General features: G+C 46.5%; 1 protein-coding gene across 1 annotated transcript; it reads right to left on the bottom strand.

The window, feature by feature from the left end:
• Positions 1-5,025: 5,025 nt before the first annotated feature.
• On the bottom strand, positions 5,026-117,873 carry myt1lb (myelin transcription factor 1-like, b). Its single transcript, XM_080871827.1, has 23 exons — positions 117,545-117,873; positions 77,383-77,496; positions 71,895-71,940; positions 69,673-69,706; positions 45,736-46,205; positions 36,828-38,000; positions 31,308-31,442; positions 28,590-28,680; positions 26,101-26,208; positions 25,090-25,316; positions 22,809-23,095; positions 18,660-18,890; positions 16,396-16,517; positions 15,911-15,973; positions 15,133-15,201; positions 14,118-14,180; positions 13,957-14,040; positions 12,501-12,722; positions 11,082-11,176; positions 10,658-10,761; positions 9,772-9,915; positions 9,157-9,219; positions 5,026-7,485 (listed from the first exon to the last, which is right to left on the bottom strand). Exons 3-23 carry the CDS (start codon positions 71,938-71,940, stop codon positions 7,345-7,347), a joined length of 3,972 nt encoding a protein of 1,323 aa, XP_080727953.1. The 5' UTR covers positions 77,383-77,496; positions 117,545-117,873; the 3' UTR covers positions 5,026-7,344.
• Positions 117,874-121,776: the final 3,903 nt, after the last annotated feature.

Raw genomic sequence — 121,776 nt, 5'->3', positions numbered from 1 at the left:
TGGACAAAAGTCTCCACTCGGGTCTCATCAGTCCAAAGGATGTTGTTCTGGTGCAGCTTTGCAAACCCAGGCTGTGCTGCCATGTTCTTACTAAAGGAAAAGGCGTTCTCCTGCAGGGTCAGTTTTTCTCATTGTGCTGTCATGAACTTTGACCTTTAACCTGCTGACTGAGGCCTGTAGAGTCAGACGGGCTCTCAGGGTTTTTCTTCCTGGTTTGAACTGGGACGTCCACTCCCGAGGCTGAAATGATGATGATGGTAAAGGAACATTTTATTTTATGATATTAATTATAGTTATGATTGAAAATATGGCGTTGAATCTGTCCACAGTTAGTGGACACCCGCTCTGTCAACCATAAACGACACATTCATGTCATTTCCATTATTTCTATTCATCTTTGTGTTATCGGCACAGTGAAGCAGCCACAGGTTAAACGTTTGGCTTTGTTGACATCTGCTGGAAAATTCACGAATTACAGCACATACCAGCAAGTAATGACGTCACTATCTTCAGTTATTATTACGGGTGTTTTAAATGTGTTTTTATTGAGCTAATATTAATTATTTTCTGATTTCCACTCATAAATCCGCTCTTCCAAATTATGCATGTTCATATTAAACGTGACTAAAGTTCCTAATAATGAGCTCAGTGTCTGTGCAGTGATCTCTGTGCTCCTACAGCCGAACAGCTTTATTACTTTTCTTTCTAATCAGTGTTTTTTCTGTTCCGTTTTTATTAGTTTCAGTTTTACTGTCCTTCATTCTTTGTTTCTTATTTAGTGGCAACTCAAACAAAATTCCACAGTAAGAAGACGACGTGGAGGGTCCTTCAGGACCTTAAAGCCTGCGACTGAGGGCGTACTTCCCCTGTAATTAAAACGTCAACTTATTTCATCTGAAATGACAGTATAATTATATTTACCAACAAATACTTTAACAAGTGTGCACTAGAAAAAGGAGGTATAGTTCAGGTTTGTACAGGAAACAAAGAAATACTGTGATTTAAGTGTATAAGTAATTTTATGTAGTACTATCTTTTCTGTGGTTTCCAGCCAAGGAGACACAAATTATAGTGTAAGTAATTTTACTGCTTTGCGTCTCCTTACCTGTAAAATACCCAGAAGTTAGACAAGGTTCAGATGCTTCATAATAAGCCCCGTGATGAAAAAAGTACAGCATACATATATGTTGTTGTTTTTTTGGTTAAATTACCAGGAAATTACAGAGTACCTAAAACCTGTTACAGAAGAATTTGTGTCTCTTTTCCTGTAAAACACCTGAAGTTAAGGGTAACTTAGAATTGCTCATGCACCTCGTAAATGTACCTACAGTATCATTTTTTCCTTGACTCGTCCCATCATGCCTTCTGTCTGCCCACTTTTTAACTAAACCCAGAGTTTGGCTAAAACATGACCAATCATTATTTCCACAGTTTGGTTACAAGCACAGTGTCGCCACCAGCTCCAACCTGGCCAAGGAGCTGGAGAAGAACTCCCAGACCAGCTTCACTTACAGCAGCAACAAACCGCAGGGCCGTCGCTCCCAGAGTTCAGAGACTCGGAGACACGAGCCATGAAGGATGTGGCGGCACGACTTCACAGCAACATCAGACCTTTATTTCTAGAAAATCGATAGCTTGTGTTTGAATTTCCTCTTTTTTGTTTCAAAAGTTTCCTTTGCTTTTTATTTCCTGGAAGTGAAACGCCTCGGTTTAGTTCCAGTCCAGTTTCAGTCTCTAGAATAACCTCGCAGCAGGAGCATGGTTTCTCCGGGCTCCGTGAACTTCCCATCAAACATTAAAACAAACGTGTCTGTGAGTCCAGAAACACTGATCAGGTTTCAACTGCAAAGATGAAACACTGAAGACAGCTGAGTTCCACATCAGACTTCTGATCCTTTCTGCTAACATGTTTATCTCCAGTAAAGAAGCCCCACCAGCCTGACAATCACACTTTATGTTTCTGAGGGGCAGCCAGTCTTATCCAGTCCGAACTGTCAGGTGGAGCTATTAGCCTGCAGCTAATGTGAAACAATGAAACTCAATTTACTGTGACAGTTTGAAACAGCCCTCACTGTCAGCTGCAGGCTGACAGGAGCACAGGAGCCAAATTATCCATCCACCCATCTCCACTTATCCAGGGTCAAGTCTTTGGGAAGCAGATGAAGCGCAGAAGCCCAGACCTCCCTCTCCCAACCAAACTTATCGGGGGGAACAGTCAGGTGTCTGTCCTGGGTCGACCCCGGGTCCTCCTCCTGGTGGGTCACACCAGAACACCTGACCCAACTCAGCTGGCTCCTCAGCAGGTAAGTAGTAATAAAAGGCAAAATTACTGCATGAATGATTCACCTGGATACGTGATGGTCAAAAAACAACAACAAAAAAAAGAGATAGTTTCCTAAAAGTATGTCTAACAGTAATAACTGTCATGTGATCATGCTACCTCAAACTATCAAATCAAGGTCCTAAAGTAGCCCGTAGTATGGATATCATCCATCCATCACTTCTTCTGCCCCAGCTCAGAGTCATGGGGGCCTGTCTTAGCTATCATAGGGCAACAGGTGAGGTACACCCCAGACAGGTGGGTGTGGCCAGCAGCTGAAATTTAGCAATAAATCAATGCAATATTTACACATTACAGTGTAGTAAAAAGGGGACTGTTCAAAAACAAACATACATATTACTAAACAAATGTTAAAATTCAAAGATAAACGTTATGATTATTTACGCTAAATAATAATATTAATCCATTTTATTTATAGCACCTTTAAGACCCTCAAGGTCACCTTACAATAGCACAGAACAGTAGAAACAGTACAATATAAAAATACATAAATAAAATTTAGACATAAGATAAATAAGAAAAAAAAACAAGCATGAAAGTTAGGGTAGGTAAAAAATGGAGATTCATGAGGTAGAGCATAAAGTATAAAATAATAGAGTAAACACTATATTTAGCTGGTTGGACTGCCCCCTCAGAGGAGGGGTCGCCTTATCTTAATGACCTTGTAGTACCATATCACCCTATTGGAGCACTTCGCTCTCACACTGCAGGCCTACTTGTTGTTCCTAGAGTATTTAAAAGTAGAATGGGAGGCAGAGCCTTCAGTTTTCAGGCCCCTCTTCTGTGGAACCAGCTTCCAGTTTGTACTGGAAATACGTTTGAACTAGCTGCGATGCTACAGGCTCAGGCTGCTGGGGACTTCCCATGATGCACCTGTCTCACATCTTTTCACTGTGGTTACACACCAAAGCAGACGTCTGCTTCTGTCGGAAGTCACTTCCTGTTAAAAGGGAGTTCTTCTTTCCCACTGTTGCCAAGTGCTGCTCAGATTGTTGGGGTCATCTCACAAGATAAAGCATTCTCAGACGATAGCTGATATGAGCCGGTGTTATATCAATAAAACACAGCTGAAATAAACCTGAACAACGAAGCCGACAGTGAGTCGGTCCACACAGACTCCCATGTTAAAACTTAAACACATTGCTTTGGTACCTACAGATAATTTCCACTTCATAACACCTGTATGGGGGGGAGACTGTTATAACCTACCTGTTTGCATTATTAGGGGTGTGGCTTCTGACTGACAGGTGGACAGAGAAACAAGCAGCACTGTTAGGTTTCACCTGAGCTAACTGGAGTCCCTGAACTGGACCTCTTGAACGTGTTTGTGTTGTTGGAGCCTTTCAGCGCATTTTTAATGACATCATCTGACCAATAACACGGCTGCTGTGAGGTCACTGTACTAACAGACCATTCATGAGGTCTCAGTTTCAGCTTTGGTGACATTCTTGGATTTTAATTGGATGTTACTGACCATGGAATGTCACCTCTCTGGTGGGGAAGGAGCCTGAGTTAGTGCGTGAGGTTGAGAGGTTCCGGCTAGATACAGTCGGGCTCACCTCTACGCATGGCTTGGGCTCTGGAACCAGTCTCCTGGAGAGGGGCTGGACTCTGTCTCAGTCTGGAGTTGCCCCTGGTGAGAGGCGGCGGGCTGGGGTGGGTATTCTAATATCCCCTCGGCTTGCTGCCGGTACGTTGGGGTTCTTCCCGGTGAATGAGAGGGTTTGTTCCCTGCGCCTTAGGGTCGGGGAACGGGTCCTGACTGTCATCTGCGCTTATGCGCCGAGTGGCAGTTCAGAGTACCCAGCCAAGTTGCGGAGGGCTTTCACTTAGGTGGCCTCAGAATCTCTTCTCTGCTTTTCGCGGATGATGTGGTTCTGTTGGCTTCATTGGGTGAGGGCCTCCAGCTCACACTGGAACGGTTTGCAGCCGAGTGTGAAGCAGCGGGAATGAAGATCAGCACCTCCAAACGGACGCTGCACCGGTCCGTCGTGGAGAAGAGGGAGCTGAGCGTAAAAGCGAAGCTCTCAATTTACCGGTTGATCTACATCCCTACCCTCACCTATGGCCACGAGCTGTGGGTAGCGAAAGAACGAGCGGCAGAAATGAGCTTCCTCCGAAGGGTGGCTGGCCTCTCCCTTAGGGATAGGGTGAGAAGTTCAGCCATCCGGGAGGGGCTCAGAGTAGAGCTGCTGCTGCTCCACATCGAAAGGAGCCAGCTGAGGTGGTTCGGGCATCTGACAAGGATGCCTCCTAGGTGAGGTGTTCCAGGCCCCGGGGCAGACCCAGGACACGCTGGAGAGATTATATCTCTCGGCTGGTCTGGGAACGCCTTGGTGTTCCCCTGGATAAACTGGAGGAGGTGGCTGGGGAGAGGGAGGTCTGGGCTTCTCTGCTTGGGCTGCTGCCTCCGCGACCCGGCCCCAGATAAAGCGGATGAAGATGGATGGATGGATGTTACTGAGCACTGATTAGCAGGTATGTGTGTCTGTGTGAAGCTAGCGTGTCCAGATATGGTCTAGAAACAAAAACAACAACCTGTGGTGAAAACACACAGGAGATGATTCAACTTTATTCATAAAGTTTACGACATCATTTCCTGACGCCCGTCGCGAGCTGTAACCCGTCGAAGTGCTGCAGCGTCACACGAAGAACACAAAGAAATAGTTTCCAGGTCTCTGGCAACACATTTGTCTTTATTCTGAGTTTAAGATGTGTCAACATCCAGCATGACAAAAATTGTACAAAGTTCACAATTTATAAATGAAATATCACAGCAACTTGTGATCTCACACATTTATAGCAAAATTAAAATGTCAACAAATCCATGCTGTGTAGTACAAAAATAAATCAAACTTCAGTTCCACAGAGAGCACAATAGTTTATACAAAATCCTGTCTTTGTTGATGGTCACTGAACTCAACCTCCAACTAAATCAGCTGGCTCCGACTAAATAATAAACTCTGATGAATTCACAATAGTTTCTATGAAAGGTTCTAAATATGCGACGACCTCTTTGCGTTCCCTATAGATAGTCACAGATACTCTTTTTCAGGCTTGTTATTTATGTCCCAACGTCAGATGAGCAGCCGGTTTGTGCTTTAAAGTCCCTCCTCCATGTTCACTGGTAATGAGAATTAATTCAAAAACTGGTACTAGCTATTACTCTACTGAAGCGTTACTATATTGGCAAAAAGCTGCAGACACGATGCTGTGGAAAAAGGCGTACGCAGTCATGGATGATGGGAAGCAGAGTCCCGACAGAGGACGGTAAAGTACAATAGATGAGATTCGGTCAGGTGAACGACGACGAGCACCGTTGGCATTCGCTCTCGAGAAGGCAAATCCTGAACGTGAGCGCTAACGACTAGGACGACTAGGAGCGCGCACAGCAGCGTGGCCCCATTATTTTTTATTCAAACCTCGAACTGATTGACTATTTAACCATTTGTACAGTGATTAGATATAAAGTGCTGCGGGGGATAACTTCATCTTCCTAAAACAGAGCAAAAATGGCTGAATGTTTTTACACTCGATAGTAGCCTACAGCTAACTGCTATGGTTTGAACCAAGTCCCTGTTCTTCCTCTCTCAGTGGTACGAAATCCAATCGTGTGCCAGAGAGGTCACCTGGGAAATTGCACGCCGCCGTACGTAAGGATAATATCTTCAAGGACAAGTGCAAATAGTCTACTGGCACATAAGTGGGGACAGTGACCCTGTAAGTCCCGCTGTCATACTCTATAAATACTCTTTACAAAACCCTCGGAAACCCTCGCTTCAGGCTCTCGGGTACTGCTTTTAGCTTCTGTAAGAACATCAAAACATGGAAACGAAGGTGTCCCTGTGCAAAGTCGTACAGAAAAAAAGTGGAACTCATATACTTCTGCTCCTAAAACTCCACGTCCAGGTTCCCTCCTCCTTTTTTAAAAAGACTTTTTGTATTAAAAGATTTGTATAAAAATCAATATTTTACATTACAGGCTATATTAAAAAGATTCCTGTTACCCCGCTATGCTTATAAACAAGAGATTGCATATACCCAACCAACGTTTTTCCTTTGCAGATTGCATCGCCTCCCTGCTAGAAACCATAGTTCTGATATTGCAGAGACGTTTCCCACACGAGTCTCCAAATTGAGCAGATTTGATAGCAGAGAGCTCTCTGTAGGTCTTTTCTACTAATTAACGATGAGCATGTGAACATGACGCGTTCCCCTAGGACTCAATTGGCTCTCCTAGGTAACGGGATTTCCACCATCGGGTTTCCGTGTAATGATGTTTCCAATAGAACTGTTCATACATACATTCATACAAACATCAGGTCAGTTTCCTCTCCGGGTTCGTTTACAGCACCGATTTTAAAAATGCCCCCACCTGCAGCTGCACGTCTTTTCTTTAAAACAAAGCACAAACTTTTCTCGAGCATTGGCAGAAAATAAAGCGATCCGCAAAGCCAGTTCTTGTTCTGGAACAATCTACACGCAAGAAGAAGAAGAAGACGAAGAAGAAGAAGGAGGAGGAAAAAAACATTGAAAAGTCCAGAATCGTCCACAGGAGAAAAATCCTCCTCCATCGCTGCGTTTCGCTTCCACCGTCCACCTTTTTTTCCATCTCGAATGCTTCGTGGCCACGCGTTAAAAAGAGCTCACGTTCCGTTAGCGTTAGCTTACTGTTCAGAAATATACACTAAAAATGTGCATACATGAGCAGCTAGAAACATACATGACACTATGTGAGCTCATATGAAAACGTACAAAATGTGAATGTCCTCAAAAACCGATTCTCTCCCTCACAGCGAGACCCAGAAAGAAAAGAGAGAACGAAAAGCTCTTCCTACACTTAGAGCCTCGCAATTTTTTCAGAGAACAGAATTTAGAATATATAACACTTTAGTGCGCCGGACCGAGGAGATCAAACCATCGCTGCCTGTTTGTACGTGGATTCTGATTCGCCGCCCACACCTGCGGCGGGAACAAAAAGTCTCCCTTTGCTGATTGGTTGATTACACCTGGATCCCTTGGACGGCTTGCTTGATGTTTTCCAACAGTGCTTTGTTCTCGGGGCTCTGGTACTGCTCCTGGTTTGTGTACATGTCCGTCAGAGTGGTGACGTAGGCGTCAAAGTTCTGCTCGCTGATTGGCTCCTGCAGGAAAACAAAAAGCACCACATGGACACCGTCAGAGGCAAAAAATCATCAATCACTACAAACTCCATGTTAGAGTAAAACGCTGTTAACTCAAGGGCCGGAGTCCTGCAGGTTTTAATCTCACCCTGGGTCAGCACACCATCACCAGGCCTCTGGAGAACTTCAGGACATGCTGAGGAGGTCCTTTATCCATTTAAACCAGGACACATTTAAAACCTACAGAACCTGGAGCTCCCCACCCCTGTGCTAAAGCATCACTGGTACATGAGCACAAACAGAAGGAACACGGACACGTGAAGTACGGAAGCAAAGAAATGCCAAAACCACTCAACGCATCACAGACAGCTGCACACGCTCACTGCTGGACCTCCTCGTACATACGGACCAGGATGTGGATCCAGCTCTCCGTCAGACCTGTTCCTCTGCTCTTCGGTCCAGTTCTTATGTCATGTTCATACCTTAGCCTTTCCCTTCATTCAGACTGGCTTCCTGACAGTCGTTTCTCACTGAGATCATGTCTGATCAATCCAGATCATCTCTCAGGCCCTCTGTCAGGTTTCTGCTTGTTCCTCTCGTTCTTAAAGACGGATCATCAGCTAACTGCTCTTTAGGAATCACCTTGTTGGTACAAAAATACTGTTTTAGAGTCGGCTAAAGAAACAGGAACAAGTGTTTGTGTGACAGGCTGCTGGTAACAAAGTTAGGTCAGTGTTAGTTAATGATGATGATTGGGCAGAAGGACTGAACTCAAAGAAAACGCTTCAGAAAGCAGAACTGTTGCTCATGAGCACTTCAAAAATGACAAGAGTCCTGCTCTCATAAACAATAAGTGGTGGCCCAAGACTTTTGCACAGTGCTGTAACTTCCTGTTCTTTGTAAAGCATGACAGCATGAAGACGTCAACCTTGTCATCGTTGCGTTGGAGGACACATCACTGGATGAAGCTCTCAGTCAGTTTAGCGTCTGCACTCATGCTTTAATGACATCATCTCCTCGCGTCAGCATCACGAGGATCAGGTGACGCTGAGGTCGAGAGGTGGCAGAGGTCCCAAATCCTCCTGCGGGCTGTTGATGATGGTGGAGTCCAACACTGGTTCCTCCAAAGTCTGTGTCCAGTGAGAATTCAGAGAAACTCGGGACCGGTCTCTGCAGGAACTTTTCCTGTAAGTCCGTCACATGAGAATGAAAGCTCTGTGGTTTAATAAATGAACAGCTCAAAGATTAGCGGGAGACTTTGTGAGTCCTTTCAGATGTTTCTTTCATGATGGAAAAAGCTGTTCGGGAGACTCGTCCATTGTTGTAGCTCACATGGCTGAGAGACAGACTGTTTCAGACTTCCTAAACTCTGAGACGCGGTGCTCTGACAGGTTTGGAGTAAAATCTGTGCCGGCAGACACAACCTGTGACTCATCATTGAGTTTCTTCCCCAGAACAGTTCGGCCGCATCGGCGCATCTCAGTCGGACACCGGAAGCTAGAGTTCAAATATCTGACAAATCAACCAGTTCAAACTCGGCAGCCAAATGTTTCTGAAACCAACATTAAGGATTTAGTGCTGATAAAGAGTCACATTAAGGTGTTTAATCACTTTTCTTTGCTTCCATAACAACAGAAGTGCGTCAGACACGAAGCAGAGTGCAGCAGAGTGCATGAATCGCTGCTCACTTACTTGCTGGTGCATCTGTAAGCAGCTGTTAGTCCTCAGAGGCGGCTCTTTGTGCGTCAGTGGTTTCTGGAAGGAAAAGAGGGACAATCTCCTTTAAAATCCCTTTGAGAAACCAGTCTCACAATCAAACACTAGATGGCAGTATTTAACTGAGAAACAACACGAGCTGGTTTTCATTGGTGATTCTGCTGCAGTGCTGTGGACATTTTTCACCAGAGGAAATGTTTAAATGTAAAAGTTGATTTTATAAAATGCTCCAGTTTCACTCATTCCTCTGTCAGCGAAACGTGTTCGTTAAATAAAAGGATATGAGAGCAGTGTGATTACCATGAAACACTTTTTTAATCACTGAGAGCAAACAGATGAACATGTATATAAACGTACACTTTAATTCCTCCTAAACAATTAAACTAACAATAAAAGACAAAAACCTCAATATTTCAGTTCATGGAGACGCTGAGAGAAACTACCACTCCCCTTCGCTGTTTGGAGAGACAAGCAGCGTCCCACACTTCAGGCTAAGCAGCATGCACATTGGGCTGAGCTTAAATACACAGATAATGCTACGGTCAGCTTTAATCTGCAACTTGCTGGCTTGCCGTTCCTGGTGGCCCTTACCATATGAGGGAGCTGGACATTAGCTAAACTGTTAATCAGTGACTGGCTGAGGTTGGCCAGCTCATGCAGGAGAGATTCATTTTGCTGTTCAATCACCTTGTTTTCCTCTTCTATGGACTTCAAGTTGGACTCCATTGTTGTGATCTGCAGAGAGGGACGGTGCAGAGTTAGTGCACAGCGTCACGGGCAGCTACGCACCACTGCAGGATCGGCTCATACGAGGTGTGACCAGAAAGTTCTGCAAATCCACCTCGACAGCCTCCAGGGCTGAAAAACAAGCCGCAATTCCCCCAATGTCCACAGGAGGCGTAGTACCATTTACGCATTCATGCTACTTTCTGCACGTTTGGGGCTCAAGCTGCAGCGAAGGATCTACAGGTAGGAGGCCCAGGGGTGCAAAAGGAGACGACCTTGAAGGGAAGGCTAAACGTTAATCAGGCGTGTAATGTTGGTGTTAAGCCGGGATTTGGTGAGGACACCTAAACAGTCCAGCCTGAGGGAGCCTTTTGCTTCTCTTTAATTTGGCCTCCAGTTCAGTGGTTTGCTGACTGATATCTGCACACGCAGGGGGAGGAGCTACGTGAGACGTATGTCCACTTTGACATGTGTTCCCCTCACTTCAAGATGATCGCCACCCCTTATTCTAGCATACCCACCTCTAAGTATTTGCAGGTAAATCTTATTAGATTGTCACTTCAAATTACACCTTTAGTTGGAGGCAGCATTACAGGAGGAGGTGCTCAAGGAGCTGATCCACTTCCCCAGAACCTTTTTAGCTCCGCCTCGTGACCTCATAATCTCCATAACAACGTTTGGCTTTTGAGCTCTGAGGGGCGGAGCTGCAGAACTTTACAATCACACCCGGTACAGACAGGAAGCGACTCACCTGTGTTCTGAGTTTGATCATGTCTGCTTCCACTTGTGAATTCGATTCACTTAAGTCTTTGATTTCTTCATCCAGCTGTTTGATCTCCTCGTCGTGCTCCAGCCCTGCACACAAGGAGGGACTCTCAATCACACGAGCACCTTCTGTGTGGAATAATTAAAAAGTGTGCCGGACGCTCGGCGTGCGACCGCCTCCACCTACACCGCGTCAGCTCGTTTAAGCTAATTAAGACTCAACAACCTCACAGACACATTACAGCAAACCCAGCCCTGTTCCTCGGCTCCCCTCATTATTCACACCCACTCTCACACACACACACTCCTGATTGGTCCATTATGTGGAATTGGAAGTCTCTTCAGTAAATCGCTCCATGGCCGTGTTCCTGATTGGCTGTATTGTGTGTGTGAGTGGTAGCTGCCGTTACCGTTGCTGGCACGCTGCTGCTTTATTGTTAGCATTTCCACTCCGGAGAGCCTGGCTTTCCTCATGGCGGAGGTGGCACGCGGACAACCTGACAGACTGGAGGCAGCGACAAGAACAGGAAGCATTGTTTCAGTATATGATGGGCGCCACAGACACACACAGAGAGAGCCAACGCTCTCCACAGATGGAAAACACAACCCCCCCCCCCTCCCCCGACCCAGTGTGTTCTTCCTAAAGAAGAGACGCTCGTGCTGGTGTGGCAAACTTCAACCAAGCAGCAGCCTGCAGTTCCTGCAGCGTCCAGCAGAGGCTCCAGAAATAAACATGTTTACAGCCCACAGTGCTGTCATCTGAAGCCCGGCACATATTTAATATACTGTCAATCAATCAATCGATCAATCAATCAATCTTTATTGGCAGAATTTACGTCCATAGTTAAAAAAAACAACACAACATATAAACCTTAAAAAATGATAAAATATTTTTAAAGACATAAAACCATAATATACATAAAATACACAATTACATAAAAGAAATCAATAAATACACAAACTGGTGCTTCCTCAGACTGTCGATCTGTGAGCTGCTAACCTGTTAGCAGAGCCGTGCAAACGTCCAAACACCCACAGCTACAAACATCTGACTGACACGACCCCCTGTAGGTGTCCTACCAAGGATGCTCATTGCATCATTATATGCAACGTGCAGTTTCTGCACTGTCTGTAAGATGTCCACAAGGGAGCAGCATGTAGCGGTGTGCAATACGCTTTAAACAAAGCTACTGGAACTGGAACCGAACAGAAGCTGAGTTTGGACATAGAGCTTCCAGCGCTGTCTGTATATGTCATATAAGTGTAATTGGTTTCCATGCAAAAGCTAAAGGAAGTGCTAAAAACGTCCTGCAGTCAGACATGTAACCCCGTGAGTGACGCTCAGGCTATAAGCTCTCCATCTACGCTTGTCTCCTGACACATGTTTGCTTATTCACTGCGAGCTCTTTCTGCACACATGGAAGCTCGACCGCTGAGTTTTTGACTCATTCAGCAGTCGAGCTGTTTTTCCTACGGTGGAGATGAAACTGTGTTCGTCTGTGGCAGAAGTTCCCACAGGTTGCTCGGCCGTCCCCCTTCTGTCCGGTTCATCCTGAATCAGCTCAATGGGCTTTGTGTTTGCAGACTGTGCAGCTCTTCCATCGTCTGAAGCCTCCATCTGGTCCTGTTCTCCTAATGTTTTGTCTGTAGGACGCAGCCCTGCCTGACCCGCCTGTCTGCCTGCTTACTGTGTTTCCATCCACACTGCAGACCTGCAGACAGCACCGGCCTAATAACACATCACAGTGCTGCCTGTGTTTATCCATTTATGTAGGGACTTTCATGCACGTTCTTCTCCTTAAAGCTCCGCCCACACACCCCTGACTCACCTCCGATGCGTCAGGAAGCTTCCGCTGACGTGACCCGAGCCGTCGCAGCCCGGCGTCGGGCAGGACATGCCCTCCGTCTTCCCGGACTTCCACGTGAACTGAATGCCATTCAGGTATCCGTCCTTTTGCCTCTTGGCTGCGATGGGGCATCCGGACGCGCTTCTGTGGGACGCGTACTTCCCTGTCACATGACCCTGACCGTCACATCCCGGGACCGGACACCTGAGGGGGGGAAAAAAGCACATTTTCATCATACAGGAGATAACGTCCTCTCTGTGACCTGTGAGCCGGAGCTCGTGCTTCCTCAGCGGTGAATTGCTGAACAGCTGATGTTATTTTTCTGTTTTGCGTCTTTGCTTTCGCTCTGATTTAAACAAAGATACGATCATCTTATTTTAAAGCTGTCCCAGTGGCGGCTCTTATCGCGGGGGGGGGGGAACAGTGTCAGTGCATCAACACCCGCGCTAATCAGATGCATCGAGGCAGTAAATTATTCCAAATGTCACAGCACGCACAACGGATTACGGCTAAAGCCGTGGACGTATCAGTTCTGTCTGCTTTTAGTTCAGCCTCATGGAAAACAGATAGAGGGAGGTTCACCGGCTTTCTGCACTGACAGGAATTTATTTCATTCATCTTTGTCTGTTCTGCCCAAAGCTTCCCCTGAAGTGATGGGACAGTCCTCTCACACATGCAGGACAGTCTGAACTTGTCAGACTGAGCTGCTTTACTAGTTTCTTTCTGAGGAGAAATATCTGATTAGATCTACAGCACCCCCCCAATCTGGGGCATATCTCGTTTCCCCGCCCCTTCATTCATTCCTCACATAAACTCTCCATCATGCCGTCTCAGTGAGCCTCACCGATAAGTGTGCATAAATCAGGAAGACGCTCTTGTTTGCAGCAGCTTGTCTTCCTCTTTCGGCACGCCCTGTAACCACGGAGCATCCTAACACGGTCAGCGTGAGCCGACTGTCCTCGCAATCCGGCAGAATGAGGAGCGTCGGAGTATTGTTTGTGCTCTGCACCACCAGAGAAATCAATGCAGCTGCAGAGCTGAGGCCAGAGAAGCACATCGCGGGATTCGGCTAAAGTCAATCAATCTCTCTGCCTCCGTCTCTTTGTCTTTCCTACCTGTGTGTGTCTGCAGGAGACTGCAGAACCTCCCCCAGCCTCCTGTGAACTCACACAACCCGCGCTCTCCGACTTTCTCCTTCACACTCCGGCACAAACTTTGCCCTCCGAGGACATTCGTCCTGTCAGAGCTCATACTGACTCCTGCTTACAGGAGGCGAGCAGCGGCACAGCTGTGCACGGCTCCTTTGCATCATTTAAAAGTCATTCATCACATCACGTGTCACGCGGGAAATATGTGGCGAGCAGAGCTGGTCCAGGAGGAGGAGTTATCACGGCGTTTCAGGGAGACAGAAGACAGATGATGAGTGTCTGTACTGCACCTGATAGGCTCCTGGTCCTCCTTGTTCTCTTTGCTGTGGATGATCTTTATCCCACTTTTCCTGGCACGCGGACACCCTGAAAGACTGTAGATAAATGACAGCGTTACAGAGAGGAGAGCGATCTGCAGGATTAATACGTGCACGGCGCGGCGGTGCTTTACCTTCTGTGTGAGGCGTAGTTGCCAGTGATATGTCCCGAACCGTCGCACCCTGGTGTCGGGCACCTGGGGCACAAAACACAAAAAGGGCTCAGGGCCTACGGCATCTCAGCTGCAACGCGCCACATTCATCTAAAGGAAAGAGCTGCGAGGTCTGCTTAAGACGGATGATCTGATTCATTCATTCATTTATGAAATTCCAGTGTTGCAAGGACAATATGTACAATGTTTACCGTTTATTAAAGAACAGTATCCTGAAATGCAACGAACTCTAACTGCTGGATTGGTGGACAGAGGCGGTTTCTCACAAGTCAAGCCGATTTTGTTTTTTAAGGCATTTTTTCCAAAGTTGCAAAAGTATGACGTCACAACAATGTGATTGGTCACTTGCGATGTTGAACCTGGAACAACATTTATTATGATGATGTGGGAACAACAGCGACACGAGGTTATCAGATCGTGCGCTTCAGTGTCAGAAACTGCAGTTCCTCTAACGTCCACCGGAGGCTCTAAGAGCCAGCCAATCCCCATCCTTTCATAACGGCCGTGCTCAGCTTTTTAAATCACATCATCTGACCGATAACACAGCTGCCGAGAGGTTACCGTAGTAACTGAGCCGCCAACAAGTCCGAGCTGCAGTTTAGGTGAAATTCTGGGATGTTACTCAGCACTGATCAGCTCACCGTCCGGTGATATATCATATATAATATCATCCCTTGAGGGTTAGAGCAGATCCGCGTGCAGATGTGAGGACGTTACTGATCTTAATCCGGAGGCTTCTTTAACAATATTTACGTCTTTTTTTGCCATAAAATCTCTAAAATATGCGCCGAGCTCCTGCTGCTGTCGTTACGGCCTCACATTTAAATCACATGCACGTCTTTCCCACTCGGACCTCTTCAGTCCCCTCATCTCTTTCACTCAGGCCCTGCCTGCAAACCTCTCCGTCAGCAGCGCGTACATTTGTGTGAGCTCGACATACAAATCAAACGTGTGAGTGAATCATGTCACGCCTTACTTGAGCTCTTGCGCGTTGTTGGCCAGCATGCTTCGAATGCTTTTGTCAGCTAAAGGACAACCTGAGAGACTGGAAAATACAGCAGTGGAGCGTTAGTCACACAAGGATCAGGGAGGGAAAACTCCAACACTCCCACTACTGAAACACAACACAAGCAGCCTGCACTCACACTCCGCTCCAAAGCATGCACAGAAAACACACGATATCAACCAGGAAATGTAATAAAGCCATGATGCACGTGCAGGGAGCTGAGCTTTAACGTTAACCCTCTGAGTATTTGCGCCCGTGGCCAAAGGTTGGGTGCAGCGCTCGGCTCAAACGGGGCTGAAGGGCGTTTCCGGAAACTTTGCCGTGAGTTTCGATGTGGGGAATCCAAAAGCGTGAGCCTTCGCTCGCTCCGTGCACACACGTCCCACACTCAGCATTTCTGCTTCCACCTGCCGTCTCTGAATGCTTAGTCTGCATCACGCTGTGGGAAAGGCCTGGAGAACCGAATAACACCAGCTTAGACGGCTTTACGCACGGCCCATCGAGGGATGGCTTCATCCCGGGGTTTAGCTTAGGAAAATGTAGCCGATCTTTAATTAATTTCTAGTCTCTTCTTATTCCATATTTCAGCCCCGCTTCAGCGTGACCGGTCAAATAGTCAAAGGGCTAACAGATCAGAGAGAGAGAGGGAGAGAGAGAGCCTACAGGTGTCTGACAGCATAGTCGAGGTAAGCTGAAAACAATAAAGAGAAATAGACTTAGAATCCACCAGGAGAAAAGGAAGTCACACCTTCGATGTGAGGCGAAATTGCTCGTCAAGTGACCACTTCCATCACACCCCGGTGTGGGACATCTGCCACCGGAAAAATAGACAGATTTATAAGCCCAAAGGGAAGGAGAAGGAAAAGTGAAAATTAGAGAAAAAGCGGGGGAGGGGGGTCGTTTCTGGTGTGTTCGGTTTTCATTGTTTCCAGTTTAGCTTCACTGTCTCTGCTTCACACTCCTGACATCTCCACACTGACGGCTGCCGCGTCCATAAAGCGTCTACCACAGCGCAGGATTTACCAGGTCTGAGATCAGCGTGGACACACGGACAACGCTGGGAAATAAAAGTCATAGAGCAAAGCCACTGCCAGCAGCGCCGCACGGGGGGAGGAGGAAGGGAGGTGGTAGGCCGAGAGGAGGATGGAGGAAGAAACAAGGTGGGAAGCAGAGCACGAGTGGGGAGAGGCAGGTGGGGTCAGGTGGGAGGAGGAAGAGGGGGAGGGCGCTTACGTTATCAGGTCCTTCTTCGTCTCCTTGCACTGGAGGAATTTGGGCTTGGGGCTCGGCATGTTGACGTCTGTGGTGTAGGAGCGGTCGTCCAGGAGGTCGTGGAAGGGGTCGAGGTCGTCCGGCTGTGGGACGGGGGCGTGGAGCAGGAAGACACGGGGGAAAAAAGATTTTTAGTGGTTTTACACTTTTCAATAAATCCAATCTTTCCATTAAAGGAACAGTTCACCTCAAATCACATTGACATCTTTTCCAGCTGCATATTTTCAAATATGATGGAACAAACTTCTGTACGGAAATTTAAACAGATACAGAAATAAATAAACGGCTCCGATAATAAATATGCGAGACATTTTTAGATAAACTTCATTTATCCAGCAGCCAAAACATTAAATACGTCTGCGTAGAAATAAATGAAACATGACAAAACAAATAATTTAAAGCCACATAAAAGAAATTAAATATAAGAAATAAAGTAAATAAACAAGTACAATAATTATGGAATAATTTAAATAGAGTTAATGATGTTTCATTGCTATTTGTGTCTGTGCTGTTTTTATATATTTAGTTATGGATTTATTTGCTGTTACATTTCTTTATGCATGTGCTTTTAAATAAACAGGAACATTAAAACAAAGGTAATGATTTTCACATTTGATAAAATATTCACTGACATTATGAATATATTTATTGCATTTCTTTCATTTTGGCCGTTCCTGTCCTCCGTAGCCTCGAGGCACAAACTGCCAAAATTGTTTTTATAATTTTTTGTGTGCTTGGAAAATAAACTGGAAACAATTAAAGAAGCAAATAAAAACACAGATATCAATAAATTATATATTTATAAATTATTTAATTCCTGTATTTATTTTGGATAATTTTTTATGTAAAAGTCTTTTTATTCCTTTGTTTTGGCAGTTTCGATCCTCTCGCACAAACTTGTGATCACAGCCTTCGTGAGCAGTTTCAAATATATGAATTCATTTTGAAGCACTCGTTCTCGCGAGCGTCTCTCTTCTCATAAACTCGTGATCGTCTCTCAGCGGGCGTGAAATCTTAAAATGTAGGAGACGTCTGATAAAACACAATAAACCAAAGTGAGTGTAGGACGAGCTCGATGTGGTCACGTGTGGGTCGAACGATCATCGCTGTCAGTCTGACAGGAAGTAAGCCCTGAGAGGAAGCACTGCCTCCCTCATGCATTTGCACACATTCATGGTGAGAACACTCAGGGAGTCGGCCCCCTCATGATGCAGCTTTCGGCCACTAGATGGCACTGCGGTGAAGCGCCAGCACGCTGCAGCCTGCGTTCTGTGGGCCTTTGTCTGCAGTGCTTGCGGCCGGGGCTCGACAGCCGTGGATGCAAATCCTCTTTTCCTTCCCTCAGTGCTTGCAGAGTATGTACAGTAATGCCCATAAAGAGACAGGTCCAGATACAGCCCAAATTATCCAGCACTCAAGCTGTCTCAGGGTGCGCGACGCTGGGTCGGGCCAGCCAGTTTCGCCAATTAAAGGGAGCGCAGGCTGCGAGGCGGCCACGCGGGGGAACGACGCAGGCATACTCGGAGATGCAGAAAGTAGGCTAGCATCTACACACTCCCAAAGAGACACACACACTCTTATGAATATTCACACACAGCAAAAGAGGCACATGTACTGTACATGCATGCGCCCGTCGCAGCAGTGGTGCATTGATTTCCTGCAGTTCTTTGATGAGATGAGCTATTCCGATTCCCTCCCAAGGTGCTACTTTGCATAATTCATTTTTGGAGAGGAGCAAAATGTAAAAACAGAAAGCCAGCATGCAGCGAGCACGACGCAAACAGAGACGGTAACTCCGCGCACGGCGGCGCTGACATCAATTAACATGCAGATTCATTAGGTTTCCCTCAAAAATCCCCCTCATATGACTTTCTAATGATTCCAAATATAACAGCGAGTCAGACGGCGAGGTAAGAAACCTCGAAGACGATCAGACGGCAGTGCAAATGTTTGACTTGGAGACAGAGTGTTGAATCAATGGCTTGGAGGGAGATAATTTGGGCTGAGCCTCGCTGAGCAGACAGCGTAAGTGACGCATGCCAACTGTATGGTCTATCAGCTTCCAGAGACACACTCCTGCTTTGTAATTATCACCGGCAGCATCACGGCCGCCTGTGGTCCGCCGCTCCCCTCCCTCACCCTCCTGCGCGTCACTCATCCGTCACGAACATTCAAAGATGGAGACAGACGTGATCTCGGCGACCTTTAGGCCGTGACCCCTTTACCTCTTTCTCGTCCTCATCTATGTGTTTGATCTTGGTGTAGTCTACGGGCAGGTCCCAGCAGTCTGCCGCGTCCCCCATGCCGTAGCAGCGGGAGCCCAGCAGGGCGGCCTGCCTCTGGGGGGACATGGGCTCAAGGGGCGTTAGCACCGAGTCGCCTACGCCGCCGCTGCAAAGACGCTTGCTCACGCTCAGGTCCAACGTACCGTTCTCATCGACATCTAGACCGGGACTCTGGAGGGTGCGCGGGGTCGGGGTCGGCGTGCGCGTGTGTTTAAAGTCGGGAGGATGAAGAGGCGGGGATGGAGAGAAAGGGATAAAAGAGAGAGAGAGAGAGCGTCTGATTAACAGCAGTCAAACATTTTCAGGCTCTACGGTCAGAGATGGCAAAACACTGAGGAGGAAAAAAAGTTTGCAGCTGCAGTTCAAACATCTGAAACAGCGCTCCAATTCTGTTTGGTGTTTTTGCCCAAGTCTGCGTAGGAAGAAACATTAGCAGAGCACAGTAACAGATCCAGGAGAGGGTCAAAAACCCGAAGAGGTCGTCAGCGCATCCCTCTGCGAACCCTCCTCTTCCTTTCTGTCTCCGTCTCTCTTTCCTTCCATCCCACCGCTCTGCAGTGTGTGTTTGTGTGTCGGTGTGTGAGTCTAATGTGAGCGGACATCGCGGGGGGGGCAGAGGCTGAGGGTTAGGGAGGGCTGATGAGCAGCGGCGGTTGAAACAACGCCCAAAAATAGAGACAGAACTGGACTGTAACGAAGTGGGCCGAGACTCGGGACCTGAAGACTTTAACAACCGAGGCTTCAGCAACAAGGAGCCAACAAACGTCCCGGCTGCAGGCTCGTTTATCCAAGGAGGAAAACATCACATGAGGAACAACATAAAGTAAATCATGCACGAGTCCCGTCTCCTAAAAATCCCCAAACAGCTGAAATACAAGCCTGGCTTCTCCCTGCAGGACGCGTCTGAGCAGCTCATGTTTGTCTCTGTGGGTCGTGTGGAAAATATGATTTCTTAGTTTCTGCAGATTTATCAGCTTACAAAGATAACCTGAGGAAATGATGCAGAGACAAAGTGATCCACACCTGTGTGCAAAAGTAACTGCCCCCTGAACTTCACCATTGTAATGACTGCAGTCAGTGTTTGTGATGACGTCACTGTGGAGGACCCACTCTGTGCACCACAGTCTGAATCCAGACGCTGTGTTTGAGGTCACGCCGTGTGTTCTGGATCCTCGTTGAATTCAGGACATGAACTGATCTCCAGCCTGCTTCACTTCGTCTCACAGCGATCAGGCTGGTGTGGAGCTCAACTCAGTAAAGACGTGTTTACAGTTTATTCATCATTTATAAAGTTTGGTGCTTTAAATCATCCCCGTATTTACTCGGGTTGTCTTTGTCTGATATCAAAGCTAATTCTGAAACAAATATGCAAAACACTAAGAAATCGTGAAAGAGGACTTTTCCACAGCACTGTGTCTGTTCCACAAACAGGAAAAACAAGTGTAACAAGAATAATCCAACAAGGGAACAAACACAGTCCCCACAGGGAACCTGAAGCTCGTTCTCTGGGATTAAAGTCCTCTGGATTATACACACACCACATCCCAGCTTCCCCGACTGACTCAGTCTGTTTCATGAATTATATTTTGTGTTTTGTTGGGAGTAAAACCTGTCAGATAAAACATGTAGGCTCTGTGCAGGTTTCACCCAGCCCTACAGCTGCAGTCTCCTCCGCCCTCCACAGGGGGCTCCACACAAACTCGCTCGTGTCCGAGGCTTCGTAACTGAACGTCGTCACCCATCGGGCTGCTTCTCCCGTCTTTGCTGTGATCCCAGGATACGGAGCAGCCCGGGACAAAGGCTTTTTAAACTAGAACCGGATCTTGTGCAAACCTCGCTGAGCAGAGCTCCAGTGTCCTGGATGAAAGTCTTGTGGATTGTAAGTAAGAGTGATAGTTTACTGGTTTTACTGGTTGCGCCTTTGTGCTGCTGTGGTTACAAACAGAGCACAGTGATAAACAAAGTGTGCGAGGCACGGCCGTGGCGCCACGTGGCTCGCCGTGTGTGCCGCTGACTTGTTGCCCTCGTGAGCGTGCTCAGCACATCGCCCTCTCCTTGTCAGCTGTTGTACTGTGTGTCACTGCCCAATTAACGTGACCCACCCCTTCATATCGAGTTAACGAGGATGAGATGTAGAGAGAGCCGCCTTCCTGATCCGCCCAACCCCCTGTGGTGACCCCTGGCCTCTGTTGCCATGGCAATGCTGGGTGTAAAGGGGCCAGGTCGCTGACTAGTTCTGGCCACATTATTTCCGCCCTCTAATTCCAGTTCTTAAAATAAAACCAGCTTCGCTGCTCGCTCTGCTCTCTGGTTCCTGCGACTGCTCTTTCCCGTCGCCGTGACTCCTGCTCTCGGTGCCGCTCTCAGACCTCTGCGAATGTCAAACGACGATTATTACGTACAATAATAACGTGACATGTTTCCAGCTGATTTCAACGTTCCTGTGATTGGCTGCCCCTCATCAACAGATCTGAATAGCAGATCTCTATGACATCACAGAGAGCCAAAGGAAGTCTGCAGCCCAAGCCTCTGGCCCACAGAGCTGTCATGTCGACCACAGGACGAGCACGAACATGACAGGATAGAAGCAGAAGTGTTATAGATGCAATCTCAGTCAGTAACACGAGTGTGGTCCACATCCTTCTACATGCATACGTGCACAATCGTGCTTTTCCACCTGAGGAAGACTTCTGCCTGAGCCAAAGGGCTGGCACAGAGACGAAGGTGCGAGGTGCTACCAGGAGAGAGTGATTGGCAGATGCAGATCTCCAAGTTCAAGATTGCTGTTCAACCAGGAAACAGAGGACCGCCCACTCTGGGTTGGGGAGGAGTTGCTGCCCCAAATAAAGGAATTCAACTTCTCTGGTTCTTATTAATAAGTTGGGAGAGAGGAGCGCTGTACTGGTCTGTTGTGGTGAAGAGTTCTTGGTACACTTATGTTCCTACAGCCATGTGATAGATGGAGGACAGAAGCAGCAGGGTCACTCAGGAGGAACTCGGAGTAGAAAACAGTCGGCCGAGGGGGTTCATTTGACCAGGAAACCTCCGGGTGGCTTCGTTCTGAGATGTGTCGGATGTTGTACTGGCAAAGCAGACCCAGGACACGGGCATGCCTCCGAGGAGCTGGAGGAGGTGGCCGCTCGCAGGGAGGTCCAGGTATCTCTGTTTACAGCACTGCCCTGTGACCTGCATAAATGGTTAGCAGTGACCTTTTGTAAAACCTCAGCTTGTGTAATAATGAGCTGTAAAAGGGGCCGAAAGCTCCGCCTCTGACTCGGCTGAACACAGTGTGGAGGTGCCTCGGTCAGACTGGACCTCAGTGCTGTACGACGTGGCACAGACCGATCCTTCAACCAGCAGGCAGAGGAGGAGGAGGAGGAGGAGGAGGAGGAGGGACTGACTGAGAAACAGGAGGTGTGTTTGTGCAAAGCTTCATAAAGAAACCGTCCACACCCCGAGTCCTGTGCGATACACCTCCTTTCCTTTATTCTCACTTCTGTCCTTCGCCGCTGTGCTCTCTGCTGTCAACATTAGCATTAAGCCAGCATTAGCCCGCCGCTGTGCGCTCCGTCTCCTGCCTCCATTTTCCGGCTCAGCGTCCGGGGGCAGATAATACAGGAACACCGTCACCTTATCTCCTCAGAAATGACACACTGGACTCACGCCGTGTCAAACGGGGCCTCGTCCTGCTCCTATCTGATCCCCAGACGGAAAATAAAAAACTGCCCGCTGAGCTGTGAGTGTGAGACACAGGCTGGATCTGTGTGTGTGTGTGCGCGCTCCTTGTCAGCGTTGGTATGACTGACGCACAGAGATAATTTTGCGGTGGATCAGTGCTGCGCCTGTGTAACCCCGCGGGTGCACGTCGGTCTCGAGCCGTCGCAGAAGTTCGCATCACTCCGGGAGCATGTTAGGAGCAGCGCTTAGGGGTCTTTTATTTTGAAAATTGAACTGATTCTCTAAGCTGTTCCTGTGTCTGACTTCCTGCCTTCATCTTCTACTTCCATGCGCGGCAGTGTGAGACTGAGTAAGACTGCTGACCTCACTTTACAACAGGTGCATTTAAAGGACATCGTGGCGGCGCCCTACCTGCGAGCACAGGTCCTGCGGCTTCCCCGCCATGTCGTGGGGCATCTCCCGGCAGCGCGTGGACAGGTTGAGGATGGCGGTGGCGGCCATGTGGGCGGCCTCCATGTCGTGGCTGTAGTCGAAGCTGCTCTTGCTGCAGGTGCTGCTGGCGCTGCTGCCCCCGCCGCCGCCTCCCGCGCCCCCTCTTCCGCCACCGCCGCCACAGCTCAGGCTGCTGCCACTGCTGCTGGGGGCGTAGGTGCTGGTGGTGCTGCTGGCCGAGCTGGAGTTCTTGCAGTAACGTTTGGCTGCGGATGCATACGAGAAATTCAACACGAGAAGAAGAAGCAGAAGTTTTTCCAGAAATACGAGCAAAAGCGTCAGATTGACACGTCAGGCCTGAAACAGCGAGTCGAAGCCCAAAACCTTTTAGTTCAGCACATCACTGACTAACGCCGGGTTAGACGTGCTCCATGCAGATGCTGCAGATGTGTCACAAACTCACAGGGTTCACTGTTTCTTATCTTACAGTTTCTTTCTCAGCAGAGCAAAGAAGTTACTGAGAAGTTTGTGCATGTCAGAGTTAGTCGCTCTGAAGGTTTCAGCAGCGTTCACATTTCACAAATTCTCAAAAATATAAAGTGAAACTTTGCTGAATGCTTAAAATTACTGATTTTTATTTCACTAATCTTCACTTTGGCAAATTTTCCCATGTGCTGCATTCTTGCTAATTAGCAGCAGGGGGCAGGATGTGATTGGAGCCTCCAGGTCAGCTGACCTCTGAGCTCGGTGAACTGTTGCCTGATGAGTTTGTGTCTCGGTCGCTGCTCTGAGGTTTGAATAAAACATGAAGGTCATTCTGCTGCTAGAGTCTGAGCAGGAAGCAGGAGAAGGCGGGGCTACACTGAGTCTCAAGGTTGTTACTAGGGCTGGGCATTGTCACTGATTTCTAGAATCGATTCGATCCACGATTCAATTCGATTCGATTCAATTCGATTTGAATCTGGGAAATTTTACCTCAGACAGTCAGAAATATTATAATTCAGATCAGTACATTTACATATTTTTGTATCTATAAAAAGGAAGCTGACACTCGCGTGACTTTATCAAAGGTGTGAGCATCACAGCAGATGCCTTTGTGTCAAAGTAGCTGAAGATAAAACACAGAAACACATGAAGGTGATTTTCCTGGCCTGGACTTTATAAAAATATTCTGCAGTAGATCAAAAACGAAAGAAAACCATTAATCAACATATGAATGTTACCTCTGACGTTACAGCGGTTTTATTACAGACACAGCGTTTTGCATTTTGCATAATTTTAAAAAGTTTAAATTTGTTCAGACGCCTGTTGAACAGCAGAAATCAGGTTTTCTTTTTGGAAGTAAGTAAAAGGAAAAAAACAGCATTTTTTTGTAAACAACGGTAGACTTGTGCGTAACAAACAAGCGAATAATGAAGAAAACAGATTTTTAGACGGGAAACTGTTGTTGAAGTACAGAGAGAGCGAGAGAGAGAGAGAGAGAGAGAGAGAGCTGTGCATGAAGTGTGATTTTATCCTGGTGGAAGCAAAACAGCAAAAGTCAGAGTGAATTCATGACGATGTTTATGTGAAGCGTAGTTTGGATCTTCTTTTGCTATTGGTTCGGTCAATATTGTTTGGAGAGAGATAAACTAACAGCTTTAGAATCAGTGCAAAAAGGGCGTAAACACAAAGCTCACCCCGCCGAAACATCAGAATCAGCGAGCTGTCGGCTTTCAGCTTTCAGCACATCTCACTGATTCTGATCCGCGGGTCCTTTGTGTTTACGTCTTTGTGCAGAATCCGTGTTCCTGCTCTCATTTACTGTCTTAGCTGAAATTTTGTGAGGTTTTCACTGGCGTTTCGGACAAAATAAATTTATATAAAAAATCGATTCAGGATTTTAATGAATCGATATCACATTATCCAGGCCAGCATCGATTTTAATCGGTAAATCGATTATAAAAACCCAGCCCTACAAAGGTTTAAATTTTAACAGTGAAGTTAAACACCCCTAGTTGCTACACTGTAACAGTGAAGAGTGTATTATTGAAAAACGTGCAGTTTTTACTGGTTTTCAGTGTTTTTACTAACAAACTGAACCAAACAAACAGAAAATGAATTTCTGTCTATTTTGAATCTTTTTCTCTTTGAAAACTAATTTCAGTGACTTTTAAAATTCGTCTTTACTTATTATGTTTAACATGGTCCCGATGTCTCTCCCTAAGGAACATCGGCGTGTTAGAAAACGCGTCACACAAACGTCTCGAGTTTGTCGTACCGTCGTAGCCTTTGGGCGACGTGTCCCTCTGTCCATGCACTTTGGGAGCGATGGCCCGTTTCCCGTACACGTGGTGGTTGTTGCCGCCGTCGAAGGCGCTGTAGTCAAAGCTGGTCTTGGAGTACTTCTCCAGCTCCTTGGCCAGGTTGGAGCGGGGCGTGCTGGTGGAAACATTGTTCTTGTAACCATACTGTGGATAGTCCAGTTGTTTGACAAAGCACATTGGCCTGGAAAATAAATGACGAGGGGGTGGAAGTTGGACCGAGGCATTCAACATTGCCCACGGGGGGAGGAGAGGAAACTTGGGGTTCGGCTAAAAATGGGCAGACTGAGGGGAAGATGGGAATACCAGAGGTTTAGAGGGTGGAGGGTGGGGCTGGATGATGGAGACGTGTCCCTTTATGTGCCACAGCATGGATGTTTCTGCTCTTCTCTCAAAAACATAATCCCGCTACAAGTATTTTTCAAGCGTAGACAATAAAAACAGCTAAATTAAATTTAAGCTTTTATTTCACTTGCATACTTCTGATACGCTTTCATCATCTGATATGTGTTTATGGCCTCAATCGGAGACCGAGAAGAAATGAAATGCAAGATCTTAAACTGCTGATGTTCAGTTAGATATAAATATAAAACGCACAATTACTTGTGACTTTTTCATCACAGCATTTTCATGACTATCACAGAGGCGCTCGTTCAAAAAGCTCTGCCTTCGCTCTGATAAATGAGGCCAATTTTGTTAAATGTTATAAAGCGTCCATGACGAGCAGAGCGATGAACATGCGGTCTCTTGGATGTGTTCTCAGGGGACGGGAGAACACGAGCATGAAACAAAAAAGGGGAAGACGTCAAGTTTCAATTACAGGATGCACGTGAAGAAAGAACATAACGTTCCAACATGACAAGAGCATTTTATTCTGCTTAAACCAGAACAAAGCCACGTCCCGCCTGCCGCTGCACTGCATTCACAACACACTGTGCTGAATTCTGGGGGTGTGGAGTGAATACTACCTTAGGACTCGGTCGGACGCCTGGTTGGACTTGGGTCCGTCGCAGCTCTGGTGCTTCTCCTTGGCTTTGGCCAGCTTCTCGGCGGCAGCGATGGGACACCCTGACAGACTGCAAAGAGAGAGCGGGTGGTGGAGGACGCGTTTTGATAGGTGAAAGTGTTACAACGAACGCACACGCCGCGAAGCGTCGGGCTCGTTAGAGCGCCTGTCAGAGCGTCAGCCGGGCTGAAAAAAGCTCGAGCACATCTGCCTGTCAGACAGTCGATTGCGGCGTCTACCGTAGTTCACAAAGTGTTAAAAAGTGAGGAAAATTAATGAATTTGCATTTTAAGTAACAACACAGTCAGTAACAGCTTGTGTGTTTCTGGTTGAACAGCTTAAAATCATTCTCAGAATAGATATTCCCATATGGACAAACGTGCTCGTTTCCTTCAAACACCTGCTGACAGGAAACGCAGCGCAACTTCCTCCTGACAAATAACTGACCAAATGTGACAAAAGTTCATGTTGTTATCCTTAACCCCGATTATTCTCCATCCAGGCTGTCAGCTGCAGCGCTGGAAAAATGATCTGTGACAATGGCCCGGAGCCAGCGTGGAGCACCTGCCATCAGGGTGCATCAGATGGGGAAGTGTGAAGGAGCACACGATGGAGGCTTCTATCAGCTCTTTCTGCTCCACGTCTGCAGCGTGCGCCTGTTTTGCGCTGCCGCCGTGTCACCGAGCGCGGCGGGGAGGCGTTCTGGTCCTCCCAGGTCTGCACCTCTCCCGTCACCCCGGCTGAGTGGCAGAGAGGTGCTAATGGCTGTTGCTACGCCCGACTCCCTGAGCATCTGCTGTGGGTGACACTCCTCTTTCACTGTCACCTCGCCCCGTCTGACAGGCACGAGCGCCCTGCTATTTTGGTTTCTCCCTCCAAACCTGCACCTGACAAATGCCATTTTTTCCCGCCACGAGCTGATAAATGATTTATGCTGCCGAGCCGCTGCATTCGGAGCAGGCTCGACTAAAATATGGCAGCTGGACTACTTTAATTACGTCCTGCGATCCAGGCAGGGCTATCTGTGGAAGACCAAACTGCTATAATCAAAAATAACTAAGTAACGACTCAAAGAGCCTCTGAGGTTTTCATTGTGCAACTTGAATATTTTTGAGGCCCTTCAGTCAGCGCCCTGTCGTGGCCCCATCACAATCAGCATTATTATAATTAATGATACCACAGCAACATTTTATAGTCTAAAGTCTGAAGGGTTTTTTCTCTAACAGCATTGGTATGATGGGATGTCTGTGACGCAGACGAGCAGAAACCAACGTTTCACTGCAGGAAATTTCAAAAAGTGCATTCTGGGTAAAATTTAAAGGTTCATAGCTCTTATAATGCACCTATTAACTGTGATAAAGTGGTGAAACTGTTGTCATGTTGTCATGTAACTGCTTAAATTCACCGTCCAGTCAGAACTTCACAGATGTGAAACAGGAATTGATGCTTGCAGACTGACTCAGGTGAGTGCAGCATGTCTGCAACCCGTCTGTGTTTGTAAGTAAAACCTTCGCCAGTCTCTTTGAGTCGGGCTGCTGTTGTTTGGAGGCAGGCTGCCTCCCAGCAGAGGCTGAGGGTGTTGCATGGTAAGGCCTGTGTGTCTCATTGGTCAAAAAGATTGAACACAAACACCAGGCAACGACCAATTTTAACTGATTGCAATTAAGTTGCTGTGCAATTTTCACTGTAGTGCGACTACAAGTAGCCAGCAAAAAAACCACATCAGACTAAGTTTTACGTATTTAAAGACATATCAGCTCTTTTGATTAACTCATTTATTTTTAAATATGGCAGTGTTGGTCCTCCATATGTTTTTCACATAAACATAATGTGAGAGGACAGCAAAAATAACGAGTTTAAGGATAATTCAATCAAGTGAAAAGGACACGAAGGGTGAAAACAGAATCCATCGAACATGCATGAACCGAAATAAGTCCCACAGCAAAATAACCGAAATAAATCCCACAGTAAAATCCCCGAAAGAAGTCCCACAGTAAAATAACCAAAATAAGTCCCACAGTAAAATCCCCGAAAGAAGTCCCACAGTAAAATAACCAAAATAAGTCCCACAGTAAAATAACCGAAATAAGTCCCACAGTAAAATAACCGAAATAAGTCCCGAAGTAAAATAACCAAAATAAGTCCCACAGTAAAATAGCCGAAATAAGTCCAACAGTAAAATAACCAAAATAAGTCCCACAGTAAAATAACCGAAATAAGTCCCACAGCAAAATAACCAAAATAAGTCCCACAGCAAAATAACCGAAATAAGTCCCACAGCAAAATAACTGAAATAAGTTCCAAAGTAAAATAACTGAAATAAGTCCCACAGTAAAAAAAACAAAAACAAAAACAAAATACGTCCCATAGTAAAAAACATGAAGCAAGTCCAACAGTAACATAACCGAAATAAGGAGGGGTGCAGGCGCTGGGTCCGGGCTGAGCTCTTACCTTCGGTGGGAGTTTCTGTTGCTATTGACATGGCCGCGTCCCGTGCAGCCAGGCGTAGGACACTTAAGAACATTCTCATACATTGCCACAACTTCGCACAGACAGGAGATAGGAGTGAAAGACAGGGAAGGTTAGGAGCCCCTTACAATCAGCCATGAGCTCTATTAGAGTGTGAGGAGCTTGGCATTATAAACATCATTAAGAAATGAGCCTGAGTGAACCAAAATGACCTCTTCTTCATTTTAATGAACACTAGTTTGAAAGGGCAGGCGAGGTTTCCCACCATATTGCTTCCACTTATCCAGCTCTTTCAAATTAGTATTCATGGAACGGGGCAGTCATGAATAAAAAGATGTCATTTGAGTTTAGCAGGACAAAGCCAGCAAGAAATGGAGGGAAATTTCTGGACATGCAAAGAGCAGAGCGACCAACAGCCAGCAATCATGCACAACAACACATGCCGCCTTAAAATCAATGAAGAAGCAGACAGAGGGGCGCAGCGCCGTGATGGAGTGCGCTCTGTTATCACGTGCTCGTCGTTAGAGTAAGAGTGCAGTCTTCAATACCGTTTACCATTAAAACAGTCCATAACTGCCTCGCATCCCCTCGGCAACCGGCCATTTAGATTAATGATCTATGGATGTCCAAGAGGAGCGCCAGAGCACCGCGGGCGGGGGCGCGAGGAAGGGGTCGGCATGACACCGCTGACGTGCGGGGCCAAACCCCATCGGCACCAGCTTCATCATTATCACCCCCTTAAACTTTAACCCCTCATCATCCTCCTTCCCTTACATACTAATTGGTGTTGGGTGCAGGTAATTGGACAAAGCCTGCCGCCTCAGCTCGCCAAAAGCCAATACATTATGCATTTCCCAGGTTTTTCCTGCCCTCTGCGAGGACGCACGCACAATGCCGAGAAATTAAAGGCAGAATCGGTGAGCGCAGATATTAACCGCAGCAGGATGTGGCTGCGCTAGCGTCGCGTGCACCAAAGGTAAATCACTTTAAAGACCAAAACACGACTCCCTGATGAAATATTTTAATATTCCACAAGAACGGAGCTACAATGGGCAAGCAGCAACGGGAATTAATGAATTTGAGATCTAATTTAATCGTCATTTTTCACAAGGAAAGGAAGAGTGTGGCTACACTGTGTGATTTCCCAATTAAATGAAGCCACTGCATTAATAATACATCGTCCATTCAGTACAGCAAATGTGTTAACAGGGGGGAGAGGCTCGCCCGCCGCTGAATCCGCCCTGCAGGCAGTCACATGTGTGGCATGTATTTGTCTTTACAGGAGTCTCTGTGCACGGCCGCTTACACGTCAGCCATGACACGACCGATAACACTGAAAGCTCCTGATAACGTCTCTGCACAGCAACGGTCCTGATGGAATGACATCTGTTTGCTCAGGTGCACGGGCACACAGGTAGCACGCCCTAATGCCCTAAAGCTTGTTTCACACCCGTACTGGGTATATTTGTAACCAGCACACCAAAATCAGGCTTCTCCAACATTCTGGACAGCAGGTGCTGCGCAAAAAGACACTTAGCTCGAGCCCGAGCTGTTTGTTGCATCCTGTTTCATTTCAGGATTGATGGCAAATTAAATACAATCTCATGGTTTTGTCTCGAAGCAGGTGAAAGCACTCATGAGCGCCACCTGCTGCACTCCTGGCTGATGCGCGGCCAGTTTCGGTACAAAAACAGGAAGTGGGACGGCTCCCCGAACGTCTGAATCATCCGTGGTATCGTCTTCTCCAAAAGTTAGCCGGACGTGAGAAAGAAGGAGGAGGAGGAACACGGATATCATATCCCCACATCTCCAGTGACAATCAATTCAAGACCTTTCCAAATTCCATTTTGGGGCTCTTGATCCCACTCAAGGTCAGCTGCCCTGAGCGACTTCACATTTCTGGGAGATGATTACATCTCAGGTTGGAGACCTTGTGCGGGCGGCACTCCACGGAACAAGAGACATCTGTGACACTGTGCTGGTCTTTACAAGCCTGCCCTTAATGGTAACTAATTTCTCCTCTTTTATTTTGATTGCAGTCCAGGTCACAGCGGATCATAACTTGATTTTCATGCTGCGTTTAATGAAACGTGTAAAGGGGCTTTTATTGAGAAGTTTGCACAAGGTGAATGAGACTAAATAGCCGGGGTGAGTTCTCTAAAGGAAAACGTCACTATTCATTCAAGGCTAATGTTTATTGCCACTTCACTTGATCTGTGGCTCGGAGATATGACACTGCCTTTCTATCCAGTGAAACTTAATTGAGCAAGGAATACAAATAAATGAAGAGGGTTTGTGGCGTGGACGGCTGCAGCGCGCACCAAGGTCTGTGAGCTTTTCAGACTTTAGAGAAAACTGAAGAACTCAAAAAATAATTAAAAAGGTACACAAATAAAGGAAAGACCTTTTCTTTCAGCCACATATACACTGATGAAGCATGCAACCCACATCTCGATCGCTGTCAGTCAATGCAGCTGACTCCAGTCGCTGCATTGCAGCGATTAGTGCATTATCACAGCCTCATTTCCACCTCATCACCACGGCACATTAGGCAGGCAATCGGCAAGCAAACCCACGGCCCCGTGCAAAAGGTCACAAAAGAAGTGCTGCCGTGACCCGTGTAATCCCCGAGGCATCAGACACTCACAGCACCGCACGCACGAGCATGCCTGAGCAACAACATTGCTGCTGAGCGCTTACTTTCAGGTGGCACCCGGTCTTTGTGCGGGCAGCCCGAAAGGCTCCGGTGGTGCGGGTACAGGCCCGTCACGTGACCCGTGCCGTCGCAGCCCGGCGTCGGACACCGGCTCTCCTTCTTGTCCACACGTGAAGCGTCTGTGAGGGGAAAGATGTAGAGGTTATTAGCACCCAAGCGGCAGCTGACTGTACGTTACAACTCCTCTCTGGACTCCTGCAGGGCTGCTTTGCATGATTCACGCTTCAAAATAATCCCCCTGTGGTTCATCCTCTGTTTGAAACAAGCTATTTAGCTCCTCCCTCTTTAACACGGCTTTCTTCTGATTGGCTGCCCCTATAAAGGGCAGATGGGTGGGGCTTCTATTACATCTTTGTGACCTCATATTGAGCCAAGAATAGAAAAAAACTGTGATTGACTAACTGTTTACATCAGTCGGCAGCTTGAGTTTACTGCACAGGTTCTGAGCTTATTATTAGAAACTTTGGTTATATTTAATATGAACACCTGCCGCTGGAACACGTCATATATGACAGAGTATAACAGCGATGGTATTTAGATTCTACATGTGTCGGCCTTCCCCGTCTCCTGCCATTGATGAAACCTCTACTGAGGACATCCCTGTTGACTGCTTCCATGGAAACAGTGACATTAAATTAACAGCAAAGAAACGAATGACACTATTCTGAGATGAAGAGCAGCTTCTGCCTCGTGTTGCGATTTAGTAACGTTAACGGTACTTTTACGATTGCACGTGTTTTTTCTGATGTCATGAAATGAGGTCAGAACAACTTCATGCTAACACATCTGTTTTTTGGTTTCACATCGTGTATTCTTCACTAACTTTGGGATAAATGGCACCTTATCACCTTTATTCACCTTTACCCATCGGCCAGCTGTCTGACCCTGATGGTTGAATGAGGTGATTATGAAGTTAAACAATACAGCTTAAAGTTTAAATCTTAAAATCCAAAGTAAAGGACTATTTATATGGAGTCGCACGACATCACGTTCACCGCGTTTCAGACGTTCTTTGTAAGCTAACCACAGACAGTTCAGTCCTTCAAATATTTCAGGGTAAGTATCTGTGAGTATGGACTCTCAGGTTAACGCAGACGGATGGAGGCTGAAATTTTGGATGTGTGATCTCTGACCGACCATAGAAACTGTTTTACAGGTCAGCAACAGAGATTTTGTTTGCATGTTCTCATATACGAGGCTCATATCAGCTGAATACCTTCACACATATTATACGTTGTGGTCAGATGAAGTATGACAGCATGCACCAAATCCAAACGAACTTTTTCTGAAAGGAAAAGTTTCTGTTCATCAAACATTTGTGATGTTGTTCTCCCTCTCCCCTTTTGGGAGAGACCATTTGGCCTTTGGTGCAGGGATGCAGGGACGGCCATGGACCAGGACCACTAACATTTATTTATCACAAGCTCTCTGTGAATATTCACCACAATTATGTAAACATGAATGAATGTACATTTGAAGCTCAATTTTATATGTATGAATATTCATTTATAATGATAAAGTGAAACTGACAGACACTTTCTGAATTTCCAGGCTGTGTTTGTATGAAGAAGCAGAGATTCTGATTGAGTTTGTTTACTGTTTGTTTAAAACTGAAGGAATTGTGAAATATTAGAACTTTTACATGTTTGACCTTCAACAGAAAGAACTTAGGCTCCTTTAAAGCTGCATCATGCTTTTTTTCATTAAAACCAGCTCACAGCTGCACGTGACAGTTTGCTGGGTGCACGCACGTGTCCTCAAACACACACAGCGGAGAAGATTGTGTTTCCCTTTCCAAAACCTGGATCTCTTCTTTCCTTCAAACTCAGGTTACCACCAAAAAGCAGCAATGCCAAGTTGTGCCAACTGGCATTGTTTCTGGAAATTCAACCATCCAGCTTTAAAATCCTCTGACCCCCGTGTGCAAAGTCAAGCTGAAGTGCAGTAAATATGCGATATTCGAAAGTGAAAACAGGTTTGTGCATTTTCATGGCAGAGTTTTGGAGCCGTGTCAGATTGCAGAATGAATTTGGAGTCATTGGATTGACAGAAACCTTTATCAGGAGCATGTTTTAGAAGAGTAGGCAGTGGAGGGGTAATTATCTCACAGCACAGAAAGAGAGACCACTGATTAAAGTTTCAAAGGCCCGTGTAACTCAGAAGCTCCGACTAAAACACGGAGCGATGAACCAAAATAAAGCCCTGAGTTGCAGAGTAAGAGAAGGTTGGGGTTCTGTATATGAGTGGGGGAGGACTGCTACACTGTTGTGGTGAGGAGAGAGCAGAGCGTGAAGGTGAGCTTCCGATTCATTGGCCAGTCTACATTCCTATCCTCACCCATCACCAGCAGATGTGGGTAATGACCGGAAGAATAAAATAAAGGATACAATCTATAGAAATGAGCTTTGACTGAAAAGTGTCAGGCCTCAGCCTCAAATGGAGACCAGGACTCGGAGTTATGGCTGTAAAAGAATATTTTATACACGGTTATATAATTTGGGGGGCGGCTGTGGCTCAAGAGGTAGAAAAGGCCTTCCAGTAATCGGAAGGTTGACTGATTCATCTCGATCCTGACACCAAAGTGTCCAGATACAGAACCCCAAATTGCTTCCGATGCATCCATGTGGCTTGCAGCGTAAAAGCACTTTGAGTGCTCACTGAGAGCAGAAAAACTCTATATAAATACCAGTCCAATTACCATTCACCATAAAGAATAGACATCTGATTGTGAAAATTGTGGGAAAATAGCAGTGCTACCAGCAGCTGTCTGTCTCCCGAGAGGCCTCGAATGCATGTTGGGTTGACACCAGAAAAGAAGTTAGACCCGGAGCTGCTGGGGGTTAACGGAGCAAACTGTGTGGCAAAGTCGGAACGACTGTCTGGTGCAGCTGCGAGATTCAGAAATAATGCTGCTGGTGCAGAGAGTGCAGTGAACGGGCTCCTGTAAGTGGATGGAGATCAGCTGAACCACTGAAGGTAAATACTCCTGAGTCTGAACATTTACCTGGCTGACTAACTCTTCCAGGCTGCAACAGTAGGTAATAACACACATTAGCAAGCTCAGTGGTTGAAGTTTAAGTCTAAAAACATCTTTAGAAACCTGAATTCCCTGAACTTTTGCTCTTCTCAAGATTGATTTTATGCCTGTAATAACTGGAGGCCCATTGTGCCTCATGAGGTGAGGTTTCCAACCAGTAGGAGATCCTGAGATAGGAGCTAGACCCCAGGAACTAGATCTGGATGGATGGATGGATGGATGGATGAAGGGGGGAGGGATGGATGGATGGATGGAGGGAGGGAGGGAGGGATGGCTGAAAAGGATGGGTGCCTGGTTGGATGGATGAGAGGAAGGGATGGATGGAGGGAGGGAGGGAGGGAGGGAGGGATGGCTGAAAAGGATGGGTACCTGGTTGAATGGATGAAAGGAGGGATGGTTCGATGGATGGATGGATGGATGGATGGATGGATGGATGGAGGGATGGCTGAAAAGGATGGGTGCCTGGTTGGATGGATGGATGGATGGATGGATGTGTGGATGTGGTAAAGTGGAAAGAGTTCATAAAAGGCAAAATGAAGAGGGGACATGAAGGCACACCTACTCATTCATTTACTAATGAGTCACCAAACCAAATCTCGTCTCTCATTCATCAGAACAAAGCTCCTCGTTATCCTCGGTGGCCGTCGTCCATCTATGTCACATTACAGAGGCCCATGAATACGGCACATACTGCTCCGTCATGTCTGGCTCTCGTGTCTGGCACCAGGGTAATATCACGTTGATAACACCGAGGCTTCTTTTTAATGGCCTCTTATTACATTGGCTGTTAATGTTTGTATGTTGGAAAAAATTCCCTACTTCCATACGCCTGACCGCACGTGCACACAGACATGATGCTCGTGCCTGCCTCCACTCCTCTTGCAGGGAGTGGAGGCAGCCAAGTGGAAGGCATATTAGAAAGCAGTGGATATTGATTGTGGCTGGGGACGGTCTGCGCTTTGCATAGCAAATGGCCCCCATTACCATACCATCTCTGGATAATTAATGTGCAGTCAGTAGGCCCGTCGTTCGTTATCGGTCATTCTGATACTGTTCAATTTTCATCTCAACCTCATGCTTCTCTCTTCCCCGTCCCGCCCTCTTCCTCGCCATGCTCTACTTTATAAATCACGCACAAGAACCCTGGTCAACGAGTGTCTGCTACCATCTCGCCTGAGGGAAGATGCTATCGTGACGCAGCCGTTTGCGTCCTCTCATTATTCCAACATTAGCCAGACACAGAGGCCACAGAAGGCCCTTGAAATTAGCATTTGTGTGGCATTTAAGTCGCAATATAAACCTGCTGTGAGATGTGTGGCATTTAAGGTGTGATACCATCCTGCTGTGAATTAGCATGCTCTTATTTGTTGCTCTCATCTGATATCTTCCTTATGGGAGGGAGCAATTTAACCTTGTTAGGCCTGTATATTGTTGTTGTAAAGGATATGATAAGAAGAATAATTAAGAGTTAAACAAAGGAATTTGCAATCAGACCGCTGCGTGAATGCCAATGTAATTTTTCTGTGACTTTACTTTGTGCGCAGTACACAGCATAACAATTAGAACCGAGGGTGTTCTGTAGTGTTTGTACTGCAGGATTAGCTTGATATTTGTCGGTATCAATCTGAATGGTAGCTCATAGCTACTCTCAACAAATTTAAAGAGTTCCCTGCAGAATGAATCCTTTCTGCAGACAGAAGGCCTCTATTTTGTGGTTTCTCCTCCCAAGTGTTTGCACAGGTTTAAAAATAGGCAGCTTTACCCCAAGCTGCATCACAGGGATGAGATTTTCAGTCCTAACAGGCCGTGCAGATTGCCATTACTTATGCCTGACAAGCCTACCCTCTGATGTTTCCATGCTGGCCTATTTTAACAACATAAGCTGCTGCTGCCGTTCCCGCTGCTACCGAGATGCGAATTTCCAAATTGGCTGAAAAAGCTTGTCCTGGGGTTACAGCGAGGTTCCCAGAATGCATGTGGGCTGCCTGGCCTCCAGCACAGGATAGATAAAATACAGAGTTGTCAGGAAAACATTTTACCTGAGCTTGTTAAGGTCTTAACATCCGCCACGTCGCCGGGGACCGGTCCAGGGTTAGGGTTCAGGTTGGGTTTTATTATAGCCACATGCTAAAATTTCTGAAGCTAAAGATGTTCCATTAAGGTGTTGCACAAAGCCCAATGCCAATCCAAACTTTGGTTGGGTTCCCGATGACCTGGTGGAACATGGTGCGATTCTCCCATTTCCATGATACTTTTTGTTTACCAAGCTGGTCGAGCTGATTAACTGTCCTAATTCTCTAAAATGAGCTACACTGTGAAAATGTGGAGGAACTTACCGATCGAACAGTTCATACTGAAAACTGTTCAAACGCTCGGATTTCTTTTACAAAATCAGAAACCACACTGAACCAGCTTAAATGCTGCTGTTGTCGTATGGTGTGCATCCGTGTTTGAGAGAATGGCTCACCTTTATGGTAGAAAGGCTTCTTCATACCATCGGGAAGACGGGCTTTACGCTCAACGCCGTAGCCGTGCCGCGGGCCGTGATCTTCATGGCCATACCTCACCCCGTCTCTTCTTGCAGCCTCGGCAGCCATTTTATCCCTCATTGCCTTGGCGCGTTCGGACTCTAGTGCAATAGCCTTCTCCAGCAGGGACAGATTCCCCTTTGTCATGTCAAACACTTCTTCTGATCGGTCTGAGGTCACAGAGGCCGTGTCCTCATCGAAGTCCCGGTGGTGAGTGTGGTACCGGTCATCGTGTGCACAACTGGAGAAGGCCTTGGAGCGTGGGCTCAGCTGCTCCTCGAGCTTCATGAGATTGTCCATGTCGGAATAGTTCCTATCGAGCATTCGCCTGTCGTCCTGGCTGTTGTGGAAGTCCCCATAGCCGTGATGCTGGGGCTGTTGATTGGGATCCTCACATGAGAAGTGATTTTGCTGGGACGGTGCGTTTCGGTCAATGGACTTTGTTTCGCTGAGTTTCCGAGCGAGGTCGAAGCACTGGTTCCGTAGACACTCCAGACTGCTCAAACACACCTCCTCATCGCTGTTTTCTATTTGTCCATTACTGGTGGTCTTAATTTGTCCATTACCACCGTTGTGCGCATTTACCCCATTGTTCGTGCAGTCAATCGCATCCCCGTTGTTGGCCGTGCCGTCCTCGAACTCCTGTCCGTCCAAGTTGTCGGACAGCACGGCGCCGTGACCCTGTGCCAGCAGTTTGAGGGAGTCCACCGTTTCCCGAACCACGTCGCTGTCGACGTCCAAACTCAGATCGCCCCTCTGAGGTTCATCCCCTTCTTCTTCTTCCTCCTCCTCTTCCTCCTCCTCTTCTTCTTCCTCCTCCTCTTCCTCTTCATCCTCCTCCTCCTCTTCCTCCTCTTCCTCCTCCTCTTCATCCTCAGCACTGTTAGAGGAGTTGCTGTTCATCTCAGACTCCGTCATGGCACGGTTTGCAGCATCTTCTGCGATCTTGCCCAGGTTCAGGAGCGACTTGGCCACAAGTTCGTCGTAGTTTTCGTACTCATCGTTGTTGTTGTCGTCTTTCTCCGCCGTCGGGCCCGATTTGGAAGTGCTGCTGCCTCCGCCTCCACCGCCATTGCCCTCGGCCCCCTCACCGCTGCTCATCTGATCGTCCTCTGTTGGAAAGAAAGAACAAGCGTCTTGTAATTTCATTTCCGTCATTCTATTTTACTGCTAAATCAGATTTCTGGGCTTGGTCCATCTAAATTGGATAAGGAACTCTTTGCTTCCCCTAATAATTTACTTTGAGAGTCTTAACAGCAGCTTGTGTTCTGAATTGTGAATCAGCACAGGAAGTTAAATGCAGTGGTTTGGGAAAATTCCAGAGAAAGATGCTCTGCTAAATGAGACTCTATCAAACAAGTTCTAGGTTACCCCTTTCCCTACCTCTTAATTTACAGGTCCTCTGGTTATCCTTTAACACCCACCACATCACCAGTGAGCTGCTTAGGGTTAAGGTTGGGTTTTCATCTATGCCTTTATCTGTTTTTTTCATCTGTTAGCCCAAATGGAAACGTTATTAGAAGAAGACACCTTGTTTCAAAGGTGGCGTTGACTACTTTTTCAAACTGTGCTTACTAAGCATTAACTCAGCTGTCCAACTCTCACTCCAAATGATTCCCTGGTGAAAGTTAGCCCTTCACAGGTGGGAAGACTTTTTTTTAAATATGTATCTGTTATAATGATTATTTTCTTTGTTATTTGGCTCAAAAATGACATATACCAACCTACCAACCTTTTCCCATACAGGGTTACGGTTGGCGGCCTGGGGGTTTCCATCAGTGACGACTTAGACCTCAGAGTATTAACAGGGTGATGATATCGCTTGATAATTCTATAAATTGTCAGTCTGTAGTGTGAAAACCGAAAGCGAAACTAAAATCATTGCATTACTGTGAACATTTCTCACAGGAAAGTCTAAAATCTAAGAGATAAAATGTTCCCTGTGCACCACCATAAACCCCAAACAGCAGCTATTCATCACGCGCCTGTAAAGTTCCTTTTTTCATTCAATCAACAACATCTTTAGAATTCCTTTCAGTGCCTAATTGATTCTGACAGACTGCGAAAGGTTACTGAACCTCTTCTGTCAGTAATTTCAAGCACTCACTCCTGGAGCACTTCCAATCTCTCCTTTCACATTTCCGCCCCGAGCCGCCAAGAGCACATCGCTCACATTGGCGTCACATTTGCCACTTACATTCCTGCAGAGAAAATGAACCCACAGGCTCACACAGACACATATCTAATGAGAGATTTCATCACTTTTGGTGCAAAGGAGCAAGGCAAAAAAATAATATTAATAATAATAACAATAATTATAGAAAACAATATAACATAATGGAAAAAGCATGTAATTAGTGATGCAGACTGTTTCATTAGTGATGAAATATTAATTACTGCTGGGTTCAAAGACTTAATTGTAATCAAAACAATGATATGAATTTAGTTTTTTTTTCCAAGGAGCTACAAAGGATGAGATCTACATTTTCATACATTGGGGGGTCAAAAGGAAAACATTATGCATCAACTGTGCAACTTGAAGAACCTACTAACAGTTTTTATGAAGACTACGTGAAATCAGCTGTAATCAACTTCTACAATGGTTGCATGACGTTGATATCTCCATCACTGAGATCCTGCGTTTGGCGTGATGATGCTGGATGTTTTTAGCTGATGGATTTATGTCCAAACGTCTTTGCTCACCTCGTTTCAGACCAACAGCCTAAAACCCAGTGACTGCAATCACAGCCACAAAATGGTGACTGGTTCATTCTGGATTTTAGACGTCAAGTAAAGGTGAGAGGTAACCATGACTTTCTACACATACACTGCTTTCCCTGCGCAAACACACTTACGAGCTAACGAGAGCAGCACAGTATCACCGCTTCGGAGCAAGAAGAGGGAGCAGTCACGAATGACCGGCCTTTGACAGTGCAAGGCTTCTTATTCTGCACCAGAGGTTTCATTTTTGATTGCATGGAAACAGTCTGAAGAGCAATCAAGGTGCACAAAAGGGTTAAAGAGATTAAACGGGAAACAGAGTAGTGGTGTTGGGTGACGCTCCAGAACAGCGCCCGTATTTGCCCAGCGACGGAAAGAGGTTTCTGCTTTCCTTCTGCAGACGTAAATGCAGGAAGTCCTTCCACGCCAATAAAAATCATGATGATTATAAAGAAGGGTTTGGCAACAACAGCACACGGCAGCATGCAAAGCACTTATCAAAAATACATGGTAATCAGGCAGTAGCCACAGAGCGCGAGGGAGAGGCTGCTGACAGGCTGACGAGGCGGTGGCAACAGTCCGCAGTCTCATTGTTAAGGATAAGACCTTGGCTGTGGGCTCTAATGAACACCAGTCTGCAGAGATGTTTTCACATGGCTGCCGAGATGCCACATCAACACGTTGGGTGGGTAGAGCTGCGCGCCAAGCAGGGTTAACACACTCCTCTCTCTGAGCTTCACTCTTAATTGGACTTGAAGGCACTGTCAGGTCCAATCGTGATGCGGGGGTGCAAAGCTGAATCTGCTGGAGAGAAACCTGCCAGATCTGGTGTTGGGCACGCCAGGCGGGGGGGGAGACGAGATAACATATGGGGCAGGAGTTTCTCAAATCCCAGTCCCAAACCAGGGGCGCTGTTTTTGTATTTTATCCAAATGAAAGGCAACATTCAGCTGAACCTGGAGCTCAGAAGCTTTTCAAACGAGAAAATAATCGTTTTCCAAAATAATCTGGCTGCCGTTTGAGTAATTTAACATGATTTAGTTCCTTTTAGCCTCTGTCCTAACGATGAAGGTCAAACAATTTCAATGGGGAATAACTGAAAAAAAGGCGACTCCATCAATTTAGATCATTTATCCATAATTAGAAGAAGCAATTAATATTATTATTTTTTTTTAAAAAGGAGCTCTCTGAAAAAAAAAAATCAATAAACCAACAGATAATTTGGTCTCAGAGCAGCTGCAGTAAAGGCTCTGAAAATAATATGCAAGGAAAATGTGCAAATGAATGAATGACATTAACAAAGCATATTAGAGAAATAACTAATCACTGTAGGAACAACAGGCTGTGTGGATCAGCCTGTCAGTGCACATCTCTTATTCCAATGCAGAGGTCTGCATTGGACCTTCACCTGTACCGGGCCAACACTACGACATCACAGCTAGGGCTGGGCGATATGGCCTAAAATCCATATCGCGGTATAATTTGAAGCACGTGCGGTAACGATATATATCGCGATATATTCTTTTCTTCTGTATAACGTATTTTCCACACTATAAGGGACACTTAAAATCCTTTAATTTTCTCAAAAATCGAGAGTGTGCCTTATGTATGAATTCTGGTTGTGCTTACTGACCTCGAACCGATTTTGGCTGCAGAAATCTGTTAAAAAATGTTTTAGTACAACTTTGGTAAGCCGCACTGCTTGATGGATTGTCAGAGCATTACGGCTGCCGTAGTGAGGAGCTTCACGGAGTAATCTGGGTGCAAAACTCCGTCTGCTTCAGGTCCCAAAGTCAAACGAACACTGAGAGTTAAAAACGGTCTAAATTCTTTAATCTTTAATAAAATCATCAGCGTTACTGCTTTACCGGGTGTAACAATTAAGTTTAACATCCAGGCATCGATGAAAACAGGATTTATTAAATTTAACAGAGTTAGAAGTTAACAGGAAGTTTGCAGGAAGTTAGCTCGCTCGTTTACACCTAAACATTTCATAGCATGTTCTGACTGAGATTTTTGAAACTAATAAAACGTACAGCTCTGCTACCACTACCAACATAAATGAAGACAGAAAACTAAACAGCAGTGGCGTTTGCAGGGTTACTGAAGTTGGACTACCTGGTATATAATGTTGTGCTACGTGATTGCTAGCGACACAGCTATGTTAGCATAACATTAGCACAGTGAAGCTGAAGGATGAACGCCAACTTTTTTTCCACTCGATAAAAGTTAACGTGAGGGATTCTGGTGGTCAGGGACAAATGCAGTCGCATAGCAGGATGCTATACACGGGCCAAACTTCAGTCAGGAGAACAACTGAGATTATTCATCCACAATACGAGGTTAGTTATTAATATACTGCAACAACATGGGAATAGAGCAGCTGCGAGAGAATTCAACATTAATGAATCAATGTTACGGAAGTGGAGGAAGCGCAGTTTTTGGCGATGCTTTTGACCAAAACAGGCGCAGCTTGATGGCATCATTAACATGCCCTATCGCGGTAGAGCGGTATAGTCAAAATCTCTATCGTTGGCCAAATTTATATAGTTTCTATCGTATATCGTTTATATCGCCCACCCCTAAAAACCGCAAACAGAACAAGTGCTGCACTAAAAGCAATAGAAACAGCAAATGGAGCCATTTTTATGAGTAGAAAATATAAACTGTTACCCAACTAATATACTCTTATTTCTGTGTTTGGCAGTGAATTTGGTTAGCTGAGCACAGCAACCGCTGCTAGTCTGGCTTTCACAGCACTTCTTGAGATGTTCACCATGATTCAGGAACAATTTATCCTCCACAAACTCAACACAGTTGTGCACTGGTTGGATTTTAAACAGCTTTTTCAGCTTTTGAGTTGAAATGCAAAGACAGCATCTTCACCTGCATTCTTTCTGACGGCCAGCAGAGGGCGGCTTGTCCGACTGTACAGGGAGTGCAGAATTATTAGGCAAGTTGTATTTTTGAGGAATAATTTTATTATTGAACAACAACCATGTTCTCAATGAACCCAAAAAACTCATTAATATCAAAGCTGAATGTTTGTGGAAGTAGTTTTTAGTTTGTTTTTAGTTTTAGCTATTTTAGGGGGATATCTGTGTGTGCAGGTGACTATTACTGTGCATAATTATTAGGCAACTTAACAAAAAACAAATATATACCCATTTCAATTATTTATTTTTACCAGTGAAACCAATATAACATCTCCACATTCACAAATATACATTTCTGACATTCAAAAACAAAACAAAAATAAATCAGCAACCAATATAGCCACCTTTCTTTGCAAGGACACTCAAAAGCCTGCCATCCATGGATTCTGTCAGTGTTTTGATCTGTTCACCATCAACATTGCGTGCAGCAGCAACCACAGCCTCCCAGACACTGTTCAGAGAGGTGTACTGTTTTCCCTCCTTGTAAATCTCACATTTGATGATGGACCACAGGTTCTCAATGGGGTTCAGATCAGGTGAACAAGGTGGCCATGTCATTAGTTTTTCTTCTTTTATACCCTTTCTTGCCAGCCACGCTGTGGAGTACTTGGACGTGTGTGATGGAGCATTGTCCTGCATGAAAATCACGTTTTTCTTGAAGGATGCAGACTTCTTCCTGTACCACTGCTTGAAGAAGGTGTCTTCCAGAAACTGGCAGTAGGACTGGGAGTTGAGCTTGACTCCATCCTCGACCTGAAAAGGCCCCACAAGCTCATCTTTGATGATACCAGCCCAAACCAGTACTCCACCTCCACCTTGCTGGCGTCTGAGTCGGACTGGAGCTCTCTGCCCTTTACCAATCCAGCCACGGGCCCATCCATCTGGCCCATCAAGACTCACTCTCATTTCATCAGTCCATAAAACCTTAGAAAAACCAGTCTTGAGATATTTCTTGGCCCAGTCTTGACGTTTCAGCTTGTGTGTCTTGTTCAGTGGTGGTCGTCTTTCAGCCTTTCTTACCTTGGCCATGCCTCTGAGTATTGCACACCTTGTGCTTTTGGGCACTCCAGTGATGTTGCAGCTCTGAAATATGGCCAAACTGGTGGCAAGTGGCATCTTGGCAGCTGCACGCTTGACTTTTATCAGTTCATGGGCAGTTATTTGGCGCCTTGGTTTTTCCACACGCTTCTTGCGACCCTGTTGACTATTTTGAATGAAACGCTTGATTGTTCGATGATCACGCTTCAGAAGCTTTGCAATTTTGAGACTGCTGCATCCCTCTGCAAGATATCTCACTATTTTTGACTTTTCTGAGCCTGTCAAGTCCTTCTTTTGACCCATTTTGTCAAAGGAAAGGACGTTGCCTAATAATTATGCACACCTGATATAGGGTGTTGATGTCATTAGACCACACCCCTTCTCATTACAGAGATGCACATCACCTAATATGCTTAATTGGTAGTAGGCTTTCGAGCCTATACAGCTTGGAGTAAGACAACATGCATGAAGAGGATGATGTGGACAAAATACTCATTTGCCTAATAATTCTGCACTCCCTGTATAGAAGTCTACATGAAAGCGAGCCTGCTGCCGGCCTCACATCTCAGCTCAATAAACACTGCTCTGATACGTTTCTGGTCTCAGTCGCTGGTTTAAAGTCTTACTGAGTAAAACACGATGCTTATTTTGTAGTTTATGTCTTAACTGAGTGGAAAAAAGGAACAATAAAGGTGGGTATGCTGCAGGTCACTTTAATGCCTATGCTCCCTATAGCTCATTAGGCATAGTTCAAAATAACCAACATGGCAATGATGGGAACACAGTGCCTGCATTCGTTTATAATCTTCCTGCCATGATCAGCCTTTGTGCTGAGTGAAATTTTAACCTTCCAATTAATGCAGAGACACTAAAACGTTATTTATTCAAACACATGCTTTGTTACCTGTCTCACCTGTTGATGGCTATTTTTGCTACAGGTTTGTAGCATTAGCACCAGAATTTCCTGCAAATTCCATGGGAAGAAATGGTGACTAACATCCGTGAGCTGCATCTGGCAGTCACTGGTGAAGTTACTAGCTGCCCTTTCATTCGCCACTGACTTTTGGTTACATGCGTAACCTCGGTTCCAGCTTTGAGCCGAGCAAACGTGTTCCAGCTGTTTGGGCCTGGCGCTGGTCTTTTTGAGGCAGAAATACATGGAACCAGTTCTAGATCAGGCACCGTGTCCACTGGACCTGGGTGCGCTTCTGTGGTCCCCAACCCCCTGGGCCACAGACCGGCCCCTGAGTCGTTTGGTACCAACTCATGGGTGTGAAATTTATGGTTTTCAGGGTTTTTATCGTTAATTCAGTTTCCTGTGTTGTAGTTGTTCGTCTTATTTTGAAATAAATATTTACACGTTACCATAGCGACCTGACAGGGGAAGAGAGGAGGGGCAGAGAGGAGGATGTTACTGTCAGTGTTGTTGGTGCATTTCAGAAGGACACTGCTAATAAAGCTACACAATTACACAGTGAATTCATGTTTACTATTATATTTACCAAATACCACAGTTTTTGTCTCGGTCATATTGTTTTATTTTGTTGTGTTTATCCGCAACACCTTAAAGGCCGGTCGTGAAAATATTGCGTGACATTAAACCATCTGTGGGGCAAAAAAGGCTGGGGGGCCGCTGCTGCAGGGTGTGTTTCCACTGTGACAACGTTTCTATAACCAGACGAACTAGCCTACATTTTGACAGGCTTGATAACTGTTTGGATACTTTATGTCATGGAGGACAGAGTCTGTGGGCTGCATCTGTGAATCACTGATGAGTTTCTTCCAGTCACCCCTCCCATATCCACTAACAGCAGTACTGGCACCAGTGTTTTAGGGGTGGAAATGCACAGAACCAGACCAAAATGTCATTCTCCATGGAGTCAGAGGACTCACCTCCTCTGAGGCAGTGTGTGTGAAAATGAGAACTGGCACAACCTCCCACCTCAAACACAACGATGGGAGTTGTTGTGCAGCAGTAAGCTGCTGCCTGTGGGGCCGGCTGGACCTGCACAGCCGCTGCTTCAGTGGAAAGTGGCATTAAAACGTGCCTTTAAACCCTTCACTGAAGGTACTCTTACCCATTATGCCTAACACGTTATATCAATAATTAATCATCAATAACAATAACAGGTGGAAATGACGGTGCTCTCACCTTGCCCTTGATTCTGCTCTCCTTCCTCCTCCTCTCCGTCTTCATAATCCACCTCTTCTACTCCTTCCTCCTCCTCCTCTTCTGCCTCCACCACCCTTCCTTCATCACCCTCCTCTTCTTCTTCCTGCTCCACCTCTACCTCCTCCTCCTCTGCTTCCTCTTCCCCCTCTCCATCCCCTGTCTCCACCTCCCCGTCCTCGTGCTCCATTTGCTCTACATTGTAGTCCATGTAGGCTTCTACCTCCTCCTCTTCCTCCTCCTCCACTTCCCCCTCCTCCTCCTCATCCTCTACAGCTCCTTCCTCCTCCTCTTCCTCCCGGTCATCCATCTCCTCGGTTCCGTCCGTCTCGTAGCACTCCTCCATTGTGGAGTTGTCCATGTCATCAAGGTAGGTGCTCCTCTTTGGGGATGTTTCCAAGGTTTGTCTGTCTATGCTCTTCCTCTTCTTGGCCAGAGGGCAGCCGTACACACTGCAGAGGAGAGATAAGAGGGCAGCCGTTAGCCGTTAGCACCACCTGCCCATAAACGTTCACTCTGGTTTGTGCCGGGGCCTGTGCTGCGACGCTGTGGTTATATAGTACATCGCTCAGGAGCAAAGAAATATTCAGAAGATCAAACTTTGCCCAAACGGCCTTAATTAGACACGCACTCATTAACTGATAAACAACAAAACGCAAAGATGTCGACTCTCTATCTGTGCAGGGAAACAAAAAGCAGAAGATCTGGTTTAGTTTCCACATTCATTGATATTCAGGTACCATCAGTTTGCTCTTCCGGCAGGAGAAAATCACTGTGCATGCCCTGCAAACGCTTTGTTCCAAACTGATATGTCCTTGTTCCCAAGTGAAGCAAAACACATCTGCCTGTCTGGAATTGACTGTAAGGGGAAACAGACAACCTGTAGCCTGATTAATTGAATCTTGCCGAGGCACCTCGGGTTTTAATGTATTCTCCGGCTCCCCCCGGCAGCAGGGGGACAGATCCTAATCTGATAATCTGATAATCTGTGTATTTGCCCCGGCTATTGATCACAGGGGCTTAATCCATTTGATTCATCAAACCTCGGAGAGTCCCGACTCCTACCGGGCCCCCCGAGCCGCCCGTGTGTGCGACCGTTCGTGTGTGTCGTGGCTGCGCACGCACATTTGGCACGTTAGAACAAAAGCACCACACAGTCAGAATTATGATGAGTTCTGCTGAGTGTTTTGGCCATCAAATAAACCCCCTGTCCAGGCCCGAGTGCGAGAGAGCTAAACACGCTTTGGGCATGTTCACTCGGCTGTGAAATATCCCTGGCTCCCATTTTTACAACCTCTGGATGTTTCCCCGGGTTCTGCGCTACTTAGAGTGGGACCTGATGTGAACGAATGGCACAGGCGGCACGCGAGGGGAGAAAATGGCAACTGTTAGTCACTGTGAGCTACTTTTGTGCTGGGAAAAACTCATCGCAGTGGTCAGACGGTCTCAGGTACCCCTTTTTGTTTCCTCTCTTCCTCTGCTTCATCCAATATCCTCTCCCTTGTGCTCTCTCTTTCTTTCTTTCGCCCATCAGTCAGTCAGCTGGCAGGCTCAATCTTGCCCAGCCCTGAAATTCCTTAATGGTCTGACCCCCTGCACCCCCCGCAACCAGGGGGCTCATTTCATTAATCTAAGCCCACATGGAAACTCATTCCCTGCCTGACAACCTCTCCCCCAGGGCAGTGAGAAGGTCTGCAGGACAGTGAGGGAGGGGGCGGTGGCGTGCTGCAGCACAGTGATCAATAGTGCTTGTGACCAAACATCTCAAAAGCACATTAAAATGCCACTCATCCCAGCCCCTCTGTTCCAGCGCCCTCTCCAAATAAATCAAGGGCCGGTCCCAGCAGGTTAGCGGCTGCCAAGGCAGGCGGGCTGGCAGGAGGGGGGGATAGGTGAGTGGGAGGAGTGGGGGGAGTGGGGGAGCGGTGTGAAAAGCAGATAAACACCTCACCCCTCCTCCCTCCCTCTGTCTTCTAGTCCTGCAGTTCCACCTTTATTTTAGCAGTGAAGCAGTCCTGCAGGCGACCAGTGCAGCACCGTGTGCAGGATACCGTCGGCCTGTGTGTTCTCTATGTCATGTATGTTGTCCTGCAGCTGAGAGAGCATAAAAACTGTTTGCCCAAGTGTCAGTGTAGACACAACAAAGCAGCCTTTGACATGCTGAAACTACAAGTGCCCACCTTATCCACTCAAAGCAGCGCCCCTGACAGCAGCTCCGCCCCTCCCCAAAACACAGCAGATGGGCTGAGGCCTCAGTCACATACGCCTCTGATTGGTGAATGGTTGGTGAGTGGTTGGTGAATGGTTGGTGAGTGGTTGGTGAGTGGTTGCTTGAGGTCGCTGGCTGTTGCCAAGTGAACTGGGTTGCAAAGAGTGTGCAGCACCAAAACCCTCGATGTTATTGCTTTGGTTGCTCACACACTGCCGCTGCTGACATGCACATTTTGCATGGAAGATGCAGACTGATCTGCAAACACTTGACTCGTGCTCTCTGAGTTGAAGTGAAGCTCGAAAAAGTGCAACGCAAACCAGAAACTGAGATGTTCTCCTTCAAAGTAAAAGTCTAGCGTCACCGCTGACACTAAACATTTTCAATAGGTGCATCTTTTACTTTGAAGGTAAATGGTCACTGTTTCCAGTTTGCATCAATGTTTTCACAGCGTTTTTTAGAAAACTACAGGCGACGACAGCAGAGGATTTGCAGCCTATTTCACCTCCAGCAACCAGGCAGGGAATATATATTTTTCCCTAGCGACTGGTGGTTACCATGGGATTACTGACTGGTCTCTAGGCTTGCATTATCGGAGTCTCACCATCTATTTCACAGGTACCACCAGGAACCAGTTGCAGCCAGTTGGTTCATTTTCCCCTAGCAAGTGGCGGCTATCAGTCAGTGCTCAGGCCTGAGTGACCGAGGCTTTAGCTAGCTCTCTGTATTCATCTGAAGCCTCTGAAGCTACCAGTGTTGGTTTTTGTGGAGTCTGCTGCGGTCGTTTGGTGACGTCCTGATTAGTCGGCTCTATTGCTAAGCTTACGTTAGCCAGCGTCGCTCAGTGTTGGGAAGCACTGCAGCGAGGCTCTCGGGGAACGAGCGTGAGCCTTTTATCTCCTGGATTTTCAGACAAACAAAAGTTGGGCAATGTCTCGTATTTTAGACTGCGTTATCCTGTGTTCACAAATTGGCAATAAAAAAGCGTTTAATACCTGAAAATGCTGCACGGAGCACGTTTGACTTGGTGTTTGCTGTCAAGCATTCAGCGCCGGCTCAGTGGCTGACAGGTATTAATGTGACTACACCTGAATCAAAGCAATGCTGTTGAATTGCTATAATTGCTCTGCAACATCAGCTAATGGATAGCAAATAATAACTGCTGGCTTGTGTATTTTTCATTGTAGTTTTAAAAGGAGTCGAGTGCGCTTCATTATTTCGGGTCAGGCTTGTACAAACAGGGATGCCTTTTAGCAGAGCGTGAACAAGCTTTAAAACCTGACGCTGCTGAAAGTTCCGCCTACGGTCCAACAGACATTTGGATGCCATTAAAGAGCTCCGGCTCGCTGAGAGCAGCCACACAGATTCTTATGTAAATGACTTTTAATCACGCTGCCGTTGAGGAGCGCTGCATACAGAGCGCCCGGCTCTCAGGTGTCCTCTCGTCCCTGAGCTGTCAGCTCGTTGTGACACGGTGAAAGGTTTGTTTGCCCTACGATGACTAAGCCACAGGAAGCCTCCGCAGCTCGGCCATCCCACGTTCCCTGGCTCCATCGCTGTGTGACCTTGGCTGCGACATTCGTCATCACAGGCACTGCATCCCACTCGCTTCACTTGGCAATTAAAATTCCAGAAATAATTAAAAAGAAATTCTGCAGTCACTGTGCAGACAAAGGAAGGCGATGAGAAAATACTGCACCATCCTGAGTTTGCTTTTGCTTTTGTCCCCCCGGCAGCATCACAAAGTCCTCCAAGAAGAGTGAGCCGTACGAGAGGTAGTAATCAAAGAAGAAAAGAGCCTCAGAACACAAAAAGACCACTTCATATTTCATGGAGTGGGCATCCTTGGCATTAGAAGATGGAACAAATTCTATTACAGTGTGAACAAGTGGCCTTTTAATGCAGAAAAGAAACCTTTTGGATACGGAGAGGGCCCCATTCCCTGCGATTTAATGTGAGGCGGGGGGGAGGGTGGCGGCAGGAGAGGGAGAGCTCCTGTTTGGCTAATTTTGGGTGACAGTTGAGCGACTGCTGGAATGCGACAGCGTTCCACGGTGCCTTTATTAGCAGTCATATTAGCGGCTGTTCGCAGCAGGGGCAAAAGCTTTAGCCAGTCATTAGCATCACACACTATTTGTCTCCGTGACGCACGGATGAGGCAGCTGCTGCTGCTTTTTCCCTCTCTCCCTCGTCATCTCCTCTTGTCACCAAACATTCCCACCTCAAATCTCTCTGTCTGTTTCCACCCCGGCTCCTTTCTCGGCTCATATTTTAGAATAACATTACAGGTCAGCATCCTTCATCCTCATTTAGAGTCACAGAAGGTTCTAAAAAGGTTACCGAACTTCAGTGTCGTGACCTACAGGGACGAACACTTTTGATGTCTGTCATCCCACTGTTCTTTAAAGAACACAGCACTGTGATTGGGAATTTTCTGGAACATTAGGCAACATCCATTCTGCCAGCAAACATTCCCAAAACATCCCGGGAGTCTAAATTGTGAAGTTGCTCGATGCAGACACTCTGTGGAAAGGGAACGTCTCCTAAATATTTCTAGAACGTCCAAAAGTCCACTGAGTGTCTGCCTCCGCATCGTGAGCAGAACTAAAGGTTCTCCAAACATCCTGGGGAACCTGAAAGGGAACTTTAAGACTGGTTCCCTGAAAATCCCGAGAACAACTTGACTGTCCCCTCGTTGTTCATGAAATAAGCACAAACTCAGACCCCATCAGGTCTTTTAAATGCTCCCAAATATCTCCTGTGTAATCCTGCACAAAAAAAACAAACACATGCAGCGTCATCTAAAAGTGGGGACTTTTTTGTTTTCATGTGCACATAGCTGACCTTTGACACTGCAGCGTTGTACTGAGACAATATTAAATGTTCTTGACTTCTCAAAGGGATTTTCTTATTTTACCAACAGGCGTCCATCCTGAAGGTGTCCTCTGTGTTACGCTGTCATGTGACCCATGAATAAACAGAACTGGACATCCTCTTAAACGCACATTAAACGAGCAGCTTAGATCCATATGTGAACATCCTGATTAAGTCCTCGAAACCTCTCAGCGTCACCCATCGGGAACCATACAGGAACATTATCGAAACAAATGTCACATAAGAACGATTTCATGAGACCGACTTGGAGCCATATGCGAATGTTTGAGATGTTCTCACGTGTCCAACGTGGAAACATATGCTGATGTCCTCTGTGTAATGTCACCAATAAAGAAATTTAATATGGAAGTTTTTGAACACCCTTTCCTGACCGCTCTCATGGGAATGATGGATCCATGTGGGAACACCGCCTGAACATCCCAAATTCACCATCCATGTTACGTTGAGACTAACAAACAAAACAACTGGAAAGTTTAAATAAGAACAGCTGAGCCTCATATGTGCACATGCTCAGTACGTTATTGTTCTCATGGAACCACTTGGAATATTCTCTAAACATCCCAAATGTCATCCATGTAGTTTAAAACAGGAAAAACAGAATTCCCTTTTAAACTCTACAGGGGACGTCTGCATAGGACCGACCTGGACCAGTGGGGAACCATGAGGGAACGTTCTTTGTAGGTCCCACATGTCTTGTGTGTAGTGCTGCACTGAGCATTTCAAATAGCTAGAAGAAGATTCTTATGAAGTCCTGAACAAAATGTTCCCAAAGGGCCAATGAGGAACCACGTGGGAACCTGAAACACACTAAATGTAATGTAAAGGAACTAACATGTAGATGTTCTCTTAACGTCACGCAGAGCCCTTTAAAGAGCAGCATAGAATGTTCTTGATGTTCAGTATCGTTTGAGAACCGTTAAAGAAACACTCAGCTCCGTGGATTTCCTCCCATATTTCCACCTCCTTTCCCATTTTCTCATTCTTCGCAGCCTCTCTGTCTGCCTCCACAGAGCACAGCAGAGATGGAGGGAATGCACCACCTCTAACTGTGCTCCCTATCCAGCAGGAGGATCTATAGACATGTGTGGCAGAGCCCTGTCTCCATGGTGATACCCTCCAGAAATCCATGAGGGATTCACCATCCTCACCGCCAGCCAGCGAGGAGAAAGGAAAAATGAGAGGGAGGCAGAGCAAATGGGGGAGCAAAATGGGAGGCTATAGGAGGGAGGCAGAGGGAGAATGTATGTTTCTGTGCATGTTTGCATGCATGTCCTCCAGTCTTCTGTGTGTGTGCAGAAATATGGGGAATCTATGGCAGCAGAGTTGAAATGAGAAGAAGAGTTGTGTGTGTGTGTGAGAGTGTGAAAGAGGAGAGAGGATCATTTCAGAGCTGTCAGGCTTCTCCCGCGAGCAGCCGAGAACAAAAGGCAGCGTCTCGGTGCAGGAGGCTCAGCGCATGGCAGACGCTGCAATTTGGGGCGTTTTCTGGCTCCAGCTTGGATATCAGCTGCTATCACCCATTCACACCCCAACACACACACACAGATTCAGCAGAATAACTGTCAGACTGTCCTAAAGCTCATGAAAAATTACTTCGGAGCAGCGGTCTTGGAATAATCCTCACTGTCAGGGAAACTTACATGATGTTTGTAGGTGTTGCGGTTCCATGTCCACTTGGATTTACGCACACGCGTTAATAATGAAAGCATCATTTAACTGTAATCTTTTCGTGTTTCGTTTCTCCAGGAAGCATTAACATGCCACAGTCCCCGTTTCTTCAGCCGGTAATTTAAATGATTTCAGACAGCGGGCGCGGCGGTGGAGAGGCTGAGAGGCAGCGGGCCCCCAAAGACTCTCTGCTCATGTCTGCTCGCTGCTGCAGCTCTAACGTGCAGCCTGCAGCTACTAAACCCAACTTTTAGTCAAATACTCCACTTGCTCTGCCTCGACTCTTGCCGTTAACTCTTGCTCTTGATTTTATCCGAGCCTTGGCTGGTGTCCTTACTCCCCGCTGCCTGTCGAGTCTCCTCCTTTATCCCGAGCCTGGCGAGAGCCCGGGAGCTCAGCTCGGCTGAGACGCACAACAGTGCTGAGCAACATCTCCCTGCAGTCGCCCTCATTCCTAAAATGCTCAGTGTCATTGCCGTGGTCTCATACGCTAACATCTCCTGGTACATGTGTGTGCACGGTGCTCAGTCATCCAGGTCACGGAGGCAGCTGGACTTCTTTTCTTTTTCCTGGACACTGCTAATACAGTTTGGGTCGATAGCTATGCAGCGTTGATCTGACTGCATTACATGTAGATTCAACTTTGGTCAGGTTTGTGACATAAATCTGTGTCCTTGACCCAAAGTCAAGCATGCTTTCAGTGGCTGTTTGGCTCTGGGTGGGTGTTTGCTACTTGTCCACAGTCCTGTTTGTGGTCTTCATGGACAGATGCTTTCTGCATCATGGTGTGTCCATCTGCATGCGGTCGAGTGTGAAGCAGCTGGTCCAAACATTTGCACCTCCAAGTTTAAGGCCATGATTCTCTACTGGGAGATGGTGGACTGAGTCCTTTCATCTTATCAGCCTGAGCACCACGCTTGAGCGAGGAGCATCTCCGTGTCTTTATTATGGAGCTTTTATGGGGCTGTGATGGGACAAGACGGGCCAGGGTTTTTCTCGTTGTACCACATGAAATGCCGAAAGAGTCGAAGGAGGAAATTTATAGCTTCAGAGCTGCAATGGTTGTTCTTTGTCCTGTTGGGTTACGTTAAACTAATGCCTACCACACACTGGAAGACATCTAAAGACAGCCAAGAGTCAGTTTTTAATCAGAGAGTAGAGGATTTTGCAGAGATATAGGATCTTACGGGGTCACTTTTTGCAGCTAAAGTCCCTTTAAGATGATTTCCCTTCATGCTTCTGGTGGAAATTCAGAAGCAGAAGCAGCTTTTTGTGTCTGCTGTGGTTCGTTCTGGAAAAACGAAAAGAAAAAGAAGATGCTGCAGAAGCTCTGTGGGGAAACAGAAGAGCTCCTGTTGGTCGTCGATGATGTTCGTGTGGGTGATTTTGACCATTTGTATAAATCTGAACAGATGAAAATTAATACCTAACATCAGCTCTGTGACCAGCCTACAACAAAGCATGGAGGTGACTGCAGCGCGCCGTGACTTTAGCACAACTGTCGGGTTTTCCTCGCTGTGAACATTTAAATTGCTTAAAAAGTCTTTTGGACTGAAGCTGAAATAACTACAATGACATGTGATTTTCACTTACTGTGTACCTCATTGTGAGTAAATAACTAAATACTCTGAGCACAAATGCAGTATTTATCATATATCATGAAGTATTTGTGTTTCGAGGCCCCTGAATTAACTCCGAGGTCGGAGATTTGGTCGATTATTGATCTGTGTTTATCGTACAAGCTACTCTGCATAATGTTCCAGCAGAGCTGGAGGCAGGGAGCTCATCGGGCAGCAGAATCAGGGGGTGTAATGTGGCTATCTGTCATGCTGCAGCTAAAATCACTCCTGGATTAGCCAGGTAAGGAGTCTCTCCACAAGCGTAATGACTTCAATCAATCACCCTCAACTCAGAGGAGCGCACAGGGAAGCCGGTGAGTTAGCTGCTGGCCTATCTGCCATTTTGGAAAGGAGCTCCTTCTCGTGGTTAGCCCATTTATTCGGATGAGCAGATTTGTTCCTTATACTGGATATACTGCTAAAACCTGCAGCACGAAGCTGTCTTTTTAAATCAAAGTGCACATCTTCATGTCCCATTTCTCCAGATTTCCATCTCCAGCAGGAACCAGCAGACTTTCTGCTGAGAGCCACGGAGCAGCTGGAGAACAGAGAACGTATGGATGCACCGACGCACGGCTGCTTTCGCTCTTTTCGTGAGATTTGTCGACAATAACAAGAAACACCAGCCTCATCTTTTACCGAATACTGGCGTTCAGAATAAAGCGTCTGCCCTTTGTGTGTTTCATTGTGATTCCCACTCTGTGCCATGTTTACTAAGCCCTGTCTCTCCAGCAGTGGAGGAGGAGGAGGGCTTTTTGACATTGATGTAATTTAGTTGGCAGCTGCTCTAAGGGAAGGGCTGGCCAGAGGAGGCAGGCGGGGGGGAAGGGAGGGCTGGTGGTGGGTTCAGGGGTTAGGGGTCAGGATGTGCCCGGGCCTGAAGCTGGCCCTGAGCAGCTGCCTGCCCCCCGCCTCCCCTCTTCATGCCCATCATGTCCCCCTGGCACGCTCCGCGCTCATCGCACATGATCTGTTATTTCCTTTGATGTCTTTCCTCAGGGATGCGGTTATTAAAAAAGAAGAAAAAAGAGGATGAAAAAAGCATAAACACCACCTGTTTATCTGACGCCGGGTGATGTCAGAAAGGTAGTCTGCAGGCTTGTCATAATATGCACAGGAGGCAAATAAGGGGGAATAAACAAATGTCATCAAAAAGGAAGTCGCATGTGTGTGCCACTGTACATTTAGCAGCCCTGGCTTTGAAATGCTTTCAAAGGCTTTTTTAAAATGCATTAAAGGTTCATACAAGGAAACAACAGACAGCAGAAAAATGCACAGTTATTCTCTCACACAGGAATTTAGGCCTACCAATACCCCAGGGGGTACGTCTGCAGTATCCTAGGCTGATAAATTCAACTTATCTCACAAAACGAGAAATTACAGTTTAACAACTGAGTAAACATGAAGAGCTGAAAGCTGCCTAAAAGTAAAGGATACACAGTGGAAACAGCCAAAATGCACTCATGTAAAAAGTGACAGAAATGGTGAACTCGCTAAAAGTAGTGCTGCTAATATCAGTCATAACTGTTGACCAACACTAGATGACTGAAACAACCAGCTAACATTATGATTTAAGCCCCTCCCATCTTCCTCCAATTTTCAACAACATAAAAATGACCAGAATTAAAACAACTTAATAATCCTGTCTCATCATTTTCAGCTGCATCCTCACATTTCTGCACAATTAAAGAATCATATCAGACTGATATGGAGCAAATAAAACACGATGAAAACACCTCCCTGCATAAAAAACTGCATTATTGGCAAACTGCACATAACGCATTCAAAGTAAAAGCAATTATTAATAGTAGTAGTAATAATATGATTATAATAATAGTAATTATTCTACAAATGTCCCACACCAGTGTTACATGGATCAATATTACCGCTGCAGATGTTTAAGGCTGATCGAATTTTAAAAAGTGTATAAAGTATTTAATTTCCAATGATGCACCAAATTCCACAAAGTCATATGCTTGTTGTGGCTAAGATAAAAACAGCTGTTAATGAGGTTTTCCTTCAAATATATTAATAGCAATAAAGCCACAGCAGAGTTAAAAGGCTTTGAGCTCTGTGACATGGCTAACTGTTCATATCTACGGGGGATTAAGACAATAATGGTCACACTTTGTACAGTCAACTATGTTCACCTGTTTCAGTGACTTGATGTCAAGCGGAGTTCATCCTGCTTCCAGAGACTGGAACACTGCCTGCTAGAAGAATAGCTAACAGCTAATAATAGTGGAATAGTTAGCTAAAACATATTGACTGAACCTTTGAAAATGGTGATTTAACAAAGTGAATAGCTGTTAAATGGAGCAGTAAAGGGTTGTGACTGTTCACATGTGGTAAACTAAATATATACTAACTGGTGAAGTAAGCGTAAAGCTGAATCAAATCTAGTTTAAAATGAATTAAAACGGGCACATTTTCACATGAAGGAGTTCACTGAGTGAAAAAGGACTCACTGCTCTGACGTGCAGTAGGCACAGGAACAGGAAATAGTAACCTTATAATGCGCTGTTTACACCATAGTTCCTCTGGTTGCACGTGACAGCGACCGATGTCTGACCGGCTCCGTCATCATACTGCGGGAATGATAACAATTGCGTCGGAGCCAAACCGAATGAACCCCGAGGCTCCACATGAAGTCTAAAGTGTAGAAGCTAATGACAGAGCTGACAGATCCGACCGACTCTGTTCTTTCACCCTCAGCCCACACTGTCTTTTTGGTGATATAAAGCTTTCCCATTAAATATGGAAATTTCTGTTTCGGTGACAGATACATCACAGAGGGGGGCTGATGGCAGAGACGGTGTTTTTTTGGAAGGGGAAGTGGCAGATTTTGATTAATGCGACCTTATCTGGTTCTGCACATGGAGGCAGAGGGGTTCCTGAGCTTGGCGGGGGTGGATGGCTGCCTCGTTCTCTCTTCACAGTCACTCTGCTTCTGTCTTCTCTCCATTTTGCGGTGAGCTCGCTCGTCTTCTATCTTTGCTTTAATGTCTTGTAGTTGCACTGTCCTTTAGCTTCACGCGGCCTTCAGATAATTCTGTCTGATTCCTTTCGTCCCCTCTTCACCTCTTCACTCTCTTCATCTCTGTACCGATCCCACTTAGCATTTCCCTGTTTCTGTTAAAGCTGCTCATCTCTCTGCTGCTCCATTGTATCTTCAATTTCCATATCTGTTTCTCTTCCTGCCAGGCAGAGAGCGAGGTGCAGTGTTGCTGCTTCCCCTGTCGCTCCATCACCACCTGGCCCACTTCCAATGCTTTTAGTGAGCGCTATCTGTCAAGCTATGAATAATACAGGCCCAAGGCTGGCGTTAGCTTGCTAGCTAGCTATGTGGAATCCAAATGAGGTCTACAGCAGGAAGAGAGCACTTGACTTTTAGCTCGCTACCACGCTCCCCCTACCAAGACAGGCAATTACTCAGCCCACAGCCCCAGCTGCAGTCGTGGCAATCATAAACGCAACCCCTCACACTTTGCATGTATAAGTAGGCGCGCGCTCCATCTCCATCCTGCACAGACATTGTCTATGCAGAGACAGAAAGTCCATATATGACAGGAAATCCATAGCTTTTCAGGCGGTGAAAAGAAAAACTGAAATTGTGAAAATCTCCAAATATATTTTGGCAGTGTTTTCACACAGGATGATGATGATGATGATGATGATGATGATGATGAAATCAGGGCGCTGGCTTTAAGTGGAAAACTCGTGGCCGCCTACAAATGGTAACGCCGCAGGAGCAGATGTTTGATGAGGCAAATTTAAAGTGCCAAGTGACACCAAAGGAACTCATTTAGGAGCCACGGAGATCTATTAATCAGCTGCGGCGTTACTTCATCATGCCTTATCTGCAGATTAACAGGAGACACATCGTCCACCTTTATCGCACCTGTTCCAGAGTTATGGCAGAAGGCTGAGAGGGCTATCAGGTATGTGACACGTGTACGCTCGTATAATTAGCTCAGCACCATGGCATCCTAAGGTGACAGCGTTAACCCATCCATCATTGCTTCTAATCACTCATTGGTGGAGTGTGGGCTGTAATTACAGAGCGCTAGGCAACGGCAGGCTTCACAGGTAAAAATAGTCATGCAGGATGAGAGACTTGTGCATGAGTTTGGCATGTGGTGTGTGGGAAAATGTGACTACGGAGGTAATGAGATCTAGTTAGTGATGCTCCAGAGTGTCTTATTAACAAATAATAACAGCACTCCTTTGTTTTTACCTCTCCTCCCATCTATTATTCACACCTCACAGATTCACTCATGATTCATTTATACAAGCATCTTGTGCAACCTAGAAACTAAATGTCACCCAAAAACATCCCCGTCAGATGTTGCTGTGGGTACGCGTTTCCGTGTGCTCGTCGCTCGCTCGTGGCGTGCAGGTTTGACTGCGTGAAATTGGTCCTGCGTCACATAGAAGCAGCATTTCCAGTGAACAATTTGGACTCGTGCAATCTGCCTCCACTTGTGCATGCACACATAAGTGCAAATGATAGAGTGCTATTGAAACAGATGAGTCGGATCTTGCCGGATCAGTAACGAGGGCTGTAGTGAGGCCATTCTGCCATTCAACCCCCCTGTTGTGAAATCAGCATGACGCCCTGTGTACTTTAGCTGGATTCTCTTTCCGCTCAAATTGCCAGGTTGGAGAGCGGCACTCAGCTGGGAATGCTGCTCTACATGTGAAGTAGGTTGTGCGTGTGCGTGTGTGATCGCATTAAGAGCGCCGATGTAGATGTGGATGCGAATGTGTGTCAGTGAGCTGCCCCTCGCCTCTGTCCCCTCTCTTTCTTCAGGTGAAGAGCCTGTTCTGAAGGCTCTGCTCCAGTCGAGGGTCCTTAAAGCCAGGATGGAAGCACTTTACCCAGATAGAGGTAAACCTACAGTACACCATCTGACTCCTAGTGGACCATCAGACCATCAGGAGGAATAAGTGGTTTGGCACAAAGCAGCAACCTCTGGGGGTGAAAAGTGAAGCTGCAGTTCCTCTAATGGCCACTTGAAGCTGTCTTTCAAATATAATCAGTCCCTGTAGACTCCCATGTTAAAATGTCCAACCTTACAGCAGAAATAAACAGGTCTACATACAAACACTGGTTTGTTCCTTTTGGAGTATTTTTAAAGCATCTGACCAATATAATATCTGACTAACATGGCTGCTGTGCAGCTAATTATACTGAGAGATGGTCCAACAAGTCCGAGCTCCAGTTTCGCTGAGTGAATTTTTGTCTGGATGTTACTGCGGACTGATTAGATTAGTATCTGTGAATGGAGCTGAAAGTAGGACTCCACCCTCTGATCCAAATATGGTCACTTATGGCTCAAAACCCAGAACTTGTCACTAACCATGTAACCTGTCCAAAGACTGCTCTGCAACTGCCTGCCAAACAGTGGTCACCAGTTTCTATTCTCCACCCATTTGGCAAAAACCTCTTTCCTTTGGCAGCTACGGTTGCCGTGGTCACCACCAGTTTGCATGGAATTTGTACACAAAAATTAACGATCTCAAGTGAAACTCTGAAAAGCTTTTATTTTGAAGGCGAACTGTCTCATTTTCAGTTTGCGTGACTTTTTGGTGTTTCGCTGCCACTCAGCAAGTGTTTGCAGACAAGTCTGCATCTTCCAAGCAAACTACGACCACAGTACTCTGCTAGCGAGCGCAGAAATCAACCACTCACAACTCAAGTTTCCTGGTTGAACTGCGTCCAACGTAGATGACAGCGTGACACGATACGTGACAAACCATGAGAAAGTCCAATTAGCTGAATCTAAATATTATGGTTAAGGTGGGTATTTGTAACTTAGAATTTCCTGCTAGAGAATTTCACATTGTAGATTCAGCAGCTTGTAGGCTATTTTCAGACGGCCTACATAACAAAATGTGTCAAACAGTGAGACAAGATGAGGCTGAGTAGTTTCCAGATGTTACTCAGGGACAGTTTTGGTGTGACGGGGTTGAACAGCTGCAGCTTGCTGTCTGATTGGCCTGTACTGCTACTGACTATTACTACAGAGAAGTCATTGATTTAGTGCAGGACAAAGTCAGTACTGTTCTGCTTTAGTGTAACACATCAGGTTAGCATTTCATTTTGCTTTGCTTATTTTCATCACGGTCGTAGTTCATAATGAAATAATCAGGTCGGACAGTTTGGGAGGTTGGATGAAACAGCTGACCTCGAGCCTGTATTAGAGCGCCTGCAAATGGACAGTGAAAGTCATTAACCCCGCCCTTCAAATATTGGACGTTCAATGTTTGGCTGTGGTTTTCACCTGGAAATCAAATTCCTGGTGGGAAAACAGGCTTCATTCAATTCGTCCTTCACTTAGAAATCAGCCCACAAACTGCTGGAGGCAACGAAGGAACGTCTCACTTTTGAAGTGCTCGTGATAACCGATGTGTTTTTAATCACAAAGGAAGAGGATATTTGTGGAAGCAGATCATTCTTTGGGTCTTTTCTCTACGTTACGAGTAAATGAGGTTCTTCAGAGGGACGCTGCAGATTTATTCTCTGCTTTGCAGCGATCCGTCACTCTTTCTGTGCACTTCCTGCTGTTGTTGAGCTCCTCCACTGTAGATACCCGAAGACTCATTGTGCCACTCTGCCGGCCGCTCACTGCTCTCATATCAGTCTGAGTGCTTTGAGAGCATGACATAGTGGAGAGAGCAGAGACGGCTGTGTGCAAGGGAGAGGGAGTAAATAGCATCCCAACTGCAGAGATGGCATTTAAGTGTCTCTCCCTTTGCACTCCAATAGTACTGCAGACCCATTACCTCAGCGCGAGCCTTTGTGTGTCTACCAGCATCCGTGTGTGTGCGTGCGTGTGCCTCAAATGTATTTCCGAGCCATTCCTCCAATCATCTCCATGCTCCCACGCGACTCACCCGCTACCTTTCCGTTCTGATCTTTTTCTCATTCATCATGCTTCCCCTCCTGTCCTCCTGCCAGAGGTCTCTGCTAAGGTGTAATTTAGCTCCTGCTGCTCTCTAATTTCTACCTTAGTCAGGGTGGGCGTGGCTGGCCCCCCTGACACCATGGATACAATCTGTCAATCATTCCCCACAGCCAGGAAATTGCGTTCAAAGCGAGAGTAATTATTAAGTCTGCCCTGTGTGGGTTGAATTGAACACCCTCTCCGTTTGGCACACAGAGAAATATGTCCTCAGAGGCAAGGCCAGGTGGATTAGCGAGGCTTTTATTGCTGCTTAGAACAAGGTGAGCGCTCTCTCATCTCACCTTTTGTTTCGCCTAATCTCTTTGCCTTTCCCTTCCTACCGTCCTCATTCTTCGCTCATCAATATCAAAACGGCCTGTTCTACGAGAACGTTTAAAAGAACGAGGGCTGGAAAACAACACTTCTTGATGTTTATGCCCAATTTACTGCAGGTATCTCTGTGAAAACAATGGCAGAAGCCAGAGGTGAAAGCATGAAAGAAAGTCTCCCTAAAGTGAGTGCGTTCAGTGAATCCTGTTTGTTCAAGTCCTTGAAAAGCTGAAATCAAATCCGGTGAGCAGGATGTTGTAACAGTCTGTCTCTGCTGCTGCTTACCTTTCTGTTTCCACACAAAAATGTTGATTTATTTCCAAGCCTCGCGTTCAGGAACCACATGCCTTTGTTTGCCAGCGTACGGCTGAATAAACGCTACGATTATGTGGATTCTAGTGCTCAAACCACAGAGTTTAAATAGCATCAAGGACAGCAATTCCCAAGATGCCTTGCGCCAACATTTGCTGATAACTTCCCCTTGTCATTTTTAATTACTGCCAGCATCTTCTTCAGTCACCTGTATCAGTGTTGACTAACCATAGAAACCTTGTTAGAACAGACCCGTTAACCTCTGCTCGTGAGCAGATAAGTCTGAGTTAACAAGGTGTCCTGCTGCTGCTGCTGAATGACTCCACTTCTGACCTCCAACCTTTATGTACAGGACATATTCTTCATTAACGGCGTCCTGCTGAAGGCTGGCACTGCACTCAGAGTGAAGCTTTACACGAGCTTCAGCCTCAGAGGTGGGCTACCATTACAACCTATTTCTGCCACAGAGTGTAATTAAAAGCCGGGTTAGGGTTTGGGTATGTGACGCTTCAGAGTCTGAAAACTGAAGCCAATGTCCAGCAGGGATGACTCGTCAGATTGTATAAAACGAACCTGCTGCTCATGGATCTGTGAGCTCAGTAAACATTAAAGACTCCTGATGCATTTATGGTTTATTTCTAGTCTTATTGAATATGACATGATGTTCATTTAGGAAATTATGATCCCATTACAGTCAAAAAGGACCGGAAGGTCTTCAAAAAGCTAAGATGGCAACAGCCAGAACACTCAAAACAGGATTTTACGAAGCAACATTGTGGCGGCTTCATCTATATTTCATACGCAGTGTATGACTGCTATACCTGCAAAGGGGAACTCCCACTGTCTGGACTTTCTGCTCCATAGAGGGCACTCTCGACCCAGAATAAATGATGCTTTATGGAGCGGTTGAGTTGAAATTGATCAGAGATGATACTCAAAGCACAGTCTCCGGGTTGAAAGTCATGGTGCCTGATAGCAACAAGCCCAATAAGCCTGTATTTCTATACAAACACGTGATAAATACAAATAGATGGACTGATGGGACTTGGTTTTTTATTTCAATACGACAAATATTTTGAGCTCATAGGAAACCAGTTTGGCCTCCTTCACAGTCTACAAGTTAGGTGATTCGTTGTTTGTTTGAAATCTGTTTAGCTCCCTGATGAAGTGATTTTTTAAATAAATGTGACAGTGCCATGGGAATACAATTATTAAACTGTACTTCAGAACTTTCGGGATTTTTAATACACCGTGTCTATTCATGTCAGTCAGTATAACTGGGAGTACAGGTTTCCACAAATGCAATGACAACCAGAACAGGTTTGCTTATGCTGGTCTGAAATAAGAAATAAACCAGGACCAACATTAACACACCACAACATACACCTACAGACTTAACCCGAGCAGATGGTGGGACTGGGAACTCGATTCCACAAGAACCAAAAGGTAACCAACAAGTGAAATGCTTCCAAGGCAATGTGCGCCCAGGTTCTCAAACATGCCTAAGTAGAAATACTGATTATGAATCACTCAAAGGAGCTCTCAAACAGCAAATCAATCTAAAACACAGATCAAAACCTACAAGACACTCCAAAGAATATTATTCACAAAACTAAAAACCAAAGCCACTTCAAGTGTGCACGCAGAAAAACAAATACAATTTCATTTCAACAAACCAGACAGGGTTCAAAGATCCCGGACAAGCCCCCAATCATCCCAGATTAAGTGCCGTACAGGGACCTTCAAAGATTTAAAAAAATTAAAAACACTCAAGGACCTCAGAAATTATTCATTGTATCAAGGTAAGATTTTGCATATATTTTGTTAAAAATGCTAAAAATTAAAATGAGCTGATTCTGAGCAGGTCAGGTGGGAATATCAACCAGAACCGCCTCCAAGTCAACTCAGTGGCTTGATTGTTACTTCTAAGCTTGGCTTAGCATTAACACTCAGTGTTTTCTTTAGGAAATAGTTAGCTCAGAGTGCTAATAATAATAATAGAGTCTTACTTTAGACATATATTTTACATTTGTCTTTAATTTTGTGTTTGATAATAATGAAAAGAAAACATATCATCTTCCACTTACTTAAAATTCAGACATCACCGTGACTGAGATAGACAAACTTGTCTTGATGGCAAAGATTGATAATATTTGCTCAATTTTGTAACCACATCATTACACGGTGCTAAAATTTCCTATGCAAAACTCAAACGTTGCTAATCCAACAGCACAGATGTGTATTTGTCTGCATGCATGCAAACGCACTCTCTATACGTCGTTGTGAACCTAAGCCCTGTGTGTGCATGTCTGCAGAGTCTTATGGTATTTGCAGGGCCTCTGAGGGTATTCAAACATTCAAAGGCTGAGAGAGGTGGAGGATACGGATGGTGCGCCAGCATCTAAAAGGCGGGGGGAGAAAAAGGATGGAGCGAAGGGGCTAATTAACATATTAATGACCCCACCTTCCTACAGCTTCTGTCGGATAGTCCAAACACTTTGATAAGTATGCAAATGAGAGCCGCACCATCTGAAGAGGGAATTAGCTCTGCCAGAGAGAAAAGGGAGGGGGCAAGGGAGGGAGGAAGGAAGGCAGGGAAGGAGGCAGGAAAGGATAGAGTGTTAGGAAGGGGAAGAGGAGGAAGGAGAGTCGGGCATGCTGATGAAGTGATATCTCCATGTTTATTTTAGCTGTCTTTAATTATCTTCTGTGCACAGCGTGCCTTGGTGTGTTATAAAACCACGAGCGGTGAAAGAAAAGACTTCCATTCTTGCTGCTCTTGGATCGATGCAGCGGCGCCCGTCAGCCCCGCGGCGATGTGCAGAATGGCTGCAGGGGCTCGAGCCCGTGGGCGGCTCGGAGCGACGACCCCGAGCAAAAAAGGGTGGGTCAGTGTAACGCAGCCTATGGTGGAGCTATAAGGACGAGGGAGACGTGTGGGTGAGACAAAGAGAGGAGAGTGGATCTGTGCCGTGTCAATCGCTTCCTGTTTGGCCTCGTTTCAGCTCTAACGCTGACGATCTAAAGCCCTCTTCCTCGGCCAGGCGGTGACCACCTCATCTCTTTTGTGAGGGAGCAGGAGTCTGACAGGGGGAAAATGAGGAGCTTTAGCCGTTATCCTCCTTACTTAACTGTTCTCAACACTTCAGAGATAAAGCACAGAGGGACTGACAGCAGAAATCTCTGTGTTCAAAGTGAAATCGAGCAAATCTGGATTTGATTTCCTTGATGTATTTATATTTTTTGCACTGAGTTTCTCAGGATTTTGCAGCTTCAGTTCCATTTTTGGATGAAGAACTGAACACAACATAAAAATATCTGCACGAATCTTGGCCTTTGTTTGAAATCAGGGGAATTCTTAACACCATAATTAGCAGAAGCCTGTGCTGTCCTAGTTATGTAAGATGGCTCTTTTTGTCTTTTTGAAATTGGATTACCGCAGGAGGAACCATTTATTTCAAAAATGGGGGGGCTGGGGGTAATTTTTATATCTCACAGTCTCCGGCAGAAAGCTGTCCTCCGCCGTCGAGCCCATGCGCAGTTCTTATACACCCCAATAAACATGATTAGCATGGCAGACTGTAAATATGCAAATGACAGAGGAGATGTGGAGCGAATGTTTATGCTGTGAGCTTTCCCGTCTGCACAAACTCGCCTCCCCGTCTATCTCACGGTGAGCTTTATGGAGACGGGGTCCTCTCTTAAAGCCACCTTTGCTTTTTTCTTTCATAAAAGAAATTCATCCATGTAATTGGAGCTTTAAACGTGAAAGGATGCCTTTTCCTTCAGTGTCTTTGCTGCTTTAGCTGCGCACAGATGAAGGCAGCTGCAATGGCCGCATGCTGAAAGCACCCTCTCTAAACAGCTTCTTCCCACATGAATCTGAATTATGCTCTATATGCGTGCCTTTCTGCTGCACTCTGACTTCAATTAGCCATCCTGCACATCTATGATTACTGTGCCAGTTGATGGTGACTGAAAAGCCACTGAAAAGTCAGAGACCCCACTGGTGTACTGCGGCTGAGACCTGAGATCCCACTGCCTCAAATGATTTACATTCTGTATAATCTATGAAAGCGACTTAAATAAAGTTAATCTGAGTGGATGAAATGTGCCCTACAGCACAGCTGCTGCTGTATTTATCATGCCAGTTATTCACCAAAGTGGATCTTTTCTTCTCTTTTAACCTTAACATCTTTATTGTCACTCCATTACAGCAGCTTTGCATGATTCACAGTCCAAAATAATCCTTTTGTACGTCACACCGGTGCAGCTCCTCAGATCGTCCTCTGTATGAAACAAGCTGTTTTAGCAACTTTCTTCTGATTGGCTGCCCCTCCTAAACAAAGGTGGGTGGGGCTTCTTTGCACAAGCTGACCATATTAAGAATATCCCCTGTCTATGACATCACCTCGATCTAAAAGTAGAAAAAACCGTGACAATCTGTTCAGGGATTACTGCACATCCGCTGATTATTAGAAACATGGGCCATGTGAATGTCACTCAGGTCCATTTACCATATGCAAGCCTGATATTGATAACATTACCTAGACACTTAATGCACTCGATCTTGGTCCAATAAAAGCATTTACCCAAACACATTTATTTATGGATCAGCCGTATTAAACCTGGAGCGGTTCTTAAAATATATTGAATTCATAGATTTTTATGGTTTTAAATCAAGTTTGTTTCTGTTTTTTATAACAATTCTCTAACAATGATATAATAACAAAGGACAGCAGATCGGGATATAAACTAATGTGTAGATAAATATTAAAGTATGAATATTTTAAAAAGAAAGAATGGAAAATTATGTAAAATCAGCCTTTAAAGTATTATCAGTAAAATCAGGTCAAAAAGGTTTGTGTTGGTTTTGGGGATTTTTTCACATAAATCAACAGTTTTCATCTTAGAAATTATTAGTTTTTCATATTAATTTCTTTACGCAGCACTATATTTGTCTCTCACTGCATTTGTAACTGTGATCATATAGTGTCCATGCTGAATAGGATTTTAAACACACATACGCAGAGCCGAACGGCCCATGTCAAGCGTGTTCGCCCTGAAGACTATCAGCTCTCCGGGGAGAGAGGCCATCGAGCAGCATTATCGACATTATAGACGCCTCAGCCTGGAGATAGGCTTCCCATCGATCCCCTGATTAATTACTATCTGCAGGCAGCAGCACAGTGAGGGATGGAGGAGGAGGAGGTGAGAATGATAGAAAAGGGGGAGAAAGACTGAAAGAGAGGGGGAGAGAGCAGGGAGAGTACACTTTGGACTATCTATGAATATCAGCTAAAGGCTACGCAGTAATCTTCCAGGTGGAATATTATTTATTGATATATAGGTAGGCAGGAACCCTTATCTTACCCCCCGAACACACAGCCAAGGACAAAGTGAAACTCACACATTACTGTGGTGGAAACAACTCGCAAAGACGAGTAGAGGACACTGAAGCATCCACACTTTCAACCAGGTGACACAACATGGCTAATAGAGAAAAACAAGCATGCCACATGTATATTCGAGCCTCTGTGCGCACTGTCAGCACCTCCTTGTCTTAGCCTCCACCGTCTAACCAGAAGAGTCCGTATTGGTTAAGAGATAGCCTGGATTGCATAGTGTATCCACAGCTTTGTTAGGAGCTGTTCAGGTATTTCACAGAGTGACACGGCCCGAATGGAGGCGCATAAGCTTATTGACTTATGTTACAGCGGGTCGACAGTCTCAGGTGGACGAGGAGTGAAGCCGCAGCCTTTAACTGGAGTTCATTAATGGTAACTGCTTGTCCTGACCAGTCGCCCTCCTCAGGGGAAGGAAAATAAACAACCAAAACCTGCACTTCCTCTAATGTCCACTCGAAAACTGAGTCAGGCCATTACTGGGTTGTGGCCTCTCTGACTAACAGCTAGGCTTCACCTGAACTGGACCTCTGAACCATGTATGGAGCATTTTAATGACATTATCCACCAACAGTGTGGCTGCTGTGGTGTTACTTAGCACTGGGTATTGATTCGATTCCAACTCACAAGGTCCCTATTCGATTTGATCGTAACGTTACTAACAGACCGCCCAGGAAGTCTGAGCTCGTTTTGAGGGAAATTCAAGGATTTTATTTGGCAATGCAGAAGTGCCTTAAATGTGCCTTACTTTTAATGGCCACAAGGGGGCAATACACGTGGTTGCCCACACCTTTAAATTGCCCTTTAACCTCCTAGGACCTGGTGTCCACATATGTGGACATCACATTTTGGGTTATTTAGACCAAAATACTCAATTTTGCTCTACAAGCACCTGATATTCACTTATGAGGACATTATGCTGCTCCTGTTCTATCAGAATTTTAAACGAATATCCTCATATGTGGCTCTGATTTTTCTTAAAAACAAAAATAAGGTAAAAAAAAAAATCTGGTAATTCTTTGTTTTTACCCCAATCAGCCCAAATATCAAAGAGAAATTAAAAATGCTGCTGTGGAAGAGTTCAGGTCTTAGGAGGTTAAAGTTAACGTCACTTACAACCTTATGGAAGTCAAATAATTTGCTGTAATGAGCACATAAACCTCATTTAAACCAGGAAGTCCTGTTTTTCAAGGAAGATCTGGCCATGAAGGCACAACCTTAAATCATATAAAACATGAATAACATAATACTTTATAAAAAGCTCTCAACTCTCCCTGACAGACAAAAGCCTCCAGCTTTAGAGAGCTTATTGGTGACCAGAAAGGTTCAAAGGTTATGCAAAGGTTCAAAATAAGAAAAAGTTCAGAGAAAGTTCCGGGTCCCCAACAAGGAGCCGACTGTGATTAGCATAAATCACAGGAACAGGTTTGTGCTGCTGTCTCGTCAGGCTGAATGAGAAGCTTGACTCTGTACAGCCAGCTGAGTAAAGTATGGTGTCATCTGCATAAAGGTGCACTTTAGCTGTAAACATATTCTGTGCTACATATGTTATTAATGATAGTGCAAATTAACCTGAACCATGGTGGACTCCTCTGAAACTCTTCAGGAAACCTGACATCTGAAGCTTCCAGCAGCATCACCAAGTCTGCCTAACAGCAGCTCGACACAACCAAACCAGACTCGGATCGACAAATACAACAACACAATTATTCTTCTGGTCCATTAATATTGTGATTTGTTCCCAACATAGCTGTTGGTACCATGACCCAGTCGAACGTCAGACTTTCGTCAGTTTCACCTAAGATATTAATATCAGCCAAACATATAAGCTAAGAGTTTATTTCAGATTAACAGGGTGATAATTGTTTAAACCTGGAGGGTCACAGCCTTTCATAAGATGCCTGATGTTAGTCTGGAGACTGTCAGGTGAGTAATATACATCGTGTAAATATAAAGCAAACAAGATGTTTTTTACAATTCTATCCAACATTTTCTTTTTCTAGCAGCACTTTCCAGCACGAAGCTTTAACAGCTTAAATGTGGCTCCAGTCACGTTACCTTACTTAAAGCAGGTAAATTAAGCTAATTAGTATCTTGAAGTAGTTCCTGACACAGTGGATGGTTTTAGAAATGACGGCACTTCCTAAAACTGTTCTGAGAGGAAACTTTTCCAGTGACAAAGAGAATAAAGTTCTACCTTCCACCCACTCCACTCACCCAGCGAGAACTTTTAGGGCTGTAGGCGTAGAAAGAGAGAAGGAAATGTGCTGAATGCTTAATACATTGATAATCGACCATCATCGAAATAACATTGAGAACATTAGACAAAAACAGACAAGAAATCCTCTTATTTAATATTTCATGTGTGGAGTTGGAAAAAGAAAGTGGTGCATGTTTTTGTTCTGCTGTTATCAGAGGATGTCCAAAGGGAGGGACGCGAGTGTGGAACTCACACAGGAAGAATCTCGAGTATGGGATCATCATGGAAAACAGGCAGGTTTGTGTGTGTGTGTGTGTTCATTCCCACTGACCTGAAAAGCTCTGTTAATGCTGGATCCACAGGCACTGGAAGAGAAACACAGAGAGATTATGAAACATGTGAAATCCGCCTGAACGGCCACGACTGTGACTCTGCATCAGTTTCCTGCGACATCATCAGGGAAACACTCGAAGCTGGAGAGAACGTCACTGAATGCAGGCGTATATTCATCATCTGTACTTGTGTCTGAGGACATGTGTGTGATCTGTCTGCAGCTTATTACTCTCGTCTGAATGTTTGGATCAACAATATGGAAACGATGCAGTGTCACAAAGTTGTCACTTTCATATATGTATGAAGACCAGGACGACTACATGAATGTGAGTCAGTGGACTTCACACTGAAATTTAACACCTGTTCTAAAACTGATAAATATTATATCATATTTGATAAATTAAAAAAACTGAAACTAATAATAACAAAGCTTTTAAGATAAACATTAAAAACTACTGTCAGACGACAGTTTAACGTTAATAAACTGTCTCTAAATCTAAATATTACAACATTTGGAAACTGAAAAGAAATTCATTCAAATCTATGATTTAAAATTAAAAGAATTATTGCAGGAAAAATCTCAACATGGTGACAAATATGATTATAAAAATTCAATATACTTTATAATATAAGAGTCGAAATTTCATTTGTAATTTCTCTGTGGCAGTATTTTATTTTGATATAATATTTTTATATGATATGATATATATACACATTTGGGTTTTGTGCTAGTAAAAAGTAAAACGCTGTCATGTTTGCACACGATACACGTTTATTTTGCTGTATTCAAAGGCAGCTGGAGCAGAAACGTTTGGTGTGACGATAAGAAATAATCTTTAAACTTTCATGAAAACAAAATTGGTTCGATTATTTATATTTAACATCTGTGATTTAAAAAAGTGCAAAGTGTTCAAGTGTCACGAGTGATCATAAATTAACAAATAAATATGTTGAAAGGAAAAAAGTAACGTTGTGAGATCCGAGCCATCACAATGAGAATAATTTAGATATAATGTGTCTTTGGTTTGTTGGAATATTTCACTTTAATTTCATGGGACAAAAAGCATGTAGATGATGGAAGCTCTGAAAGTAACAACAACAACAATAACAATAATAATAATAATAATAATAAAATGGATTATTCCTAAAAATGCAAGTCTAAAAACCTGAACTCGAAGTCACCAAGATCCCATAATTTCCTTGTACATGAACAGTGGCAATAAAGTGCTATTCTATTCTATTCTATTCTATTCTGACGTTTGGGATCCTGTCACATTTCACTGTGTGTTATACTTGTATAACTATGCATGTGACAAATAAAAAACCTTGAACCTTAAACCTTGAACCTGTCCTTTGGTGCACAGACGTGACCCTTGACCCAAACAGCAGACTCGTTGCTGTGTGTGTATGACCTGCAGGACTGTTAGATGTCCGTTTGAGATGATTTGTATGTCACTGATTGCCAAAACTAAACTTTTTTAAATGCTGCTTGTCTAACAGCTTTAACTGCTACGTACAGCCTGAGTGGGCGTTACACAGCTGGGACTAGTTTCACAGATGAGAGCTGTAGAAGGATACGGGCTTAAACATCACTGGGATTAGCAAACAAAGGTCAAAGGTCAGTCCCATGTTATACTGCAGATGCTCTCTGTTTAAATGATTCTGTCTAAATGAAGGGAACGATGATCTCAGTGACACATCTTTGGTTTCGCCTGAACTTCAATCACACGGCTGACGAGCTGCTTGATCCTCGTGATGGAGGAGCAGCGGTCACCACTTTCATCCTCGCCTGGTCAAAGATGTCGGGCACTCAGAGTTGGAGGGGATAAAATATGAATGTAGCATCTTAGATGTTTCAGACAGAGTGGACTGAGCCTCGGTTCAGTTTTACTGAGATGTTCCAAAGGAGAGTCGCTGACAGCTGCCGTTTCTTTGGTTTAAATAAAGTTCAATAACCTGTTTTCACTTCGCAGGGTTTCATAGGAGTGGATATCGCTGCGGTAGATATTTCATTGTGAACAAAGCTCTTAAAATGTGGATTTCTGTTTCTGTCAGATATAAAACGAGCGATAGAGGAGCAGAGAGCCGCGAGAAAAGCCAACTCGAGTGTGACAGTCTGGGATTTGTGCAGTAGCGTGTGTGCGCTGTGTGTGTTTGTGTTGGGGGAGTGAAGGTCACCCTGAATGGTGTATGTGTGCATGTGTGTGTGTGTGCAGATACCTTTGGAGCGTGTGCGATGGCGCTTATCATCTGCATCCACCTCCATCTGCAGAGAGGCACAAACAAGCTGTTAAACACACAACAGACACGTCGCAAAATTAGCTTTCATTTGGATCCATGTTCGCTCAGGTGCTCGGGACTTTTCTGCAGCTTGTCAAACATTTCAATTCACACCCGACATTGGAAAGAACATTTCACGAGACGACTGACGGCAGCGTTTGTGTAAATGATTAAAATTCTTCAGTAAGATTTGAGTTGTCGCCCTGCACTGGTAACAGAGACCTAAAAACCTCATGAAAGCAAACAGCCAAACCCACGGGTGTAACGCCAATGCTGTGCTTCGCTTTTCCTCAGAAACTCTTTGGGAACCGTATTAATTTCCAAAGTCTGACCACAACAGATGTGGTCACACAGACTTTTTTTTTTTGGTATCGAAAAAATATCGAACCGTGACACCAAAGTGTCGAACCGAACCGTGAATTTTGTGTATCATTGCACCCCTAATAAACATGTGACTGTTCAATCAGTCATGTTACAGATTTATTGACCTCATCAAACACAGATGGCTCTTCATTTACTGGGATAAATATTCCACCTTACTTTCACATGGAGCCCTGCTGTGGGGCTGAAGAACAGTATTTCCTGGTCACACAGCTGTCCTGAAGGAGGAAGCACTTTGTGTATCAGGGCAGTTTAACATGAGGACTCCCATCATTGCTGGAGCCCCTGGTGGGCGTTAGAGGAACTGTAGGTTTTATTTCTTTATTTTGGCCGGCCTCTCCCTCAAAGATGGGTGAGGAGTACATCCATCCAGGAGGGGCTCAGAAAGCTGACGAATTAGCGCTTCTGTCAGGACAGAATATTTTACTTGGATCACTGAAACCAATATCAAAACACTGAGCTGCACAATAAAAGCACTTCCTGTCTGCACCATTAGAAGCTCCTCCTGCTGATTTGAAGTGATTGTTGGGAATCATCTAACTATTAACATGAGCCATGCGAGCACACAGCCAGCACACGAAGGAACAAAGACTTTTACGTCTCCATGAAAGGCGCAGATACTGCAGCATCCGTCCTGGAAGAGCTGACATGAGGTATAAAAACCCACAAGGTGACTTTTCATCCAGTCTGAGGTGGATTACACATGTTGGAGCGATAGCATCGCCGCTGCTCGTTGTTCCAGAGAAGCTTTGATAAAACAGGAGAGCACTGGGCATTTTAGTCTCATTTTAATCTCCCGCTCTCACACACACCAACAACACACGCTCAGCCGGTCCCTCCTTACTGCACTAATAAGATTTACGAGGTATCCTCGCTTTTCATCATTTTATTTTTCTCCCGTCGAAACATTTATGGGCGTTCGTAAAGAAACACACCATTAGAGCTGAGGGGCTCTACAGTAAAGTAAGTGTGGTGTTAATAAATCACGTTTAATAAAAAGAGACATCCAAACAGGGCCTCCGTCACAGCCCAAACCTGCCAGGCAGGCATGAATATTTAGGGACATCTGGAAATAAAGCAGGGACGCTCCGAGGTGTTGGGATTTATGACGGCTCGTTGAGAGGATAAACCTGCCTCAGAGGGATGTGCAGGTCTGACATACATGAGCCCCAGCGGTATCATGGGTGGGACAAACATTGCTGCGTGGCCACAAGAATTTGATTTAGTTTGAAACTTTGGACTTTGGATTATTCTTCACGGTTTTCGCTTCACTTCATCAGCGGAGATGAAGCAGGATGTTAGTCCGACATACGTCAGCACGTGCGGTTCAGTCGGGAGGCCCTGCAACATAAAGCACCTTTAAAAATGTCTCCAAATCTCTCAGCTGCCTCCAACATCCTGTGAACTGATTTGTAAGCGACGGCTGGCCTTTCCATGCGTGCAGAGGAGATATGAGCTGTGGACTACAGTGTGAGCCCGGCTTGTTTAAATGCACACACATGCATACTAACAGAGCCTATCTGACGCTGTCAGACTTTCTCTGAGGGTTTGAAGCGAGGCCCGAGTCGCTGCCGAACACGAGCGGATCCGGGAAGCCTCGTCGTTTACTTCCCTCGAGCTTCCTCGGGAGACTTGGACCTGGGAAGCGCGCACGCCTCTGCAGCTCGCCATATGTTGGCGAGTCATGCGTATTCCGTCTGGCATTTTCTCTCTCTTAGCACCCCATGGGAAAATGTCACGGCTGTAATGAAGGTTAGCCTGCTTATTGAGGATTAGTTGGAGGCCCACTCCTTCTCTGTCTGTGTCTCAATTAGAGCTGGGATCAATGGCATTAAAGGCCCAGATGAATGACCACTGAGTCACGCTGATCCCTGCTCCAAAAGTTCACACTGCTTAGTTAAGAAAACACCTCGAACAATGAGAAAACTCTGCATGTGTGATTATTTCTGCACAGCAAGCAGATTTAACCCAACTAACTGATTGTGTGTCAAAATGAAAGCTGTCCACTGAACTTTCGGTAAATGTTTAAGTTAATGAATTTTCCTTTTTTTTTTTTCATAAACTCATCGTTCATCGTTTTCAAAGTAAGAACTGTGATTCAAAGCAGGACACGAGGGGATGGCAGCTGGAGACAGTAACCAACAAACGTTTGATCCTGTTGTCGTTGAAGCAGTTTGGTGCTTTAACACATCCATGAAACAGGAATAAGACTCTCAGTCATCAGTGTGTGACTGGATGAAGAGGAAACAAATCTGTTGCCGTCTACATCCACAGAAACTCACATCAACTGTTTCCAATCAGACTCCAGAAGCTCACAGGCCTGAAACGCGCAGCAACTTTGCTTCTATATAAGAACAAAACCAGAATATAGTTGCTGACGACCTGTCTGTGATTATTAATGAGGCCGTGAAAAACTTCCATCAGTCAGACTGAGACTGTTTGCAGACAGGTTGCATCCCAGCAGGTGACCTTGGCCAAGGTTGCTCAGATACTTGCAATCAGTCCCTGGCATCGCCGGGGAACCGCATGTCCTGTTTGGAAGAAGGTTAGTGCTCCCCCCGGCCCCCCACAGTTTGTACGCTTCATCCATTACAAAATAATAAAACAATATGTTAAATCTAAAATATGAGTAACCTGCAGAGTTACCCAGTCATGGTATGCACTGTGTTTGGTGACGTTTGCATCAAAACATCAAAACTAAAATGATATTTTTCAAAAACAAAGTTATTACAGGCCATTAAAGTTTAACAGCAAAGATCAGAGTTTTTTATTTTTCTACATTGACAACAATAAACGGCTTCATCAGCTTTCACAGGCTCAACAGTAATCCTTCCTGCTAAAATTACAGGAATTATTATAAAAGTTTCAGCAGAATTTAGTCTGAAGTTGGACAACAGCCACAAATGTTTGTTGGCCAGTTAAAAAAACAGAAACACAAAATCTCAGCTTGAACATTAATGTTGCAGTCAGCCAATCACGTTTCAGACTGGTGTAGGACTCAGTGGCGCCTAGATGAACCCTCTGATGAGCGCCGCGTGTTCGTGCAAACATGACAAACACGTGTTCAGCAGTGCTGCGAGGCACAGCTCAGACTATCACTGTTTTTTATTCTCCGGGATCTTTATGACGTCACAGAGCTGGCCCTTACATGGTCATCCCAGGCACAGAAGCCACACCTACCTTCTGTTTATTTGTCACAGAGTGCCAATCAGAATAAAATGCTTTAAAGGGGGAGGAGCTAAAGCAGTTTCAGACAGAGGATGAGGTGAGGCGGTTAAAGAAGGATTATTACGAGGAGAGAATCATGCAAAGCTGCTCACTGATGAAACCACAGAGCTGGAAGCAGCAGAATGAGTCCAGTTCAGAGAGGCTGAGAGTTTTGATGCACAACCTTAATGTTAATGAAGCTAACAGAGTAATTCACTCTTCATTTCACGCATGACGTCCTCGTGGGTTTGTTTGGTAGAATCCAAACCGAGCACAATCCTTTTAGCGCGTCCTTATTCGGAAGTTCTTCACGTGTTTTCTGATTTGCATCCATGAATATTAGCCTGGGCTGCACAAACACACGAAGCCAGGTCATGAACGGGAGCGAGACTCTTAATTCAGCTCACATATAGGAAACAGCAGCAGCACTGATCAGAGTCGAGATCAATGCCAAAATAAAATGCATCAAAAAATGTAAAAAAGGTTTCAGGGAGGAGAAACGGGGTTAGCATTGGAATATGCACAGAGACACAGAACAAGCATTTTGTATGTGTGTGTTTACGATTTAGGTGGTGATGGGGGAGGGGGGGGAGGGGGTGGGGCTCAGACATCTGTCACAACAGTTCACATCGTCATTGCTTCCCTTTGTTTTACCCTTGAAGTTTTGGGAGAATGCGTTTCAGGCATATGGCGCCCAACCCCACCCTCACACACATACACACATAGATATTCCGTGCAGCGTAGCAGCAGGGGGGAGCCACCAAAACCGTGCTGGCATTATCGAATTTCACTGCAAATAGGTATTTACGCCGTGCATCATCCAGTGGCAGTAAACACGTGTGCCAAACCGACGCTAAGTGCATCTGAATTAGTGTGAAGGGCCGCCGAGATAGCATCTGAGTGGGCGTTCGGCGTGTGTGTGTGTGTGTGTGTGCGTGTGTGAGGCTGAAATCTGGGGAGTGATTCCTAACTAGGAATGAAAATGGTTTTGGTGGGTGACAGCAGCTGTGCAGGGCGCTGAAATGCTGCGATCGCAATAGAATAAAACAATTTATGAGCTGGTCCGCCGATGACAGCGCGCTGTAACGGTATGGATGTGAAACTAACCTGATTTCTTTAACGCCTAAGCGGGTCTCGTGTTTTATCCTTCATAAAACTCTGATTTTATTCAGCCTCGCCATCCGGGACGCTTGGAAAACATTCCATCTTTGAGCCTCGCGTTTGATCGTTACTAAACATAAAAGCAGCTGTAAACATCTGGGCTTCTATAGTCACCTGACCCTACACCACAGTTCAGACTTAGCCATAAAGGATGGACACGCCACCAGGACATGTTTGTGCGATCTTTCCGCTGCTTTGGTGGAGCCAGAGGTGACCACATCTATGCAACAGGGTGCAGCTATAAGCTAACACTAGCACTAAAATGTACCTGTGCAGTTCTTTCTACTGTCCTGCAGGGGGCGACTCCTCTGGCTGACTGTATGGAAAATAAGCTTCCTGCTCACTTTCCTGATGACTTCATGGTCTCAGGTGCTTTCCCAGGAAGCAGGACAGGATTCAGAGCAGGGGATCGATAAGCTGATAAATTAAAATAAAAAAATCTGGTTCCTAAATGTTTGGCTGAAGCTTTTATTGGACGGATCGCTGAATCTGCTTTTTATATCCAGGCAGCGATCGAAGCTGAAGCTCCAGAACCTGCAGTTTGGTTTTGCCAACACATTTTTGTGTGAGCAAATAAATAAATCAGAAATCAGTACAAAGAGTCATAAAAGCTCATTGTTGCCATGATTTCAGGAGGAAAACCAACATGAATGGCAATGATCCTGCAGACGCGCTGTACCTGAAGCGTTGTGGGCGTGACACAGCTCGTTGGCCCCGACCTCTGCTTCCAGCGTGACCTTCTGACGTTCGGCGAGGGAGGAGCGGCTCACCACGTCTCCTCCAAACTCATTTTCTGCACAGAGGGAGGAAGGAGAACACGCATCATTAAAATCATTCCCAGAACAATCACATTCACACACAGAGCCGTGACAGGATCTGAAATTTCCTCTCCTCCTTTGACTCTGGGCTCATGAATAGTCATATAGCGTCAGCTATGCGGCGCACGCCAAAGCCAACGCTGATTTCCGCCATAACGACGGCCGCTTGTCGTGTGCGATAGGCTTGGCAACATGGGGTAATTAGCTAGATCTATCATCTGCTGCAGGAAGTGGGGACAAATATAGCTAATGATCCGTGCCTGCCTCCATGATTTCTCTCCTCGGCTCTCCATCCTCTGCTGAGCGCGAGGAAGAGGAGGCAGAGAGGGGGGTCCCCGCTCTGTCGATGGAAAAAAAATGACCCGAGATGGAGAAAGGGAAGAAGACGGAAGAGACGGAGGTGTGAGAGAACATGTCAACCCTCCCTCTGCCTGTCAATGCTCCTCCATCCGCTGCAGCTAATTGAGAAAACGTATGGAACGAGAACAGATGAGGTGTCGATGGTGTATAGAGTGAAGGCCCCCATAGGGAGCGCAGCAGACGGCCGTAACACACACACACACACACACACACACACACACACACACACACACACACACACGCTGAAAGCAGAGTGAATCCAAACAATAGCTGCTCCCTGAGGACTAACACCCGTACACTGAGTGTGTCTGCGTTATGTAAAAGGAGTGCTGGTGCTTAAGCGGACTTTACTTTGAACCAGCAGGGGGTCTCTTTCTACCCCCCATCCACACACACACACACACACACACACACACACACACACACACACACACACACACACACACACACGCACACACACACACACACACACACACACACACGCTGAAAGCAGAGTGAATCCAAACAATAGCTGCTCCCTGAGGACTAACACCCGTACACTGAGTGTGTCTGCGTTATGTAAAAGGAGTGCTGGTGCTTAAGCGGACTTTACTTTGAACCAGCAGGGGGTCTCTTTCTACCCCCCATCCACACACACACACACACACACACACACACACACACACACACACGCACACACACACACACACACACACACCTCTGCTTTCCATTTTCTTTGCAGAGTTTCTTCTTTGTAGTTTGAATGGTGCGTGCGGAGGCAGCGTGGGTGGGGGCTGTAAGGGGATCGCACAAACAACTTTGAAAGTGGCTATTAACAGGAAACCCTAATGTGAAACAATGGGACACTCAAACTATATTTTCACTTCACGAGCGCGGCCCCGCTGCCTTTGTTTCATGAAAAAAAAAACCGCGTCAGAGGCTGCCGGTTCGTATTTGATTACAGCCTCCGGGGCATTTCATTCAGAAAACGTGGGAATAAAACAAAGTCGGAGCGAATTCGGACGTGGGTGGCTGCGAGAAATGTAAAACCTGCAGATAAAACAGCAGCTCGAGAGGTAAAAGAATCAATCGTGCCGTTTGCTTCCTGTTTCTGAGCACCTTTTTAGGCGAATGCTCGTCTGTCTGTCGGACGACTGTGCAAAAATGTTTTCATCTAAGAAAAGTAGCATCCAGTGAAAATGTAGAAAAAGTTCAAATGTTTAACTGTAAATTAAAGGGTGTTCTCAGTGATGGACTGAAGATGCCAAAAATGGAGGTGACTTGAGCCCAGAGAAGGTCTGAGATGATCCAACCACAGCACGAGGTCGTTAATCTGCTGCTGCACAGTTTGGAGTAAATCTACAGCGTCAGGTTTGAAAAAGCTGCACAGAAACATCAGTAATAATCAGGTCTCACCCAAAGTTTCCATTTCTGTTTAAACATTCTGATATTATCTTCACATCATCATTCAAAAGTTTCATGTTTTATTATTTTTTACCTGTTTAGCATCTTTCTGTTAAACGGGTTTGGAAAAATTCATCTGTGTTCATCTTTACTTGCAATAATATCAATAACTACAGCAGGTTAGCTCCTGTATTTGAGTTCAGCAGCAGTCACAGGACAGAGTAAACTAGAGGTGGGAATCACCATACATCCCACGATACGATATTATCACAATACTTAACGCGCGATACGATATTATTGCAATTTTTTTAAAATATTTTGCGATATTCAGATTCTGTACATAAAGGTAAACTTCATCAATATTCATTTTATCTAATGTCAAAGTCTCACACTCAGTCTTTCTCTCATTTCAGTCAGTTTTATTGGTGACAAACTGAACGGTTTGTATTACAGTCTAGTCCAACTTAACTGAATGCAACCATCTGGTACAATTATAGCTTTCTAAACTATGCAATTTATGAAAACTACGCAGCCCATTCAGCAACTGAAGAATTTGAAAGTAAATTAAAACAAAATATAATTTTACATTAAATAAAAAAGTTAATTAACTTAATTAAAATAAAACATGTCTTAAATTAAAATAAGTAAACTGTCATGTTTATCGCTGCCAAAAAACAGTTAAACACATTTGGACAGTGAAGGAATGTCAGGATTCTTGCTCAGAAAAAGGATCAACATGCTCTGAAGTCAGAGCACAAAAACCTTTTTGTAACAAAATATCAATTTCTGCTGTCCCTGTATCGATACATTATTAGCAAACAAAATATCACGATACTACACAGTATCGATTTTTTCCCCCACCCCTAGAGTAAACCTCTGGAGTCAAACATCTGGAGAGGGCAGCAAATAACCAACATCCACACAGCCAGCACCGTGCAAAACATTTATCAAGGTCTAAACCATGAAGAAAAAAACTGTAGTTTTCTTGTAATTCACTCCACAGGAAGTCATGAGACTGGTTCAGTCGCTCTGTTGGCTAGCAAGTTTGGTCAAGAAGTTGGACCTTGGCTCAACTTCCTGGAATGTTTACCAATGAGCTTTGGTGACATACGTCCATAAATAGATACTGGGAAAGATTCTCAGAGTCCTCAAGCAAACATCACAAACTAACCCAGATCCAGATCCTGCAGGATCCAGCTCAGACACAGACACCTGCTAATCACTGCTCAGTAACATCCACATAAAATCCCAGAACTTATCTTAATCTCACAGCAGCCAAGTTATTTTCAGATGATGTCATTAAAAATGGTCCCAAATGCTCCAACAGCACAAACAGTTAGCAGGCAGCTAGCTGCTACAGCCGCCTGTGTCACCATCCACCTGTCAGTCAAAGAGGCCACGCCCCCAATAATGCAAGCTTTACATTTTAATAAAATGTAAACAGGCACCAAAAGCAGTTTCTGTATCAGGCTGTAAACATGTTTAGTTTAACATGGGAGTCTGTGGGCACGGACTGGCTGGTGGAGCCTCCAGTGGACGTCAGAGGAACTGCAGGTAGTTTCATCGAGCTTAACGTGAGTAATCAGCACAAGTTTTATGTAGCGTCTCCTAACTAAGGACAAATTCATCAAGTTTTGCGAATGATTTCAAGTAAATTTCTCCTCCTTTTACCCCATTAAATACCCAAAAACACACACACACACACTCCTGGGTCTTTATAATCAGAGTGCAAGTGATGGGTCTGTCCTCTGATCAAGGTCTTCATGTGGAGGCTGATGACAAATCACAGCTCTGTGACTCCTCATCAGCACGAAGCGTGTGCGTGTGAGAAAAGAAGACCGAAAAAGGTGTGTATCTGCAGCAGAAAGCGATGCAGCGTGGCTGCTGGTGGTGTCGATGTTGTTCCGGTCATGCAGTCGGTTTGCTAATCTGCACGTTTCAGCACAAGGACAGCGACAGGCAGCAAAGCGGAGGAGGAATCGGCCTTCAGCTCGAATGGGAACACACACACACACACACACACACTCTTACACAGTCGCACACTGGGATGTGCACACAGCTATTCTTGTTCCCCTCCTTTGTTACAAAGGAAGAATATATGACCAAGGACTGTTAGACTGTGTGTGTGTGTGTGTGTGTGTGTGTGTGTGTGTGTGTGTGTGTGTGTGTGTATTCCTAAGAGAAAAAGAAGAGACCATGCCTGCCCTTTTCTGGGCTTCTCTATCTATCAAAGCCACAGTACACACTGTAAATAGGCTGGAAGACTGGCTGCACACGCACACACACACACACACACACACACACACACACACACACACACACACTCACTCACTCACTGTAATGATACCCTGTTGTATGGTGATGTACACTGCAGTATGGGAAATGGGCTGTGACACAAACTACACACATCACACCCAAAGAAATCACACCAGTCACACAGAAACACACACACATATAAGCACATATTACAGCAGAGACACATGCTTTATTCATGTGATGTGTAAGCAAGCACGCGCACGCACGCACACACACACACACGCACACACACACACACACAGCCTCTGAGAGCGACTGGGGCTGCCTGACCTACATTCTCGATATGTATACAGGCTGAGAGGAGATGAAATCTCTCTCTGTTTCTTCCTCTATGTTCTGTATCCTCTATTCTCCTCACTGCCTCGGACACACACACACACACACGCACAGAGGAGATGAAGAAGGACTCAGGCTGCAGATGCATCCTCAGCCATGTGTGTCCTGATTCTTCATCTTTGCTGCTTTAGATAACAGAAGCTCTGCTCCTCAGAGTCACAGGTAAGACCGTCTCCTGTTGGTCACACATCCCGCGGTGGGTGATGGAGGATCTGACGCTGCTTTTTATCACCATGATATGAAGAAATGTTCCAAAATTATGAGTCAAAAACAGAGATAATCTTTATTAAACACAATAAGTTATTTACATCTCTGCAGTTTCTTTGAAGAAATGATGCTACTGAGCTGCACGCGTCTTTGAGTCTGAGTTTATATTTTCAATAACTTTACAATATTTTTGTCTTTTGCCTTCTTGTTCTTGTTTTTTATTTTATATTCTTCTTGTCTTGTCAATGAGGGAAAATAAAGGATATTTCTACTCTACTCTACTCTAACTTATTCCCTCATATGTGTCCATTTCAGTAGGCTTTATGCCATGAAGGATGAGGACAGTTACCTGCCTTCATTTTAGATGTAAGCTCACCGCTGTATGTTTAGCTAATCGACTCCATCAGTCTAACTGTTTCTGTCTCTGCATTTATTCTTTTACCGAGCTGTCGTAGCTGCTGTGACCGGGCGTCCAGCTCGGTCACAGAGAGACGATTTATCTCTTTGTATAGTTTCTAATAATGAACTCAGTAATCGCTGTGAGCCCAAAGCTCAGGCAGCAGCCTGCTCTAAACACTCAGTTTATCACCGTGTTTTCTATTCTTGGAGCTCTGTGATGTCACTGAGACTTACAAACCCCACCCACCTGCTGTTCAGAGCCACTGTAGGACAGCCAATCCAAAAGAAGCTGGCTTAAAGGTGGAGGAGCTACACGGGCTTGTTTCATACAGAATGAAGGGAGCGGCTATGAAATAAAGAAGGCTTATTATGAACTGTGACTCATGCAAAGCCTTTCTAAAAGAGTGTCACCATACAAATGTGAAGCTAGAAAACAGATCACCCCTTAGTCATTACTGCAGAAGGCAAACCGCAGCGTGTCTCTAACCTGCAGGTTAAACGCACATGTAACACACAAATGAAAACAATGTAGAATTTTATGTCTCACAAGTGAAAATAAGAGCCTTTAAAACATTTTATGACCTGCCTTTTTAAAAAAATCTAATTCAATACTTTATGAGGATCCACAGGAATAAAATATTTACATCCCCCCAAAAGCAGCGCAGACACGAGCTTCTTCAGAGAAAGGTGAGACAGGGGACGACGGCGTGCAGGCAGACGGCGAGATAACTCGGTGATGAGAAGTGGAATTAATGTATGCCTGCGTACAAATATGTGTTTATTGGAGATGGGATCGGTCTGATAATGAAGCCAGCTGGCGCCTTTTCTCTTCTTCACGCCGCTCGCTGGAAATCAATGGACCGCAAACACACGGGGATAAAACCAGCAGCACGCATCTCCTCTCTGAAAGGCACCCGAACCTTCTAACGCCACGTCGGCGCCGTTTGCTCATGCGGCTGTGCAGAGAGCAGATCCACCTCCGGAGCGTCTGCAGGAGCTCCCCCTCCCTCCCCTCATGCCCCGACAGCACAGAGGTTAGTAATTCAAAAGGTTCTCGGTGTAAAAAAAGACCTGATCCACTATATCCCCAAACTAAACCACCCAAACCCTCTAAATCCAGCGAGGCATTACACTGACCACACTGTCAAAACATTGATACAGCACAAACCAACAAATCCTGCGACCCTGCATCCAGCCTGCTTTAATATTACAGCGTTTCCCCAACAAATCCTGCTGCAGGTGAAGAGCAAGGACGACACGTTACACGTATCAAACTTTTTCATCACACCTTCTCATATCCAGTCACCCCACAGAAAATCAACCAATCAGCTGATTGTTGCTATGCGATATTTAACCTTCAAAATGTGAATATTTTCAGAGACCCTCCGAGTACACAGAGGTGGGAAAAGCTGGTCAAAGTCCATGAAAACAGGCGAGCAATCAAACAGAGCAGACCCATGTTTCTCCAAACGAGCTCTGAAAACTGTCGTTTACTGAGCAGCACCACTTCACTATTTCATCCAGCAATGGGGGTGTGGCCTGGCCTGACAGCCAATGAAATCTGCCCTCTTTTTTTTTTTTATAATTGAAGTCTTTATTTGTTTTTAACATTTCACAACACTAAAACAAACAAAACAACCAACAAACAACAACAGAAAAAACCCCAAAATAAAATATAATAAAAAAAACAAAAAAAAAAACAAACAAACAAAAAAAAAACAAAACCCAAATCAGTTAACTCAAATCTTTAAGTCATTCCCTTACTGAGTGCCTACACAAGCAAACAGTGCAGCAAGCGTACAACATGACTAAAGATAATTGCCCTGACCAAATAAGTTCCAACCATCTCAGCCAAAAACACGTCCCCACGATTTGTCAAAACCCTCCCTATCATCATTAATCCTAGCCAAGAGCTTTTCATACGACACCATTTTCAGCATAGTTTCTTTCCACCTATTATATTCTGGAGGAGACGGTTCCTTCCATACACTGAGAATAACTCGAGCCGCTGCGATAACCCCCACCTTTATAACCACAAAGTCATATTTTGAAACCCCAGGTAATACTGACCGATCCCCTAATAAGCACAGTCTTGGTGACAGGGGTATCATCAAACCAATCCACCTTCCTATTTTGTCCAATACTTTTTGCCAAAAGGGATAAACTTTCCCACATTCCCAAATAGCATGCATAAATGTCCCTGGATCTGATCTACATTTCCAGCATACATTACTGGGACTAATTCCCATTCTATAAAGTTTGGATGGAGTGAAGTACCATCTGTGTATTAATTTATACTGAGTAAATTTACCCCTGGCCTCTCTTATATATTTATCAGAGAATGACAAAATTCTGTGCCAGTCTTCTTTAGAAATTGCACAACCCAGATCCCTCTGCCATATAACCCTCAAGTTTTCACATATCTCTTTTTTTGGATTGTTAAACAGTTTGTAGAAAACCGCTGCCCTATGTGCTGTACTGGACAATTCTAAAAACTCCACCACCATATTCGAGCTTTGAGCAAATTTTCCTTTGGTAACACAATCCCTTATTTGTAAATATTTCCAAAAATTATTTTCTCTTATCAAACCGTATTTTTGGGTTATTTCAGCAAATGACATAAACACTCCCCCTGAGTAAAGATCACTTATCCTGCGTATGCCTTTGACGAGCCATTCCTTCCAGAACACAGTTTTCCGCCCAATCCTTACAGCAATATTGTTCCATAGCGAGGCATAAGGTTGTCTTAGATGAGATGCTCCACACAACTTGTGCACCTCCACCCAGACAGCTTTGGAATACCTGAGCACTGGGTTATCATGAGAGTCTTGTCCATTAGTTGCCGCGCCCTGCGAGAGAACATCCAAAGGTGTGAAGGGGCTCGCTAGTTCCTGTTCGATCTTCATCCAGCTCAGCTCAGAGCCCGATCCTGTCCAGTATTTGGCCAGTCTTGACAATTCAAAAGCTAAATTATACAACTTCACATTTGGGAGGGCCATTCCCCCAATGTCTTTAGAGGCCCACATTTTCTTTATATTCACTCTCGGCTTCTTGTTATTCCACAAAAAATCTTTGATTAACTTCTCAATTTGACCAAATATGTGCAAAGGAATTCGTACAGGTAACATCATGGAAACATAATTGAACTGTGGGACCACCATCATTTTAATCACATTAATTTTACCCCATAATGTAAGATTCAATTTACCCCATTTATCCAGATTTGTTTTTATCTTTAGGAGGAGAGGTTCCACATTTGAAAGCATAATATCCTCCAAGTCGGGTTTTAATAATATTCCTAAATACTTCATACCTGAAGGTGAGTACTTAAAATTGAATGGAGTAACGCATCCAGAATGACATGATGCTGACAATGGCATGCCCTCTGACTTGTCCCAGTTTATCTTATAACCTGACAACCCTGAAAATGACTCAACACACGTGAGTAGCGCTGGTAGAGACTGCATGGGATCCGTCAATACTGCTAAGATGTCATCAGCATATAGAAACAACTTGTGTTCCATACCCCCTGCATGAACACCTCTGACACCCCTGTTTGCTCGAATAGCCAAGGCCAGCGGTTCTAGAAATATTGTAAAAAGCAACGGGGACAAAGGGCACCCCTGTCGGGTCCCGCGAGTAAGATGAAAAAACCCTGACACCAATCCATTTGTCAAAACCGCTGCCCTTGGACTTGCATATACAGTTTTGACCCAATTACAAAACCCAGGCCCAAACCCGAACCTTGCGAGGGTCGTCATAAGGAAGCCCCATTCCACCCGATCAAAGGCCTTCTCAGCATCTAGCGAGAAGGCCGCAACCGGGGTTAGGTTAGATTCGCTTCTGTGCATGAGATGAAGAAGTCTTCTAATGTTATCACCTGAGGACCTATTTTTAATAAAGCCAACCTGGTCGCCATTAATGATATCTGGTAATATTTGATCCAGGCGGGAGGCCAAAACCTTTGTCAAAATTTTGCAATCAACGCCCAAAAGGCTTACAGGCCGGTAATTTGCTGGGTCCGACAGATCCCTATCCTTTTTAGGAATAAGGGAGATCAGTGCTTCATTAAACGTACTCGGCAAGGAACCTATCTCCAATGCCTCAAGGTAAACTTTATGCAGGACTGGGGCTAAAATATCGATATATTTCTTATAATACTCAATCGGGAAGCCATCCAAGCCTGGCGATTTCCCATTCTTCATTAATAAGATCGCAGCCCTGACCTCTTCTTCCGTTATAGGCTCATCCAGTCTCGTTTTCTGTTCCCCAGAGAGAGTAGGTAATTGTAGACCTGAAAAAAATGTCTCCACCTCCCCTTCATCAAGCGCACCAGCAGACGTATACAAATCTTGATAAAATAATTGGAAAACTGAGTTTATTTCCTTCGATGAGGTTATCACTTGGCCGTCCTTCTTAATCATAGATATATTATTCAAATTATCTTGCTGCTTCAGTTGTCTTGCCAATAGTCTTCCACTCTTTTCGCCACCTTCATAAAATTTTGTTTTGAGCCTAAATAAGGCATATTCCGCCTTTTTGTTATAAATGTCATTCAACTGGTATTTTAATTTACATATAGTCTGATATTTATAATTTGAATATTGACTCGCTAAGTCCTTCGCCAACTCCCGTATTTCTTTGTCCAAGGTTTCTACCCGTTCTAGATCACTTTTCTTAACTTTTGATGCGTATGCAATCATCTTTCCTCTTATATATGCTTTAGACGCTTCCCAAACTGTGGCTACTTTGTCTGTGGAACCTATATTGATTTCGAAAAAAAATTTGAGATCCTTTGTTAACTCCTCACTAAAACTTTTGTTCTGCAACAACATCGTGTTAAGCCTCCAGCGGCCCCTCTTCGTTCTATCCGTGTTCAAGTCAATTTGCAACTCTACTGTGGCATGATCACTAATAGCAATGGCACCAATCTCACAGTCTACGACTGACTCGACCAGAGACTTTGATATTAAGGCGAAATCTATCCTCGAATATGTTTTATGACAGTTGGAGTAAAACGTGTATTCCCTTGAACTGGGATTAACTAACCTCCAAATGTCCGTTAAGCAAAGATCCTCTGTCAGTAAATGAACAGCCTCTCTGTCCCTGGGTGTAGACGTACCCCTGGGATTACTCTTATCAATTATCCCATCCATCACCTGGTTGAAATCCCCAGCCAATATCACGAAATCTGCCCTCTTATTGATTGTATGACTTTATGAGTCTTTATCGTCACTAAAGCACAAAGATTCAGTTCAAGTTACAAACTCATAGAAAATAAAAAAGATGACATTTTCATGTGTTGCATCACATTTTTGGTTTTTGGGGGAATTTTGAGCCGTTGTCACTGAGAACCACAGAAATCCACTCAAGTCTGTGGAAACACATTTAAGCTTAAAAGCTCTAAAGCCAAACTCACATTTCTGATTATTCAATGGAGAAAACTTAAAGAAGTGCCTTCTGGGTAAACTCTCGGGGTTCGGATCACCACGTGGGCTCGGAGCAGAAGTGCATTCTGGGTAAACTCTCGGGGTTCGGATCACCACGTGGGCTCGGAGCAGTGGTACCGGGATCATCTTTAAACATGTTTTTCATCCCTGAGAGTTTTTCGTTGCACGGGACAATAACGGCCTCGCGAACTGTGAGGGCCCGAAGCTGAAACTGTTCATTTTATATTCACGTGAACGTAAAATTCTGCTTCATCGGATACACCGAAAAAATTAAAACAGCATCACGCAGCATATTCGTTTACATATGAATGCCTTTTTAAAGCTGACTCGCAGCAAAAACAATGATTGTGGAAATAGTCGACACCTCCAGGATCCTTCCAGAGGCTGTTGGACTATTACAGAAATGTCCTTGTTAAAGCAGAGTGCAGGAGCGAGCTCCTCCCCCCGCCGCCCCTCTCCTCTCTAATCTTATTGAGGCTGCGGGCCTCTCACACCGGGCGCACAGGCAGAGAAAACAGACACACCTGCATCAAATCAGCACATCTCTGATTGGAGCTGTTGGCTGATCTCCTGCTACAACAGCTAGAAAATGAATCTGCCTGTTGGTCTGAATCTCTCCCACAAAATATCTTTGGACTCAGCGGTGCCGTCGGAGACTCCGAGGTTCAAGGGTGAGAGGGGCTGTCAGGCAGTGAAGTGGACCGGCTCTTTATGACTTCCCTGCACCTATCAAAGAGGAAGAGCACACCAAGGTAAAAGCAGTTTTCTGACCCACTTTTCTCTTCAAGGACGCCAGAGATGGAACTGACCGCGCGCCTGACCTGCCGAGGCTTCGCAAACACAGGCGGCGAGCCGCGCTGTGTCCACGCCGGCAGTCTGGGAGGAAAATAAAGCAACGCGGCAACGCGGCAACACGCACGCCGTGCTCGTTATTAGCTGCACCCCTCCTAAAAAGACACAAATGCACACACGCAGCTAAAAGTGCACTCCTCCATCCTCCTTCTTTGGGGAGGCGCCTCCCCTGTAAGCTCGCAGAGTGGGGGAAATAACATCGGGCGAACAGCCGCCGCAATTACCCACAGTGGGGTAATCACCAGCACAATGCAATATGGGCTGGCTGCCTGGGAGAGAGAGCGAAATACTCAGGTGAGGAAAGAAGCCAGACAGCAATCAGCCCAGCAGGACGAGTGAGAGAGGGAGAGAGAGAGGAGAGCAAAGGGCCATTCCTTTAATTTCCAAGGGAGAGCCAGGGCCTTAATTACTTGATGAGTCTCCTCTCTTTCTCTTCTTCTCTGTGGCTGTTAGAAAAAAGCAGAGAGGGAGCGCGTATAGCGGCCTATTATGGGACTGGGAAGACTCCAATCACCTCTCAGCACAGACAGCGAGCGGCGAGAACAACATAGCAGTGATGGAGGGGAGAGAGGGAGAGGTGATTTACGCCTTTAGAAGTGTTAACACCATCTCTCATCCCCGGCAGCTATAGAACACCAAGGTCGAGGAGGGAGACTTGAAACAGCCGCAGGAAAACAGGAGGCTGAGCGGCGCCTCCGCCTATAGAAAACAGCAGCGTTCACACCGGCGGAGAGGCGGAGACTCTCCCCGCGTCCCCAGGGCTCGACGACGTCTGTTACACCTGCGAAAGCAAAATAATCACAAAGCATTAACGACCCATAACGTCTGCAGACACACGGCTGCCCTCTGATCCAAACCACAGATCAGTCGGCCGTGTGGGGAGCGCTCGGTGCAGGTCGCTAGGTGAAACTGGTGCAATCACGTATTGCATGAAAACCTCATTCGCCAACTAACTGCTGAGAGATTGGGGACAAGTTGATGACTGCAGCTGGTTGTCTTTTCCTGGGTCAAACTAAATCAAAAAGGCCTTAAAGGAAAAATGAAACCGCCCGCACATCACAGGCGGCACGAAGAACAATGGAGCGCTCCCACCCAACGACGAGACGTTGACACGTCCGTGAGCCGCTGTGCATCAGCAGCAACTGCTTGCTAACCCCTCACAAACATTCACTGGTCTTCAAACAGCAAATCCAAATCTGCATTTGACCCCACAGAGCGGCTGGTGGTCCCTGATAGGTCCCAAGGCCCGTGTGATTGGAGCTTAATCAGCAGATTACATTTAGATGTCTGCCTGACTAAAAGCCCAGGCTGCTGTCTCATCCAGCCAGAAACCCAGCTGACATCATTCCTCAAAACACTTCATGATAAACTCCAGATCCATAAACGTTTTTCAGGATGGCTCCATTATCTGGTTCCTCGGTGACACGTTTCACAGTCAGGACGAGCTTTACTCAGACGTGACTCTGAGTACCTTCAGCGTTTCTTTGGCTTTTCCATGCTGCCTTCCTTCTTCTTAATCAGCCAACATGCATGCTGTTATTGGGCTCCATATCAAATTGGATGAAATGCAATCAAAGCCCACTCCCACTTAAGAAGAAGGAACAGGCTCTGGCTGTCTGCAGGCTCCCATCTGATGTGTTCACTGTTAGGTCCCGTGTACAGTTTCTCAGTCTTTCTAAGCAGTTTGCAGCCATCGGCCCGGGACACCAGCAGGTCCAAACGTCCAGGTGTGATGTCTCTTCTTAAGGCTCAGTGACTTACAGTGGTTTGTCTCAGACTTAAGAACTACACGTTATCACTAATGTTTCAGCCCATTAATTTATGCAGCAGGTGTCCTTGGGCAGTGACTGCAATCTTCATTTATTACATGTGCAGGGTAAAGAAAGGGCTTGACAATAACGGAGCAGCTTTCAGTGCTAAACCTCCAGTTAATGAAAACAAGATGAACACAAAGATCTACATCAGATGATTTACAGTCATAACCGTCAGTCAGTGTCCTAAACAGGTGTCATGGTCCTGGGTCGGTGACCCAGCGCTTTTAGTTTGTTATCATTTTCATGATGATGATTGTTTTAGTTCTGTGTTATATTCGGTCTGCCTCTGAGTCTGCGTCTGGATCTGTCTGTCTATGGTGTCACCCCATCTGTTTGTGAAGCTGTCTGTTTAGATCTGTGTCTTGTTTGGTTCCCCGTGTCTGAGTTTCCTGTTTTATTGTGAAGGTCTCTGTCTGATGTGAGTGTGTTCAGTTTACATTTCCCCTGTCCCGTCAGTTCTGATTTCTCCCAGCTGTGTTGCCCTCCTGTCCCTCATCCCCTGATTACTGGTGTGTATTTAAGCCCTGTGTGTTCTCCTGCCTGTTGTCGGCTCGTCTGCATTCATCCGTCTACCTCTGCGGTCTATGGTGTTCCTGTCTCTGCGTCTCTCTGCCCCGCACCCCTTTTGTATGGTCTCAGGTTTGTCACTTAGTTTCTCCCAGTTTAGGTTTCCGTTTGTAAAGTACTCATACCTCGTTGCCTGTTTTTGTCACCACCACCTTTGTAAATAAAACATCACTCGTATCATCAGTTTGCTGCATCTTGGGTCCTCCTTTTCCTCCACACCACACGGCTCCCTCCGCCAGCCGTGACAGTACGAGCCGACCAACATGGACCCAGCAGCATCCGCACCTTCCCAGGAGTTTCGGGAGGAATTAATTGACACTGTTTCAAGGTTGGTCAACTTGTGGCTCGAGCACGAGGGGGAAGGGTTTCACCGCGCGGTAGAAGCCAGGCTACAGCAGCTAATCTCTGCCCACTCCTGGCTGCTGGACTCGCTTCACCCGCTAGCACAAGACTTCCTTCTTCACGAGCTGCACCTTCACCCACCAGCCGCTACCGCTTCCCAACCCAGCCCGGCGGTGACGGTTTTGCCCGGCCCGCCGGAGGTTTTGCCCGGCCCGCCGGAGGTTTCGCCCGGGAGGAAGCGACGATCGCGCCGTCGGCGCGTCACCCCACAGCCGGAGATTAGGACTTCGGAACTGCCGGCTGTGGTGAGTGAGAAGGACCCTTTTTCTGTTTTGGACTGTGTGACTGTTTGTTCCGGGGCTGTGTTTTTTGAGTCAGCTGCCCCGCCGGTAGCTCAGTTAGCTGCCCAGCAGCCACTAGCTCAGTTAGCCGCTCAGTCGCCACCTCCATCACATTCAGCCTCACTACCCATAGCCCAGTTACAGTCACAGTCAGATTCATTAGACACTATGTTACAGTCCATAGCCCAGTCAATAGCTCAGTTGGTAGAGTCCATCCAACCCAAAAAGCACTGTTTTTCACCTGTTCATGTCCAGCAGAGAGACACGCCACATAACGCAGTAATCAGTCCCCAACAGCTGGCCAGTACAGAGACTGTGACGCACTCCAGGGCCTCCCCAGAGGCTGGGTTCCAGCCCCCAGCCGACTCTGGACCCCTGGAGGTCAAGAAGCCAGCTGAGGACTGCATCCGGCTGTCGCTGCCTGAGCTGAGTCACTGCTCTGTGCAGCCGCAGTCCGCTTTGTGTTCGCCAGAGGCCCGTGCGCCTGCTGGTTCTGACCTGTTCCTGCCAGAGGCCCGTGCGCCTGCTGGTTCTGTTGCGTTCCTGCCAGAGGCCCGTGTGCCTGCTGGTTCTGACCTGTTCCTGCCAGAGGCCCGTGTGCCTGCTGGTTCTGTTGCGTGCCTGCCAGAGGCCCGTGCGCCTGCTGGTTTTGTCCCGTGTGTTCCAGGGGCCCCTGTGCCCACTGGTCCTGAGACTGTTCTCGCTGGAGGGCCCGAAGAGCCCGTCCAGCCTCCCGCCTTGTCAGCTGGAGGGCCCGAGGAGCCCGTCCAGCCTCAAGTTTCGTCTGCTGGGGGTTCTGGAGAACCCAGCCAGCCTCAAGTGTCTTCTGCTGGGGGTTTAGGAGAACCCAGCCAGCCTCAAGTGTCTTCTGCTGGGGGTTCTGGAGAACCCAGCCAGCCTCAAGTGTCGTTTGCTGGGGGTTTAGGAGAACCCAGCCAGCCTCAAGTGCCGTCTGCTGGAGGGCCCGAGGAGCCCACCCAGCACCACGCCTCGTTAGCTGACGGTCCTGGAGGACCCAGCCAGCACATCCTCACACCTGCTGACGGTCCTGGAGGACCCAGCCAGCACATCTCCACATCACCTCCTGCAGCATCGCTGCCGTCAGGTTTTGCAGCCGTCCCGCTGCCGTCATCCACGCCTGGTCCGGCCTCCGTGTCTTCATCCTCGCCTGGTCCAGCCTCCACCTCAGTCTCGTCTGGTCCGGCCTCCGCTTCAACCTCAGTCTCGTCTGGTCCGGCCTCCGCTTCAGCATCAGCATCGCCTGGTCCAGCATCAGCATCGCCTGGTCCAGCATCAGCATCGCCTGGTCCAGCTTCTGCTTCAGCATCCTCATCAGCCTCGCCTGGTCCAGCCTCCGCATCGGCTTCAGCCTCGCCTGGTCCAGCCTCCGCTTCGCCTGGGGCTGCAGGGGCCACGCAGCCTTCGGTTCCCCTACTACCACCTTCACATCGTCGGTCGTCTGCCAGGCCGCTTGTTGGGCATCATCACCACCGTGGCCGCCCTCCGGACTTCTGTTGCCACCCCCGCCTGCTGCGTGGACGACCTCCTACACGCCGCCGTTGCCGTCTGCACGGTCGGCCCCCGGACCTGCATTTGCGCCGCCGTTGCCGTCCGCACAGTCGGCCCCCTGAACTGTTTCCCCGTCGCCGCCGTTGCTGTCCGCACGGTCGGCCGCCTGAACTGTTTCCCCGTCGCCGCCGTTGCTGTCCGCACGGTCGGCCGCCTGAACTGTTTCCCTGTCGCCGCCGTTGCTGTCCACACGGTCGGCCGCCTGAACGGTTTCCCCGTCGCCGCCACTGCCTTCCGCATGGTCGGCCCCCGGAGATGAACTATTCTAGGCTCCTGAGTTGTCAGCCTCCGGGCCGGCCTCCTGAACTATATTTTGGGACCCTGTTCGGGGACTCCAGTGTGTGTTGTGTTTTGGTCAATTCTTTTGGGTCACTGGAGTTTTTTTTGTTTGGTGTTGGTCCCTCCGTCCTGGTCCCCCGCCGCCCGCCCTGGGTTGGTCGTCTGTTTTTGTTTTGGGCTGTCTGGGGCCAGCCCTTGCGGGGGGGGGGGGGGGGGGTACTGTCATGGTCCTGGGTCGGTGACCCAGCGCTTTTAGTTTGTTATCATTTTCATGATGATGATTGTTTTAGTTCTGTGTTATATTCGGTCTGCCTCTGAGTCTGCGTCTGGATCTGTCTGTCTATGGTGTCACCCCATCTGTCTGTGAAGCTGTCTGTTTAGATCTGTGTCTTGTTTGGTTCCCCGTGTCTGAGTTTCCTGTTTTATTGTGAAGGTCTCTGTCTGATGTGAGTGTGTTCAGTTTACATTTCCCCTGTCCCGTCAGTTCTGATTTCTCCCAGCTGTGTTGCCCTCCTGTCCCTCATCCCCTGATTACTGGTGTGTATTTAAGCCCTGTGTGTTCTCCTGCCTGTTGTCGGCTCGTCTGCATTCATCCGTCTACCTCTGCGTTCTATGGTGTTCCTGTCTCTGCGTCTCTCTGCCCCGCACCCCTTTTGTATGGTCTCAGGTTTGTCACTTAGTTTCTCCCAGTTTAGGTTTCCGTTTGTAAAGTACTCATACCTCGTTGCCTGTTTTTGTCACCACCACCTTTGTAAATAAAACATCACTCGTATCATCAGTTTGCTGCATCTTGGGTCCTCCTTTTCCTCCACACCACACGGCTCCCTCCGCCAGCCGTGACAACAGGCAGTTATATCGCCATGCATCAAGCCACTGGTGCTAAAAGTAGCACATTATTATTCTTTGACTCTGTGGGATTAAAATGTGTTACTTATACATCAAAGCTGTAGTTTAGCATCTATTTAAAGCTCAGTTTTCTGTGATGCTGCCGTACACTTCTACACTGATGACTCTCAAACATACCTGCCTTTATCGGCTACATTATTACAGTATCTGCCTGCAGGAGGTCAAATACTGGATGACAAAGAGTCACATGGCCAGAGGAGACCTCGGCGTCACGCTGGCGTGTTGGTGGCATCGGACACAAATGCATTATTTGGTTACATTTTATGACCAATTATCATTGATTTCCTGCAAACATAACATCTGCTTTTACTTGTAGCGATAAGTTTTCCATGAACGCTCAGCAACACCTGCAGTATAAAGTGTAACGAAGCGTCCCGATCAGTTCATGAAGCGGTGCTGCACATTTGGAGCGCGGCAGCTTTGAGGTTTGTGTCTTCTGTACACTTGAACATTAAATGTGATCCATTTTTATTTAGTAATGTCACATTGTCTACAACAATGGTCCAGATTGATCGATAGGAACATCTTCCTAGCTGCACTTTGTGCTCAGAAATCTGAGCCGCGGTGTCCACCTGTCATTGGAGGCTGAATGCTTGTTTACTGGGACAGTTTATATGATCTTCCCTCAGCACACGGTCACAAAGACCACTGTGAAGACCCCGTTTGCACGATTGTGCAGTGAAATGATTTCTCTGAAGGTTAGCGATCATTTATCTGGTCAGAGGGGAATTTAACCTGAAGCTATGCGAACCCGATGCCGGGCCGACGCTCTCCGGCACGGCTAATGAAGCAGCTCCTTTTGTGTGGCATTTCCAACCTTCGCTGCTTCTCCTCAGTCGTATCGGATCTCCGGAACTGATTGATAAGGACGCGGTGCGAGAGCAGGATGAGCGCGCTCGCCTCAGCGTTGCAGGTATACAAACACGTGGACTAAATCAACGTGTTTGTGCGCGTTTGATTGCACCCTGGTCTCAATGCACTGATGAGCTCTATTGTTCTCTTCTGTTTTTTCCCATCTTCTACCCTCTCTCCATCCTTCCTCTGCCCTCCCACCCCCTGCCTGACTGCCAGCGTCTACCCAGAATACCAATGATGCAGTCTGCAGATAGATAGGGCTGTCTGTCACATGACCCTATATGTCCTGAGGCTTTACCCCAGGATGACAGCAGGCGTAGCGCGTGCACGCACACACTCCCACACAAAGGTACTCCCAGTAAGGCGTGCTGTATCTCAGCACAGGCACCGAAGCATGGCAGCACACACAAAATATTCAGAGCTATACACTCGCTCGGGCAAGCTAATGGGCACACACACACCGAATCACCGCAGGGGAGAGAGGCAGAGAGAGAGCGAGCGGACACCCCGTCACCGTTCACACATGCCGTCTCTCTATCTGCCTCTCTCGCCATCACACACACAGCGCTGCAGGCGAGACAGAAAAACACTGAATATCCCCCCAATTCCATCCATCTCCACCAACACACACACACACACCCTCCTGTGGGAAGGCACCCCACCCCTGTTTCTCACACAAACACATTCGTCACTGACAAGGCTCTACACAGTCACTGGGTATCCTGTGGCACCAAAAATAGCAGCCCCTAATAGGACGGGATAGAAACGGTCCCCTCGCTCTCTGCTCAAATCAGCTCCGCATTTCCAGTGTGGGATTCGAAGGCATCGGGCTACACGAAGCAGAATTTGTTTCGATTTGAATGAATCACACGGTAATTTAAAAACGGCTCCCCCAAAGCCAGAGAGCATCCTCTGAGGGGGACGGCGGCGGGCTGCGCCCTCCACCCCAAGTCTGCCGGATTCACTGCACGTATAAGACAGCAAGGCCGCTTCATCGCCATTATTAGTCACTAACACCTGCGAGTGACTCACATGTTTCCTGTTTTTATACACGAGCTGGATGCATTTCCTGTTAGCAGAACCTCTGCCTCCAATTATGTCAAATTTCACTGTTAGATTACATGAAATTACTGCACCTGCTCTTTTTACTGCGTGTTTACTGTAAGACACAAGAAATGCTGTCACGGATTTTTCCATATAAAACTGAGTGCATTCATTTATTTGTTGATTTAACCTCCTAAGACCTGAACTCTTCCACAGCAGCATTTTTAATTTCTCTTTGATATTTGGTCACATTGGGGCCCGATGATACTAATTACTGGCAGACGTGGAGAAAAGCTGCTGTAACATATACTGTAGTTTATACACATATAAGAACTGCACGCTAACATACAGAAACGGAAAAACCTCACAGGATTGTGAATAATTAAGTAGAAATCGCTCATTCAGCAGAGCTGTGACGGTTACTTTAAAATGTTTGCGGGACTGAGACAAATCTGCAGGTTCAGCCTCCTCGACCAGGAATTCTGCAGCGATTAATCGTCTTCAGAGTTTACAGAAAAACATGCATTAAATACACGTTTGATCGAGTAGCATTCCTGCAACAGCTGCACGCATTAAACAGAAGGATCGCGACAAAGCTGATCTCATGCCGTCGTTCCAGAACATCAAGAAGAAGAATGGAAGGTGTGACTGGTTAATAAACAGCACAGACGGTCAGCTGTTGGTTTGCATGGCGCTATAAAGACTATATGTGTTTGTAGATCACAGCAGTATGAACAGGAGTAACAAAGCAAATGTAGCTGCTGCAACTTTACAGTCATTTAACAGCAGAACGTCTCACGATGTGCCTCATTGTGGTCACGTTACACTTTCAACACAACGACTGTCAGAAGCCACCGCAGCATGCAGTGCACAGATATTCTTATTAAAAACACAGTAACTGCAGCCTGTTTTTACCCTGTGTCACTATGAGAAACGCTGAAAATAATTCAAACCAAAATTAATCGGAAAAGAAAAAAAATAAATGTAACAACAAATACAATAAATTAATATAATTTAAATACAAATCACACAGGAAGCAATTACATCACAAATACTGATTTATGTCAGTTTGGACTGATGTCTGTTTTAAATATTTAGATGTTTTTATTCTTCCTTTATTTTGACTGCGACAGCTCTGATCCTCCATATTAATGTGGGGATATTTACTCAGACATGATAGACGTGCACTGCTCACGTGCACGTGCAAACGGCGAGGAGAAACCCTGAAGCACGCTGTCAAGCTGTACTGTTTACTTTTAATCTCATTAATAATGAGAGACCAACATAATGACGTCATTAATAATCTGTGATTTTGGACGTTACACAATCCCATCAAAGAATAAAACGACTTCATCAAAGAGCAGCAACGAGACAAAATCCCCAACTCCAGAGGAAAGCGGCCTCCGAGTCTCCGACCTATAAAAGCTCAGCTGTGCGTGGAGCTGATGCCGGCGGGCTCGGTGTGAACGCAGCAGCCGTAAAGCTGCGACCGATCCCCGACGAGTGTCGCTGGCAAACACACCGAATCTCAGAAAAGAAACGTGCAATTAACGCGCCGCTTGCGAATGAATCTGATTGGAGATCGTCCCAGAGTCGCGCCGGCGACGTGGAGCTCGTTTCAGTAATTATCATCTTGGCGCTCGGCGTGCCAGCACACACTGAAACACAAACTGAGACTACAGCGAGCTGCAAACACGAGCGGCGCATGAATGGCTGCACGTATACGTCGCTGTGTTGGGGCTCGTCTTTTCTTTCCCTCGTATGTCTCCTAACACCTGTTGTGAAATATGTATATGTGCGTTTCTGGATCCTTGTCAGAAAACTTGTTATGTTGATATCACACTGCGTGCCGCAGCGACATCAAGGTGACAGCTCGAGAAAAGGTGGGATGTTTTTATGCAAATGGCGCCTGAACGGAGCTGCAACCAGAAAAAGACTCGGCGAGCTGCGCAGGTATGCAGCGAGCGTTGGAGGTTCTGAGGTGGATTTCTGCATATGTGTGTGAGTGGGGGGAGGAGGAGGGCTGCACATGTGTGAGTGGGCTCAGGTGGATTGTGAACTCCACAGATGGACATTTGGAGCAGCTTTGCGCCCTGCAGCAAACACACACACACATTCACACTCCCACGCACGGCTGTAACATTAACCTCGTGTAACTGTAGCCGAGAGAAAGCCATAAAAACCCTCCTCAGCACCTCGAATCACGTATCGACACGCTGATCCAATAATTCAGCTGTCCAAACACCAGGAAAGTCGAATCGGCCTCCAGATTCTAACGTTTCGTCTGCGTCCTGAAGATGCCTCCGCAGAGAGGTTTCCTTCAGCAATTTTAACTCTGCAAACGTGATGATCGGGAAATACTATACAGTCGAAATTAAACCTGCTGCACTGCCATCACCACAGAAATAGAAACGTGCTTCATTCGGCTCTATTTGACTTGTTTATTGTTGCTGATCACGAAGCTCGTGAAACAGAAGAATATGATATATAAACGTAACTATGACACACGGAGGGAGCTAAGTTTAGACTTTATAATATGGTAGTTTTCCTTTTGCAGTGATGCTCTGAGATCTCGGAAGCAGGGAAAGCAGCAGCACAGAGGTGATCCTGAAACTATCAGAGGATGGGACGGAGGGCAGGGCAGGAGGTGGGCTGAACCACCACCTGGCGACTTCACCACCTCAAACACCAGCTTATCCTGATTTCACGTGGTAGGTCATGAGTGGTGATGAGAGCTGGGCCTGCAGCTGTGCGGGTTACAGCCAATGATCAGGGACCAGTAGGTCCTTTTGTTGTTTCTGCAGTGTGAGTTCCTCTTCACTCATATCAGGATATCTGCAGAGTTGTACTGTAACATCCTGAGGCGGCTGAGGGAGCTTCTTTTTACCCAGCGACTCCCTAATTAACCCGACACGCATGTCTTTGGCTAGTGGGAGGAGCCTGTGCAGGAGAACATGCAAAAGTCAACATGAAAGACCTCGTGTGACGAGGAGGTTTAACCCGGAGCAGCCAAACTATCAGCGTCTGAGAGCAGCGTCCTGCCAGGTGTTTGACCTCTACGTGTCGCATAGAAGCGTTTACATTATTTATGCTTCGACAATCCTGGAAACCTCCTCGCTGTCACTGTCGGTCTGTCAATCAGGCCAGTGAGCGTCACACCTGGGCTGGCCTGAAAGCAGCTCCTCTCTGCAGCATCGTTGTGCTGCCTTCTGATCTGGGGGTTGAATCTGTGTTCAGAAATAGCGTCCTAACGACGCAGTCACATGGCGTGATCTAAATGTGTCGAGGGGGTGAAAATAGCAGCTCGGTGCGACATGACTAAAACATTAAAGACCCGACCGAAGGAGAGGCCGCGTTCCTGTGTCCCTGCGCCTCATTCACGGCTTTCTGTTTTCGACCTTTACACGGCGCCGTTTGTCGCTCCGGCTCCTCGTTTCGTGCCTTCTTTCACCTCTTTGTGCCACTGTGTGCTAAAAGTCTCTCCCCTCACAGGCTCGTCTTCCATCCCGGCTGGAGGTTGAAGGGATGAAGGGCTGGCGGAGGCGGGGGGTTGGTGTAGACGGAGGCTGTGTGGAGCTGCTCGCTCCCCGAGGAGCCTCTTCTGCCAGCCCAGTGCCACAGATCAGCAGTCAGCCAGCCAGCCGTGCACTGACCTCATCCCTCTCCCTCTCTCTCCTCTATTTCTGTCTCCTTCTATCTCGCTCTGCCTCTCTGCCAGAGGCACTCGCTGTCCCCGTGTCTCCTTCCTACGCCAACTGCCTGTCCTGCTACCAACGGTGCATGTCTGTCTGGCAACCTCTTCGCCCGCCTTTCTGTCTGTCTCTCTTCCAGCCGGTCTTTCTATTATTCCTCCAGTCCTCCTGTCTGCCTGCCTGTCCATCTGCCTGTCTGCCTGCCAGCCTCCTTCTCTAGCCAATACCTCCACAGCGGAAAGCGTCCAGGCTGTCAGCCGCTCTGCCAATCTGCCCGACTATCTGCCCGTCTACTCGTCATCTGTTTGTGTCTCTGTTTGTTTGCCCGCTCGTCTATCTGCCTGTTTACCTGTCTGCCTCTCCATCTGTCTGCTGTCTGTCTCGCTGCACGGCTGTCTGCGTCCAGGTAAAGAGGGAAACGAAACCCTGCCTCCGCTCTGTAGCGGCCTGTGAAATAATTCTGCAAAAATCTGATCTAAAGCATAAAAAAGAGAAACAGAGGATACAACAAATGACAGGAAAACATCAGACTCTAAAGCATCTGCAGTCTGAAGGTGAAGCAGAGCATCTGTCGGGCTGATGATCGGGCTCAGTGTGGTTCTGATAATCCTCGAGCACTCCACCAGGCCCAGAAACCATCCACCCACCACCAGGTGAGAGCTTCATCAGAGATGTCACTCTGGAGGAAATCTGAAGGACCAGATTTAATCAAATTCCCTTTGGAAGTCTCAGCTCTCCATCTTTCTGGCTGGATGCTGTGAATTCTGTTTATTGCTGGTTAAAACATGAACACATGAAATATTCTCATTGTTATAAACATGTTTTCATCCACACAGGCCGCCGTGACTTTGGCTCTGCACCCCACCCAGGCAGGTTGAACTGTGTGCTGTTTCAGCGTTATGCTGCTCCCAGTGCTGCCGGCTACGAACGATGATGGAAACCAGTTTAACCAGAGTGAAAATCACCCTCTCCACCTCTGTGGCAAACCAGAGGTCACGACCCCGATAAGCAGTAGAAGAAGATGGTGGTGGATGACGACATTTTATTATGAAAGGATAGTTTGATCCTCTAACTTCCTGTCACCGCTACAGGTTACAGTGAATGTTTTTCTGCTGCTGTTGGATTGAAATGACTGAACTGTTGTTTCCTGGGATCAGTGTGTCTGTGTTTCAGATTTCTTTTTCATCTGGCTGATAAAGTCAACTTTTATTGTGCTCTATGTTTAGCAGGAAGTTTACCACAGAAATAAACAATACCACTGTTTAATAAAAAAAATGCAAAAAGTTTGTTTTTATTTTACTTTTATTATAGAACCTAAATAAAAATGTTTGATGAAACTATTAAATGATTGGAGAGCTCCAGCTGACACTGATGAACTCGGACTGGGTTGCAAAGCGGCTTGCAGGATTGATTATCCATCATTAGCTGTTTCATTCCAGCTCACATTTATAATCTGTATTATATTATATAAGACAATTATGACAATTAAGTGGTGTCTTTATCTCAGAGACGAGTGTAAATAACCATTTGGGCTGTTCATCAGAGTGCCCTCTAGATGAAGCTCAGCCGGTTGGGGCACAGTGGGATTAAATATTAAGAGAGCGGGCTCTTTGTGCTCGGCTCAGTCTTTTCCTGCTTTAATCTCATATTCACAGACTTGCACCTTCCTGCTCCTGTTGTCGACTGTAAATCTCAGTGACTGATGCACCACAGTTTGTGAGGGTTTCTTTCTTGGCAGACGACGACTTTTCATTCACTGTCTTTCCAAACGAGACGCCCGGAGCGCTCCTCTGTCTTCAGACGCTTGCTCATCAGGCCAACTTCCTGCTAATAGTCCTCCACGCTCTCATTCACAGCTCCGTGTTTTTAAAAAAAAACAGAAAAGGCTGTCCTGTCTTTTCTCGCTATCCTTTCTGCGTCTCGCTCTCCCATGTCCTCTTCTATTCTTGTCTCAACGGGAGAGCGAGAGAGCATTTGACTGGCTCCTCTCGACCAAAGGCTGCGCCGCGCGCTCGCTCGGCAGTCAAGGACGAGTCTAATAGAGGTAGAACAAAAGAAGAGGGGCGAGGGAGGCGAGCAGAGAAACAAGCCTGCTGTGGCGCAGAGCTCTTTGAAATCAGTGGAAAATAATAAAGGTGTGCAATTCCCCGTCTGTGGCGCCGACGTTTGGCCCGCACCTCTGTCCACAGGTGGGGAGGGCAGGGGAAGGAAACACAAGTTTGCCCGTGCTTTACATCTCGCACGGCTCCACGGGAGGCTTCAAATGAGCACTGCATCTCCTCCTGCACAACCACAGCCACGTGCATTATGTTCATTCACTGCAGGGTCAACAAGATGCTTCACACATCCCATCCACCTCCAATTTTTCCTGCATGTAATCTTCTCTCTGTGTCATTTCACGAGAGATCGCTTCTACACTGCGTTCAGGCTGATTCTGCCTTACCGCGTTCTCTTTGTCTCCACCCGTGCGCTACAAATAAAGTAAAAACAATAGAGTACAAGCGTTTCCTGTCTTGCTGTTCTCTCGCCGTTTGTGTTTACGCTCACTCCCACATGAAGCACATTTAAATGCCTCTGCAGCGAGATGGCTAATCCCTGTTGTGGATTGGCCCAGTTAGCGGTTCCCGGCTTTTGGAGGGGAACGTGGGGATGAGGCGGGAGGGTGCAGTGGGTAAACCCGGCCCATGTTTCTGCAGCACTGATAGATGTTATCTGTGTCAGCCTTTGTTTCTTCCTCCCTCTCCTCCTCCTGTTTCTCCCTCCACAGCCTGTCTCCTGCTCCTCTTATTATTATTATTTTTGCCGCGCTCCTCTCCTCCCTCCTCCTTCGATCCGGTGCCCAGATGCAGAGACGGCAGCTGTGTTGTGTTTTAAAGTGTGCCCGGTTGAAACCGCTGCGCCTGGCATCTGCTGTTGGCAGAAAATAATAATAACCAACCCCCACTATAGGCATCCGTCTCTCTCTCTCTGCTCTCGCTGCCTTTTAATCCTCTGAAACGAGATGAAACACAGCGGCTTTTGGGGATGAAAGGGTTAACCTGCTGCAGAGCTCCTCTTCCAGCAAGCTTACTAATAACCACCAATTACTGAGCTGTACACGAGAAAAGAAAAAACAAAAAGGGCCCTCTATGTTAGTCAGGGCTTGTTAGCCTCTGGGCATGTGGCTAGCTAGCTAGCTAACTAGTCTCTCTCCTGGAGTAGCCTAAATGAGCTCCCTGCAGATTTCTAATTCCAATGTTTGTTAGACATGATGCATAGGAGCCTCCTGATCAAGCTAACAAGCTAAACGTGCCGGGTGGCAGTCTGGCAGCGCTTCTCATAGCTGTCAACAAAGAGACTGACAACGTCGTCAGCTAGCTAGGGATCTCATTTAAGCCGGCTAATCAGACACAGCCGTGCTTCGCGCTAAGGTGGTGTCCTCCTGAGAGCAAAGCTTCGGAGACGAGGGGAGCGCGTCATCCAGCTCTGACACCCAAACACAGGGGCCGATGGAGAAGCGGGCGGGTGGGCTGCGTTAGCCGGCTGGGGCTGTAATTAGGTGCCCAGAGCTCAACGCCCACACGCCTCAAATGAGACGCCATCTCTCCATCCCCTCCCTCCCTCAGCCTCTGCAAACAGGCTCCCGGGCGCCTGGAAGCTGCTGCACACACACACACACACACACACACACACACACACACACACACACACACACACACACCTATATATATTTTCCATGTGCAGCATATACATGTATCATCAAGCTACCAACAGGAGACGAGCTCGCCCACACAGATTTATGCAAAAACACATAAAGACATGAAAGCAGACAACGAGGGAACATATAAATACAAATACTCTTTTGTACACTTTTTATAGAGATCATGAAGAGTTAGAGCTCAACAAGTCCCTCAAAACTACACCTGCTTACACCTAAAGCAGCCTGTCCTCGTCCCCGGGGCATCAATTAGAGCCAAAGCCACTGATGTGGTTCGTTTACACACGAGGCGTCCTCTGGCTCTGAGCGGCCGAGGACATGTTGAGGTTTACTGCAGTGAAGACCTCACCTCAGACTCGTTTCCACCTAAACCTGACCGATGTGGCAAAAGCAGTATGCAGTGGATGGCTGAAGAACTGCAGGTTTCAGTGTTATCGTAATGTTTCAGCTCTGGAGGCTCTTATTGGTTTGAGCTTCTACCGTTTTAACACAACGATTCAGACTCAGAGTTCGTACGTATTCTGCAAACAGAAGACGATTTTCCCGTGAACGCTTTTACCGTTTATGTGATTCTGTCTAACGGTGGGACCATGTGAAGAGTGCCACATTTGAAAGTCAACTGCAGCGACATGTAGTACAGTGATATACTGACTCACACACATCGCAAAGGTAAAACATGCAGTTCAGCTGTATGTGAATCAGTAATCAGGCTCAGGTGAGCCTCTAAATGTGCTTTGCTGTTGTATCTTTAAGAAGTGCACCAAATATATTCCAATTCGGCCGAGGACAAAAATAGAAGCCAAATCAGTCCGAGGCACGGTATGGGAAAAACGCGAGCTAGCAATCTCCACTGCAGTCTGTCTCCTCATCTCCCCTGGTCCGTGAGAGCAGAACACACTGGTGCACTGGCTTTTGACCACGGCAATTTTAATCAGTCTTTTTCACACTTCATTGGGAATTCATCGCCGCCTTCCCCCTTCAAACATTGTTTGGGAGAGTTATCAGCGGCAGGCAGCATATCCGGTAATTATACATGCAAGGTATCGCTGGGAGCGGGCTGAATATTTCAGCCAAATGCATGTGCTGCTGAGAGGCACTGGAGGGTACAGCTGCTTCACAAAGCTGGGTCTGCAGCGAGCGGCCGCCATTGAAGAACGCCGTCTGAGCGTCACATCCAGAGAGCGGTCCTCAGCTCGGCTGAAAGTTTACCGCAACACAGTTTGCATCACAACGAGGCGGCGCGTCACGCGTGTTGTTCTTTAACGTAAATGATGAATTAAAGCAGATTGCGGCGCCACAGAGCCGAGGAGCAGATGGAGAGTGTGAGAGCTTCGGCACGTTGCACAGTCGCGGCACTACGAGAGACTAGATGGCGAAAAATTTTCGATGGTGATTGTTTACTGTGTGAGTAAGAGGCCAGCTGTTAATAAGCCCTAAACACACAGCCAGAGAAACACACACACACACACACACACACACAGAAACCACCAGTCAGACACTAGAGGGTCCTCTGGGGAACATAGCAGCAGAGGCACAACAGTGACTCATCCAAACGGTCACGGCACACACACACACACACACACATCCTCGTGGTGGCCGGGCTGTCAGATAGCATCAGCAGCCAGCCTATGGAGCGCTGCTGACAGGTGTGGCCCGCCAGTCACGCACGCACACACGAGCCAGCCTCGTCCTCCAACCCCTCGCCTGACAGGGAACCTCATGCGATAATGTACCCCATTCTGTGACAAAGGGAGCGTGTGCGCCCTGTCGCGTGTGTGTTCGTGGCTTTATCTGCGTGCATACAGTAGGCTGAAGCACGCCAAGGCCAATCGGTGCAACGCTAACGCGCCGCCATGCTACTGCAGCTGAATTGAGAGCGGAGAGGCATGGAGACGGCTCGGATCGATCGAGTAACACACAGCCTAGCTAATTCTCTGTATCGTGTGTGGGCTGCACAGCGCATATAGAGCCGTGTGCTTTTCACAGTGGGGATGGGCTTTCTGACAATGATCTCGCTACATGTGTGTACCAACGGTGTGAAGCACGTCCGTGCAGGAGGGAACAGATCAGCCCGAGTGCGTTTGCAGCTTAATGTGTCACGGCTACACAAATGTAGCATTATTAGGGTAAAGGCTGCAGGTTTGGAGCTCGAGCCAGAACCACGACCTGTTTCCTGAGCAGTTTGGAGCCTCGAACACCGAGGAACTAAAAACTGATTGAAAATAGAATTAAGTAGAAACATCCAAAAATAATAACAATAATAACAATAACAATGATCCCTCAGGAGACTACAACCTCCCTCTCCCAGGTACGTCCCAGTCATGCTACTGGCACCACCTCCACCTCCCAAAACAGACTCTGTGGCTTTTGTCAAAGGCTGTGCATTAAAGGTGTCATTTTAGCCTCACTGCTGCTGCTATCCTCAGCGCGTGCAGCCACAAGTGACTGTATGAGAGCGTCACGCAGATGCACATACCTGCTAACTAGTGCTCAGTAACATCCACATCAAATCAGCAGCGATATTATTGGTCAGTAATTACATTACTTAAAATGCTCTGAAACAGCACAAACACGTCCAGAGGTCCAGCTAGCAGCCACAGCCGCCTGTGTCGTCATCCGCCTGTCGGTCACAGAGGCCACGCCCCTAACAATGCAAACTCAAACAGCTGTTATGAAGGTCAAAAAATAGTTTTTGCATCAGGCTTCAAACACGTTTATTTTAACTGGAGCCCCTGCTGGACGTCAGAGGAATTGCAGCTTCATTTTTGCGCTCTGAAGGTTGATGCTAACTTTTTCTTCTGTTTGCAAAGTAAAAAAAAAATGCTCCACAGCCTCGCTTCAGTTACACTTTTACAGGTAACATGAGTGTTAAAGATGTGGAGGTGAGATGGTGCATTATGCAGAAAGTCTGCCGCAGGTACGAAGCAGCCTCGCACAGCCTTCAGCACATAACACAGACACCTGCGTGCAGTACTACCTGTATCACTGCTCATTGCTCACTCCTAATTAGAGGCCATATGTTTGCAGCGTGAAACAATCTTATTCTTACTCGATGAGTACGCGAACGCACTCAGAAGCACGCGCGCCGCATTCAAAAACACGGCAACAGATGGACCGCAAAACACACGCAAACAATAGCCACCCACACCCGGGCACATTAATGCACGTCAGTCACTGCACACACACACACACACACACACACACACACACACACACGCAGACGTATACAGCCCACTCTGTTGCCTCTGAGCGGTCTAGGCAGATCAAATAATCATGCTTTCCATCTGTTTCCATTTCTCTACATTAGCTTTGTGAAGGCGCCCTACAGACCCTGTTAAGAAGCGCCGCAGCCATGGGTAAAATAATGATTCCTCTCTCAGCCCCCCCACTCCTCATTATCTCCATCCAAAGCCGATTCAATGACAGCGAGGAGATACGGCCCTGCTGCATGTTATACTGCTCCGTAATGCCACCGTGCTGTGATATTACGCCGGGTTTGCGGCGCAGAGAGCTTTTAATAGCGTCTGAATGGTTATTTTGATGAGACATAGCGCGGGTCACAGAATCAGCTGTGCCTGAAATATGTCCTCCCGACGCTTGTAGCACGGCGCTCCATATCCTGGACTAAACCTGCACCGCGTCTCTAAATAATGTGATGGGCCGAATCGGGCCTACAGTCAGGACATAAAGCACAAACACTGGGATGAATAAGTGAAAATGATAATATCACCATCATCCTCATGCACTGAAGTGGGAAGCTGAGATGCAGCCTGTGAGAGAGTGTGCCATCTCGCCACTGAGCCCGGAAAGGAGGGAGGGAGGGTGAGGGGATGTTTGGTCTCTGTTATGCAAGATGGAAATGAGTTTGCCACGCTTTGCTGTAGCCAAGCTATTTTGGAATGGCTCACATCGGAAAACGCTGGGCCGAGCAGGAAAATTAGGTCACTTACACGAGCGGGGCAGCGGCTTCTCGTGCGGCGGTGGCAAGGGGTTAAGACTAAAGGAGTGATGCACCTAGCGGTATTTATCCAGGGCGGGGGGACGCAGGAGCTTGACAGAGGCAAAGCGAACGGGAGCGTTTTAGCCGAGACCCGGCAACGACCCGAACGCGCCGCGGCTTCACATTCCTCCTGCGTTTGTAGCAGATCACACTACACACCGTGACTCCTGTCTGCATGCAGAGGCCGGCGCCTGCACACACGCTCTGATTTATTATGCATGGGACTGTGGGGCGCACTCGGTGAGGGAGAATGAGAAACGATGGCATTCCCCTTGTTAGCAGTAAATATGTGATCCATCCCCCTCGTTAACCACTGAACTGAGATGAAGAAATGAAGGCAAAACTCCCCCCCCCCCACACCCCTTCACAGTTATATTTGAACTAATCATCCGGCAGGACGGAGAAAATCCTGTTACAGAGACCGATAACAATGAGCAGAGATGCAGTGCAGCCAGAGGAGCGGAGAGACGGGAGAGGGAGAGATAAAGGGAATGACAGAAGGAGCAGAGGAAGGACATGAGGAGGAACTCTGTGTGTGTCTGTGTGTGTCAGGAGGAAGGCCCAGCGGTGCCTCGTCAGCGGTTTCAGGGGGTTGTGTCTGGGGAGGCCTGCAGGTGGCAGGTGGATATGCCCTAGTTTAGTTTGAGCAGCACCTCGTCTGCTAACACACTGATTCACTCACAGCCTGTATATAAAAGATGGCAGACACTACCGCAAACCCCTTTGACCACCTGATTTTGGCGTGTGGTGTCTGTGGAGCCAGAAGCGAGCGGGGTCATAACGCCGTGCCCACAGATGCCACAGACTCCAACTGACGACATCGTTCACCACTACAAATCTCGTATAGTATTTCGTAAAATTCATAAAATTACTTTTACGAAATATTATATCGTAGTGAGCGTGTGTCTCACGAACACTTTGTTTTATGGGGACATTCAGAGTTCGACTCCCGGCTTGTAGTTTGAAAGACAGACACAGGTACCTGCTAATTAGTGCTCAATAACATCCAATTAAAATCCTCAAATCTCACTCAGCAAACTGGAGCTCCGCCTTCTTGGGTGGTTTGTTAGTACAGTAACCTCACAGCAGCCGTGGTATCGGTCAGATGATGTCATTAAAAATGCTCCAGAGGTCCAGCTCAGGTGAAGCTAGCAAACAGCTAGCAGCTACAACCGCCTGTGTCTGCACCTGTCAAAGAGGCCACACCCCTAATAACGTAGACTTTAAGCCTTAATTCAGTGTAAACAGCTGTTATGAAAGGGGAAATGATATATAGCGATAATTTTCTGTATCAGGCTGTTAACGTGTTTATTGCAACACGGGGACTGACGCTCTGCTGGACATTAGAGGAACTGCAGGTTTCAGTTGAGGCTTATTCTGATCTTTTCTCTTATTCTCCTGAAACAGTGAAATTAAATATAACATATGTGAGTTTAGTTACAGCAGTAGAGGCAGACTAACTGTTCTTACCCCGATGTCTCGGTCCTGAGATTGCTCTGCGTTTCTGTGTGATTCATATATTGATAACCGAGCCTCTGTGACAACATGTCACAAAAACCAGCAACAAAAACACAATTTCAGGACTCCAAATGAGGCGATTGATTCAGCTCAAAGGCGCGCGACACAAACCCAGATTAGCCCGACGAGTTCGGAGCTCTGTTTGTTTGCCTGACACAATCCCGTCTGCGTCGGAGTTTGATTTTCGGAGCGAGGCGTGAGTGCTAAGTGGTCACAACTGAAGCCAAATCATTGTTTCCCCAAACAAAAGCTGCATGTTCATGAAACACAGCTATTGATCTGCGCCGTGTTGCCCGGACTCAACCACACCGTCAATATTTATGCACCCGTGTCTGTTTATGTTCCAACTGTTGCATATTTGCATGTGTGTGTGTGCACGCGTGCCCCTCCCCCGCCGCCGGTCTGCACATTCAGTCCTCATGCGAGCGCTTGTGCGCGTCAGACGGGCCGTCAGTCCTAAAGAGGGCCGCGGCGCTGTCACGCCATGACACCTCTCATTTGCTGCTGCTCCTGTGAAGCGGAGCTGAAGGCAGAGGTCAGGCCACCCTCGCAGAGACGCGCCACTCAGAGCACATCATGTCCGCCCGCCGCGCTGCAGCACCAGGGCATCAGCACGCACGAATCAATCACAAATACATTTGCATACACACACACACACACACTAAACATTTATCTGTGCAACAAAATAGCATCATGCTTCCTTCATGCTTCCTTCTCTCCTTCCTCTTTCATGCATCCATCCTCCCTTCCTCCTTCCTGCATATTTAATTCCTTCCTTCCCTTAATGCATACTTCTTCCTTCCTTTCCTTCTTCCTCTCTGTATACTTCACATCATTAGTTCCTTCCCTCCTTCTTTCTGTTCTTCCTTCATCTTGTATGTCTTCTGCTGTCCATCCTTCTATTCTTCCTAACATTATGCATACATGCTTCCTTTCTCCTGAATCCTTAATAATACCTTCCTTCCTTGCAGACTTTTGTTCTTCCTTCCTACAAGCTTCTCTTCTTTCTTTGATTGTTTATTTCTTTGCTCAGTGATTATTTCCTTTCTTCCAGGATCTCCTTTACTTCCTGTATATTTCCTTTCTTCTTCCACACTTCCTGTCTTGCTTCCCTCCTTCCACAATTCCTTCCTACCTGAAAGCCTTTTATATTTCCTTCTTTCCTCTCTGTATCTATCCTTCCTATGCTGTATCCTTCCATTTCCCTGTCTGTTTACTTCTTTACATCTTCTTTTGCATGCTTCCTTCCCAGTTTCTCTATACTTCCTTCCTTTCTGTAAACATCCATCATTCCTGAATGTATCCTTTCTTCCTTCTTTCCCCTGATGCTTCCCTCTTCACTTCCTTCCTTCCTTAATCAGTCACAGATGTATTTCCTTTCCTCCGCCTGCCTCCACAGATCACTTATCCTCAGTTAAGACAACATCGTGCCTCAAATGTAGAAAACAAAGTGAGGATGATGAAGACGGGCTGTCTGTGACCTGCACTGGATGCTGATTGGTTATTGGTCTGTAGTTGCACACGTGCTGATTTACATTAACACTTAAAAAAGGAGGAAGCAGGAGCACAGCGGCGTGTGAACCCGAATTATTCCTGCAAAGCTACTCAGAGCAATCAGCTCCTCTCCCGACACCTCCTCCTCCTCGCTCCTGCAGGCCGTCCATTCGTCTCGACCGGTGTCACATGCCGTCATCAATTACCCATTAGACAGTGTAATATTCACCCAATATTGCCCGCGTGTGACTGGGAGATTTTAGAGTGATCAAAACCGACAAATCTGATTTACAGCGCTGGCATAAATAAGGAGCGCGTGCCCGCCCTGATTGCCCTGCTGAATAATGGATGCCTGTTTGGTAATCATTTTCCAATATCTCGCCACGTTCCCATGTACTGCCCTGACACTTCCTTTTTTAGCTTCTCCTCCTTCCTTTCTTCCTTTTTTCAATTCCTGCCTCCTTTTACTTCTGTATGTCCTTTCTCTGTACATCCTTCCTTCCTTATTTTCTGCCTTCCTCATTTCCTTCTTTTTTCCAGATTTTTCTCTATGTATCCTTAATTCATTCCTTCCTGTATCCATTCATTTTTTGTTTGTATACTTTAAACCTTTAATGTCCTTCAATATCCATATTTTCTTTCTTCCCTAGTTATGTATTTCCTTCCTTTGTTATTGTATCATACATCCTTCCTTCCCTTCGTTCTTTATTTATGTATGCTTTCTTCTTTCCTTTCCTTAAGCTTATCTCTCCTTCTTTGTATATGTTCTTCCTTCATAATTCCTATTTCCTTGTTTCCTTCCTATATGTCTCGTTTCCTGCCTTCATGTGCACTTCCTTCCTTCCATTCTGGTTTGTGTGCTTTTGGTCTCCTTCCTTCCTTGGTTCCTTCCACCCTCCCCTGACATGCGGCCTCCCTCGCAGCAGTGATGTAACCGCTCTGACCCGAAGACTCTGGCGTCTTGCTTGACTTTTCGGTAATGACGCAGCAGCGTCATTAGCGAGGAGGCGGGTGTTGCTGTGATTGAAACATTTCCTTTAATGATTCATCGTTTCATTGTTTAGAGAGAAACTAAATGTCAACAGGTGCCAGCGTGGCCGCTGATTCGACTGGAAAAGATCTGCAAACTAAGCCGGAGCTGAAATAAATGCGTTTCCACGGCGAGGCGGGTAAAACAGGCAGATAGACACACAAACCGAGTGGCATCAACTTTGAACTGCAGCCGCGCACACAGAAATTCAATTACTCCCCCCGCCCTCTGTCCCGTCCTATCGCTGACGCTAAACGTGGTGCTAAAGCTAATTGTAATTGCATGACAAAGACTCCAGCAGTCTGGAGGTCAGCGCTTTGATGATATCATAGCAGCGCTCTAAACAGCTGCTCCTCACCTCTTTGTAATATTCTTCAAGGCACCGTCGTGGCTCTAATGGGAAAAGGCCAAAGCAGGTTATGAAAATCCTTATTTACAGCTCGCTGCCGGGCTGTGTGAAGTAGGTCACAGCGGCTCCTGAAATGGAACCAGCTCGGCTCACGCCGTTTAATACTTTCCTTTTGAATGCTCGCTGCCGTGCAACGGCACAAACACGGTGTTTGCGCTGGGTAAGAGCGTCCCGACCCCCCGTTAGCGTGTCTGCAGCCTGTGGGAAAGTCCGGTTCTGACCCACCGGAGCAACGAAAACACTGGAAGTGATTCCAGCTGCTCATCGTGCTCGCATCGAGCACTGGAAGGCTCACGTTATTATAACTAATACGTGAGAAATGCACGTTTAACACAAGCAGCGCGTCCTCTGATGTGTGAACACGGAAACAAGCAGCTGTAGCCGTGACGCCGCCGCCGCGGCCTGCTGATCAGGCAGGTTAACGCGGAGCTCCCGCAGCCTCATCAGGCACGCCGTCGCACGCTCGCACATCTCTTACAGCGCGTCAGCCGGTCGGGATAGGTGTGGGGCCAGCGTCGTCCCCCGAGGTGATGGATGCCTGTGGCAGGCTGTTATGCCACAAGGTGAAAATGTCCATTAATCAGCCGCACTTCCTTCACTGCCTCGGCTTTCCCATTACCAGCGCACTCCAAGCAGCCTGATTGGTTTTTAATTGGCCTGCCCGCCAGGAGATAGATCGCGTTTTCCCCGAGGAAAGGCACGAAGGTGTGTGTGTCTCTCTGGAGGGATACCCACACTGAAACTCCCTGTACTCTGTTGTCTGTGGACCTTTTTCACACGGGGGGACGGACGACCACATCCAGGTGGTAACCGCCACGTGTAATACAATTTTCTATCCACTAACAAGCGGTTTAACCTTTTGCTGTCGGACTTCAGTCCTGACACGACAGCTAACAGTTACACGAGTGCTTCTACCTGATATTCTAATTACACATCCAAAACCTCCCATTTCCTCATTTCCTCCTTTACCAAAACATGCCTTCTTCCCGTTTTCTGCACGCCTCCTTACTTCCTGTCCAGTATCCTTCCCTACCTCCCATTTTCTTTGTTTATGTGTCCTTTCTTCCTAACTTCCTGTATACTTTCCTACCTTACTTCTTATAAGCTTTCTTCCATCTTGTATGCTTTTCCTTCCCATGTTCTTCCTGTATGCCGCACCTCCTTCCTGCTCTACAGCATTCTTCCTTCTTTCCTTCCTCTTTCTCCTCCCTTTATATCATTGTTCCCTGCATGCTTCCTTTCTTCGCTTCCCTGATATATCCTTTTTTCCTCACTTTCTGTGTTACTTCCTTCTTTTTCAGTCTTCTGTAACCTTCCTGTGTACTTCCTCTTTCCCTCGGTGTTCTTCCTGTTTAGTTCTCTGTATGTCTCCTTGTTTCATTCATTCTTTCCTGTATAACTGTAGATTCTTTGGATATGCACACAGTTCGATTTGCATGTAAACAATGGGGCAGAGGAGGGAATGAAAGGATCCCAGGTGTTGGAGCAGCGACTTTATGATCATAATAACCTTCGATATGAATTGTTGTTGGCCCGTGTCACCTCGTCCCGTCACCATCACATTGAATACAGCAGCCTGGAAATGCTGCTGATATTTTACAGTATCTGCTACAACTCGTGCTCTGACTGATGAGCGGCATAATTAATCAGCCGCCGCAGGAGTGCGTGTGCGAAGGACGCGCGAGCGGCCACATCCTACACCGAGTAGATGTCGGCATCGACGACGTGTCGGCTCGAATCGATCGATCTCCCCTCTGCCCGAGCCCGTCACGGAGACTGATTGGAAGACCGCATTGATTCCCACAAAGACACGCACAGCGAGCTCGGAATGACCCGAATGAGACCAAAAATCCACATCGTGATTAAATGTTTGAGCCGAGATCGGCCGCTGCCGAACCTGCGACTCATCCCGAGGAACGAGAGCCCCGGCGGTGCAGACCAGGGTCACCTGATTTATCCACACGCTCTTTCATCAGTAAATTCATACACATGCACGGTCGACATCATCGTTTCCACTCCCAGATTTTTCCCAGAGTGTGGACACAGACGTTCCATAATTTCATCGTTTGCACATAAAAATTTCAATTATGAAGAAACAAACACATCACATGAACTCTGGAGAATGTGAGGTAAGAACAAAGGACGCTGAGGACGCCGATACGCAGCTACTACAGCACCGCAAACACCTGTAACAACAATACTGATGATGATGATGATGATGATGATGATGATGATGATGATGAAGATGAGAGCACTCCCGATCAGCTTCAGGATGAAGTAAATCATAAATTCGACATTTGAATAAGAAATAAATCAGCTGTTTCGTTTTTCACGGTAAGCTGAATTTAAAAAACTGATTTTTTAACTGTTAACTTTACAAACAGGAGTGTGTGTGGGAGTCCACAGGTCCACAGTGAGTGGAACACTGACCGCTGTGCCGTCACAGTGATTATTTTCTTCTACAGGAATCATTTATTTATTAATCCTTTATTTATCCAGGTAAAAAATCTGATTGAGATTAAAAATCTCATTTCCAAGAGAGACCTGGCATCATTCTGTCATCTTTAGCATGTGTTGCATAATCAGGTTCATGTTAAAGGAACAGATGTGCTGCAGACGTGCGACATGAAACTGCGTCTCCCAGAAATGATACTTTAGTTTTCCAAACTTCGCCTCGGGGAGCAAATATTTTTTCATTTTTAACTTCGGACGCCGTTTCCCGCTCTCGCTCACAGCAGCCCGTGCTGCAGTCGCCTCGTACGGAGCGCTTCACATTCCCACAGCCGTCAGCTGACCCTCGCCGCTGATCCATCTCTGCCTTTAAATACACTTTACGTCGTTTTATAATTTGAAACAATAAAAGCATCAAACACAGAAACGCTGCCTCATTGTGAGTCGTTCATCAAACTTTCACTTTGTTTATTCTGCGATTTCGTTTGAGCATAGAAACAGTGCGAGATGATAACAGAGAGATTATCTGCGTCGTTAACGTGTCACTGTTTCATTTTTTCTTGCTTCCTGTATGAGAAAAACTTTATTTATCTCAGTAGGACATGCCTGCAGAAACATGCGCGTCACAGATGAACCGACAAATTTAAAAAAACAGCTGACGTGAAACTTCAACCACAGAGTGTGTTTCGTTTGAATCCATCGATCGCGCCCGCCAATAATCGGGTTTTAACCCTCCCTTTAACGAGCGGCTCTGATTGAGGGTTTACTGTCCACAGGGGGCGCTCTGACATCAGTGAGCAGGAGTGAATACGAATGGTTTTTCACTACAATAGAAACCTGCAAGACATCTGCAAATAGAATCTTTTCTACTGTCTCGAGCTCTCCTGTCAACAATGTCCAAACAGTGAGCTCGAGAGCGCCCCCTGTGGAACAGAAAGTGAGCAGAGCTCTGATTGTACTAGAGGTTTTGTGGCTTTAATTCCCGCCTCACTCCCCTCGAAAGAGGTGCCGCCTCCTAGTGGTGAGTGGTGGTATAACATGCTGAAAGCAACGGGTTTTTAAAAATTGTTAATATTTTCCAAACGCCTAAGGAGGGCGAGTCGAGCACGTCCTCACTCGTGTCATTAAATGCACGTCAGCGTGCGACCACACGGGCAGTCCAGCCTCAGCGCACAGTCATGCTCTGTGTTACCGCACGCCGCAGTTCTGCTAAGCCTGATTCGTGTGGGATCCAGCCATTCAACATGGAAGCTAATATTAGCACGCAGCTGCCCCCACACCCCCACCCTGGCGGCTGCATGAAGGGGATCCCCGGGAGGCTTTTTCCTGCTCGTTCATTAGGCTGCCGAGCAGTAAAGACTCCCACCCGTGTCTTCGTCGATGCCGTAACTCGTTACACTGAGTCCACGTTCAGCATCAACACCTGACTTTCTCTCTGACGAGCCTCCCCGGGTTCTTTCACTTTCACACCACACAGAGGAGGAGATGGGAGAGGGGGAGGAGGAGGGGGTTCCCACAGCGTTGGTCTCAGTCAGACCAGGTAGCATGCTTTCCCTCTATAATTTAATCACATTCAGCTGTCTCGCTGTCCTCGGCTCGCTCTGCAAAGCACATCAGCCACGCGCTCTCTCTCTAACAAGCACGCCGTCTCCTTCCTGCCGCCGTTTCAGGAACATCCCGGAGAACACGGCTTCACCTCAGCTCGCTGAGTGGCTCGGCTCAGAGATGCACTTCTTACTGTAACTGTAGGAGCGTCAGTGAGAGCAGTTTCACAGGTTTGAGATGACTTCACACTAAAGTCAGGACTGAGAGACTGCTCTGGGCTTTTATTGATTTGTTATGTTTTTATTCCATTTTGTGCAGAAAAAAAAGAAAGAAATCTTCACTGAACTCATTTAGAGTCTCTCAGGTTTGCATCACTTTATCTCTGAATCACAGATTTACTCAACTAAATCTCAGATTTGAGGAACACAAAGGTTAAACCTGCTGAACTACTGACACCGGCCGATAAATGAATTCATCCCAGCCTGCACACACTTTCACTTTGAAAACACCGATGTGTCAGACGACGCAGGGTCAGTCTGGACTCCTCTCCAGATGTGTCCGAGCGACGCCTCCATCCTGCGCTCACAAACACTCACTGTGGAAGCAGCAAAGCTTTGCTTGTCATGACAGAATGAAACGTGTTACAGTGCATCTGTGTGAGTGCATGCAGACACACACGCACAACATCTGCATCAGGAGGAAGAGCAGACCGAAGGGACAGCATGTGCTTGAAGTTTGAGCTGAACTTCAGATTGCCTCGCTCAGCCTCGTCCATGAAGACATCAGAGTGACAGCACATGTGCGTGCAAATCAAAGCGCTCGAGAACACAAACATGGAGGAAATCTTGCAATAATCCAGCATTCAGCAGCATAACGATGAGACACGTTTCCAGCAAACACAGCGCGAATGTGCAGAGCAGCACTCAGCACCAAACTTCCACAACAAACTTGTGAACCATGCAAGTTTCTTCACGATACCTGACGCAACAACAGCCCGCCCGACTGCAGCAACATGACAGAAACAAAGCCCGACAATACGACACCGGAGCGACCGCGAGGCTCCGATTCAGCCGAAACGCTCACTGAGCCGGGCAGCCGATCAACATCACACCGTCACGTCTACGGGCACGGCAGAAACACGAGAAGCCGTTAACGGGCAGGAGTTACCTTCCAGCTGCAGTCTTCTCAGTAAACTTTTCCTCCTGCTCTCCCGGTTTCAGCCTCTCCTTTATTTTTCTCACTGCAAAGTTGCGCTCTCCTCCTGCATGCAAATCATTTTTACGACTTGAGAGATGTGACCGGCAATGAGGGAAGGAGGTGGAGAGAGCGCGGAGAGCGAGAAAGGATGACAGAGGGGTGGAGGAGTGGAGATAATGGTTGGAAGCCAGACGACCAATGGGGCCCAGAGCCTGATGGAAAAAAGGAATCAGGACACACCAATGAGGAGAGAGAGAGAGAGAGAGAAGCAGGTATGGCAAGAGCGCGGTCGGGAGGAAACGGCGTAACCCAGACCGAGAGAGACACTGAGGGAGAGAGAGAGCGAGCAGAGCAATAAGAGAGAGAGAGGGAGGGCGGGAGAGGGAGAGGAGGTGGAGAGAGGCGAGGATCCCAGGCGAGATGGAGAGAAACGCTCAAAAAAACCATGGAAGGAAGAGGCTGACTTACCCGGGCGCTGCTAGTGGTATCCTTCACACGCCGCCTTGCAGACTCACACACACACACACACACACACACACACACAGAAGCGGCGATAGAGGCGCACGCTGCTCCGCCGTCGCCGAGACCAACCAACAGAAAAACAACAAAGGAGAGAGAGGACTTCCAGAGCGGCTGGTGTACCCTGAAGGAGTGTGTGTGTGTGTGCGTGTGTGTGCGTGTGCATGCGTGTGTGTGCGTGTCAGGAAGCTCGGAGGAGATGCAGGGACCACTGAAGGAAGCTGAAAGCTCGTCTCTCTGCATGTATGTCCTCCAACACTCTCTCTGCCCCCCCCACATACATTTATTCAGGGCTGCAGACGGTCTGCTCCCAGAGCGAGTGCTTCCCACGGGCCCTGCACGGGCACACATGAAGGGAGGGGGAGGGGGAGGGGGAGGAGGAGGGGAGGGGGAGCACAGATACACGTTTGTGCCCTAAAATCGCTGGAATGAGCTCCACTCGTGGTTCAGTGCTCGTCTGACTGGAGACACAAACAGGAAGCAAACTTAAAGGAAGTCTCTGCCTCATCGCTGGCTTGCCGTTAATTAATCCTCCTCTTCCGCCTCCTCCTCCACCCATCACAGGCTCCGAGGCTGGCTGAGCAGCAGAATTAAGAGAGGAGAAGAAGATGAATGAGCGTGGAAGCGGGCGAGCTGCAGCCGTGTGGAGTGCACAATAACCGGGGTGACATTCATGTGTGGGAATAACAACACACTGATTTCCATATTTACACAGATATGCAAACACACACAATGTTAATTTGATCCCTGAGACATCGTCATAATTAGAGTATAAATTAGCTTCGTTTCTTACTGGACAAGAGGTGCTAATTCATTCGCTCGGCCCGCTGGGGCGGCTGAATCGGGCCTCTCGCTGCACACGAGCAATAACGTTTCCAAATACATTCGTGTTTGCACATAAATATTCAGAGCATATATGAAGCTCCAACAGTAAACACATCAGAAGCATCCAGCAGCATTTTACTCAACCAACAAGCTCTCTGCCTGCAGCAGCGCAGCAGGGCACCATAAGTACTCAGGGGGGCTGGGACCGCCGCTGCCCCCGGGGTGCTCCATATTACCTATGCTAATGCCAATCAGGCACAATTACTCCAGCAATCAGGCAGACCGACGCGCTGACCCAGCAGCCCTGCATCGCTGCGCTGTGATGTTTGAATCCTGCCGTGAATCTGCTGCTCACGGAGCCTCGGCACCGAGGATCGCTTCACTCAAACAAGAAATCCGCTGAACCGGAGAGAAGACGGCGAGTCTCACCCAGAACGTCCCTCCATAAACCAACAAACATGCGAAACAAATCCCAACAGGGACGCCATAAGAGAAGGAAAGCAGGAGACGGAAACAGGAAGCAGTGACGGGATACGTTTCCCTTTTAGGTTTTGACTGGATTGTAATTTGTTGGTAATTATTCCATAACGAGGGATAACTCAGCCACGGGGTCAGTGACAGGTTAGCAGTGAATCTTCACGGGATCTTTGAATCTTAAACATCTGCAAACCAGATGTTGGTTCAGATTCAGTGTCAGGTAATAAAGATGGAGAGCCAGCCTGACTGTGATGACATCATGAATCAGACAGGTACAGGAAGGAAGACGGGTATCCTGTTTTCCTTCTCTCACCCCAACCAATCACAGCAGATGGCCCCGCCCCTCCCTGAATCTGGTTCTGTAGGAGGTTTCTTCCTGTTAAAAGGGAGTTTTTCCTTCCCACTGTCGCCAAAGTGCTTGCTCATAGGGGGTCACATGACTGTTGGGTGTTTCTCTGTGTGTATTATTGTAGGGTCGACCTTACAGTATAAAGCACCTTGAGGCGACTGTTGTTGTGATTTGGCGCTGTATAAATAAAATTGAATAAAGAACATTTTCAAAATCTTCAAATCAGTTTAAATTACATGTAAATATATTCTACATACATTTTTAGTGACTGTTTCATATAAAATATTTGTAATCCATGTTAAACTCATTTCAGTGCCAGTTTGTTAGTCTTATAATTCAGGTCCTGCTCTCAGGAAACATCAGCACAAACAGCTGAAACTGTTCTTACAAAAAGTTCAACTTTATTTTATTTTTTGACTCTTTTTGCATGAAAATGACTGAAACTCATAATTAACGACGTGAACACTTCAGAATGTGTCGAAGACACTTGAAGGCCATCCACGCCAGACCGACTGAGACACCAAACAACGCACACACTGAACACAAACGACTGACTTCTGTTCAACTTCATCACATTAGAGACGATCATACAAACGGCTGCCCCGAAGGCCCCGCATTAAAAACTCCTTGTGTATCCTGATGTTAACCTAAACCTGCTTTTTTTGGCCTACATGTTGCTAACTGTTTCATATGCACTGATGAAACAGACTGTATGATGTCATAAATATGGATTGAAGACAGACGCACTAAACCAGCAATCCTTCCCACAAACACCAGGGGGCGATGTCTGTGGACGCGTGTGAGGAGGACACAGTCCCGATGACTGTATGAGCTCGGCCTCTTGTTTCAGCTCATGCTGAATAAAACATGGAGTTTGGCCACGCCAAGGCTCAGATAGGACGCACTCATTGGTTCCTGACCTGTGATTGACAAGTCATTAACCAATAGGTGAGCGCTTTCTGTTTGAGTGCCTCTGACGGCCCAAACCAACCACAGCTCACATTTATTATTGGGGGTCTAATAATGAAGTGGCGTGCTTCACTGGAAGGACAGAGACGCTGCTGAAGCAAAGCAGACACAGGACAGATGTTTGTGATAGGAAAGGCTTAGTGGGATGTCCACAGTCCACTGCTAACATTTGCTCGTGCAAAGAAGCTGCAGGTACACAAACTGTAAAATCCACCAAATCAGAGCGTGTTTGTTTTCAGCTGTTTAATGAGCCGCTCTCGTCGCTCTCAAAGCTCATTCCCTCGTCACTGATTTAATTCAGACCGTAATGCCTCAGAGCAAAGGTTTATGGGAAAAATGTGCACCCTGAGTAATTCATGTTTGTGTCTTTACTTTCATAAATCTCTTTGTCACTGGACATCAGCATAACTGATGCTCACTGACTGTCACTTTAATGAGCTCTCGCGGGAACACTCTGGCTCCCAGGTTGACTTTTCTGCACCTCATCATATCTAATATTGTCACAAATGAGAGTTATTATGACAAGGTTGTGTTTAAAGACATGCGACAGCACAGTTTCAGCTCCCAGCTCGTCACACGTCCACACGCCAGACGAGCGTCATTCATCAGTGTGGAGAGCGATTTGGACTCAAACCACAACCGCTGGTGAAACCTCACCAAGTGTCTTTCAGAGCAGTAAAGCAGCCACATGCTAGTTTGTAGCAGGACCCTTAGACTGAGCCTTTCAGTGCACAAACCTAACCAAGTAAATCTAAGAACATCAACCTCACCACTTCTGCATCCCTGCATAACACTTACCGAGTGCTCCTCAGTCCTTCAGTCCAACCACATCGCCTTCATTCATGGACTGTCAGGAAGCATCGCACAATGATGCTCAATGACATCCAATCAAAATCCCAGAATTTCACTGTGCACCAAAACTGGAGGTCAGCCTTCTAGTACGATAACCTCCCGGCCAGAGCAGCAGACAGCTAACAGCTACAGCTGCCTGTGCCACCACGCACCTGCCAATCAAACAGGCCACACCCCTACAAATGCATTTAAACAGGTGAGTCCTGACTCA

This window comes from Rhamphochromis sp. 'chilingali', assembly GCF_963969265.1.
Source record: "Rhamphochromis sp. 'chilingali' genome assembly, chromosome: 21".
In the NCBI taxonomy this organism is placed as follows: Eukaryota; Metazoa; Chordata; class Actinopteri; order Cichliformes; family Cichlidae; genus Rhamphochromis; species Rhamphochromis sp. 'chilingali'.
Note: the sequence above shows the minus strand (reverse complement) of the source record. Positions and strands in the feature narration are given on the sequence as shown.

What these genes read in the sequence shown, in the direction of transcription:
- myt1lb (XM_080871827.1), bottom strand. Translation starts at nt 71,940, where the DNA reads ATGGAGGTGGATGCAGATGATAAGCGCCATCGCACACGCTCCAAAG. An exon ending in AGAGCAGAATCAAGGGCAAG is followed by an intron (nt 38,001 to 45,735) that starts GTGAGAGCACCG and finishes TCTTTCCAACAG; the next exon opens with AGGACGATCAGATGAGCAGC. An exon ending in AGACCGGGTGCCACCTGAAA is followed by an intron (nt 28,681 to 31,307) that starts GTAAGCGCTCAG and finishes GTCTGTGCGAAG; the next exon opens with TTGTGGCAATGTATGAGAAT.